This window comes from Neolamprologus brichardi, chromosome 15 (assembly GCF_056152115.1).
Source record: "Neolamprologus brichardi isolate AB-2024 chromosome 15, ASM5615211v1, whole genome shotgun sequence".
NCBI classification, from domain to species: domain Eukaryota; kingdom Metazoa; phylum Chordata; class Actinopteri; order Cichliformes; family Cichlidae; genus Neolamprologus; species Neolamprologus brichardi.
The window spans coordinates 34,849,189-34,993,367 of record NC_142118.1 but is presented as its reverse complement, the minus strand read 5'-3'; the positions used below and the strand labels follow the sequence as shown (position 1 = coordinate 34,993,367).

The following is a 144,179-nucleotide window of genomic DNA, read 5'->3' as shown; positions in this document are numbered from 1 at the left end:
GAGTATATTATAACCCAGCGGTCCCCAACCTTTTTTGTGCCACGGACCGATTTATGTCCGACAATATTATCAAAAACCAACCTTTAAGGTGTTACGAATAAATACAACAAAATAAAACCAGTACTGGTGCGGGAAATGACCCAGGGAAACCGAGTTAACCCTTTAAGACCTACCATAGAACCAAGTCCGCCAGAGCTTATATTATATTTTTACATGCTGTAGTGCCATTTCTGGGAGCATTTCAAGTTGATATACATCAATACAACCATTATAGCCCAAATTTTAATATGTATGCATTAAGTGCATAGTAATTACATAAATTGCAAAAAAGTGCAATAAACTACAAAAAATTTGAAAATCATTTTTGTTTTTTTAACATATATTTCTAGTTAGAGAAATTTAAGAGGCTTATACCTCAAAACTGTAAATACAAAAAAGTTGCACAAAATAGTTTCCCACCACAGGAAATTTATTTTGAGTGTCTTCATAGTTTTATTTTTGAAATACACCAATTTTTATATACTGCAGAAAAAACGAAAATAAATATAATGCAAATTTGCAAAAACACAGCATATGCATCAAAATAAACTATTTCCAGCAGTGCAATATGAGTCCTAAGCATCCCAGAAACCACACAGAAAGTCATAAAGTCAAAGATAACTTTTAAAAACACAAGTATAGGCTCATAAGGCCCTGATGGTAAAAAACTACATTTCCGCGAAAATGACGTCACTTCCGGTTTCGGGCAGGTCATGGCGGACATGTGATAGTTCACGCTGATGGACGTAGGAAGTGTTACAAACAGCTGATTGGATCGGCAAAGCGTGTTTCTGGAATATTATGTTTTTGTTGCTGCAAGCGCTTTTATGCAGTTTTTGCAAAGCTATATGTGGAAGGAAACTATGACCTAGGACAAGCTGATGGTATAAGATGTAAGTACAACTCCTCCGGTTTCATATGCAAAAACAATTATTGCGCTAGCTTAGGTGGTTGCAGTGCTACGCAAAACGGAGCATGCCCGCTCTGACCGGCTTTAAAGGGTTAACGATAAAAATCCTGAAAACCATAAATTTCATACCCAAGCCTCAACTGTCGCAGCCCGGTAACTAACAACTCCATGACCGGTACAGGTCCGTGGCCCAGGGGTTGGGGACCGCTGTATAATTCACTCACACAATTATGCCCTTTGCCATGTCCCATTTTCAGCATTTATGTTAGAAACTCAGCAGCCAGACTTCTAACCCATTCAAAGAGACAAAATCACATCTCTGCAGCTACCCATTTTAAAGGTTTAATAATTACTTTTAAACCCTTAAACTGGCTGGGTTCTACCTACATTATAGACTTAGTCACATGTTATGAAAAGAGCCACTGTTTGCAGTCCTCAGGTCAAACCTCAGGTCCTACCTGTTTCTATAGCCAGCCTCACGCCAAAAGGAAATCAGTTTTCCACAGCTGCGAAACTCCTTACACGAAATTAATGTAGGAAAACTCAGTATCTATGGTTTAAATCATTCTGCTTTTGTTTATATAGTAAAATACTTCTCATTCCCTCAGTGTTATTTCTTTATTTTTGCACTTATGTAGTTCACTGTAAGTGTATTCACAATTATCCAGGTTTTACATCATGTTATTTTACCGTTGTGTATTTTCATGATTTTTTAAATGTGATCTTTTTATTGTGTTCTCTAAAGCACATTGTAACTATGTTTTGAAGACTGCTATACAAATAAAGGTTTATAGTTATTATGATTGCGTCTCCAGGTGGGGCGTCATTTATTGAAATGAAGTCATCACTGTTGTGCCACATAGCAGACTGCAGTACACAGATGTGTTGGAGATGTTTTGGGTCCAATGTTGTAAAACCCAACCCAACTCAATCCAACTATAATCACATTTATTACTGGTAATTATTGTTAATCTGACGTGTGAACACATCACTGTAGTTAAGAATTTACCGTTTTCGGTAAAATCACAAATACAACAAAATCAGGAAAACACAAATAATTTAGAAGTATTTAAAATTATTAAATTCACTGATCTGAATGTAGAAATACTCGACTTCACTGAGAAGTTAGAAATTAATCAAGAACATTCAACCATTAAAAGTTTTTTTCCCTGTTCAGGAATGCAATAACTGTAATTTGGCTTTGGAAAAAAATAAACAAACAACAGTCTGTGCATACTGATGGATTAACCATCACAAAAACAACCAAAAAAGATTTTAGTAATTACCGAAACTGTTAGTTTTGGGCAGCGGTGGCATAAATCTTACACTGGGTGCTGGTTTCTTACATTTGTTAAGCACCGTACCTGCAAGGGTCGTGCAGTTTTGGTATCAGTGTGAACCTTTGGCCTCTAATGGCATGCAAATCGTTTCTTTTTTGTTTTCAGTGATGTTTATGGAGCAAAGCTGGAGGGAAATGGTGGAAAAAAACCTGATATTTCGACTTTGCTCTGTGTCCTGTTAACCTGGCACGGGGAGCATGACAGGCCAAGCATCTCACAGTTGGCAACCCAGTTGGTTTATTTTTTCTCGACAGCTGTTTCCAAATTAATCCTATTTTTTTAATGAGATAAGCAACTCACAAATATGCAGCAGAGAAATGCAGAGACAAAAGGAATCATACAGTAATCGTGCATGTGCCTATTAATTATTAAGACTATCATATACTGTAGTTCAGACTTGTGCTGGCTTGAAAGTGAATGTAAATGTTACTAAATCAGATCTAGAATGATTTCTGTCGAGACTTTTGCAGAACAACTGATCAGTTTGTAGAGCAGCCTTAGCTAAATGGTGGACTCTAAAACTGACTGTTCACTGGTTATGGCTCCACAAATACAGACAGTAACATAAAACCACACAAATTTTCTCGCACATAAAAAGCACACAAGTTCGCGAAAGTAAAATGTTACCAAAAAAAAAACCCCTCTCACAATAAAGCTAATGTTCCTTCAGCTAGCATATCAAACTCATGGCCACACTGCACCACATTTGCTTCACTGTTGTATATTTGTTAGCTTCTCAATCACTGTAACACAACATATGACAACAGCAATATTACTCATCAATATAAAAAATACACACTAAAAACCCTTATGAAAAATGTCAGCTAGGTGTTTATTACTAGCTTAAATTTGCTAATTAAACAATGGGCTTTTCTCACTTTTCTCATTTAATCTACCTTATGCGTCCTCACTTGCCCTCAGCGTGACATCTTGGAGGATGTCTCATTTAAAAAAAATGCATATAAAATGCATATAGAGGAACAAACTCACACTGGAAGAGCTCGGATTGACGGCATCATCTCTTGCACCTCCTCATGTGTATTAAAAGAGGTCCAACACAGATGGAATTTACAAATAATTTGTATTCGTCATTTAAGGTGACAGCATTTGTAGATTTTTGCAACATGACAAGATACCGATTCGAGTAAAACTACACCACTGCACAGTTAAGCTGATCTAACATCAAATTTAAATGCAGGAAACAATTTACAGATATGCTATGCAGCTGTGCCATAATTTGTGTTTTTTAATTACTTAAAAATTAGGGCTCTGAATCCAGGATGTCTCGTGTTGTCGCGTTGCTGAGCTCTCATTACTACCAAGCTTTTGTCCGTTTTCTGTTTAAACAAGAAAAAGATATCACAAACTTTAATTTATAACATGTCTTTGTGATAGGACGGGTACATGTCAGACAGAGGCTATAATCACAACTAAACAGTTTGCATTTTTGTCTTTCATATTTCATCTTTCGTACCTAATATGGGAAATGTTCTACATAAACAGGATAAAGCTTAAACTTTCCTGGCAGCCTTTGGGTGAAAACTGACAATAGTGGGTCTGCTTAGTGTTCCAGCTCCCACCTCCCAAGATTCATCTGTAAACACACACTCACACATTCATACTTAAAGAACCTTTGCATACATGCGCACACAAAAACATCCTGCTTAAAGGCATCAGAAACCACCCACACTTAAAACCCCGCCTGTCTCTCTCTGCGTCTGTCTGTCCCTCTTCTCAGTTTTCCTGTCTCTCGCTCTCTTTCTCATGCTTCACCCGGGACGTCCGGATGAGCCTCTCTAACTCAATACAGAAATGTCCCCCTCTTTTCTCCTCTTTTCATCTCTGTTTGCCTGCTGCAGTAGGGCTGGGAGCTGACAGGCAATAAAAAGAGCAGCCTGTTTTTAGTCCCCCACCCCAAAATAAAAAAAAAGGGGGGGACTGATCCATTATGTGTTGAGTGGTTTGTTTTTCCTCCTTTCTATGTGCTTTGCTCCAGATTTTGGCCTCTTTTAATGTGGTCTTAATAAGAGAGAGGGAATGATTTAACAGATTCATTACCCCCAAGCTGCTGGTCGCAGCTTGGCTGTCCATCCAAAATCTTTTTTTTTTTCCCGCACACACAGCAGCAGGATGTCGAAGTCTGTAAAAGTCTATAAAACCCCAAACAAAGATATAGTGTTCGTGAGTTTTTTTATGGCTAGTCAAGTCAACATGCTCATTCAATTAGAAAGATTAATTTTCTCCAGCACGTAGCTGGCAGCCTTGATTTGCGGCGTTGACTCAGACGAGCGCAGGCCAGAGATGGCAGTGGCGTGAGATGGGAAAGAAGACATACAATCCACTCTGCAGAAAACTCCAGCTACATCCTTAAAGTGTTTATTGGAAGAAAAATAAAGTTTTTTGATGTTTACGATTTTGCAAGAGAGACGGAGAGAAAAGCTGAAACGCAAATACAATACATGCTCCTATATAGGGAAAAGTGGCAATCACTGCAAGCGAAAGGTGTGCCATATTTGATTATTTTTATGTCATTCACTGCAGCCTTTATAAATATTTATTTTCACCATATTGGTCTCATAAATAATTCAGGTAGAAAACTGGCTCTCAGGGGCTGCGGCTCTTGTTATTGTTACTCTTTTGTTTGCTGCTATGAGTCGCTTCTGGGGCGCTAAGCTACACCCGTCATTTTTTTTATTCTAACAGTCCACGCTTGTTCAGAGGAAACCACTGTAGGCCTTTTGTTTACTCGTGATGAGTCTGTGGTCATCAGAGAAAGCAGCCTGCGTGTTTGCAGACTGCAGAGAAATCAGTCAGTCCAGGAAATGTGCCGCGTGAGTAAGCGCATGCTAACATCTATTCCTATGGTGCGCGCTAATCACACAAACACACAATAAATATGCTTAACATCTATTTTTTCTGAATTTGAGCCATATACCTATCAGGTAAATATAACTACAGCTCACTAGTATTGATATTGGTGCTCACGATGTAAATCAATATTTATCAGTATTCACTTTCTTAGCTTAGCGCAAGTCGTCCTATAGATCCGGTGATTCAGTAACCATAAACATCTGCTGAAATGTTGTGCCAGTTAAGTGAAAACGAAAGAAAGTGGAAACCATATGTGTACAAAAATGTCATTACAATCTATCTGATGGTTATTGAGGTTTTTCTGTTTGGACAAAAGCAGCAAACCAGATGACAAACTGACAGACCCTATCATCCAGCAAAGCTAAACATCCATTACTTATTTACTTTTTTTCAACTTTTATTTTAGCTTTTACTTCCCGTGTCATCATAACGGACTTGAATCAGAGGGGCAAACATCAGAGGGGTTCCACACTGCAAAATCATTAATGACCTATTTATCACAGAGGTTAAAAGTTCCCAAAACACCAAATTGCACTCTAGTTGTGGGCAGGTTGCTATCGGCAGCTCAAGCGCGGCTTATGAGTTTAACCTGCCTGCCGTGGTGGCAACAGTGTTGCCAACTCCTCAGTAAGGAAAATCGCTATTGGTTGTCCTAGAAGTCGCTAAATGATGTCATCACCTAATTTGCATAATTGGTCATGCTAATGTAATTGTAACCTACGCTGCTGGAGAGAGAAATAACATCGTGGACGAGACATAACGTGAGCAAAAAACGTCATAAATGCATTTAGAATTTATTTAGAACTACAAATTAAATTTCATTTAGCAATTATTGTTTTTTGTAATGTCACAATTCCAACCCTGCTCCTTTACCCGGGCTTGGACCGGCAAAAGTGACCCGAAATAGGCACTCTGGTGGAGTTACTTTGTGTGTGTGTTTATGAGTAGTTTTAAACCTGATCCACAAAACAGCATAAGAGTAAAAGAGTAAAAGAAGAACTGACTGCGTTACAGTACCCGCTGCTTGTTGAGAGTAAAAGCGATATGCGCTTTCACGTCTTTTTTTAGCGACTTTTTCTAGAAAAAAAGTCGCTAGGGGGTCTGAAAACTTGCTAAATATAGCGACAAAGTCGCTAAGTTGGCAACACTGGGTGGCAAGGGACAAGTGCCCAGATAAGGGATGCAACAGATACACAAAATCAGTCAAAAGCCGTTTAAGGAAAACCTCGATCAGACTAAGGTTAAGACTTAAGAGTTTCCCCCCTGCCTGCTGTCCTTAGCCTCTTATGGCTCAGAATGCAGGTGGTGGGGAGACAGCAGAGGGCTGCCAGGTCAGCAGTCAGCACTCATGGGTAAACAAATTCAGGAGTAGGAGGGGGAAAAGAGACAGAGAGCTGATGGGGAAAGAAGTGAAAGGCAGTAAGTTGTGAGAATTCAAGAGTCAGAAAAGGGCAAAAGAGGTTAGAAACAGTGGGAGAGAAGATGGAGGGTAAATACAATTAGGAGAGGAGGGAGGCAGAATGAATCGGCATCTGTTTATCGGAGATTGAGATCTTTGAAGAATATTGAAGTGTGAGTCTGTGGCGTGTCAGGGGGATGCGTGTCGGTGTGTTTACTTGCACTCAGGCTGAATGAGTGCAGGAGGGAAATTTTAAATAAAGGGGGAAATGCGCTGTGAGCGAAATAGGTGCGTTATGGGTAGGTGCACAGGTGCGTTAAGATGAAGAAAAATATTGGAAAAACATCCACGACTCTTTAAGTTTCGGTTTATGTCCGTGGTGCTTGTGCAAACCATCAACATGCCATAGATTGCAAATGAAAGTGAGCCTGTATGGCAAAATCCTGAACGTTAAGCTTTGCATTGGTTGGATGTTTAGAGTTGATGCTGCAGACAGAAAAAACATGACTTGACTCACAGCACAGCTAGAAAAAAACAGCAAAGGCAGCATATGGGAAAAAATATCACAGTATTACAATTATAGACAGGATCATTTTTTGTTTTTCTTCAAGACTACGTAACCTTTTCGAGAGAGTAAATCCAAAAGATCCTCTGATTCCTGCTTTTTTGTCTGTACATTATGTTTAGATTATGTTGAGTAACAAGTTTTACTCAATTCTAACTGCAGAAATAGGCTCAGCATCACCTATAAGTGATATCCTCCTACATGCACGATAGTGGTGGCTGATATCTTCCGCTCCCTGAAGTTTTGTGCACACTAAAAGTTGGTGTGACATGTCAAGGCAGTTTGTGCACAAGCTGGAAGGCAAAAAAAATGTATTGCTTTCATTTGAATAGATACATCCATGTTTTAAAAAAAAGTCTTAGAGAAAGAAATGTGGTCCATTAATGGGCATATCCACAAGGCTGCACTTCAGAGCAGTTATTAACAAAATTAAGGGAAAAGCTCAAATAATCTAGTCAACACATTTTCTGTTACTACATTCTAAAGGTTATCTTATACTTAGCTATAGTTAGAAAGCTATTATGTAGGGGACTTGTTGTCATGGTAATCAAGAAAATGGACCTTCAGAAGAAGCAACGGTAGCTGCAACCCTTTATGAGTCTGACTTCGTTCTTTGTTTCAAGTTCAGAAATAAATCACTTTTTCACACTTTAAAAGTGAAAAAATACCAATTTAACCTACAAATTAGCACTTATAAGCAGAGATGGGCAGTTACAAGAGAGTATGAGCGTGCAGCGTTTAAAGCGTGGAAGTACTGACCTTACTTTGAGTTTGATTCCATAAAAAGTGACAAAGAGATTAGTGTCCGTTGTGCGTGGGAAGAAAACTTCTTTTTACAGTGAAAAAAACCCCTAAACTTCCAAGCAAGCACCGAGTGCGCAACGACGTAATGGGAAACTCACAGAGAAACTCGCGGATTCTTCCACTGACCGCTGCAGCACACCTGCACCAGGGTAAACCTCCTTCTACCCCACTCCTGCTTTACAGGTGAAAATACAACAAAAGGACCGCTAGTCTTTGACTTTATTTATTTTCTGCTGTGTTTTACTTGCATCTATTAGAAAGACTGAGTGTAAACACACACAAAAAAATTATTTTATGTGCTGGAATGTGCAGAAAATAGGTTTAAATATTAAACAAATTTCTTCCAGTCAGAGAATCCATCCATCCATCCATTCGCTTCCGCTTATCCTTTTCAGGGTCGCGGGGGGCGCTGGAGCCTATCCCAGCTGTCATAGGGCGAGAGGCGGGGTACACCCTGGACAGGTCGCCAGTCTGTCGCAGGGCCAACACATAGGGACAGACAACCATTCACGCTCACATTCACTCGCACTTTCACACCTAGTGACAATTTGGATTATCCAATTAACCTATCCCCACAAGCTGCATGTCTTTGGATGGTGGGAGGAAGCCGTAGTACCCGGAGGGAACCCACGCAAACACAGGGAGAACATGCAAACTCCACACAGAAAGACCCCGGCCTGATGTTGGAATTGAACTCAGGACCTTCTTGCTGTGCGGCAACAGTGCTAACCACCGTGCCATGTTGCATATAATTAAATTTTTGCTTGATGCATAAAGTTAAAAGATTAAAACTAATAAAACAAGTTTTAAAAAGAGACTTTTCCATTTGATTACATTTTGTATGATGGATTATGCAGAAAAAGTAGAATTGGGCTGAAAGATCTATCGCTTTATCACCTATTCAGGTTGTAAATTGTGTTTTTAAAAAGTAACTAAGTAATTAATTACTTTTGAAAATAAGTAATCAGTAAAGTAATGGGATTACTTTTGGGGGAAGTAATCAGTAATTAGTTACTGATTACTTTTTTCAAGTAACTTGACCAACACTGCTTATAAGTACTTAGTACTTACAGGACAGAAGAAAAATGGTGCTCCGGGACACAAATATAAGAGTAAAGTCATGCCCAGAAACGTGAATTGATAGATTGGAGGTCATGACTTTTTCTTGGTTGTACATTTCTACTGGGTGAAAACATCCTATTTCCACTGGCCTGCCATCTGTTGGCCCCTTTATCAGCACCATAAAGACCGGAGCCTCTAGGGTAAGAAGGTGCGGTGTTCACCTGTCAGTCAGTGTCAAAAGTAGCCTGCAGAGGCTCGTGTCTTCAATTTTCCCAGAGGAACCTCGCTGACCCGCTCCGTCACTCAGCGCTGAAATGCGTGTGCCACCTCACTGCATGCAGCGTAATTTTATCCCTCCCCTTGAAATACTGACACATACAGCAGATACAGATGCCTTAAAGAGGAAAGAGGACATTTTTATGTCAATTATCACAGTGATCCATTCTTTTGATTATATATGTGTGTGTGTGTATATATTTAATCTGCTTTAAATCTTTTTTTTAGGCCTGATACTTCTTCTTTGTCATCTACTAGTGTGTTTTTTAAGGACATGCTTGGTGGCATCTGTTGCTGATGCCACCAAGTAATGTTTTTGTGACGGGCTGCTAGTAACAAAGTACCTAAACATACAATTTAAAATTGGTTCTTTGCAAAGTTGCCTGTTTTGTGTAGCCAGAGCACCGGTTCATCCCTTGAGCTGGGTGTTTGCTTTGTTTTAATGCTTGAAGGAGTCATAATTCAGTGCTCACGAGCCAAATTCCTGTGAAAATAGTCGGGTATGAAAACTGAAAATGGGTAAAAATTGCAAGAAATTCTGGCTTTTTAGAAGCAAGGTATAAAGAAATGAGGGGTGGCTCAAGATTTTTGCACAGCACACAACTGTACGTGTGTGTGTATCACCTGAATCGCTGACATTTTGACTGTAAACATCTAGTAGCTCCTCCACAGATGAACCACCAAAGCCCCTGTGTCGATGTATTTTGTGCTGTCAAAGACCTGCACTGGTAGAGAATAATCAATAGAATGAACAAAGCTCCTACTGTGAGGGCTTCTTACCACAAGGAAGAAGAATCTGTGTTCTTTAATGTCTGTGAGGTCTAGAAAGCCAGACCACCTAGAGCCTGACCCACACAGCATGCAGACAACTTTAATCTTTTACTACTACCGAGGCATAAAGATAGAATCAATCTGGACTCTAAAATGGAGTGTTCAGGACAGAAGATTTAAGGTGTTTTATCCTCCCTGCTGAGGTTCAGAGTTAAATGTCTGTTTCCTTGATCTCCCTAAAGTGCTTTATAGACCCCTTTTTTTATTGCTTCCACAAATTGTATCCAATAGGTTAGCCGGTCAGAGATGTTCATGCATAAAACTGTCCCCTCGTCATCTTTATTCATTGGCTGTCTCGCTATTTGGTTGCTTTGTGGAGGCTTTAAATGCCTCTTCAAAGAAGTCGTGTTTTCTTTCAACGAAAACCGTTCCAACTGATGCGTTGAGATGCAGTGGCAATTGAAGGTTCAAAGACACAAGCTTTTCACCCACACAAAAAAGTCACGAAAATCTGAGATTGGAATGTGAAGTAAAAACGTTCCTCTTTGACCTGACAAATAACACTGCATCATCATTCAGCGAGACACTCGGGACCTATACACAGGGGCTTTTCTTTTCTTTCTACCTGTATTATTTAAAAAATGGAAAGATTTTCATCACTTTGTAAAGAAAAGAATTGTTTAACCTGTTCAAAAAATGTTCTATTGTGCTGTGTTCTTTTGATGGGTTCACCCTTCTGCTCCAGCAGAAAAACCAAAGAGGGAATATAAAATACATTTTCTTTTCAAATCAATAGAGAACAAAAATCTGAACGTTTTAAATCACAGTTATTAATTAATTAAATTCAAATGCATGTACACAACAATTACAAGAGTGTAGCATCTGTTTGGTCTGGACAAAAAGTCATGTTGAAGGTGAGAAGCTTGAGCACTTGAAGCGAAGTAAAGTGAAGAGCTAAAGCAATATCCTGAGAGGAAAGCTTCAAGACCTGACGTGGGATTTTTTGTGTTTGTTTTACGGTTTTTTCCACAGTTTGTTAGGTTTTTAACTCGGGGATATACTCCATGGAGATCTCACAGATCTCATACAGCTGTCAAACTGCTGTCTCCTGGCCATATTTATGCTGGTGTAATTACTAAAGCCAGATGACAAGTTGCTGACAGATGGTGGATAGATGGGCTGTGCCCTTGAGTTTGGACTGCGCCCACATGGCCGGTTCATCAAAAACATACAGTAGGTGGATGTTGCAGAGTCACACATACGAGTTCCAAACCCAAGGACACAGGAGCGTCTGGAGGTCTGTCCTGAAATTGGATGGTAATTACACATTAAACTGTGAAAAATGCAACTTTAAATGTTCACACCGTTTTTCCTCCCCGGGAGAAACATACTGCCGTAAGTGCCATAAATATATTGGCACATAAGTATTTTTGACAGCAAGTTCCCTCTTCTGGGAGCACTTCAGTTAATGCCTGTTGGGCGAGAAAAAGGAGGACTTTTCAGATGTTGCTGCCATCAATCCACAGCATAGTTTTCATCTGAGAGAAGAGATGGTGGGGGGAGCCATAACGTTATGTCATCTGTCAATAAAATACTTTCTTGCTCCCAGAGCAACCATGCAGCGCCATCCGGTTTTCGGCAGATTGAAATGTGTATCGTCTTTCCCATAATTCAAAAAGTATGTGGTGGCGAACACGTCACTTCAGCTATGTTTAACGGAGACGAAGGATAACAACCAATAGCACAGGCGCACACAGCAGCGTTTGCTGTCTGGTGAGAAAAAGAAAAGCTCATTTGTAGATCCTCATTGCAATCGTGTAGTCGGGTTTGCCTTGCATTAGGCCACAGTTACCCACCCTGGGTTCACTGCAGGAACTAGGCCATAAACCCTTCATAATTCTGTCAGCGCCGTATTATTTCAGCTGCTACGGCCACTCGCAGCAGAGCCAGGAGGACAGTTGATGTTGGCGTTCAAGAACAACGAAAGAGTGCATTAAAAAAATTGCAAAGTGTGGTGCCAAACAACTTCACCAGCTCATCACCATCTGTTTTGCCCTTGCATAACTCGGATTGTCCAGCATGGAAACTTAAGGCTTTTTAACATGCGGTTGCCTAGCTGCGACGGTTTTGCGATGTCACAACCAAAAACAAAATGTGCTCTTGCGTTTTTCGCAGCTGCCGAGACTTTGTTGACAGCCTGTGAAGGAACACAGCGCAAATCCAAACACGGCAACCGAGCAATTTTGTACATTTAGTCACTCGAGTCACCTGACAATAATGCTCCCACATTGTCTTTCACACTGATTTCCAGATGCTCTAAATACAATTTAAGAGGATGGAAAAAAAAAAAAAAAAATATATATATATATATATATATATATATATATATATATATATATATTGCTTTTGGTATTTTGAGCATCTAATGGAGAATATACGGCTCTGTCAAGCATAGCAGCATCAAGCCTATAATCTGTGATTTGTTGCGTTATACAGATAAAGACTGAATCGGCCGTTTGATTATACTACCCCCTGGAAGTCGAGGAGATGAATTTTTTACGAGTGCACATTAGTTTGCCTTTTATTTATTTGCAGGCAAGCACAACAAAAATATTTACTGGAGGCCTTTTCATCTCCAGCCTTTTTTCACCAACAGCTGAATAATAGTTGGTTTGATTGGTATTAAAGATTGAGGGTTTTGTAGCTGTTTACAGAGAAACACAATTATAATGTCAGAGCAACACTGAGTTTGAAAAATTAGAGATAGTTAGCAGAGGACATGCAGTCGTTCAGTCTGTGTGAATGTGTGTGTGTGTGGGGGGGGGCAGGCCACGTACCCGTCATCCTGTCTCCAGAAGGATTTAATCTAGTCCCTCAGGCCTTGCGCTCAAAGGCAGTGACTGACAACTGGCAGAGGGTGTGAGAGATATGCATGACTCGGTGTACTGTAAGTCTGCAAGTGTGTGTGTGTGTGTGGTGATTCGGCATAGCTCTGAATGCTATTTGATTTACTGTGTCTGTTGCATCGATATGTGCATTTGCAGAGTGTGAATGAGCATTCAGCCATACATGAACATGATTTAAACGGGTACTTGCATGATGAGTAATTAACACCCAGCTGCAGTGGGCCTGCATAACCGTATTAATCTAGAGTGCAAGTCGCCCTTGTTGAATGCCTTGTATGCTTTACAGCTCGCATTGAGATGCCAGGCAAATGAGCTCATGTAGAATTACAGTTTCTCACACAGAGTGAAATGTTCATTTTCAATTTGAGGGAGGTTAGAGACAGTTTTGAGAAATTGGCAACACGTCATTAATAAAATGGTAGAAATAAAAAAAACTAAAAAAAAACACGTAATAATGGAAGTTAATAAACCAGTTACCCCCAGTACATAACAGCGCATAATCATGTGACCACCATTCCATCCTTACTGTAGACTGTGTGATGACAACTGAGCAATCTCCATAACAGATAGCCCATCTGCAGTTAGACCGTGAAATGCTTTTTGACAGCTCTGGAAAAAGCCAGCATGTGAACTGTGATTTAAGATTATTTCTGTGAACGCTGCTTTAATTTGCCTGGGATATTATTTTACTGTAAGTTTCTGTAACTTAATTTGCTGATTTATTTACCTAATGTACCACTTCAGGAGAATGTATTTGCAATTTCTTCAAAATCTGATTGAGATTGATGTGCAAGCATGGCTGCCACACGTTGTAATCAAATGTTTATATATTTCAAATGAAAACCTGCTGGATACGCTTGTCACTCGAAGGCTGAATAAAGATTTGCTTTTCGTATAAAGGCCATGCTGTTAATTATAACAGTGTACAGCTGCAGGTTACTGTTGGCTACAAGAGCGTTATCAAGCTTTGAGGCTGTGAATGGTTGCACTGTATGAACAGTAGTCTCATGTGTCGATCTTCAGGGGGACTACTGTTGCAGCGCTAAGCCTTGTCATTGTTACAGTTGCTACTGTTGGATATAGGGGACACACTTATACTGCTGGGAGCTGCTGTATATGTGTACGCTTGTGCGTGTCTCTTTCTACCTTATGCCTGTGTGCATACCAGTGTGTCCTCGGTCATCTGTGTGCTTTCCATTGTGAGACTGTGTAAGTGTGTGTATTTTGGCATAAGATTAGATACTGTGCCGACGACAACGGGACCACAGTTTGGTGCCAAGACACACAGTGCCCCCTAATTCCTCCGTAATCCAGCCTGTCTCCAGGCAGGTGATCCCTGTGTGTCTTAGTGCGAGTGCATCCGTACATTCCCAGTGGCACTGTGGTGACAACAGCAAACTGTGGCTACTTACTTAATGCTATGGAAACTCATTTTCCCATCAGTCTGTCACTCTTCCCAGTAACCAGCAGGCAAAGCCTGTCATAGCCCTGGTTGATCGTTATCATACCCTTTGTCTTTCACAGAGGATCATTAGGGTATTAAATATCAAAACAAGGCTACTTTGGTACTACCATCAGTCAATCTGTCAGCTTTTAGTGTATTACAAGGGCGCTATTGCTATGTAGACTTTGTAAATGTCTTGCTAACTATAACTTTGTTTGGATAATTAGGCACTTTTTAGATAAAGTGTGATTTTTCCATTGATGAAATGTCTTTGTCCTTGCAGTTTTGGCCCAGCTGACCTTAAAGTTAGATTTATCACAAATTAATAGTGGTCACGTCTAATGGAAGACATGCATTAAGCCTTTTTTAAACATACCACTGTGTCAAATAAACAGCATATTGTAACTGATCGTCACTAAAAATCACTTCAGAGTACATCCTAAAGACTCTGGCTTGTCGTCTGCCAGTTGGATGATCCGTGGATTGATCCCCAGCTCCTCCAGTCTACGTGTCAAAGTATCCTTGGACAAGATATTGAAACCTGAGTTGCCCCGACGCATCTATCTGAGTGTGCATGTTAGCGTAGGCACAGATAAAAGCACATGTGTGTCTGTGAATGAGTAGGAAAGCACCGTATAAGGCCACATATAATATGCATTATAAGTTACTTTTACTTTAAAGATCACAAAAATAGCTCCTTTAAACTATATTTGATTAACATTTCTACATCCACGGTTTCATTATCTCTTTATCATTATGTATTTCTCCTCCTTCTCTTCATCTGCATCCTCCACCACTGCTCTCTCCACCCTTACTTCCACCTCATCCTCTTCTACCTCACCTCAAGCCTCATCTGATGACCTAAAGTCAGAGCTCTAACATATGAAAACCAGCATAAACTAAATCAACAGAGGAGTTATTGTCAGCAGATTGGATATGTGATTTTCCCATCTCTGGACAGCTCCCCGAATGGCCCGGGGGAAGAAGCCGTTTGTCAGTCTGGAACTGAGGGACCTGATTGACCTGAGGTGTCTCACAGAGTGCAGCGGGTCAAACAGGTGGTGGGCAGGCTGCAAGAGGTTACCTATGATGGCACTGGTTTCCTGAGACAGGAGGATCAGACGATGGTCTCCAGGGGTGGCAGAGGGCAGCCAATGATTTTTTGGGTGGTGTTAATTACCCTCTGCACAGCCTTCTTGTTCTCAGTAGTGGCCCCTGTGTACCAAACACCCAGGCAGTAGGGGAACACTGAGGAGTGGCAGAAGGCCAGCAGCAGCTTCTGGGTGTTGGTGTTGTGGGTTCAGGCGAGATAGGCGGAGACATGGGTGCCCAGAAACCTGAAGATGGAGACAGATTCCACCCGTTCTCCATTTATAAGGAGAGGGGAGTCTACTAACAGTCACATTACAGGGCTTATTTGACCGACTGTCGAAACCCAATACATTTTCAGTTTTGAGTTTGTTTCATATTTTGTTTTCACACTCATAGGCGGTATTTTTTCTTCAGAATTTCAAAAAGAAAACAAATAAGCATATCTTCCAATATGCTGCAGCACTAATAAATCAAATTAAAACTGACTAACACTCAGTATCACTGCTGCATCAAGCAGAACGTGCAGCATTACCTGAGGTTTCTCCCTTGTCCAGATGTGGATTGGAGAAGCTGTGATTCATGAATGTATTGGGCGAAATACACACGCTAGAACATATGTTCATACTCCAGCAAGCTCACACACACATCTGTTCGTTTTGCTCTCGTAGAAATGCCCAGGACACCAACAATATCTTTCCACTCACAGACTTTAACATGCCCACTGCATTTGTCAGTCATCCAGTCAACTCTACCAGGTGTCAATCACCATCCTTGCTGACCAGCCATCACTGTGTGCAGTCAGAATGAATACTGGCCCCCCTGCTGCACTCCAGCCTGAACTCCTCACCCTAACCATAATGCACTTGGCCTCCCTCCAGCCTCCCTTCGCCCTCCCAGCTTTTACCTTTCGCTCTCTATTCACAACACCAGCATTTATGGACTCCCAGGTCCATCACTCAGGGTACTTTATGTACCTGCACCCCCCCGCTCTTAATGCCCCCACCGTACAGCATCCCCTCATCCTTGTGTAGGCTCTTATCCAACTATTTCTGGTATTTAACCTGAGTGACAGTGTTTAATAACATGTTCAAGAATAAAGGGGCATTATTAAAAGGGTGAAGGGGGAGGGGGCTTCTAAAAGGCCAGTTTGTAGGGCGGCCAGGTGAGCAAGCGTGTTTGCACGACGGGCACTCATTCGACGGTGCACACGGGTCATCCTCGTAGCATCGTGCGCTGGCTTGGATTGTCGCGCACAAGAAGGTACTAGAGCTTGTTCGATAATTAGACAGTAATTATCTCAACACCACCCCCCACCCCAGTGTGTTTTGTTTGACAAGCTCAACATTGATAATGTACGGAGTAATAAGCACGCTCCAAGTGCAATTTGGTGTGTAATTCTACGCGAAGTTAGCATTAACTGAACATCACAAAAGGCATTACCGGCATGTCTAGGAATGTGTGGTGCACGACCGATCCTGGCCAATGATAAGGCACCATCTGTTACCCATGAGTGTAACTGGTGAGCTGTCCACATACACAAATGCAAATGCACACCAGTCACTTTCAAAGCCCTTCTTTTTCTCTGTTATTATAACATCTTTGGGCACCAGGCGCTGCCCTTTCTTCTTCTCTTCGGTTTCTACTGGGGATTACTGGAAGTAATGGGGGTGAAGGGATGGCTATAAACTCCCGACTCCGCTCTTTCTGTTTCGTTGAATTTAGAGACGCGGGGCCTCATAACAGCAGTTCTCCTCACCTCCGTGCAGTTATAATTTGATTGGATGTGCTGGCAGGGAAGAGGGAGAGACTTACACTGGGGGGTGGGGGGGAGAAGTGACAAGAAAAACAGAAAGATCAGGTTATACCATTATTACCGTCATGGTCCCTCAACCAGTCCCTGGTTGTTGTACTTGGAAGAGACTCAGAGTGCAAGAGGACTGCCATGGGGTACGTGACAAAAAGGAAAGACGACTCCGGCTAACCAAAATGGCTACAGGATTGTGTTTCACGCGAAAGCTTTTAAAAAGTGGCACCGCAATTACTCTTACAAGACTATGGTTTAATTAAAGAGCAAGTGAAATGAACGTCGGTCAAAACAAATGAAAACGATACATTTCCACAAGTCCCCTTTTTCCAACTTGTCTGCCATGGAGTGGGGAAAATGCCCATTCAAATTAAAGTTAAAGACTCGTACTTTTTGGTTATCTGATAGTGGGCTAGAATTAAAAGCTGGCCTAATCAGTTGGGGCCAGTCACTGTTGCAAATAACCATATAGCTCATAGCTCTTTAAAACTGTTAGATTGCAGATATTAGGAGCAAAATGTAACATTAAAACAAATCCCAGTTGCTTTTCTTCAGCAAGGGTGTTTCTGCGTGCAGTGGAGAGGCAGACATAGTGTTGCACTGGGCAGCAGTCACCATCTCAGTCGATACTGAATCACCAACAGAGTTGGTTTTCTCTCTTTCTTCAACTCTTTTGAAGTGGTTGGAAAAAAATCATAAGACATTACAACAAAAAATCTGACAAAACATCCAAACGCTACAGTTTGGAATAAATTTAATGGAACAAAAGATCTCTATCTGACTTTGAACAAGAAGAAATCTTTTGTCTGTTTTCTGTCTTTAGTTTTTGGATGCGTGGGCTCCCCATCCTGTTTGTCCCAAAAGTCTTCTGCTCCTTAGATTTTTACATCTGTCTTGAAGCATACGTCAGCCCATCTCGCCCCTTCCCAGTTCAACTGTAAATCACTTTCAAGTCCTCTCCCATTACTTGGAGCTTCACATTCTGTTCCCCAGGGTGGTGGCTGCCATCACCTACTGACAGTGGAACGATAAGTAAACGGAGGCGGAGCAACAGGAAACTGACTGAAAACGGAGTTTGGAGAAGCACCAGTGGGAAACGGCAGCAAAGCTGCAGGAAAGCAGTAAGAGGTCTGCACATTGGTAGGAAGATGCCTGGAGAATACTAGCAGGGGGTATAATGAGCGAAAGCTGAGATGAGATAGTTAACAAGAAAGTTGTCAGGTCTACTCATCCAACTAACTCGAGAGCTCTGCAGAATGAATAAGTATTGCGCTCTGCTCTCACGAATGAATGCTAAGTTATTTATGACTGCTATCAGCCAGTATGGACTGCAACACTGCTAGAACTTTTCATGACCTGCAAAGTATTTTGATATAACTTAGACTCTCTTTTTGCCTCAGTATTTTTTCAGTTTTGAATTGTTGTTTTATAATAGAAAATTAATTTTCTATTTTATTTTGACATTTTGTATTTAATTCAGTTCGGTTTCAGTTAGTTTCCAGAGCAGTCTTCCCCATTTCAGTTTATTTATTCTTTTTTTAGTCTTTTTTAGTTTTTAGTCTTTTTAGTGTATGGAGGGAAAATGCTAATGTTTAGGAAAACAAGTATTACAATAAAAAAAAAACATAATTTTTTGAAAGCAGTTGATTCTCAGTCTTGTAGACATCTGGAGTCTCAACAAACACATTAATCAAAGCCTTTGCAGGCAAGATGTGATAAAACTGCACTAACCTAACAAAAACTTCCACATAAAGAAATAAAATTTCTACTATATTTTAATTTTATTTTAGGTTTCCCAAGTTCATTTCAGTTGGTTTTAATGTCTTACAAGACGGTAGTTTTTATTTTTATTTAGATTAACTAAAATGTTTTTGTCACATCCAGTTTTAGTTTTTAGTTTTTAGTTTTAGTTAACTATAATGACCTTTATTATTTATTGCACCAATGAGATATGCTTACATTAAAACAATACAAAGGCAAGCGCATGTTGATTATGTTACGGGCCTCTCCATACAGTATTATATCACAAATTTACTAAAACTTCACTGAAAACCTTTCACTGTTATCCCTTAGATATCAGCGTAGCACACCAACCAGTCATGGACCAAGCACTGGAAATCAGAACTAGTGCAAATAGACTTTGGGCTTGCCCTGGATCTGCTGCTACTTTCATGCTACTTGACTAGATTTGGTATAATAGCACAGCTGTGTGTCCAGTCCTCAGCCCTGCACTCACCTTCACAGGCCCCTTATGATAAACAAACATGGATTCCTGGTGAACTTGTCAGGTTAAATAAGGGGTTAACCAAAGAGGGGTGGGCAGAAGCTGTCAGACTATTGGCAGGAAACCCCTTGTGGCTTGCTCATATCCAATGGCAGGGTCCCAGGAGTTTACCATGTGCTGTCGTGAGCATGCTATCACTCCAGTAGCTTAATGGTCACAAATCATCCTTTAGCCACTGACAACACGCTAGGTAAGTGTTTTGTGGGTCAAGGACGTCTCTCAGGGAAGACAGATGCGTTACGTGAGCATACACATGTCCCCATGTTCTGTTCTTTTTCCCCTCTTCATTCTCGTTTCCTTGCACTTCTGCGCAACATTGCAGGCCGCCACTGCCCTCCACTGTCTGCCAGCTCATGCCAAGGCGATAAAGTCAAAACAAACTGCAGTGCCTTGCCAAAGCAAATTCGGTGGCACGAAGTCGTCCTTCATTTCACAAAAACACACCGAAAACATGAGGCGCACTTACAGAGCGCATTAGTGCCAACAAGTACGAGTGTGTGTGCCTGAATTTTATGTTTATATTTTGTGTGAGAGTCTGTGTATGCGGGTTTCTATGTCTGGGGGCTATGAATGCAGGAAATATGGCAGACCCCCTGCTCCCTAATCCCCATGTCCACCCCGCCTCCGTTAACCACAGCTTTCCCTCCACACCGGTTGGTTTCTTCCCGTCACACTGCAGCTATCTCAGCTGTCCTGTTTCTTCACTGTCAAGGTGCTAACAAACCATGAAAGGTGTCAATATGGAGGTCCTCTGATCAGAGTTTGGCTTGCACATGAAAGCTCCCATACGTGTGTGCTTGGAACTCGCGCTGGCCCCTAGCGCTGTGCGTGATGGCAGGCCTATGACTCTGAGGGGAAACTGATGGTTGGCCAAACAGCTTGACACACTCAAGTTCTCAGCGACCCGCTCTCTGTGCAGATGTAAGCAATACATCGACTCCAGCCAGCACAGCGCCGATCCAAACCTGTGAATCTGATACCAATTAGTGGGGGTCTAATCATGTGCCTTGCAGTCCTGGCTTTTGTTAGGATACGAAATAAAACGATGGAAGAAAAGTACAGGAGAGAGCCAAAACTGAGATGCAAAAGACAGAATCCCCTCCATAAAGTGAACAGAGAAAAGAGGGGCCAAGGAATTGTTTAGAGAAGTGATCTGGCAGCAAAAAGGCTTCAATAGTCTTAATTTAATCTGTGAGGGAAAGGTTCCCTGGCCTTCACGTCTAGGAATGAGTAGGGATATCACGGTGGACACATCTGAAATGTGGGGGACTTGCTGCACTGCTGGCGGCATGTTAGCATGATTAGCCACACCCAAAATCTCACCAAACGCTTGTGTAAGCGCCGGCCGACTCATGCAAACACACACTCAGAGACAGAGGCTCGCGGCCGCTCACACGCATACAGATGCATCATTGTCATTGTTCTCTTCTTGCAGGTGGAGCGTTGGCATTTAACCAGTCAGCAATGCCCCGCTGAGCTCCCAGCAGATTTGCAGTTCATCAGAGGGTCATATCTCTCTCACTCTCTGCTCTATTCATTCATTACTCTGCTCTTAACAGCAGCTTCTGCTAAACTGAGGTAATATACTGCCCCCTAGTGGAAGTTGTCTGTCATATTTTTTTAAAAAATAGCATCAGTTTGCCCTGCAAATCTTTCAGCTAATTTGAACCAATAACCTCTCTGTGAACTCGATGTCACTCAGAGTTCATAGTGTCTGCGTTAACAGCTAACTTCTTTTTTATTCCCTGATAACAAAGCGTAAACACATGCCCGGTACTCTAAATGAGACGAGAGCTTCTGTTTGTTAGCTTGAAGCATCCTATCCAGTTGGTGGTGACGTCAGTGGACGGTGTTTTCTCAGCTGAAGGGTTGAAGCTCAGAGAAAAATAAAAGCTGTTTTATCTATGTGAGGAAAATGTAAGGGAGTAATTGTTTCCTTATCTACTTTCTAACCTCAGTAGTCATTCTGGGTGTCCTCTCTCATTTCCACCAACAGTACAGCTGAAATGGGGTTTTTTTCATAATCGTAAAGAGACGTTTACTGTTTCTTTACTCCTTTAACATAAAAATAAAAAGTTATATTAGAAGAAAATAGGACTGCTTTTGTCCAGTCAAGATAAATATTTACATACTGTCTACATGTGAACCGCTACCAGTAAATTCATGATAGATTATAATAAACTAAATAAATGAATGTTCGTATATTTGTGTCAAGTGGGGACAGGGAGAGTAGACCCATGCACAAGCCTTTGTTTAGAGACTGTAATTACTGCTTGATTCTTAACAGCATTATTTTTTATTAATGTAAACATAGTCCATGAAATGAAATTAAGAAAATCTATTTACCTATATTTAATTTATGGATTATTATTATTAGGGAAAACTGTTTGCTTCAAAAATATTGTTGAATACAAAGCTGGAAGTACATTTTACATTATTTTATTACAATATGAAGTTGAATATTGACCTATGGATGTAAAATGTAAATGGAATATAATGTAAAAATATCACATCATGATTTTATTTAATGTTTGCTGGAAAGTTTGGAAAGATAACGAGCACGTGGATTCTTGAGCTATGAGCAAAAGTGTGTTTTGAGAGATTCCAGCGACCTTTATTTTTGACCATCATAATCTAATTTGAAGAAATTCCCTCAAAGTGTCCCTGAGACACTTCGTGGAACATTGGACATTCATGGAAATGAAACGGACAAAAAAATATAGTCTAAAGCCTCCGGTCACGGACTTTACCAGCGCTGAGGTTTAAGAAGTAAACTGTATAAAATATACAACAGAGACTCTGAACAGGTCTTCGAAAGTGCAGAAAAGAAAAATAATCCCAACTTGAAAATATCTGTAAATTTGCTTCTTTTTTTTTTTTTACTTCCTAAAGGCTGACCGTGTCAAAGTGCAGCTGTCAGCTTGTAAAATGTAACAGAAAGAGCAGTCTGAAGAACTTTACTTTAGGGAATACACGACTTTCTACTGAAGGTCATGAATTATTTTGTCACTTTTTACAGAGAAATTTCTCCTTTTAAATCTTCCTTGAAACTTTAATTAACAAGTCTAGAGATCAGTTTGATTTGTGGGTCTTAGTCAGCATAACTTTTTAATTTGTGTTTTTCATGCCAGCAGTGAAACAAGCAAAGCGGTCTTATTCAAATAAGGTTTTTTATGTGTTGTCTATGCTTTTTCTTCTTTTTTTATTTATTAGAAAGTGCTTTTTTAAACCATGGGAAGGCTTTATTTTGAAAGAGCATTTGTTATTCATTTTTTATCGTTTTATTTTAAAAGGGAGTAACTTAACAGAAATTGCAACTGTGTTCCCTGCTGCCCTTAAAATAAATAAACAAATATATTGAGCATAAACAAAAAGAATAATGATTCAAACTAAACACTTTGGTACAAATAAAACAAAGAAACGTCACAAGAAAACAGAAGTCTGTTGATGTTTTAAATCAGCACGCTGCAATGTTATTCTTTTTTTATTATTGTTGTGAACACAAAATTTTCATTTTTACTATCATTGAATTTGCAGGAAAATGTATTTTTGGAATATAATTTGCTGTGTCCAGCCTCCTGGTATCACTTCTGCTCTGTGGAACATCACATTTGTCAATGTTGATTATTGTTTTCTTTCTCTTGACATAGCCACATGACCGCCAGCAAGATGGACTTGATGAAGGGGAATGGAGGGAAGATGCTGATGAGCATGCTCGGTACATGCATATAATGCAGTGGGGGGGGGCACACAAAAAAAATGGGCCATTGCCTCTCAGTGGCCTCCTTGACAGCATGTTCACTTAAGAACTAGCCTGCTTTTGTATACACTTGTAAGTTAATGAGAACAAATCCTTTGTTTAGCCCACAGTGGATACACAGCTATGATTGTTTTTAAATAGATCCCCACGCCCGTCCCTCTTATATGTCTGTTGGCTTATACCCTCCAGTACATCAAGTCTAGGCAGTCCGCCTTCCACGTCTGTGCTACTGAAACATCATACAACAGTGTCAAAGTTGTCATCTATTCTGGGCTCTAAGAGCCTGTTAGGGAAGCTGTCTCTGCTTGTCTGGAGGGACTGACAAATAGATTTGGCATAACTGCCCCCCTTAGCCATCTTTGTACGTACCAAGAAACAGAATATACATCAAGGCGCAACAGCGCGGTGAATGTGCTGCGAAACCAACTCACTTGGTCGTTTGTGATGCTGCACATAAGCAGGAATTTGTCAGATCTTGTGTTGATCTGTGTTATGTGCTGAAAAAGAGACAGCCGGGCAGAAGCTCAAGAGCCCAGCGAGCAGAATGGCAGAGGTCAGGAAAAGGTTGCGCAGGCTCTGCTGACTTTTACTGTGAGTCTGCAGGCCCGGAGGAGTTCCTCGGTGGACATCCAGATGTAACTGGGGCACACAGTCATGCATTAGAAGCACAGTGAGCCCAGTTTTGTGGGGGTTTGTGTGTGTGTGTGTGTGTGTGTCCTGAGTTGCCACTTTCACCTTGGCCCTGCTGCCCACTGATCCCAGACCTAAATGCTGGCATCCATTTTTATTCATTTTGGCTTGTAAGGTTTTAGCTCCATGTGTTTTACATTTAACTAGAAAGGCTACACAGCATCAGGTCAATCAGAGAAATTACTGTTATTTAATAATTTGCTGTGGCTGTTATGAATTTCTTTATGTGTGTAAATGGTCAGGTGTCATGAAAAATGCACAGCAAATCTTGAACAAGCTTGAACAGTTTGATGTTAAAATATTAAAATATTGATATGACATACAAGAAGAATTTTTAGTTTCAACGCACATTAAATCCAAGTTACAATATCAATCAATCAATCAATCTTTATTTACAAAGCACTTTTCATACAAAAAATGTAGCACAAAGTGCTTTACATGGTTAAAAGCAGCCCACCCCACCCCGCCCTCCAACTCACTCCCCACACTCTCATTAACATAAACGATCATAAATACACCCCCCTCCCCACAAACACACACACACACACACACACACACTTAAAAGAGTAAAATTGGGCTGGGTACGCATGAGCCAAGTGAGGAAACACTATCACAGGGAGCCGTCTGCACCGGGAGCCGGTCACAGACCGCAGCCTCCAGGCTGGGCACACAGCAGGAGGGAGGCAAAGAAGCCCCCAGAGAGGACCCCCAGAGCCCCAGCAGCCACGGTCGATCACAGCCCCGGTGCAGAGAGCCCCCTCCGAGGAAACACTGGAGATATGACCCAATAGGATATATACAGGATAAAAAGATAAAATGAATAAGAACGGGATACCATATAAATATAAATATAAATAGAGTAAGAAGATAAAAAAAATGAATAAGAATAAAATCAATAAATATTAGGTAAAACCTAAATTAATAAATAGAATAACAGGATAAAATAAATAAACGTTAGGTGAAAGCTAAATTAAAAAGGTGGGTCTTGAGCCTGTTCTTAAAAACATGTACGCTCTCTGCGGCCCTGAGCTCCTCCGGCAGGCTGTTCCACAGATGAGGACCATACCACTGAAAAGCTGCCTCTCCGTGAGTATGTGGAGGACCTCAAGGCCCGCGAGGGTTCATATGGTAAAAGCAGATCTGAGAGATAAGAAGGCCCAAGACCATTAAGACAGTCTTATGTTCACTTCCTTTAGGAATATTAGACCATAACTACTTATACTGTATTGTTTTTTTCTTTTAAACCTTGATATTAACTCAGATTCATTCTTTGTACTTTTAATTTGAAAACTATTAAACTTTGTGTGATATTAAACAAAAAATCACTTGATCCAGTGTCCACTCACTGCCTACTTACTATCAAAACCATTAAAAAAAAAGAAGTGTATGCTCAGAAACTTTGCTAATTCTAATGTCTAATATGCTATTTTATTTAAAGACTACTGCTATTATTTTTTATATGTAAATAACTGGATACTAGATAAGTAATTTAAATATTTGCAATTTAATTAGTGGATTTAATTATACAGAAAGGATAGAAGATATAATGTTCAAAAGTACACATGCCCATTGTTTCTTATATTTGTAAATAGGTTTTTTAAAAAATTCAAAACTCATCAAAATAAACCAAAAACTTGTAACTTTGCTATAGCTTCTCGAGAGGAAGTAATAACCTCGACCAAACCTAGACGTGTTTCTTTGTGCAGTATTTTATTCTGCTCTCAGGAGCAGATAACCAAAGCAGCTCCTGAAGCCAACACAAATCATTTCAGTTTTAATATTTTTAATTCTGATCATTTTAATATGTATTTTTTTTCTGTTTTACAGTCTTAACATACAGTAGAGTTGTAGATATATCAAATTAAACTGTATTTTTTTTGCATCAAAATTTAATTAAATTGCATTAATTTAACATATAAACAATTTATCCTGTCAGTAAAAAGATATCGTCAGTTTCAGAGATGTGCTGCTTTACTGGAGGACACCTCGTCTCCATTCATCTCCATTTAGCTGATGAAGACACAACTGAATCTAAATATTTCTGAGAAGTAACAATTGCATGTTGCTCTACAGAAGAAATGTATTTTCCCCAACATTGTGGATTTATTATCAGTGTACTTTTAATTACACTTCTGACACTGCTTGTAGTTAAACTGTAATATCAATAACACAGATACCAAATGCTACACAATAGGTTTTTGTAAAACTTCCATGTAACACTTTGGTAGACTGACAAACAGAGGGGGAGTTTAAAGCACAGATGTTTTTTTAATAACTTTTAATTCTCAAATGGTGCAACGCAACCTCACCCTTCCTTAAGCCCAAGGCCAATAAGACAGCTGGGAAGAGCCTGTGCAGCTGATAGCAGTAAAATCATATTCAGAGAGTCTTTTAACAACAGTAATTGACACAGTCTGACTTAACTGAAAACCCTCATGGTTCATAGCTAGCTAGTCTGTTAGCCGTGATGCACTGTAGCCGCTAACTTATTTTAGCACTCAAACAGGCCGAGACTACAGCTACATTTTCCTTTTTTTTTCAAGAAGCTTAGTGATGTATACTTTAAATTGAGCTTTCTGTATTGTAATTAGATGTAAATTGCAAGTGCAACAACCACTAACAGCTAAAAGATTTAAAAAGCAATAGAATAGATGTACCTCACGTATCAACTCGCCAACTTTATTTTGGGAATAATCCTTAGTTTTAACCATTCTTGTATTTATTCACCGTCTTTATGTGACGACATATCAGCCACATTTTTTAACCTAACATTAATTACTAAATATATCAATGAATAGCCCATCCATGTTCCCACTGTTAGAGCAGAGTCAGTTTGGAGACTGCTGGGACACATAACTCCTTCTAAATGGATAAAACATCAATTATTTAAATATGGAAATATATCTGTTTAGACATTTAGAAACTCCACCTACATTAACCTGCCTGTACAAATAAATAAGTAAATCCTTCAGTTAAAAAGACACAAAACTGAGATTTTGCTGTTTAGAAACAAAGATGCTCATGTGCAACTTGTGTGTGTGATATATATGTGTGTAATGATGGATGAGGACCTTAGTTTCACTAACTATATATACATTAAAGCTGCGATTATATCAGCCTTTTGGGTATCTCTACCTAAACCGAGAGATTATGCACCCCGGCAAGATCTGCAGAAGCTCATTTATGTCTTTATTTCTTGCAGAGTTGACTATTCCAATGCTCCTTTTATTGGCCTTCCTAAAACACTATTAGACAATCAAAGTTAATTAAAAATTATACTGCTACAATGTTAGCAAAAACAGTAAAAAAATCAGACTTATTTCTGTTTGTTTCTCAACCATTAAATAAATTGGACCCTAAATATAAAAATCAGAGATGTGTAAAGGATCCAGTATGTCTGCACAGTCTGATTACCTAGCAGTGCACAGATGTAAATACCATAGCTAGAACGTAAATACACACTGAGGTTAGATCGTCATCAGCCCGAGCTATTTTTAAAAAGATAAAAACACCCTTATTCACGATTGCTTTTATGGTAGCTGTACCATCATTAATTTGTTGTTATGTTGCCATTGTTGTAATTTGTTTTTTTTATTGTTGTTGCTGTTATTAGGGTTTTTATTATCACTGCTTTATTTGTCCTTTTTATTCCTTCTTTTATTTGGGGTTTTAATTTGATCTTGTAAAGCACCTTGAATGACTCTATATTATCAATAACTATAATAAAAACAACCACAGGATAATCTTTACATAACAGGTGTATGTATGTATGTATGTATGTATGTATGTATGTATGTATATATATATATATATATATATATATACACACACATACATACACACACACATATATATATATATATATATATATATATATATATATATATATATATATATATATATATATATATTGTTATAATAATTATTATTATTATTTTACCCATTGTTAATTCAGTTACACAAACAAATTAAGAAAATAAAATAAAAAACTTTGACATGGTGGAAGAAGATTTAGATTGCAAAGGACAGACAACGCAGAGATGCAGCACATGAATCACACATCAAGGGCCAAACAGTGGAGTGAAAGTTGGAAAAACAATGTGAATCACAAAAGCAGTTTTGTGACAGTTTGGCTGGAAAGCATCAATGACTTCACAGATCAGCCAACTAAATGAGACTTTATGTCAAAGTCTCTCTAAATCCCTACTTGTTTGTTTGTGTCTCAAACCACTGCACTCAGTTTCTGGGGCAAAATCATTATGGACCATGAAAATTGGAGAAAAAGATTAAGTTGGGAATCAAGTTTCAGGAATTATTAAATTTAGGAGGGGTAGAGGCATTTATCCATGTCTGATGTTGAAGAGAGGTTATCGAGAGGCCACAGCCGGGTGGTGTTATACCGTGCGATTGTGTGGCATTTGTCTTGGCACTGCTCTGATGTGACTCTTGGCACCACATGAGAGCGACACTCTGCCTTTAATTGTTTTTGATTTGATTGGACATTAATTGGCTTTACAGCGACATGTAAATCTAGCAGGACTGACTGCTCTTTGACATCAGCTGTGTCACAGATATGCCCATCACCATCACACCTCAGCGTAGTGGTATGAAGGCGGACGAAAGCTGAGTGGACAGCCGAGAAAAAAACAAGGGAGGGGGGTGAAAAGGAGAGAAAAAAGGAGGGAGTCCCATGGCTAGGTCAGGAGTTCAGAGCTGGAGTTTGTCACCTGCTCTCCCTGGCATGCAATCCTGCTCAGGAAAAGTCTAAAGCTCCACCGTCCCCTACAAACCTTCAAATCTGTCTCCAACTACCCTCCACTAATTGGATTTAATGAGCGATTTAACAGCGCAGCACTGCCCAATCAAATCAAACTGCTACTGTCTACCGTGCTTAATCCTGGGTCACTCCTTTGTCAAGCTTGTTTCCAAGACCCTCCTTTCTGCTGCCTCCTGCCTCACACATTCTCTCTCTCTCCCCGTCCTGTCTCTTTCTCTTAACACCCACCCGGTCTAACACGGAAAAGGCTGAGAAACCTCCCTTGTTAAAAAACAGCTCCAACAAAGATCTCACAAGACTTGGTTGCATTTTGAAAGTGATGTGCTTGACAGTTTGCTCTTGAGCTCAGGGTGCGATCACACCTGCAGGTCAAAAAGAATCTGATCTCTGGCCTTGCAACTGCAGTTTAGGGCTTTGGCCATGTCCACACTAATACGTTTTCGTTTGAAAACGCATCTTTTTGGGCCTCCCGTCCACCCTGAGACGGCGTTTTCGGTCAAGCAAAACCCAGCGTTTTGAAAACGCTCACCAAAGCGGATACATTTGAAAACACCATTTTCGCGTTGCAGTGTGGACAGCGAACCCGGAGCCTTTTAGAAAACGATGACACATTTTAGTCATGTGATGCAGTCATGTGACCAATTAAACTAAGATAGCAGAGGACATTATACAGCAATTGTTTTGTCTGCGCTCAATTTTGACAGCCATATTAAAGATTAATATCAGTTTGATACCAGATAGCTTTTCTTCAAATTCTTTAACTCTCACTCGCTTTTGCAACTTTGTACCTTTGTGTTACTCGCAGCAGCAACTCCACCTCATTGTTAGTCCTTTTAAAGAACTCGGTGCTTTTCCGAGTTCTTTCTGCCGCGACGTTTCAGAGAGTCGGAAAGTAAATAAACGGCACACAGAAATGAGGCAGGTTGAATCGTCTTGCGTTTCACACATGCGCAGTACTGGAACGTAAGCGTTTTCGCCTGTTTCAATGTGGACGCACAACTCTGTGAGAACGATTGAAAATGATGCGTGGACGCGCATTTTCAAATTTATCCGGGCTAGTGTGGACGTAGCCACAGTTAGCTTTGATCAGCTCTGTATTATTTTAAACATTGCTTAATATGAGCAATAATCCAGACTTTGTTTCTTTTGGTTTCATGGGTAATAAACGGACACCTTAAACATTTGTTATATGAGTTTGCAATCCCTCCGTTTATTTACCTCTATCACGTCAACTGAAAACTTAAACTGACACAAATCCACAAAATCCTCTCTGAAAACATAGTTTTACTGAAAGAATATTTACAATATGTTGAACAGTGAAACTCACTGTAAAGAGGTTTAACTACACATCTCAACAGTATGTGCTAAATTTTTGCCCCCTTCATATTTGCCATCCAGGAGACCAGACTGGTGTCTTTGCTGGGCCCATTTTGGCCCTCAGGCTCTATATTTGACACCTCTGATTTTTTTTTTTTGATTTAAGTAGTGTAGTAAAAGACACTGGGGAACTAGGAAGCATCCATGCGTTGCAGGTAAGACAATAGCAGCCTCCGTGAAAGCAGAGGTTCATTTAGGACAGATTTGTCACTGCAGCTGCAAAGCTGCTTCTCAACTTAAATTGCCAAAAGCAGCTTAATCATTGGGTCAAAGGGGAAAGGGCCACGAGCTAAGCAACGCAGGCTTCTGCAGAGGCTGGTATGGGTTTCAACATGTTATTATTTTCTTAAAGCATCCCCATCACAACACAGAGAATATCACAATGTAACCTCCTTTGAACGTATATTGTTTAATGTGCCTTGACTGGTTGAACTGGCACTGGTGCATTTCTGTATACAGAAAAAATGATGTGCAAATGCATCTGGATATGCAAAGTAATAATTTCAGGTTCATTTATGAGAAATTCTTCAAAGGCTATTCAGCTGAAAAGCATATAATAGGCCATTATCCATGAGCCAGAAATGAACAAATAAGAAAGGTTCGTGCTAAAGTTCAAATCTGACCGGGCTCTGAATGAAATAATTATTTGACATACTATATACAAATATGTTAAATGAAATGAGGGATGATGATAATGTTGCTTGAGAACAGGGTTCATCTGAATTTCAAGTATGTTAAAGGTCCAAGCATAAGTCTGTTTTGCCTTGGAGACTTGAGCAAACTAATTTATGTAGAAAAGCAAACAAGGCATGTATTTCTCTGTGTATTTATATTCTATATGTATGTCCCCATCTTTAAATTATGCACCATTTCATGCATAATCTACACTGCCTTCTCTGTGAAATCATAATCTGAGTGGGTGTTCTACAGTAAACAGTGCCTTTACAGCACAGAACGTCACACCAATACATGCTTTATTGCTGGAGTCTGTATTGTAACTGATACTCAAGTGCACTGAAACAGAAAGATATTCATAGGCACATATCTGTTCTACCCGAAATCTAAAGGTTTCCAGCCAGTTCCATCTCTACAATCGCTGTTTTTTTAGTCTGTTTTTTCGCTCTTCATCCTTTTTCCTGGCTCCAGTTCACATCCACCCTCCCCAAAGTTTGCTCAATTCCCTCTTGGTTCAATGGCAGGGCACTAGGTCATGGTACTCGCTGGATTTTCACACTGTTCTCTCTACTGAACACCACATCAAGTTAATCAGGGTTAACAATTGTGGCGGTGCCTTGCTGAGCAGGGCTCCCATCGGCTTAGCGTGGCCTGGCTCTGGAGATACAGATGGGCTAGTAATCTCTCTCCTCTCAAGGCAGAGGGACACATGAGGGCGGAGGCAGCTGGACGGCTGAGTGCGGATGTGGGCTAGCCGCGGTCGGAACAAAATTAAGGCAGTAACACGTGTTAGATAAAATTGGAGATAAAAATTTTGTGACTTTAAGATATGAAAATATCTCCTAAAAGCAGGTATGTAAAATCTGAGTAATGGAGTTACTGAACAGATAACAATCTCTATAAATAATGTAAGCTAGCTTTCTAAATTTGAAATAAAACAAAATATTTCTGAACATAATAATAGGCAAAGACATTTTGTTCTCTCGCTGTTAGGCACCTCCTTTTGTCCCCAAGGTATTTCATCTCTGTGCACTGGTGCTTTGCCAGAAAAACAACTTTAAAGGTCCATTTACCAATGTCTCCCTTCAACAAATAAGCTAATTTATATTCCTCCAGAATAGAGCTGTCAACAAAATTAATTTAAAACTAAAATTTGCATGCGAGAACTTGAAATTCAATGACATGCATCCTGGAAATAAAAGTGAGGAGCACAGCGCTTCAATGGCAAGGCAACATTAACATTCTTTTCACAGATTGTGAAAACTCACCCCTCTCAAAAATGTAACACAAGTATTCTTAATCCCACGTGTGCTACTTTATTCTCATCAGCCACATAGGTTAAGACTAGTGGGATGTCAGAGGTCAAAAAAGACCAAATCCAAAGTAAGTGTATGATGCTTTAGGATCAAAGAGAGGGGGGAGAATAAAAATGTCAGAACTGAGGATGACTGAAGCGTGACCTATTTGGCAAAACAGAACTCTCTGTGCAATAGCAGCTGGCTCCCTTGCACAACACATCCCTGGGTGCCCCCGCTATAGGCTACGCAGACTTAATTATTCATTCACTTAGAAGGAGCATTACACAACCCTGCATCCCTGATAAAACCAGTGGGGAAGAAAGAGTCTGCCTGTCAGACGACCCCGGGTGACAGATCTGGAGTTAAATCTTCTCCAGGAGTTCAATTTCAGACAGCAACTAAACACAACTCTACTCCTCGCATAACCTTTTGAACTAAAGAAGCGACTCTAAAGCCCAGCTCCGGCATGAGATTTTATGCGCATTTTACCCTTTGTTATGGAAGACTCTTGTCACAGCCCATCCTTTTTACCCACAACTCGAGCCCTTTCAAGCCGCTCACTTTTTTCCATAAACTGTCTTGCGTTTGCAACGTCGCACCTCTTCGGAAGGACACATGTATTATTAAAACAGGATTCAAGTGCTATCCCTGCAGGGACACTCAGAGACTTTCACAGGTTTCTGTCAGTGCCATCATTTTGATTTAACTGTGGCTCCAACTTTTTTTTTTTTTCACAAACATTAGGAATCTGTGACACCAGTGCACAAGTCAATATTTTATGCGCTTGGAAACTCAAAGGCTAAGTTTAAGCTTTAAAGCACTTCTCTTCATTTATTACCCATGTCACCTCGCTTCATGAAAGTCTTAAAATCTCGTCGAAGGTATTATTCTTGAAAGTCGTGTAAAGTGCAAGAGAAACGACAAGAAAAAGAAGATGTGGTGGGAAAGTGGATGGTGATACGGTGGTAATGCTTTGTCCGCTCTCACACATGTAAAATATGTATGCCAGGGTCCCGCAAGGCCCCCAGAGTCACAGAGCATCATCCCTACACCATCTTCACTCAGTTTGTGGATGTCGATTAGTGATCAAGCCTGGGGAAGTGTTCTAAGAACAACAAAAAAAAAAGAACAACACAAACAAAGTCCTACTAAACCTTACATGCCCTCGTTGCCCCAGTCAAGAAAATACAGTTCACCAAAAGTTCATGTGTCCATTCTCATCTGTGAATTTGGTTATATGTCTGCGACTAGTAGTGAAAGAGGAGGAGCGGGCAAGCCAAATTTACCCCGACAATTGTTGATACGACGCACGACGTGCTCAACACTTCTGACCCTGATATGCAGGGTCGCTGCTCGGTCAGTGTGCCGCTGCAGGCTAACTGTGTTTGGGGATTGTGTGTGTGTGGTGAGTGGAGTTGGAAAAAAAAAAAAGGATAACCCCAAAATATCTCTGTTACTGGCGCTGTGTCGTAACATTTCCGAGCCAGCCCCGCCCAACATCAAAATGGGTTCAACTAGAGTTCACAACATATGGCCACACCTCCTCGCCATCGCATCATCAAGCAGAAGGCATGTCGTCATGAGCAAGGCCTCACCTACACGCTTGTTTCTGTGGGGTGACATTCGCGTCATATCAACAGTAGCTTGTAAAATGTCCTGATTTAGAGCAAGTTTTGTCTTGAATGGACCAACAAAGAAGGCCTGCTATTAGTTTACAACAAAATGAATTTGTTTGCAGTAATTTTAAATGATTATTAAAAAGTAAATTAATAAAGAAATACAAATATTTCATAAACTGCAAAATTCTACGGAAATATGAAAGCAACAAAAGAGTTGTGAAATATGTATTACATTTTTCTCACTAAAACACGCACACTCAAATTATAATACCAAAAATATGGACAGGAAGATGAATAATATCACCATTTTATTATCAGTTAATGTACATTTCTAAATATCTGCCTTCATTATAGGCACAGATTTAGGAATGACAAGGAAATAGGGTACATGTCATATATATTTTACATTATTTTTTTAAACTATGTTACAAAACTATATAAATATTTTTTTATTTAACAATTACAAATTAAATGTACTGGTAAAATAATTTTATAGTATATTAAATGCACAAGAAAATAAATGGTATGAAGAAAGTAGAATTTTAATGTACTATTTATTTTGTATTACATGACCTTCTAATCTCATGTCTTTTAATTTATTTTTGGCATATGTGTATTTAATATTATTTTTGATTTGTATGTTTTTTGTCTTTGTAATGGTGTGCCTTCTTGACCAGGACAACTATAAAAAAAAAATAATTTCAAGGGTAAATAAATAAATAAAACTGATACAAATGTTTAAATTTTAAAAAAAAAAAGAAGATTAATTTCATATGAACCTCAAATATTTTTTTTTATTAGTAGACTTATTTGTTCTGAAACCTGACAAGCTGAAATAAAAATGCATATAAAATTATATTTTACGCAGTATTATTTAATCGGAAAGTCAATTTATAAAGCAGTCAAACAAGTAATATTCAGTAGGTTTTTACAGAATAATGTAATTTTAACAACCTCACAGATTTTTTTTAACAGTGCTTCCAATTAGAAATCAACTCAAGCATTTTCCACTAAACCATTAATTTGGGATACCAACACTGTTGGGTTCATTGCCTCCAAATGATGATGATGACGTAACCTACTAAAATTCAGTGAAACTGTTTAATTAAAATATAGAGATTAAACTACAAGATACTATTTTTTAAAAAAATCTTTCTTTGACTTTTAAACGATAGAAAACAAATGACCTTGACAAAATACTGTTATTGCAATTAATATACATTTTAAATAATAGAAAACAAATAAATAAATAAATATGTATATAAACATTATTTTCTTGTCATATATTATATTGCAAACATAAGTAATGTGTTATAAAACCAATTCTTTTGCTCTACTCTCAAAATGACTGCGTGACTAAACCCAAACTCATCACTTATTAGGAGAATTATAAACACAAGCTCACATAATGAAGTTTATCTTTTTTATTTAAAGACAATGGTACAAAGAAGGTCATGTACATTTTGCGAGGCAACAAAACAAAATAAATAAATAATGAAAAATAAATATGAAATAAAGAATACTCGGTTTATAACATCGCTTTGGTGAGTTTAGTGTAAAATGTGAAGAAATTATTACGAGACAAACAACATAAATGCCTGCAAAAAGTGTAGTGCCTGTTTTAGCACTGCCTTGTACCTAAAGCAACTCTAACAGTGCGGATGTTCATTAAAAAAAAAAAAAAAAAACACACACACACACACACACACACACAAAAAACCCAGCTTCTAACAGTGGACTCATCACATACCAGTCATGCAGTAATAAGAATGAAATATTTCAAAGACTAAGAGCGCCCACCAGTGTTGAAAATATATATGAAATCAGCATCATGATATTAGCAATGTGTACTTTGTAGTGCTTTCCAATGAAAAAAAGATTCTTTGTATTAGTTGTTGTAATTATTTCTGATTATTTAGTGTTTAATTATTGTCTCACTTACTGTGACATTTAAAAAACATATCGGCAATGTGTTTAAGCGCTTGTTAAATTAATAAATACAATATGAGAAGAATGTAAAACAGTGTCGTCAATGGAAAGCTGAATATTTCATTTGACCAAGTGTAATTAAATTACTGTAAATTTAAAACAAATAAAATAAAAATAAAAAATTAAGTTCTAAATCCTTCTGCTATTTCAGACAAAAGGGCCTGCCTTAAAATCTCTGTACAGTTTTGGCATTAATAACATATTAATATTCTTTATCACAACAGAAGGTCAATAGGTCAAGGTATCATTATGTTTCAGTGGGAAATATTTAGACAGCGATATTTTTTCAGTTATAATTTTTTACAACAGATTTGAGATGAAATTGAAATCTTTAAAGCTTGTTCATTTACAGTCCCCTGTCTTGAGAGGCACCACGTAATTGTAAAAATTGTTGTAATCATAATTAAAATAAAAATCATCATTTTTTTCTGGCCTTTCTATTCTTGAAGCCGATAAAGTCTAGCCTTGTGAAGTCTTCCAGTTACAGACTAGCCAGTCAATGACACTCGTGCGCTGATCTACCGCCAAGGTCTTCTGTGGCTCACCAGTATCTTTATTTTCATATATCCATCATACTGTTGATTTCTCAAATCCTAATGTTGCTGTTATCTCTGCAATAGAGTTGTTTTTGCAGCCTATCCAACATTTATCTCTGTTGATTCCAAATTCACACGCATAGCTCAAAATCCAAATGCTGCATTTGAAATCAACTCAGGAGCTTTTAACTGTTTAACTAATGCAAAAAACAATGAAAGAATAGTTTACACCTGTCCATGAAAAAGGTCCATTGAGCAAATTACCTTTAATTCCCTGGAAAAAAACAAAAAAGGGGGCAAAAGCTTAAGAAGCTGTAATTCCTAAACCCTAAAAACACCCTCAAAAAAATTCAGGGAGTCAGCAAATTAATCCCACAATGGTCACAAAACTTTAAACACCTTGAATAATGCAAATCATGTCAGTGATTAATATATATTCATTAAGGGTGCAACGATACACAAAATTCACGTTTCGGTTTGGTTCGATACTTTGGTGTCACGGTTCGATATTTTTTTGATACAAAAAAAATTTTCATGCTTTTTTAATTTGTCATTTATTAAAATTATAAATATATATTTTAACTCAAAAGTACAGTTTTTAAATGTAATGTTGCTAAAACAACAAAATAATTAAAAAATAAAATGAATCTATCTGATCGAGAAATCACTCATCTTTGGAAAAGAGAGTTTATTACAGAGAAATGACTCTTTCCAAAATAAAAGCTATACTATACGCTTCTTCTGGGCTATATTCTCAGCAGCATATTAAACATATCAGGTTCCCATAAGGAGAATCATGTGCTAACAGCTGTCTAAATGACTCGGCTAAAGTTTGTAGCATGCGTGCTTGTTGTTTTTGTCTGCTTCCACTTGTCTTTGCACTAGGATGATGTCGGCGTAAATGTGCAGTCATATTCGTTGTGTTCCCACTAGTGCTGTCAGCGTTAATCTGAAATGACGTTAACGCCACAACACTGCAAATCTCCGTTAACGAGCTACCGCGGATCGCTCCATGCGGGGCTGGATGGCGTCAACACGTTAACGAGCTAACTGCGCTAACGCACTAGTTCCCACCCATGTAATTGAGCATTGCGTGGCACATCCGACATACTGTTTTACTTTTGTCCATGACACGCTTACCTTCAGGGTCATACTTCACATGAAGACCAAAATAGTTCCAAAGGCCAGATCTGAAAGAGGGTGGGGGAGGTTCAATTTGCCATGTTGCAACGAGCTTAGCTTCTGTCTTGCTAGCTTGCGTTGCGCTCAGTGGATCTGCGCTCGACAGTGCAGCCTAGGCGGAGTAGTCAAACGCAGATCCACTAAGCTCACAACACAGACAGCATCGTCAGAAGAAAAGTTGATAAAAATAAATTAGAAATTTTGTATTGTTCGATACATATGCGTACTGTATCGAACGGTTCAATATCGATACGAGTATCGTTGCACCCCTAATATTCATATATGGTCCTCTGATGCAAATGTAAAACATTTGGAATATTCATCAAATTAACAGTTAGCATGATGTTTTATGTGCTGAAGCACAGGTAGGATGTTGGTACAAACCTCTTTATCCAACTCTTGCATGAACAGCAGAACTCTGTTTATTTCCATAGGAAATATAGTGAACTAAACAGCATCAGATCAGCCTCTGCACAGACAAATCCAACCCTTACAGAATGAGCTTTGTGCTTGTGATACTACTCTACATGATGGTCTTGATGCAGAAAGTGAGACTGATGAGGGACAGAAAGTACAGATCGCGAAGCTCCCACTGTTCTTAAAGAGAGAGAGAAACAGAAGAAGACCGTATGTAAGACTTTTATTTACTTTCTAACATCTACTTACTATACTACCATAAATAAAACTGAATTGAAATGAATCGCATCAAGACATACATTATGGTTGTAAATAAAACTGTACCTCCTTCAACCACTTTTCCTCTAACAGCCACTTGCTAATTAACGTTTTCCGAATTGTCCATTTGCTCCTGTGCAGCAGGTTCCACCAGTCGGTTGTATGAGTAGACCAGCATCATCTGCAATGGACAAAAAACGTTTGTTAAAGAAACGTTTATTCTCATGTTGAAGTGGAAAGTGACTGAGAGAAAGAGAAAGATTGTCTGTTAGTTGGTGTTGTGGCGTGGGAGGGAGCGGACGTGACAGCAGAGCGGGAGTGTCTGTGTCCCAGTGAAAACAAAAACCACAGTGTACTCACATTCGAAAATAAAGTAGTGCTGTCATTACGTCCGTGTCCTGTCTATGCTTAACGGGTCCAACACTACAGGTGTCATTATCATTTAGCAGTTGCTAAGCTGAGTTCAATATTCAGTTCAATTCAATTTTATTTATATGACGCCAAATCACAACAACAGTTGCCTCAAGGCTCTTTATATTGTAAGTTAAAGCCCCTACAATAATACATACAGAGAAAAACCCAACAATCATATGACCCCCTATGAGCAAGCACTTTGGCGGCAGTGGGAAGGAAAAACTCCCTTTTAACAGGAAGAAACCTCCACCAGAGCCAGGCTCAGGGAAGGAAGGAAGGAAGACAGGATAGAAGACATGCTGTGGAGGAGAACCAGAGATTAATCACAAGTATGATTTAATGTACAGAGGTTGATTAACACATAGTGAGTGAGAAAGGTGACAGAAGAAGAAATACTCAATGCATCATGGGAATCCCCCAGCAGCATATTGCAGCATAACTAAGGGAGGGTTCAGGGTCACCTGATCCAGCCCTAAATATATTCTTTATCAAAAAGGAAAGTTTGAAGCCTAATCTTAAAAGTAGAGATAGTGTCTGTGTCCTGAATCCGAACTGGAGTTTGAAGCGGGAATGTTTCATTTGGGTTCATTTGGTAGTATCTGTAAAAGTTTAAATATTTTTAAGAACTGAACATTTGATGCTGTGATAACTGAGAAACTACATCAGATGTGTCAGGGAGGTAGAGCTCCATGTTTTGTTTTTTGTTTTGTTTTTTACAGAGAAAATAATGAAAGAAAGGTCTGTGAAGAACTGATGGAGTAAATTTGGTTGTTTTTGCCTTGTTTTGTCTTGTTTGCTTCTAAACATTTGGGTTTCATAACGAGTGAGCCTGTACTTCATGAAAAGGATATTGTTGTGCTTGTTTGTTACCTAATCCAGTTGCTGCTGGCTAGACATGTCAACATGCATCTCCTTTTCTTAACTTAAAACCTATTTTTAGGTTTTTATTTGTTCTAAACAGATACTCACTGATGAGAAACATCACTTTTTGACATAAAACAGAAATGCACATTTGCACACTTTGTGAGTCCCAATTTTAGAAACTGGTTCATTTTATACACATTAGTGCAAGAACAAAGGTTTGCGTAAAAAGGGAATGTGGTGATTAATCATTATGTTCTCAAGCAGGTAGCATTATTCATTCCTAATAAATGAAAAGTAGAGAGACGTATTTAGGCAAAATAAAGCAATACAAAAGCACAAATGTGTATTATGTATTATTTTTATTATTTTTATTTGTAATATTTTTATGTAGGAAAAGAAGAGAAGCACATAACCTAAATCTACCCAAATGTACTATTTACACTGTATAAAGAAAATTTCAAAAGCAAAATATTGCAAATGAGTTTTCATGTTTTCATCATTTTATTTTTTCAGGTTATGCCCTCGATATAAATATGATTCCTCTCAGCCAACAAAGGCCCGTTTACACTTAACCTCTGACAGGATGCCTTATTGTTTTGTCATTGTAATTGTTGCTTACCGTTAGCAGGACCAGCAGTATTGTCATCATCCCCATCATGACATACATGTTCTCGGTAAGGCCTCCAGCCCATAGTGGGCCCAGAATGGTGGCTAGACCCCCCACTGAACGACGTATTCCCTGACTGAAACCTGCAAAATGCCCCACACAGCACAAAACACATCAAAGGGCTTACTTATATGGTTATTATAAGGCCTTAAAATGTGCATTCAGTTTCACTGATATACTAATTTTTCCCTCGAAACGACCCCAGAACCCTGTCATGCCTTTGCTTGTCCAGTAGATGGTGCAGTTTCTCACCTTGTGTTTTCTCAGCTGTAATTTTGGAAAACAGAGAAACCTGCGCAACAGACACAAACGGCAAACCCAAAACCTGCAGAAATACCCCAATGATGAACTCTGTCAGCTGCCATGAAAAGCCACCTAGAGAAAACACAAAACGCCAAAGGAAGGAAAAAGGTGAATAATATATATGACACATTTCGAAGATGGATTTCAGGAAAGCTTTTTTAAGGATTAAATATTACATATGTGTAAAAAGAAAGCATTACTTTGACTGTGTCTCAGTGAGAGATCAAGGACCTAGTTCTATATGTGAAAATGTTCCGTCCAGATGAACAGCATTCATGAGAGTTAGATGCTAAAGCAAAAAAACAATCAAAAAAAATTATAATTTCAAGTTGAGTCTAACCTAGCGGCTTAGCCAAGAAGATGAGGCACCAGACACAGGAGATGTTGCACATGCACAGACCAATGGCGAGGATCACCCGTTCTGTCACATGGCGGCTCAGCCAGCGCACAAACAGGAAGCCGGCAATCACCACTACACCACCAAGAAAGTACATCACGCTGTTCTCCAGCTCCCCAAAGCTGAAATATTTCTGCGTCAGGGGGGTCACCATGGTCTGAGGACACAGCCCGTTAAATCCTTTAGTGTCATTATGTTTGTTGGCAAGATAAAACTCAGTTTGTATGCTCTCACGGGGTTTAAAATGATTAAAAATCAAGAAATGATATACTGAAAACAGATCATTTAATTTGTATGTGAGTTTCAATCTGCACCTCCAGTGCTGTCTGATTGAAAAAGGTGACAAACTGGGCAGCCAGCAGCACAATCACCTCTTCTCTCAGGAACTCTGATACAAAGAAACCGAAACATGTAGACAAAACATGAAAACACTGGAAAGAGACATTGGTCAACAGCAAAGTCAGAGAGAAAGGGGACAAAAATCTATTTCATAACCAGGAAGTTCAGAAACAACAACAACAAACAAACTGTGCTACTTCACTTGTAAGAGATCAATTTTGCACATTCCAAGGCTGATAAAACTAAGACGCTTTGTAGCAAGAAGGCAATCCAATCTGTTTAAGAAGAGGATAGAAGAAGAGATGAACAAACAGGCAAGGCTCCCAGCAATAATCATGTGAATCACTGACCTCGAGATATGCTGAAATTCTTAAAGACACCTGAAGACTCTGCTGGTGAAACAGGAGAATGAGGTGAAGGATTCGGATTCAGCGTAGTGTTCCTGGGTGGACTGGAAGCCACGACAGAGCCGTAGGACCCCATCAGCTCCTGAGACACTATTAGGGGCTTTCCCTCTTCATCGCTCTCTTCTACGTCTTCCACAAGGCTTTTCTCATTCTCTTCCTCTTGGTTCTTTCGTGTCATACTATCCCTGGCTTTCCTCTTCTCAACAGGTGGTAGGTCCACAGTCAGGAAAACAACCACGAATTGAAGGAGAATCCACAGCAGACACATAAACAGCTGCAAGGGATGGATGAACAAGGTCACTGCTCTCCACAGTTGGAGGCAAAAAAATGCGTGAAAAATGTAAAACACCTTATTATAATGCATACTGACATGCTTTAAATCTTACCCCGGGCGCAGTGTATTTATTGATTACAAAAGGACCCAGGTGGAAATCACACAACCTCAGAAAGATGTTAAATGCTGGACCTGTGTTAAACAAAGGATACTACATGAATATTATCCACCTAAAACCATTAAGATTTATAATAACTAAACAATCTTTAATGTTTGTCGCAAGAAAGCAAACAAGCACTGACCAATCACAAGTCCAGCCTGCCGACACGCCATGAAAGCAGCAAATACAGTGGCACGGTCCTCTGGGGCCGTGCTTCTGGTTAAGAAGCCAAAGATGGACGAGCTAACGCCTGCACCGATGCCTGGGAAACAAACAAACCAACTAAAAACCAAAAACATCAACTTTGGCTTCTCTTTTCCAGGTAAAACTGTTTTTTGTAAAGTGGGAAAAAGTAAAGAAATCATGTTTCACTAACAGTCAAATGGCCTGTATTTATATAGCGCTTTACTAGTCCCTAAGGACCCCAAAGCGCTTTACATATCCAGTCATCCACCCATTCACACACACATTCACACACTGGTGATGGCAAGCTACATTGTAGCCACAGCCACCCTGGGGCGCACTGACAGAGGCGAGGCGCCCGGACACTGGCGCCACCGGGCCCTCTGACCACCACCAGTAGGCAATGGGTGAAGCGACAAGTCAAGTGACAGGAGTGATTTAGAAACAACAAAGAAAAACACGTGTTTTTTATTTAACATGGCATTCAGTTAACCTAAATGGTCACAGATGGCATATTGTGTTAACAGTTGCAAGTTTTAAATGTTAAAAGCATAATTAATTGGAAAAAACATGTTTTGTTTTTTTTCACTTATGTTGGGACAGGTGACATGTATTTGGCTTATTGAGTAACCAGAACTTTGGGTGTTTCAGCCTCAAACTGGCCAAAAAAATAATTTTTTGAAGGCTTTGAGGAACTGCAAGAAATGAAGATAAAACAGCAAAAAACAATAAACCAGACAACAAGTGTCTACTCTGACAAACAGACACCTTACATGTCTTCATCTTATCTTAACAGCTCTATTAAGTTATTCCCACGAATGTCTTGGTGATGTTAAGTGAGGGATTTGTACGGGATAAAGGAATGCTATCACTTTTTGCAGTACAAGCCGTACCATTGAATGTTCATTTATTGGAGCCACATGGAGCCAATTTCCTCCTACAATGGAACAATGACCCAAAACACAGCTCCAAATAAGAACTGTGAACATGAACTATTTAGACAAGAGGGAAACAGTTGGCATTCTTGAAATTTCTCCAGACTACCCCAACAAAGTGACAGCAGTTATGCAACTATTATGTCCAACTTTGACAAAGTCTTAACAATGTCTCATATCCAGATCATAACACACTCAGTTGCTGCAAACTCAGCAGTATATTTTACCAAACATACCTTAAGACTCAATTTAAAGTAGCTTGTAAACACTATTAGTGACCTACAAGTTAAGGATTTATGAGTGTCAATGGAAACTATCACAAAGGCAGGGACTATATTTTGCAGTAAATAATATATCCCCGTATTTTCTAATCACTGAAGTACTTTTAGTCTGAAACTTTTATAATCAAGTTTTTTAAACTGTTCTAAACTAACATGCTTTTCAGTAAGACTAACATATTTGTAGTCATTAAATCCACAAAATGATTCTCAGTTCTACGTTTACTTATTATAGACTCACCTGCTACCAGTCTGCTTGACAGCAGAAGCCACTTTGAGTATCCCATCAAGTACATAAAATTACCTGTAAAAAAAGATAAAAAGTAAATATGGAATAGACTTAAATAATTGTCATAAGATTTGAATAAAAAAAAAACTATGTTTGGTTTCTTGTACAAAAGAAGTACCCAGTATAACTGGGGTTCAAACGTGAATTCTATTTGAAGGATTGCTGAGTGTTAGAAAATATGCAAGACCTGTGGACTCACCAACTATCTCAAAGATGTTGGCAAACAATATGATCTTCTTTGTTGATCGGGTTCTGTCGGACCAGTGGCCAAACAGTGGTCCAGACAGTAGGCCACTCAGACTGAATGCTGACAGGACCAATCCCAGAAAGTAAGGTGCTGCATCCAGAGTCTGCAAGAAACGCCATATTGTGGGCAAAATTACAGCTGTGGATAGAGAAGAGAGGGGAAATGTGTTTTTTATTTTACCATTAAGAAATCATACATATTCGATTCATCGCAGTCTGAAAACTAAAAGACAAAAGATGGATACATCACGCTGTTATTGCTTAGAGCTTTATTCATCACACAGGCAAAGGATAATGCTGACCAAATGTAATCCAAAATTCAATTACTGGGTCAGATGGCACACAATAAAGCACGCTCTCTGAGAATTCCAGAGAAAATTACTACTCAGATTCTTGTCGTTCAGGGATATGGCCCTGACAGACACAGTGTGTGGAAGTGACAAAACTAAAAGCTCCAAAACTGAATGTTTCTTTTTCATAAACTTTAGGAATTTATCATTTATTTGTATATTTATATATTGCTCGCTAGAAAAGAGCAAAACCTCTGTATCTGTAGATAATTCAATAATCTCTCTTTTTCATTGACCTTGTCTATAAACAGCCTCTATAGAGCACCACAGTGGAGTCAAATAAACAAGATTTGATTGAAGTACAGACTTAATTTAGTTCAAGGTGTTAAAAAAACCCACTGAATTAACTTTAACAATTACAGCCAATTTATGTGCCTAATGTACCATTTTTAGATGCAAAAAGGTAAATAGAAACTGATTGACTGATAAGCAGTTTCACGGCCAGGTGAGGCCTGTACCCTCGTTACATCAGGACAAACTAAGCTGATAAAATAAGAATCTGGTTCATTCTTTAAAAGGATGAATGAATGAATTGATTAGCTCAAAAAACACCAAAAGGCCAGAAGGACTACAGAAGGGGAGGTAGGTCTGTGTTTGTTAAAGTCTACAATCAAGAGACACTTTCTGATTGTTAATACAAATACAAAGGTACAACAAACCAGTGGTTATGTTCAAAAACAAGAAGGTCAGATTTGACTTTACCAGAAAACATTTAAAGGGGCCTACACATTTCTGAAAAAAATGTCTTCTAGCTTGTAATAGAATCATGGGAAGAAAAAAGATATATTGTGTATATATATATTTATATTTCTTCATACATTGTTATATATTTCTATACAGTGTATTGTGTATTTTGTTGTACAGTTATTTTATTTTATCTTATTCTTTCCCAGTTAAATTTACCCTTCATTCAAATTTGTGTTGTACAGTTATTTCATTTTTAACTTTAATTTTTATATTTTATTTTATTTTATTCCTTCCTGGTTAAATTTACCCTTTTTAATTTTCATATTTATTTCCTATCTTATTCATAGCCTTTTCTTTTTTTCTTTAGGTCACGAGCAGTTGTCTAAGCATTTCACTGCATATCGTACTGTGTATGACTGTGTATGTGACAAATAAAATTTGAATTTGAATTTTGAAAAGATGGAGAAGGAGAGAAAGAGCTCAAGGTCCAAAGCATATGACATTATCTGTAAATCATGGTGGAGGCAATATTATAGCATGTGGAACTAGGTCAGTCGTGCTTACTGATGATGTGACTGCTGATAGAAGTAGCAGTAGCACATTCAGCAAAATGTCGCAAAACTGATTGGACAGCGGCTGATAGTGCAAATGGATAGTGAAACAAAGCATACTGCATTACCAAACCAAGAGCTTCTGAAGGGAAAGAAATGCCATATTCCTCAGTGGCCAAGTCAGTCATCTGATCTCACCCCAACAGAGCATGGTTTTACAAAACTGGAGGTAGAAAGATCCACAACAAGGCCTGTCAGAGCATCTTGAGGAAGGAAACACAGCGTTTTGTGATGTCTATGGTTTCTACACTCCAGGAAGCATTTTCATTCAAATATATGTATGATTACGTGATGTTAAAAATAATGTTTCTTTTCTCAATTAATCATTAGCCTTTGAAAACAGATGACTAAACATGGCTGCAATTCTTAATAGGTTAATGAATTATTTTGGTAAAACCCCTTTAATTAAAGTATGCACTTCAGTCACATCATGAATGTTTGATTTAAAATCCACTACAGTGGAGCAGAGTCCAAAAATGTATTGACCTAACTGTGTAAGGCGATTTGCTTGATGCACAATGCTTTATAGCTGATACCTGGTTGGCTAGTCGGTTTTCCAGGCTGTTCACAACTACTCATCCGGTTAGTTAACTGCATTCTTTGCTCACATTGGTGTAGTTGCTTTAATTATCTGTCCCAAATTTGAGAATTATTTACTCTACATGGCAGTTATTTCACATCAGCTATGCGTTAATTCACCCTTTTTGCAAGAGTTTAGTTAAGTTCATTGGCTTTGATTGATTTGTGGTTGCCACATTGCTCCTAACCTGTTCTTATGTATACACGTCTTAAAGGTGGACATTTTTAAACACATTTGGATTATGCAATGGTTTCACAGAGCACACCTGTATTCATCTCTGTTGTCAGTTGTTCTTTTGACTGTATTTTTAAAGTGACTGTGACCGAGTTGTGATAATGGCTTAAGCAATGTTTGCATAAAGACGGTGATGTCCAACCAGTTAAATTCAGTTTGATTTTTCTTTATATAGCACCAAATTTAAAAAACAAAACAGTCAACTCAATACACTTTATATAGCAGTAATAATACATAATGGAAAACCCTTAAAATCAGGTGACCCTGTATGAGCAAGCATAAAAACTTCCTTTTAACAAGAAGATTTCTCCAGAAGCACCAGCCTTAGGGAGAGGTGGCAAGGTGCCGAGACTGGTTGGGGGTGAGGGGAAGAAGACTTGCAGTTGAATATACAGTGTCAAACTGTAGTGTAGATGACCCTATTTTACATTACTCACTCTTAAATAAACAGAGGTGGGTTGTACTGGAAATCTGCACTCTTAGATCTAAAACATTAATTCAACTACAAGTAAAACCACTCGTGTTAAAAGATTAACCAACTGTTTGTGTTTTAAGTACTGTTCAGTTTGCTGTGATCAAGCAAACCTAGCTAGTGTTTCGCTTGAAAATTTGAAGTCCAAGTGTAAAATAACTGCTTAAGATTTTAGGTTAACTTAACCTTGTAACTCTTTGGGAGTTGCCCAATATTGTGGCAAGTAAAACAAAAATCTTTTCTACCTGAGATTTTCCTTTAATCTCTAATTTTCTTGTTTGTTCTCACTGTCACGTGGGGTGCTATCAAGCGCTCCAATCATGCTGGACTGAGTCACCTATATACATTTGGGTCACAGGTCCTCTCAGCTTAGCCTGGTTGTACTCAATGGTTCTGTGCTATGGTCTTATCAGGTGAAACACAGTTATTATTTCCACAGGAACAGTTTTCTTACACTTTTTGCTAAGTCCTGTGCTTGGTTGGAGATTGTTCAAGTAGTTCAATTTTTAGGAACTAACTCATCAATGGAGGCTGACACACGTGGATCTTACTCACAGATCAGCCTGGGGTTCTCTCATTACTGCGCACACAAGCTAACATAAATGTACGGTGATGCAATGATATCGCAACATTTTTACACCACATAAAGATTTACACTGGTATTATCGCCTTATCTTTGAGTTTTGCCCAATTCTACCTCAATCTTGCATCTGTGGATGCTGAATTTCCTATTTTCTGCTTTACACTTGTCACCAGCAAATAGTGAAAACAATTTGCTGTTATAGAATCATAAAATTGAAACAAACCTTAAATTTGTACTTAATTTCACTTCATTTAAAGCTCACAATTGTATTGCTTGAAGCCTGGATTTATAATCTATTCTTTTACAGTTGTCAGTGTGTGTCTTTATAACCGGTTAAGCTTATGGTACTTGTAATGCAGTGTGTAACACAGAACAGATTTTTTTTTTGTTAAATGCCAATGCAAATGCGGTAAATAAACACAATGTAACATATTATTATCTCCACCTCTTATAATAATTTGATTTTTGTATATTCTATTCAATACATCTTATATATTGGGATACTTATAAACATTTATGTTGTCACAAATGCGCTTTAAATGCACTGTAGAGATGACCTTCATTGAAAATGATTATGTGAAATGAATTATTTCCGATGTTTTTTCTTTTTAATGTTTATTATATTTGCATATTGTTAAATAGACTATAGTAAACATGATATGAAGGGGATATGGATATATATATAAAATAAAGAAATGACCTATTTTTAAAAATCTTTTTTACTCTTTATACTCATACGTCATTGCACCGGTGTTGTGCAACGGCGTTATAATTAAAACAGTCCATTTTGTCCACTTAAAATATCTTTATAGAACAGTTTTGTTGTACTTGTTACAATTTTTTTGGTCATTGTCATCTACCCATGTTTACCCCAATAACAAGTCTTACCATATTCCACGCCGCTAAGAAGAAAAATAAGTCCGATGGTGATATATGTCAGCTTCTTTTCCCGTCTGCTATCCATTACGTCTCACTGCTGAATTCTTCTCTCTGTAAGACTTTAAACATACATGTCCCTTCTCGTCTCCCTACCAAACACAGCCGACAAAACTCCGAGAGCAGTGCTTCCAATTACAGAAAACAGCTGCAGAATGCTTCAAGAGCATACTGTTCCTACTACCCGAACAGCGTTTGCAAGGCTAATATCACTTATCACTACGCGTTATCTCATATCGTATGGAAAACTCTTGTTTTCGTCGTGATTAAAGTCCATACATATATAAAATGTCTGTAATTAAACCAGCCGGGTAAATGCTCCGCAATGATTGATGCTAGCCGTAGCTTACTAAACGCTCGCCCTCAAACTGCCAAAAACGAGGCAGAGGGGAAACGACCAATCACAGCAGCGCGCAGTTTAAAGCCATCCTACACAACTTCCGGTTGCCCGCACCTTGACAGTCACAACCGCTGAAACTTCAACTGCTTTCATAGATTGAATAATATACGCACACATTAGAGTATAAGTTTTTTTCCTTCTTCTTTCTGTTGCAAGACCATTTAACAAGATACATGATGGTAGTGCTGTGCGATACTGCAAATTTTGCTATCGATCTGATACAAAGAACTGCACTTCTTGCTTATATGTGCTTTATTAGACAAGCGTCACTATTGCAAAAAATAAAACCCTTTGAACCCCTTGGACTGAATCTGGATATTCGCTAATGAGTGTGGATTCAATCATGCTGATTAATGCAGTTTAGGAATAGGAGAGAGCATAGGCAGGGTGAAGTGGGTGGAGATGAGTGTCAGGGGTGATTTGTGACAGGAGGCTAGCAGCAAGGGGGAAAAAGAAGGTTTATAAGACGAGAGTGAGACCTGCTATGATGTATAATTTGGACAGTAAGACTAGAAAGTGAGTGTATCAGAGGGAGAGAGAGAGAGAGAGCTCACGTCAAGTGTTTTGGAGATAAAGTTGGAGAGCCAAGGGATGATGATGAGGAATAGTGGATTTGTTGGACAAAGGATGTTGAAAACGGAGATACCAAGCAGGAGGAAAAGCAGAAGACCTCGGAGAAGTTACATCGTTTCTTTATTGCATCACTAAACTCTAGTCTGAGTTAGACAAAAATGTTCCCCATCTTGTGACTTCCATTAGAAGAAAAACCCGCTTTCCATACAAAAAGCTGCCTGTGTACACTTGATTAAATTTTCTGTCTCTCGTGTGTTCACATTTTAGTTTGTTGGCATGTAGAACATTTCCCGTCACACTGTGAAGTCCCACACATGAGGTAGGATTACCTCATGTGTGTTGCTAAATCTTCCTTTTAGTGAGATTTAATCTTTGGGCATTAATCATGTGTGTTGCTCCTTTTACACATGCTTAAGGTTTTGCTCTGTGGTTGTGGATCCCTTGTTGCCTCCTGTGCAGAGTCAGAATGACATCAGCCAACATGCATTGTTGCTGTTGTGAGTAGGCTGAGGATAAATGGCCCATTTGAGGTCTGCAGGAGGAATGAATGGAGCCAAAAACTGCAAACAGATTTATTGGAACTGTAATTACAAACCTGAAAGTTCACCGTTCTGAACTACTTTATTCAATTAGCACTGTTTCTTTATAGAACCATCTTCCATCCTAATTATAGCAGCACACATGATGCCTGTGTAATAATGTTAGACTCACCCTTCTTGCAGAGTACAAGGATAATTAAATGTTTGTTTGAGAGCAGTTGCTAAGATATAAGGAAGAATAAACATGCCAATGTGTATAAAAGAAGTCTTTATTTACAGTTTGTCTGCAGGTGGAGTCGGTAGCAGTTCTTATGTGCCACAGTGTTTAGTCTTTAGTCCATCCTGATGGAGGAATGAGAATCAACAAAATAAAAAAGTTTCCGACAGCCTCCTTGTAGATGCTCCATATAATTTTAAGGTTGACTGGTGAACCATGGGCGGGTGACCACAGGTTTGTTTTAGAAGGCCAGCTTCTTCATGAGCAGGTAGACCCTGGAGTCCACTTCAAAGCCGTGAAGATTGTTGGCATCTCCCTGTAGCCTCATGAGGAGGCCTCCATAAGACACATAAGCAGAGCTGAAACAAGAAAAACACACAAGAAATTGGAATAGCACAAACCAACGGCAGAGTCTGGAAAAGTTATCACACAGGCAAATTCAAATGTGATCTCATTTCCATACATAGTTTCACAGAAAGGTCATCTTCTCTGTTAGAAACACAGTTTTGTTCCAGCGGATTATTAATTTCAGTAAATATATGACATAATAGTCATTTTGAGAAAACTAAGCACTTCACTTACAGACGTGTGGCAGCTTCTGTTGAAGTTTCATCGCCCTCAATCTTGTAAACTTTCCCATACATGACATAATCAAACTGGTCTGCTCTGGAAATTTAAACAAAGTGGAATGAGTGTGAAAGTCATTTTGTAAATTAAAAGCGTAAGAAAGTATTAGCAATGTTATTATTCCTAAATATGCCAATAAAACAGCATTTTTTTTGTGCTAAAGTTCCACAAATTACAACTTTAAATTGGAAGCAGCTGTCTTACCTTGACGGTCGGTCATCCTGAGGATTGTACTCTCCATCGTCTGGTGTTCCATCTTCATATAACGTGCTGGCAATCACCAGTCTAAACTTGTCACCTTAATGAAAGAGGTATATTACAACAAACTAGCTTTATCATATTGTGCATTTGGACACTCTGGGTTACAGATACAATTCTGACACATGGTTCTTCAAGGCTTTTTACTCATAGAGCTGGGTTCTTTTGGGTTGAGTAAATGTTATTATACAGCTATTACATGACTCACTTGCACGTGAACAAGTCAAATATTGAGTGGGTCAGAGGATACATTAACGAGCAATCATATTTTTTATGTATTACAGTATAATCTTTACTTTTGAAGAGTGCCAGTTTATTCTGATAAAATATTCTAAATAGCTGACATAGTCATTTGCTAGAATTATACTGTATATAGGACCGGTTTACACCATTGTATTTGATACATATTAACTAACAAATGACTTCCAATTTAAAACAAAACAAAAACACAAAGACACACAGGGACAAAAAAAGAAGGCTTTTTTCTTACCAAGATCAACAGGATAGATCTGAATGTTTACATCCAAGATGAGGTCCATCTTGAACGATTCACTTTCACAATGCAGACGGGATACTGCAGATTAACAGTTGAAGAGTTTCTATTAGATAATTTATTGTTTGTTTGTTTTTTTTATTAAATGGCGTTAACGAAGATCAACAATAACTAAAATAATGCCTCTTGTTGATAATCAAAGTTAGACTGGTTCATGATTGGCCAGAAGTTGTGTGTTTGGATACTTGAAAGGTTTAATACTTAATATCAGATCCCTTTCACTAAGAAGAACTGCACTTGGGTTATAAGTTAAACTTTATCTATATCGAGATCAAATTACGTTAAAAGAGTGTGGATCAATGGCTAATAATCTGTCTGTTGTGTCTGAAACTACTAGTAGGGCAGTACAGACTAGAGATTTTTAAAACAAGCAATTATCTGTTGGTTGGTGTTATAATTTCACTTTTTTAATGATAATATTACACACACCTCTGTCAAACTTCTTGCCATCTGGATCGATATCTTTTACATCAAAAATATCCTCAAAAAGAATTCCAGCCATCTCTCTCCGAGTCTGTCAGTCTGTAAAAAGAGGGGAAAATAAAGACAAAAACACAAAACGAAGCCACTTTTATTAGACTGAAACCATTACTGAAACTTAAAACCCACCCTGCCAGTACAAGAAACACACTTCACTGAAATTCACAGAAACTTGTGTTTGCTTATCTTATTGTTTCCCCCCGTCTATTCTGTGCACAACTACAGCTGAAAAATCTTAACCACTAATCATACATTAATGAAACAACTGTGTATCACAACTTAAAAAAACCTTCAAACCTTAATAATTCGTGCATTTGTTTTTGACCATTTAACAGTAATCTAACACCCGTTGTTGCCGAATCAGTTAGCGAAAGTATTAAGGTCTTGGCAAAGCTTTTTCAACTTTAGCATCTCTCATTCATGCTAATTGCTAGCCTTAGCATATTGGCCAAACGATTCCAAAAACTTACCTCAAGTTTTGATATTATACTGTAAGTTCAATGACGTCGCGCTCACTTGGGTTTTCACTCTGCGACGGGGAGTATTTAATTTTGCGCTAGATGTCTTATTTAGTAAAAATTTCATTCATTATTATCCCAAACAGACTGTACCGCGCAGGAACAATGTGCTCAACCTTTGACATAGAAAGTGCTTCCGGTTTGAAATACGGAAAGAAAGAGTATAAAAGTAAATATATAACACAATTAGATAAAGACAGATATACCATTTTTTTCAGCCACAGACAAAAAAAACGTATAATAAAAAAAAATACCTGCTTATCTGCTCTTTCTCTACGTTAATATTCGAAACAAATATATAGGTTTTCCAGCTAGTTTAAAAAATAAATGGTCTCATGAGATACCTTATTATTGTTATAAAGTCAAAAAGAGCAAAAGAAAATCACAATAATCTGCAAAGAATACGTAAGAACCAAATCGCATCCTTTCGTCAATGTTTACGACATTTGCCACTACTTTCCAGTCTATTCGGTTGCTAGGTGTTTTTTAGCGTCCTGTCTGTGTACTGTTGCTAGCTAATGGCTATCTAACCAATATAAGTTGCAAATGAAGACCACAAATCCTCACAAAAATGGACGGTTCTACGCGTGAGCGCCTCGGAAGAGTCAATGAGATGTATTCACCAAGTACCTGATATACGAACGAGGTAATGATGTTAATGCGCTCTCTTTATGTCGCATAACGTTAATTGATGAGCTAGCTTATTAGCTAGCTTGTGACATCTTGACGCTGTCTCTGATGTCTTACTGTGATGAAAATAATTCACTTTTAAGGCAAATGTGCTTAAATTTTAGATTGTAACGTAAAATCGCCATCAGTTGTATCTTTGTTGATGTTTTTCTCTCTCTGTGTGTTTGTGTGTTAGTTGCTCAAACCATTGTGCTGTCCAATTCAAACAGACCGCAAAATACTAACTCGGAGCGAAAACGTTATTGAATGAAAGTGGGACTCTTTGCTGCCGGATATTTTAAAGCTTTTCGGTACTCACACGAGTTCCAAGGAGGCAGCCAATATGGGGGACATCTCGGCAAATGAAACCGATCTTCTTGGGATGATTAAGGAGGTAGCACGTTTCTTCTGTAAACTGCCATATGCAAATTGCAGTGAGCATTAATAGAAATTAAGTAATCGCAATGCACAACTTTCATATATAGCGTTTCTACAATAAATTATGCATAGATGATTGAAAGTATATTTACATTCTGCTCTGATTGAGGTGGTATGTCACGTGTGTTTATTTGTATTTTTTTTCTTTTCTTTGTAGTACCTCAAATTTGAAGAATTTGAAGAAACTCTTCACAGTTTTGAGAATGAGTGCAAAAGCAAAGGCAAACTCCTCTCAAAGCCTCGAGGGAATACTCTCAAAGACTCAAAGACACGTGTCATTCAGGTACATTTTGATTTTTCATGGAGGTGTGATGGTAAAAAGTGGAAAAGACTATTTGATTAGAAAATGCTAATTAACATGTAAATATTGCAACCTCAAAGCAAAGTTCAAATTGATGTATTTGTCTGTATTAATTGTAAAGATCTGTAATAGTCATGTACATTGAGACTCAATTATTACTGTGTGATAAACCACAAAAAATTTGACTTTTTAGAAAGACCTTCTCAGCTCATTTGATGATGGAGACCACAGGGTGTTCTTTGAACTGTGGACAGAGAATATTCCCCACAGAGTTAAAGACACTGATGCTGAGGCCCAGGGACTGGAGTTCTACCTTTACATCCACTTTACAATCTACCCACTGAGGAGGCACCCTGTAGGACATGTATGTATTTACATGTGTATTTACATGTGTATGTGTCTGTTAATACTTATGTCATTATGTGCTGTTTTTCATATGTCCACTAAGCTGCGCCAGAGTCTTATTTTCACCCTTCTGTGGCAACAATTTTGTGGATCTCTTACAATATGAAATACCTTTTATCATGAAGTCAATTGGAGTTTGAGTTCATTTATTTATACAGATTTGTAAAAAAAAAACCTTATGCTTCTTTTAGCAAAACATGCAATCATAATTGAAGATGTATTGCGTCTTCTTAAGTGACCCCTTAAGCCAGGGGTGTCCAAACTTTTTTCACTGAGGGCCACATACATAAAAATATAGGAGGGGCTGGGCCACTTACTAGAAATCAGGTATATAACCTTAACTTTACTGTATTAAAGTTAGAAAAAATCACTTAAAAGTGGTCAAATGTGTTATATTGTTGAATATAATTAAAGACAAAACTGCCTTCATCACAGCTTTCCATAAATGGATCTTTATTGATTTATTCAGAAAAAGCTTTGGTAGCTCATTCTCAGAACAGCAGCCTCAGATTTCCTCTTAGACAGTTTTACAGTACAGAGAAAAAACAATAAAGGGGAAAATGGGACGGGTACATTTCAAGTTTGTTATTTCAGTTATTAGGCTTAGCAAAACATCTATTAACGTCCGTTTGAAACGATTATCAACATTAACAGACTGAACTGGACTTAATAACAGGAGTCCATATAATTTTAGTAAATTATTCTGGTGAGTATCAGCTGCGCTGGGTATGTAAATCGGGCCATCCAGCTGCGGTGCTGATCGTACGCCACTCCTGGCAAAAATCCAGACAAATGTCACTTGATCAAGGAGCAAGTCTGCATCAGATGAGATCAGCTGACTACGTGTGCGTGCGCTGTGCATATAAAGAAAGTGGTGCGCAAAAGCAGGGTAGTGACATAATTGATGCACATTATTGATATTTGAAGCATGTGTACCTGCACATGCATGCTTATTAACACACAGATACTGTGGAATATATTTTTTACTCACCTAAAGCGCTCGTGCTCTCATCCACTCCCCGCAAAAAAAATTAGCAGCTATGCGGCGTCTGTGGCAATGGAGTAAAAATCAAAAGCACAGCTTTATCAGACAGTTGCAGTTTAATGTTGGCTGACGAGTCTTCAATTTGTCGCACAACTGTATTTCTGGACATGCTGACGTTGTTGAAGTCCTGCACTTTTTCCGGGCACATTATTTCGGTGACTTTAACGAGGCCGTGTTTTATGAGGTCTCCATCTGAAAAAAGCTTGCCATGTCTTGTGATGAGTTGGGCGACCTCATAGCTGGCTATTGTAGCCTTTTCCTGGACAATTTGAGCACGAAAAAAAATACTGTTGCTGACCCTGCAGGAGAGCTACCATTTGCTTTAATTTCTGCTCTCGCTCAGCACCAGTGTAGGATGCATAGGCCTGATGTTTGGTTTCATAATGACGTCGTACATTATACTCTTTCATAATTGCCACAATTTCAGTGCAGATCAAACAGACACACTTCCCCTTGAATTTTTTGAAGAAATATTTACTCTCCCACCGTGTCTGAAATTTTCTGCACTCACTTTCTACCTTTCGCTTCTTTGGTTCTGCCATGTTTAGTAACTTGGAGATAATTTTTTTTCTGTGATTTGCCTTTTTGGTGGAGCAACTGCCTTGATCAACAGCAGCTCCCCCTGGTGTTAAAACTAAGAAGTGCAATACACATATTCTATTCTATTTATAAAATTACTTGCGGGCCAATTAAAAATGGACCGAGTTTGGACACCCCTGCCTTAAGCTTACCTGATTTAGTTATTTATTTTTTTAAATTTTGTTCATGAATTGTTTTTGATGGACATCTCAAATCTACCTCAAGGACCGTGCTGAGTTTGAAGAGAGGGTTTCCTTCTTCAGGCAGTACCTGGAAACTCGAGGAGAAGCTCTGAGCCAGACCACAGAGTTTCTGCCTTACTATGCTTTGCCTTTTGTTCCCAACCCCACTGTCCACCCTTCTTTCAAACAACTGTTCCAGGTATTACACTTATAGAATATTACCTTGCTTTTAGCCATCTAGTACAGTTACTAAGTCACACTGTGAGAATGAACATCACCATACTTCATATTTAACTTCTGTTTCATGTTTTTAGGATTCCTGGATGCCAAAATTGAGAGATAAGCTGGAGCAGTTCCTGTCAGTGATACTTAAGCCATCTAACAGCCCAAGGCTGATGACTTTATATGTATCCTTCTACTGTGCTTCACTAATGAGCCATTGCTGGGAAAACAGATGTGTACAGATGTACAAATGGATTTGTCTGTCTTGTTTTGATTTCAGTGAGATGGCATTAGCGACAAATCTAACAGGAGGGCATCTGAAACTAATAGAAAATTAACAAAATTCATATTTTCATTCATTGCACAAACCCACGTCACAGGTAAACGGTTGTCAAGTAAAACATAACTTTTGTCAATTAAATTCTCAATTCCAGCTTTTTACATTAACAGATTACTAGGTTAGGTAGTTTAACAGGCTTCAGTGAAACTTATAAAACTTAGCAAACAGTAAAAATCTAGCAATTTCGTTGAAGGCAAGGTATGATGTGTAGAAAATAAACCCACTGAGGAGCAAAAAAACTTGCCTTCTTTAGCTGGACTGCACATTTAAATGTAGAATAAAAATATGTTCTGTAGGTGAATAAGGAATTCTTTAACAACCAGTCTCTTGTAACATGTTTGATCATGTGACAACCTGAGAGACGTACCACGAAGAGAGATTGACGGGTTAGTGAGTTATGTTGAATTAAAAGTCAGTTTTGATTAAAAAATATTCTGGAATTGCCAAAATTTTACTTACTTACTACTTACTGTAAAGTTACAGTAATTCAACCTGTGAACTTTTTTTGAGAGCACAGTCGGAAACACAAAACCCAGCCTAAAAGAGAAAGTTGATAACAACCGTCATGACAACCATTGTCCCCAACTGGGGTTTTAGATTTTATCAAGTTAGCTAATGCACAGAAAGAAACAAAGTTATTCTAACCTCCTCAGAGTAGAAGGGCAGGCAAAGGTAATGGAATTATTGGGATACTGGAAACCCACCACATAGACTTTGCTCAGTACATATTTGTGAAACTAAACTGGCCAACTTTCAAAGCTTTGTAAAATAAAAAGCTATGGGCTAAAAAAATGTTTCTAGTGAAATACAAAATGAACACGGTTACCAAAAGGGGGAACATTTGAGCATCAGTGTTTTTTGGCTCAGCCAATTAATAACATTTACATTTGCTTACACGACATTTATAGGGTACTTAGGTGAAAGTAGGAACACAACCAGTTGTCGTTGTTTGTTGTCTGCTACCTGGGGCGCATGCACATCTGGTATGTTGTAATGTAAAGTCTGTGCTGCTTTCAGGAAAACAGATGTCCGTGTGGACCACGCTCAGCATCTCATGATGAAATTTGCATCACTTGGACTCAAACCGACAGAGAAAGCATAACTGAGGCTTCAGATATTAATTAGTTCCATCTGCAGTCCTTTTACTAATTATTTCATTTGTATGTAATTCCTGATGAAACCATTAACAAGGGAATAAATACAGGAGAAATGTTTGATTTGTCTCTAAGTATGTGATCTTTAACCAGCTTCATGCAGAAGGAGAGTGGAAGGAGTACTAAAGGTAATTACCCCATCATAGAGTCTACCTTTTCGTGCATTGCAGTTTGCAGTTCTTCACCCCAACAGCTGTTTCTTATTGCCAGTTATTCAGTTTTTTCTTTCTTTCAACTTTGCATAATCTCAAAGGGAACAAAGGCTCAAGGCCACACCTTCTCATTAATCAGTGGTCAACTAATACTACAGATAAAGAAGTCATGTTAGCGTCACCCATTATACATCTGTTTGCCAAGGATTTTTTGCTTGATTCATTTGTATAATGTGGAAAGTATTATTTACGTAATAACACTTACATAACTCTCACTAATGGATAAAAAACATGTTAAATATTGATAAAGGTTAGTAGAAAAGTCAATGATGAGATTGGTGTTGGAGAGGTTGATTAAAAATGGCATTTCAGAATATTGTTTAATTTTTAAATGATTTTCTTGACATCTGAAAGGATAACAGGCATTTTCACCTAATGCATGTAAGCCAGTGTTGGTTTCTGCAGTCTCCGTCTTTTTCTGTTTGTTTGGGTGAATGCACAGAGGCCACGCAGCAGTTACAGCTCCAGCTGGCTGAATCAGATCGCCGCATCACCAGCTACGTACGGAAGTTCAACAAGATGCAAGCTGACTACCATAACCTGATTGGAATCACTGCTGAGTTGGTCGACTCATTGGAGGCCACAGTCAGCGGAAAGATGGTAGGGCAGGCTAATTGTGGGACAAACAAGCACACATTCTGTCAGACATGCAACAGATACGAAGTCCATAAGCATGGCACAAGTTAGAAAAGAATGCGTGCACAGAGGGGAAAAAACCCCAAAATTTGCATATTCAAAGTCCAGTGGTGTGCATGCGAGCGGCAACAAGAAAATCTTTTGAGGTGCAAAATGGATTGAAAATGTATATGAAAATGTATATGAAAATGTCTATGAAAAGTGGAAAACTGGAATACACTATTAGTACCCTGCTCTTCTCGCATAAACAGTATTTTAAAGCTCAGGGGAGCGTGCCTTGTTTTTGCAGATCTCCCCCGAGTACCTGCAGAATGTGTGTGTTCGCCTGTTCAGCAGCCAGATGAGACAGAGTGTGATGCAGAGCACAGACTTCACCAGGCCAGGCACTGTGAGTTGCAGCACACAGTCTTAGCTCTATTCCTTCCCTCTTCTTCACGCCTCAGAATAGTAACAACAACACCTGGCCCCAACTTAATGTGATTTTATTGAAGCATAGAGTATGCATAGCAAACAGTGAGGAGATAAGAGCCGCAATCAGGGAAAAATGCACTTAAGGAGTGTTTACATTATGTACAAAAAGACATCTTTGTTCCTTTTACGTAAGCTGTCTAGTCATTCTGTTGTGTGCATCCTAGAATGAGTGCTTCCTGGATCCTGGAGTTGAATAAATACAGTCATTGTTGGAAAGTCAAATGTACACAACGCAAATTTCCAATAAGCAGTCACATACATTTACATAATCATCTGCCTTGGAAATGTAACTGTGTTTCTCCCATAAAGACGACATTTAAAGGTGTCAAGACGGGTCAGAGTTACATTAAATCTTAAATCCTTGCTGCTGTTATTAAGCTTCTTTTTCTGCCTCTTATGTGCCACCGATAATCAAAAGGCTGTAGAAAAGCTCCCAACCGACCTAAAAAACTGTCCACAGCTTGACAATCATGCTTGCTGTCAGCGGCCTTCATTGTGGTTTTGACCTCTGGCTTGTGAAATCTTGTTTCTTTCTATTTGAACTGAACAACATTTTTTTCTGTGTTTTGTGTGTGTGTGTGTGTGGTTTTTTTTGCTTGTGTGACGCTTTTGTCCCCAAAGGGATATTACTCTATGAGTCCCTATGATGATGGCTATGTAAGTTTCATATATTTTCATCTTTACATTTTCTTATTGCTCAGGTCCCCAGTTCTCATCTAGCTTCTGCCTCGGTGTCTCCCTTTTCCCTCCTGTTGTTGTCTTTATGTCCTTCATGACCTCCTAACATATTTCTTCATCACACCCTCCTGACTATATGTGCATTCCCACTAGATTGTCCCAGTTTAAACGTATGTTTGGCTTTATTTGCAGTAAGGATGACACCTTTTGTCAGACCACTTGTTATGGCAAACACAAACACCCTTAGGGCATATGTCATCATGACATTCACTCGCTCCCAGAAGATAACAGTCATTGTTCCTCAACTCTCATTTTAGCTTTTAGCTCTTAACTTATCTCTCAGTTTCATTTTTCTTCTCTTATGCTTATTGTTATTTTTTGTTTTGTTTGTTTTTCAGATTATAGCCATATAAAATGACAGAACAAGAATGGCCATCACAGGGTGCTTTGATTTAAAAGGATTACTCGCATGCTCGGGTTCTCAAACAGGACAGGTTATATTACCGCTATTTGAAAGGCAGCAACAAGAACACTTCATGTAGGATTCTTAACAACCTTAAAAACAGGAACTCAGGGTCAACATATCAAATTTGCTGTTTTTAGGTATAGTTAAACATTTAAAAATGAGCTGCCATAGCTAGTAAACTTTACTTTAAACCACTGTTACGTAGCAGTTTAAAGCTAAGCAGGTCAACATACCTGCTTAGCTTCATAAAGTATTTTTGAGGATAGTCTTTTTTCTCATTTAGGCTTGCTAGTTTAATGTAAGTGAGTGCAAGGCCATAATTTATCCTCAGTATCAGAGTCTTTGTCTTTGTACATTATCAATCTTTCTTTTATTGCTGTTGGGACCAAGACATAAAGTCTTGTAGTTAGACAATAGCATCAACAGTCCATGATTTTGGTTGTAACCACAATGTAAAAACAGATCTAAATATCCTGAAGACACACTGAAAAGATGAAAAAACATAAAAAGCATTTCACTTTTATTCAAAGAATTTAAAAACAAATCAAGACTCAAAATTTAGGTAAAACTTGGACATAAAGTCTTGCTGCAAGCAAGTCTCCCCATTCTGCAGCTATCTTGGTAAAGACTCCAGCCAGTTATTTGGGCAGGATGAATGACTAAATGAAGGGGGGGAGAGTCATTTTTATTTTCAAGGATCAAAAAAGAACATCTAAAAACTGTGCTAATTCAGTTTAGGGTTGCAGCTTACATTATTGGTTTAAATATACAGGGTGGGCCATTTATATGGATACACCATAATAACATGGGAATTGTTGGTGATATTAAAGTCCTGTTTGTGGCACATGAGTATATGTGAGGGGGCAAACTCCTCAAGATGGGTGGTGACCATGGTGGCCATTTAGAAGTCGGTCATCTTGGATACAACTTTTGTTTTTCCAATAGGAAGAGGGTCATGTGACACATCAAACTTATTGGTAATGTCACAAGAAAAACAATGGTGTGCTTGGATTCAACGTAACTTTATTCTTTCATGAGTTATTTACAAGTTTCTGACCACTTATAAAATGTGTTCAATGTTCTGCCCATTGTGTTGGATTGTCAATGCAACCCTCTTCTCCAACTCTTCACACACTGGTAGCAACACCGCAGAAGAAATGCCAGCACAGGCATCCAGTATCCGTAGTTTCAGGTGCTGCACATCTCGTATCTTCACACCATAGACAATTGCCTTCAGATGACCCCAAAGATAAAAGTCTAAGGGGGTCAGATCGGGAGACCTTGGGGGCCATTCAACTGGCCCACGATGACCAATCCACTTTCCAGGAAACTGTTCATCTAGGAATGCTCGGACCTGGCACCCATAATGTGGTGGTGCACCATCTTGCTGGAAAAACTCAGGGAACGTGCCAGTTTCAGTGCACAAAGAGGGAAACACATCATCATGTAGCAATTTCAAATATACAGTGGCCTTGAGGTTTCCATTGATGAAGAATGGACCCACTATCGTTGTACCCCATATACCACACAAAACCATCTCTTTTGTTGTTCCAACAGTCTTGGAGGGATCCATCCAATGTGGGTTAGTGTCAGACCAATAGTTGTAGTTTTGTTTGTTAACTTCACCATTCACATAAACGTTTGCCTCATCACTGAACAAAATCTTCTGCATGAACTGAGGGTCCTGTTCCAATTTTTGTTTTGCCCATTCTGCAAATTCTGTGCGCCAATCTGGGTCATCCTCGTTGAGATGCTGCAGTAGCTGGAGTTTGTAAGGGTGCCATTTGTGAGTAGCTAATATCCGCCGAAGGGATGTTCGACTAATGCCACTCTCCAGTGACATGCGGCGAGTGCTACGCTGTGGGCTCTTGCTGAATGAAGCTAGAACAGCCACTGATGTTTCTTCATTAGTGACAGTTTTCTTGCATCCATATTTTGGCAAATCCAACACTGAACCAGTTTCACGAAACTTAGCAAGCAGTTTGCTGACTGTAGCATGGGAGATGGGTGGTCTCGTAGGGTGTCTTGCATTGAAATCTGCTGCAATGACCCGGTTACTGCGTTCACCAGATATCAACACGATTTCGATCCGCTCCTCACGTGTTAACCTCTTCGACATGTCAATGGCTGTGAACAAAGAGAAACTTGTAAATAACTCATGGAAGAATAAAGTTACGTTGAAACCAAGCACACCATTGTTTTTCTTGTGACATTACCAATAAGTTTGATGTGTCACATGGCCCTCTTCCTATTGGAAAAACAAAAGTTGTATCCAAGATGGCCGACTTCTAAATGGCCACCATGGTCACCACCCATCTGGAGGAGTTACCCCCCTCAACCCCCTCACATACTAATGTGCCACAAACAGGACTTTAACATCACCAACCATTCCCATTTTATTACGGTGTATCCATATAAATGGCCCTCCCTGTAGTTGACTTTCCTGCCACCACACAGTCGTTTTAAAATTTAGCTTGTATGCGCTTCAATGCAAACACTAGATTTCAGGTTCAACATATAATTGGCTCTTTGGTGGCATTGACTGAACACCTCCATCTTTGTCTTTGCAGAAACCTGGATTTCTGTTCTGTCAGCCGTCTGCTGTTGTCAGAAGTACCTTTGTTTAGCTTTATGGTTCTCTTCTTACTAAGCAGCATATTTGATTGTCGCTTTAAATATGACCTTCTGGTTGCTTGGTGCGCCAGTGTCAAATGTCCCAGAAAAACATATTATCATGTGTACATGGGCACCAAATGTTTAGGGGGAAAGGAACTTGGGAAATAAGCCGGGTATCACTGTTCTGTTCTTTTGTTTGTTTGTTTGTTTGTTTTAGTATGCCAGACAAAGCGATACGTCCGTTTACACGGATCAGTGTTCTGACCTTATGGTTCTCCCACCATAGGTCCAGCCTCCTCCTCCTCCTCCTCCTTAGATTTGATTTCAGGGTTTTTCAAAATAAACTCAGAGTAAAAACTTTAATAGTCAGTTTCACCTTACTTAACACACAACAACACCTCGGTGATCAAGTTTTTGTTTCTTCTCCTGGGGTCAAAGTGGGGGGTCTTTCACTTGTTAGATATCAGTCGCTACATTCTGGAGCCATCTAAAAAACAAACCACAGATGGACTAATGTGTGACAAATGCAGAAGTATTAGCCTACCCTTTCTGGTACTGTTTCTTGGCCTCTTACTGCATAGATAATATTGCCAAACACTGTAATACTGTATGTCCCAGTACTCAGCATGTACCACATGCATGATGATGCATGTCTTTAAAACTACTAATGACATATTTACACATTAGCTAACTTGATTATCTTAGATTGGATGGACCAGATGGTAAGAGTAACATATGGTTAATGTTGCATGTGGTATGTTTTGCACACTTTAAAGTGATAAATAAAGTCAGATTGTAAAAAATACATGCATTAAAGATCCTCCTTTTTTTCTTCTCATTATCTCTGTTTTTTTTCCCTCTTCCTTCTCTTGTAGGCTTCCTCTATGCTACGAGCGTCCATTGCACCACAGTAAGTCTTCGTTTGGAAGAAATCATTTTTGTACCAATCATACAGTTTCATTAAACCCAAATAAAACAAGGCTGCTATCTCGTTTCTCTTTAAATCACCAGGAGACCAAAGGATGTGCCAATGTTGCCCTCGTTAGACTATGAGAAGCTTAAGAAAGACCTCATCGAAGGCTCAGAGAGACTTCAGTCTCTGCTACTTCAGGCACTGCGCTGGGTGAGAGTATTCTGTTTATTATCTCCAGCATTCTCCTTAGTGATAAGATGTCTCGTATTTATCTGATCATCAGCCTTCCTTGTGACTTCCTTGTGCTCCAACACTCGCTTATAACTTAAGATCAGTGTATTTATCCGTCTTCATCCTCAGAGAGTAGAATGCGTTAAGTACAGTTTAATTTGGGGCGTCCAGAAACTTGGGCAGTTTGTGAACCTGGACAAAAGAAGAGTGGCACTTATATTTACTTGGATTAGACTTTTGAGTGCTGATTGTCGGATCTGTTTCTAATTTCTTTTTAGAGACTCACCCGCTCACTCCCTGGTGAACAGAGAGATACTGTGCTTCAGGCTTACATCAGCAATGATCTTCTGGAGTGCTACAGTACTAAAGAGGTGGGGTTATAGCTTCACTATCATGCATGTTAACACTACCAAGTTCATTCAGAGGGCCTGTTAATTAACTTGTGAACGTGCAAATTTAAAACACGCCGTAAATAAAAGAATCGTAGAAATGTGGTGCTTCCAGACAAATTTAAACCAACACTTAGAACATAACTCGCTCGCAAAAAGGTTATGTTATCTTTACAAGGTGACTTTCATGACAAAGCTGGAGGTTATGGAAAAGGCAATCAAACTTGTAAACAAATTTTTTGACAGATTTCTAAAATATTACAGTCTTCTTGTTTTTATGACAGACGGTCTAATCTGTCAATTTGTTTAGCTCTGTAAGTCATATATTTAAATTTAGAGGAAGAAAATCGTTGTTTATGTTCTTAACATTATCAAATGTTTAGTAATTATTTTATATTAAGAGATCATTTGGACCCAATGGTGAGTCATTTAGAAATGGTTCCCAGTCTCAGCATAAGCACTTTCCTCTGAGAAGCTCAGATTGTGTCGCAAACTTTACCCTCATGAAAGACTTTTGACACACTGTGTTCTTTTTTCTTTTCTCTCATCATTTTCTTTTCACCTAGCCTTTAGCTTCAGGTGCTATGCTGAATACAATCTCTTTAGAGTGAATAACCCTTTCATAAATGCTTTCAATCTTTGTACTCCTGTGTATGTTTCAAGGTTTTCTAGGTATATCTAAGTGACTCTGCAATCATTTAAGGTGACTGTTGTTGAGATTTGGTGCTATATAAATAAAATTGAATTAAATTCTATAGCAACGCTGGAAGACTCTGCATTTAACTGAGGTGTTGGTCAGCGTACATAAATATGATGCCTTTAATTTTAAAGTGTTGCAAAAATGAACATTAAGGAAGGACAAATTTAAAAAAGATGCTACTTGTCAAATAAGTTACATTGTGTTTTATGTTTAAATTCATAGTCCTTGTCTCTAAGAAATTTTACTCTTCAAAAATGGTGAGTGGAAAAACTCACAGTGCACAACTTGCCCTACATTTGTTTGTTTCCTTAGAAAACTGTGCTTCATTTAATGAGATCAACAAACGAGATTGTCCGTCAATACATGGCTCGTCTCATCAATGCATTTGCTTCCCTTGCAGAGGGTAAGTTTAAAGCTGCCATTAGAGCTCATTAGGCATCATCATTTACTTTGTAAGTCGATTCCTGATGGCTTGACCTTACTGGCTTTCCGTTTCGAAGAAAAACTATTAATGATGCTCCACAAAAGCTAAACAGTAACTGTAGACAGCATTTTGTAAAAAGGAGACTTTAGAATGGCTGTGAATGCTTTCAAGATGTTCCTTTGATATTTATTACAGGTCGTGTTTACCTTTCCCAAATCCCCATTCTTCTGAAACATCTGACAGAAACACTCAGAAAGGAAGAAAAAGAATCTCTTACTCGGGAAAATGTCCTTGTGGCTCTGCAGAAACTCAGCCTCAGGTAGTTTTTAAAATTACTAGGGTTTTCTAAATCCTTTCTTATCTCGATTAATGTTTTTTAAATGAATATGTCACAATTTTTGTCCTTTTGACAAGCATGAATATTTGACCTTACATCATGTCTCGCCTGTTAGGAGGAGTCAGCAGACAGCCATGATTGCAGATGATCTGATTGGTTGGCTAGTGGATGAGCTCCAGGACTCAGACTGCCTCAGTGACTACAACCTGGAGTATTCTGCAGCTTTGCTTATGAACCTGTGTTTGCGAACAAAGGGTAAACATAAAAACATGCAGAACACAAATGTAGCTCAAAAATGTGAACACCAGACGGGCGGCATGGACACCTAAGTTTGTGAATGCGATAACACGAGAATGAGGTGACGTAGGAGCTTCAAACTGATACCACAGATGCACTTACTAAAAATCCAATGTATCGACAAATTCCACTTTCAGTGACCGCATCACGTTCTGTAAAAATTTTGTGAATGTGATAACTTGAGAACATGGAGATGTAGGATTTTGAAATTGATAGGTGTGTCTGGCCATGGCAGCTCTGGCCATTGGCAAATATATTTTTATTTTGCCAAGAAAATGGGAAATGGGTACTGTTTGTGAATCACATCAGTAACCAACTAAAGACTGAACTGAAGAAATAGGAACAAATTATGCTAATAACTAAATCCCTCAAAGTAGAATTTACAGTTGCCAAGTTGTCTTTATGCATGAATGGTTCAGAGGTCAGTGTTTAAGTGGCTTCACCAACAAATCAAAAAATCATTCCTCTGAAAATCGCGAGGTATAAAGACTGGTCTTTATACCTTACTATAAAGTAAATAAAATAACAATCTCACTCTGTGGAAGCAAAATGTGATAAACAAATAAAAGAAGGTGAGAGGGAGAGCTGGCTCAAGGCTTTTACAGGGCATTAAAGAATAAACACATTTCTTTTTAAGACTTTTTTTGACCCAGGCTTACAATTCCCTTATTGTCTTTCATCCGTGTTAAACGATGATTGGCTTTTATTTACTACACTATGCTACTGTGCTATATTTACTTTAAGACTGGTGTTGATTTTCTGTGTGCTTTTTTGTGTCTTTGTTTTTTTTCACTGTCCGTGAATAATTTCCAAGTCAAATAAGTCTTCACACCATGGGTTATACTCTAACGTTCATTCATAGAGCTTATTAATAGTCCATGCTATCATGAAAATCAGAACGATCTCGTTTTACGCCACAACGAGTCAAGGTCTAGGTTTGTTCCTGTTCTTTTTTTCTTTTTTTGCTGATACACTAAGGTTAATCATTGTCTAAGTTTGCATTGAAAGCAAACGTTTAGCTTTTCGGTCCTTCTGAATACATGTTTTCACTGCACTCTTGTTTTTACAATTATTTGTCTTCCATTTACGTCATATCTAGGATGTATTGCTTTCAGACGCTGCTCCCTCTTTTCTTTTCTTTTTTCCCAAAACATGTTTTTATTATATGCTGTACTTCTGGTCAATGTAGAATGCCACAATGAAATACTGTCCCACATTTGATTTATCAGTAATTGTATTGTCTTTCACGGAGAAGTACTGGGAAGTCATTAACCTGATTTATATGTATTAAATCAAATAAGAGTCCCATCATATTGCACACAGAAAAAGCGTTGCTAAATTTGTGTGCTGGATGGTTGTCTTTTTACAGGAAAAAGGAAGTGTGCAGAAAACGCCAAGCATGTGCTAAAAGTTTTGACTGACCTCCTTGGACATGAGAACCACGAGGTGATATACACATCTGCCAACACACAGCACAGATGTTGCATGCGCAGTGGTTGCAGTGTGCAAACAGAACAGATTTCTCGTGGTTGAAACTGATACAGGCTACACAACAAACAGTGTGTACTGCATGCAATAGGTGGAAAGTGCAGAATTAATGCCATTAAAGGATAGAAAATGACACGAGTTGCTAGCATATCATAAACTAAAACCGCCAACATTCATAAATGAACAGTCTCTCTACTGTTGTGTTACACTGTGTATTTATGTCCCTTGAAATGTCTTGCAGTCTTGGCATAAGTGAGCCATGACTACAGGAACATCAATAAAACATAGAAAGCACAGAGTTCATTGATTTTACTTATGTTAGCGGTCAGGTTGTTAAAAAAAAAAGCTTATCCACAGCACAAACATTAGTTCCTCTTTGTGGGCACACATCTCTAATTGCTGTATTTGAGACCATAGAGATAGAGGTGTGTCTGTGTCGCTTTCAGATTTGGCCATATGTGAATGGAGCTCTTTACAGCATCCTGTGCATTCCCTCTGTGCGACAGGAAGCCAGAGAGATGGTGAGATAGCAGTTTGCATTTTGCAGTTTGCATGTCTCTTCCTCTTCACTTTCCTCGGTAAACAACAGGTGTTCATTTAATAGGCAGAGAAAGTTGTAAATGGAAGTGTAGTTAAAATGTGGAGTTGCAATCACAAAAAGTATAAAAGATGGATGCAGCTTCCAGGTCTGCAAACTGAAGTCAATGCGATCAGCGAGACCTTTAAAACTTACTTTCTTTTAAAGTGGGGAACCCTGGGTCAGCACACCTTAATCAACCTTAATCGTTTTATCATTTCAATGAGGATTATCTAGTGTATTGACTAACAAATTTTAGCTAATTAGTTAGCCATTTTTTCATCAGAATCAATTATAAAAGGCCAAAATGGACACGGATGCAATCTCAGTGTTTTTAAATTAGTTTTCAGAAAGCAACGAGTGACATCACAGTGTCACCTAGGTATGTTCATCTTTCACACGCTTTAGTCAAATATTGTTATATATATATGTATATATGTATATACTGTAATTTTATACTTGCATACATATTTTTTGAATGTTTTGTGTGTCTTTCCCTCATGTGTGAAGAGCGTTGAAGAGATTCTCCGCTGCTACATCAAAGAGGAGAACCCAAACCTTAACAGACAGATTGAATTCATCATTAAACAGCTAAACTCAGGTTAGTGAAATTTACTGTTAAACACGTAGATGATAAACTGGTAGTCCAAAAGTAAGCGACTCAAGCAATGCAGGAAAAACAAAATATGTAAATATGAAACTTGATGTCTTACATTTCCTGTTTCAGATCCCCAGTTTTCATAACATTAGTTATCATTTGAAACTATAGTTTTTTTATGAAGTAGAATTTTGGAAAATCTACTGGCTTTTTAATCCTTGTGGTTTTTCCACCCAGCCGAAGAGGAAGGATCAGAGTCTGATGATGAGGAGGAAGAGGATGACAATGATGTAAGGCCGCCTGATAAACATCAATGTGCTGGTGTTTTCCATCATCATATTAAAAGCCTGTTTACAAATTAATTCAACAAAACCACTGAACCATATTAACTGGCACATATCAAAAGAACTAAACAAAGAAAATAAAGTATGAGGGGGAATGATGGACTTAAAAAGTTAAAATGTAAATGAATTACAGGAGTTTCCTGGGGTGTGTGTGTATGTATGTGTGTATAAGCACATATTCCATTCTCTTCCTGTTCCCATGAGAGTTCCTTGAGTGTGAGTGCCCTTGCCCTGTAATCTCGAGTGTCTTTTTTGTTTATGTTTTTTGTTTTTTTATAGCTGCTATCCATTTCCCTGCCCACAATGGTGAACTGATACGTACTGTACAATACCTGTTTCTGAGTGGCAGTCTCAAAGCTACAGAATACACTGGTCCCTTGAGCCTTGCGGAATGGTACCAAGCATTGTATTAATTGTATTAATTTTTAAATAAAAATTTAATGGGTGAGAGTTAATTTTTTGTCAGTCTGAGGAAGTTACGCTTTGCCAATGTAATCCGGTAAAAATCGACCTGCAGCAACCCTGTGGGTGTTTTATATAATGCTGCTTAATGCTTAAACATAAATGAAGTGCATGTGCGGACAATATGCATTTTTGACACTGCACACAAATTCTTTCTCAAGTGATTTATTGTCTTTGCATTGTGACAGGAAGATTTAATGGAGATCGACATTGATAAAGAGGAAGTTCTTCAGCCACAGCACAGGGAACTGTCTGGGGAAAGCCTGCTCACCACTGAGTACCTGGGAGTAAGAGCAAAACACACATTTTCACCATAAACATATTGTTTGTAGCTAAGAAGTTCAAATTTTGACACTAATCAAGAATACGAATTACTAACAGTATGGGTATTAGTGTACATATATATATACATGTATTACGGGCAAGTTGCAAAGTAGCTTGTAAATTTTGTTTATTGCACCAATAACAGGATATGACATTATCACAGCGTGCACTGAACTTTAGACAGTGCATAGGTCTGTGCATTCACAGAATTGTAATCATTTGGCTATTTGGTTCATAAATGCTAGCATGAAATATGTTTTACCTCATGATTAGATAAGGTACCGCACACATCGCTGCCTCTTTGTGGTGATGGCTTTTGATATCTCAGGTGCTGGCCTGTTAGTTTTTTTAGGGATCTGTTTTATGTGGCTATGAGTTCATGACCGGCCAATACGGCGGACAGAACACAGTCAGGTTTACAGTGAGAAAAAGTTACGTGTTGGACAGTTACAGCACTCCATCACATTAATCTCTCTTTTCCCTGTTAACACTTTTTTCCATGATGGAAATGTGTTTGGTATGTTACTGTTTTATTGTGTGTGTGGCTGTGTAGATCATGACCAACATGACAAAAGTGAAAAGGAAGCCAACCCCTCTACCACAGCCGGCTGCTGATGAGCCGCTACAGCGGCCAGTCACCCCTAGTTCTCATCGTAATATCGGCGTGGGGTAAGTTAAATTACCAAACGGTGTCATAAGATCCAGACTGAAGTTCTTAAGCTAAAACACTTCTTTGTGGTGTCTGTGGGAACATAAAATGTGTAGAACATGAGAAACTGTGCAGCGGCAGCCTCTCTTTAAGTGATTTACAAACCACCATAAACATTGGTCCTTAGATCTCAGATACCGGTCTTCAGGCCTCATTTCTTTAAAGGCTGATCACTTCAAAGTAGTCCATAGATTTTATGAGCTGACTAATCTGTAGCTTGTGTAGATAATTGTGCCACCATTTGTTTTAGGATACATAGATAACGACGTTCCTCTTGCCGCTAAAACTCTGCAAATACAAAAATGTTTCAAATGTATTTTGATGTTTTTCTTTGCAAAGCGTAAACTTTGAAGAGATGAGTCAGCCGCAGTAGACTAGAACTGGAGTTACTGGATACCATTGCTATAAAGCATCTTGTTTGGTCTTGACAAGGTCATTTCCTTGCTCTGAGCACCAACCTAGAGAAACAGGCCTAACCTTGTATTTAACAGTTTAAATATTCACTGTTAGAGAGCTGTACAAATATGGAGAACTAGCACTGATGAAAGTCAGTGGAATCATCAAAATAAATTGTTTTTTCAAGTTAAAAGCCATCTTGCTTACACCAACATCCTCATGGAAGAGTTTAATGTGAGATTGTGTTCGTGTTATGTGTAGTGATTATCGACCCGCCAGTCGGGGAGGCGAGACCAGCAGAGACACAGAATACAGACAGAAGAGCGGGGAAGGAAGCCTGCCACCCTCTCGATACAACTCACGGCCTCCTACACGCTCCGGCAGTCGGCCGAGCACCGCAGACTCCCTACGCCAAAGCATCGGTGGGTGACTCAACTTTCAGAGTTTCAGATGTAATTTAGGAGTAGCGGTAGAATTTCAAAAGAGTAAAATAATAACTCTTTGACCGTGTCTAATAGCCGTGGCTGTAAATCAGATGTTTGCGCTCAGATTACTCACACTTAGTAGAAGCTCTGTGCATTTTTGTGGAAAAATCTTTAATTTCCCTTCCACCTGCTGCTTTTTATTTGGTTGTGTGTTAGATGTATTTGATGTGGTGCCCAGTGTCCACAAGCAACAAAAGGTACTTCCAGAGAAGGAAGTTCCTGCAACTTCCTCACAAACCATAAGGGAAAAAGACTTAGCAGAATAGAATAGAATAGAATAGAATAGCCTTTTATTGTCACTGTACATGTACAGTGAAACTGTGGGTGCTTGAAATACAAATATAAATAGTAGGACAGCAGGAATGAATAGTAGACAAGAGGAGTATATACAAAACAGGAGGGAGGCACACATTAGAGGACAGATTGCAAAGTGCTCAGTCTGAGTATGTGTGTGAGTGGCCGGAGTGATGAGAGTTACTCAGACCATGGCTCAGATCGGTGGGTGGGCACCAGAAGGCTAATGACCTTAGTTTGATGGTATCAAGTGTGCTTGTGTGTTTGATAGTGTTCAGCTGTCCATCTACTTTTTTTTTTAGTTTTTTAAAGTTATGACCTTTGTTTCCATTTGAAGGCCTGACATTTTGGTTGATTCTAAAATTGGTCTTTTGACACTCTTGTTTCATTCCCACTCAGACTCAGAGTGTGGGCGGTTGTCCCAGGAGTCAGAATTGGACAGGCAGTATGAAGGTAGAGCCAGAAAAGGATGTTCCCAGGAGGACCACAACGGACACTCTGCCAGGTATACTGACGCACAAATCAGGGCTCGCAAAATTGCTAGCCCGACGTCCCGGGGCTAGCGATTTTTCCAGTCAGGCTACCAAAATCTATCTCTGCCCTGCCCGTCGGGCTATCATAGGAAGGAAAAATATTTGTCAATGCTTTTGCATTCTTTCGGAAATGTAGCTGGGTAGGGATGCACCGATACCACTTTTTTGAAAACGAGTACGAGTACGAGTACTTGCATTTCAGTACTCGCCGATACCAATACCGAGTACTTAATAAAAACATGATTTAAATTTACAGGTAACAGCTTTAGTCCTATAATTTAACAAAAAACAAACAAACAAGGGACTAGTTTGGAATTAAGAACATTTATTTAAAATGAAAAGCATGTTGTATGCAACATATTACAGAATAAATAATTATAAAAAAACAAAATTTAATTTTAAATTTGTTCGTCTGTTTCTCTGTTTAGAAGTCTCACTAGCACGGTCACAGCTGGGATGACATCAGAGGCTAGTGCGTCGTAGCTGCTCACTTTTTTAGTTAGTTCCTCAAAGGGGGCGAGGATGGCAACAGTCGTCTCCATAAGAGCCCGTTGGTGAGCGGTGAGATAGTCAGGGAGTTCGTGCTCGGACACGCCCAGCCCTCGCTTTTGCTCAATGAGGGACTGGAGCATGTAATACGTGCTGTTCCAGCGTGTCTGTACGTCCTGCTGCAGTCTCTTTATTGGCTGGTTGAGCTGTCCCTGAATGTCCTCGAGGCGGGAGTAGGCTAAGGCGGAATGTTTAAAATGCCCAACTATTTTCCGTCCCACTGCTATAGCATCAGCTATGCTCCTCTGTGCTAATAAGCCCTCGTGGACAGCCAGTTGGAGCGTGTGCGCGACATATGGCAGACTTGGGAGCCCTGCGTCATTCATGGCTTTAATCATGTTTTTGGCATTGTCACAAACCACAACATGTACTGATGTCTTAGGTATACCCCATGTCTGGAGCATTTCCTCAAACACATGCGCTATAGCCTGGCTGGTGTGCGAGCTGCGGAATTGTTTGGCATGTAATGGCTCGTTGCGGCGTGAAACGCGTCTATCCACTGGGAGGTTAGGCTAATCAGCGACACGGGGCTAACACTGCTTGTCCAAATATCCGTGGTGAAACTAAACGCAGAGGAGGCTTGCAGTAGGCTGTGGATATGTTTTTTCACGGACTCGTGTAGTTTAGGCAGCTCCTTGTCAGTCATGTAGTGGCGGCTTGGGACATCATATCTGGGCTCCAGAACATGGAGGAGACGCAGGAATCCAACATTTTCTACCTCCGAGAGTGGCTGGTCACTCAATGCAATGTACTCGATAATTGCCTGTGTTATTTTCACAGCACGTAGATTGTCTCTGGACATTTTCTCTCGTCTTGCAAGAGTTTGCTGCAGCGTGGGTTGTGTTGGTTTAGAAGCGTGGGTAAACTCCTTGTACTCGTTGTCGTGTTGGGATTTTAGGTGCTTGATTAAATTGCTTGTGTTAAATGCGCTACCTTTTGAGCCTCCTCTGGACAATTTCACTGAGCACAATTTGCAGTCCGCCTTTGTTTTGTCGTCTTCATTCACTTTGAAATAGTTCCACACGGCTGACATGTCTCGCCTCCCCTTCTCCCCCGCTCTGAGCTGCAGCCGGGGCCTGGGGGCGGGCACTCGGCGCCTGTGATTAACCCCTTACACGCCGCTCAAACATAGACATTTCTCAGACCGTGGTATCGGTCCTCGGTATCGGGGGACTTTTAACGAGTACTTTAGAAAATGTGGTATCGAGGCCGATACCAGATACCGGTATCGGTGCATCCCTATAGCTGGGTAATTATGTCATTGGCATCGGTGAGCCACTGTCAATATGTGACATATTGAAATCGCGTTTGAATTTGCGCTTGTTTTTTGCTTTCACTTTGCAATCGCGTGAACTGTGTATAGAGAGCGACAGCACTGATTGGTGAGTGATGATAATTTGCGCACCAATTCCTCTGACATCGTCTTATCAATCGTTAGCTTACTATGCAAACATGACAAGTGAAATCTCCCGCAGCAAGCTTAAACATGTGAGAGGTTGATCGCGCAGAGAATCGCTGAGCGTTATGTGAGTGCGTGTGTAAAAGCAGCAGGATATTTATTTTAGTTCTGCTGAGCCAAATAAGACAGGTCAGGGTGAAGAAGTGACAGCCAAAGCAAAGCTTACCACAAAACGGAAAAGTTATGACAAATCAGACTATAAGGCAAAAAGAAAGTGCAGCTTTATGGTTTCATGGACAAAAGAATTTCTGTGGCTGCAATATGACGAGCTAAATAACCAGGGCTGCACATAAGTGGTCCGCAGGTGCGCATTTGCTGTCAAAATAAAAAATGCGCACAAAAGTTGCAACGCGTGTTTGCATACATAAGATTTTCAGGAGGAGGACAGACATTTGTTTAGAACTCTTAAAGATGTCGAAGAAGCTCCTTTAAGCAATTACTGTGATGTTCCTCCACCTCCAAAGAAATGTCAGAAGGAGTCCGAACCACAAAAGAAGCGCGTATTCTCGGAAAAGTGGTTGCAGGAGGTGAGCTGGCTTCAAACAAATGATGAACGCACAGAGATGTGGTGCAGAATGTGCCGTGAAAATTTAATAAATGACAAATTAAAAAGGCATGAACATTTTTTTTGTATCGAAAAAATATCGAACCGTGACACCAAAGTATCGAACCGAACCGAACCGTGGATTTTGTGTATCGTTGCACCCCTAATATATATATACACACACACACACACAAACAAACAAACAAACAAACAAACAAACAAACAAACAAACGAAACTTTTTTCCTGAGAACTACAACCAGACCTGATCTGATGCTTTAAGGAATGAGCACAAAAAACAACCACCACATAACTGCAGAGATTCCTGTAAGAGTGAGTGTGTGTGTGTGTGTCTGTGTGTGTGTCTGTGGAAAGATTTGGCAAGAATGTTGCTGAACACCGATAGGTGACTCAGCACCGCCAAGCTGGTCTGTGAGACTGTGACATGCGTTTAAACGAGCAGTGCCCACAAAGAGACCCATTCAATCGAACCTCCCCTGCTTCTCTTCTCCTTTAAATCCCAGAGGAACTTGACTCCTGAAACCCACCCACAATAATGAGTCCCAGGAAACTGCTTCAGTAGCCCCTCGCCTCCCCCACACCTCACCCCCCAGGAACGTAAAACACCTCTACAATACAGCCTGGTTGAGTCTGACTTCGGTAGCCTCGTTTCACCCCAGTTTGGAAAGCAAGACTTTTATAGTGAGATGAAATGGCCATTCATATTGAGCTGAAGAGAATCTTAGCAACACGGTAGTTTGGCAAATGCCAAAAGAGCAGATGTGAGTGTTTGCAATTGTTTTTAGGCTAATGAACTGATTCCCTAATACAGAGTAACACCTGCTGGAGAGTCAGGCTGTCTTCCACTCACACTTTGTCAGAAATCGGGACTCAGACTCGAGACTTGTTAAAAAGAATTTTAGGGACTGATGAAAAGTTATGTAAAATGTGTACTCATTTCATTTTGCTTCTGAACAGAGCTCAACATGCAAGGATAGCGCCTCCACCCATTTTTACGGAAATACAATACACTGTAACTGTCATGATTCTCAAAGAAACTCAAAACACTGTGTCACCGACCCAGGACCGTGACAGTAACGCTTAGTTATACCAGATTTTATCAGAGATATTGGAGCCAATGTGACTACCCTGAACAGAAACCAGAATGAAATCGATCCATTTGATAAGTGTGAGCTTGCTCAACAGGATGTAGGTCGCTTAGCTCTTTCCTGATAAGAACATTAGAGGAGGTTGTGACTGGATGCTGAAGACATTTATTCACTCGTGACCCTGTTTCTCAGACACCGCGGCATCTTTTCTTGGTTTTTGTTACACCATAAAGAAAGTGCACAAAGCAAATTAGGTGCAAAAAAAAGAAAATGTCTAATTTGAATGGAAGGAAGGCATTTTACATATGTTCTAATGTTATATTAGTGTTTAACACTGATTGTCTAAAAATGATTAAATGATTGTCTTGTCTGTTGTCCAAATAGACCTAAAAATGAATAATTGCTCCTCAATTATTAAAAACCTTTCTTGTTTTTATGGAAACCACCGTGACCCTACGAGTGTTTAGGCTTTAGAGAAAGGGAAAACAGGAAAGTTAACACTAATGAGGATTTACTGATGCATGTCCAGTCAGAACTTGTGCCCTGTTGTAATATTCATACATATAAAGTATGACAGAGAAAAACTCTGTCATGCCATGTGTCACTTTATTGCTGTGCCTATCTCCCATTTCCCTTGCAAAATATACAGAAATGAGGGGTTGCAAGACTTTTGCACAGTCTTACAGATCACGTTCATAACTTAACTGTTAAATATTCCCATCCTACCAGTTTCAGGGTTTTTTTCTGTTTTATCCTTCTTTCTATAATTATCATGGTAATTATAGTGACTCATTTAACTGGCAGATTGTTGTTAATGTTTTCTTTCTTTCTTTCTTTCTTTTTTACCAAAAACAGACTATATTCTTTTTTGTTTTTGTTTTTGTCCCTGTCAGCAGAAATGATTATATCCCTGCAATTGCAAGTAAGCCCAAGATTCCCCGTACACCTGACACAGCAACCAACCAGAACAGTGCTCACCGGGGTAGAGGCCTGGCCCTGGCTCCCCAGTTCTCACAGTCTGAGCCGCAGCAGAGCAGCCGGCCTGGCTCTGCCAGCTCCACAGGAGGAGGCGGGAATGGAAGTAAGCGTAAGAGCGGGAAATCAACACCAGTCTGGCAGATTTTGGCCCCATCTGGTTACTTCATCTATGCTGCCAACCACTCTAGATGGTGGCCAGCACTGATTTAAATGTTCAGTGACTCTCAGAAAAGAGTTGCTGTAGATGCACTTTAAGCAATAGTATATTACATTTTTAAAACCAATACAGATATGTGGCGATTAAAAAATCTGACGTATCAGCCCAGATTTCTTTTCTTTTCTTGCAAACACAGGAATCGTAAACATATTTCCCTAACATTTGTCATCTGTACTTATTTTCCACCCTTAGTAAGATAAGCTGACTAAACAAATCGGTCAGTTACACTCTGTCGCACCGCGCAGATCAACTCATTTTTGTTAGCCAATCTGCAGTCCTAACCCTGCCAACAGCGAAGTACCAGAGTGCAATCTGAAACACTTACAGCATGGTTGAATGGTGTTCCTGTCTTCTCTTTATTATTAAAATGTTTACTTATCGGCTGTTATAAATATCAATACCAGTATACTGGCAGATGGCTGATATCGACCAGTATATCAGCACAACACTACTTATTTGAGTCTTATTGAGCATGCATTTTCAGTTTATGATGGAAAACAGTACTTAGAGATGTGCAAAGCAGCCGGAATTTGTATCTGTATTTGTATTTGTTGCGGAGGGAAAAGTATTTGTATTTTTATTCGAGTAAAATTCAAAATAAGTGTAAAAATCCATTTTTTTTGCGTTACACTTCTAACAAACGTTATAGTGTAAGTATTCTTTAATTATAAACATTATAATAATTATGGATATGCAATATTAGTTGGTGTTTTTCCATAAATCCAGCAATAAACATGTCACAAGGAACGTCATTGAAAAGAAAATACAGCCATTGGCTGTTATGTTATTTATGTTATTGCCAGATGGCTCAGCAGCAGCAATACTCTTTTATTCGGTTCCGCAAATCCATGTGGGGAGTTTCAGCTACGTTAATAAGTGACAACTACACAAGGATTGTTTTAACCTTTTAACGATCTTCACGAAAGTTATATACTGCCTCTGGAACTCAGTTAAGGTACAAAAAAAATGCATCCATCCATCCATCTATCCATCTTCTTCCGCTTTATCCGGGGCTGGGTCGCGGGGGCAGCAGCCTAAGCAGAGAAGCCCAGACCTCCCTCTCCCCAGCCACCTCCTCCAGCTTATCCGGAGGAACACCAAGGTGTTCCCAGGGCAGCCGAGAGATATAATCTCTCCAGCGTGTCCTGGGTCTGCCCTGGGATATGCCCGGAACACCTCACCCAGGAGGCATCCTTGTCAGATGCCTGAACCACCTCAGCTGGCTCCTTTCGATGTGGAGCAGCAGCGGCTCTACTCTGAGCCCCTCCCGGATGGTTGAACTTCTCACCCTATCTCTAAGGGAGAGGCCAGCCACCCTTCGGAGGAAGCTCATTTCCGCCGCTTGTATCCGCAATCTCGTTCTTTCGGTCACTACCCACAGCTCGTGGCCATAGGGTGAGGGTAGGGACGTAGATCGACCGGTAAATTGAGAGCTTCGCTTTTACACTCAGCTCCCTCTTCACCACGACGGACCGGTGCAGCGTCCGCATCACCAATCCGTCTGTCGATCTCCGGGTCCCTTCTCCCATCACTCGCGAACAAGACCGCGAGATACTTGAACTCCTCCACTTGGGGCAGGAACTCATCCCCGACCCGGAGTGGGCACTCCACCTTTTTCCAGCTAAGAACCATGGCCTCAGATTTGGAGGTGCAAAAAAATCGATTCAACAAAAATCGTGATGCAGTTCACTGTTCTTTGGATCAGCCGAGCCGTCTCTGTTGCTGTGTGGAGCAGCCTGTGTCACTCACCTCTTTGACACGTCACTCACTCATCCGGTCATGTTCTGCGGTCTCATAAGGAAACTCAGCTTTTTGCTATAAAGTTTTTCCTTGTTCCCGAATACAAATATTTTTTAAGTATTTGTTATTAAGTATTTGTTCGAAATAATTATTCGTAAAAAACACGTTATTTGTGCCTTTCTGAATATCGTATTCTGGTTCGGCTCCACCCCTAGCAGTACTGATATTAATACATATATCTGGCAGTTAAATTGGTAACCATACCAAAGGAAAATAGGTATATCTTATAGAGGTGGGAATCACCATACATCCCACGATACGATATTATCACAATACTTAACGCACGATACGATATTATTGCAATTTTTTAAAATATTTTGCGATATTCAGATTCTGTACATAAAGGTAAACTTTATCAATATTCATTTTATCTAATATCAAAGTCTCACATTCAGTCTTTCTCTCATTTCAGTTTTATTGTTCACAAACTGAACGGTTTGTATTACAGTCTAGTCCAACTTAACTGAACGCAACCATCTGGTACAATTATAGCTATTCTGAACTATGAAATTTATGAAAACTATGCAGCCCCTTCAGCAACTGAAGAATTTGAAAGTAAATTAAAACAAAATATAATTTTACATTAAATAAAAAAGTTTTGAACTTAATTAAAATAAAACATGTCTTAAATTAAAATAAGTAAACTGTCATGTTTATTGCTGCCAAAAAAAAAGTTAAACACATTTGGACAGTGAAGGAATGTCAGGATTCTTGCTCAGAAAAAGGATCAACATGCTCTGAAGTCATCGATTTCTGCTGTCCCTGTATCGATACATTATTAGCAAACAAAATATCACGATACTACACAGTATCGATTTTTTCCCCCACCCCTAATATCTTATATAAATGATGAAAGCATTAACCGGTGACTGTCATGGAGTTGTAGCACCCCACACAACCAAACATGTAGAGCATTGTGAATTATTTACTGCTTGATTAAATCTCTGCCTCACAATCACCAAATCTTTGTGTAACATCAGTTTTACATTTCACATATCAACACAACCATGCATGTCAGGAAACCCTGGGTGTGTGGGTGTTCCCAGGCCTGAAAATCCAGTTTTTCATGCCGTACTTACTTACCAAGACAACAGCAACACAATGGCTAAAGGAAATTAACTGTAAAAATGTTGCACTGGTTTCCAGCAACTTTTGCTTCAGTTCCACTAATTTCACTTGCCACTCTTTCATTTCTTACCAGTCTCTGCCAGAAGTCTCTATATAATAAAATATGCCCCTTTTTTAAGACTTTCCTTATAAATCTGCATTAATGTTTTCCCCGTTATGACCAGCGACACAAAGTAGTCTGAATCATAAGTCGGCTTATCATGCAGAACGTAACAATGGCTATAAACAAAAAACACAGTAAGCACTTATTGGGAAAATGAAAATTGGGAAAATCAAATTGAGTTAGCTTTTATTGGAGGCACTGCACTGTCAGGCCTGATATTGGGTCCATTTTTATTTGCTGTCAACTTCATGTCTTACACACAGAACTGGAGTCAGCGCAGAGATGATCTGGTGCTCTTAGTTGGCCGATAACATCTCTCCATGCTCTCATGCATCCTAATTGCATTTCATGAGCGATTACCTCCAGCTCTTACGATGGGTGCCCTTACCACGAAGTTTGTAATGGCACCTATTAGCTACTCAAAGCCACCGCATCCTTCTGTGAGTGTGTTGTACTTCTGAGGTCTGGCGAATATCAGATGTTTGTCACTTAATCACATCTCATCTTGAAGGGCAATAAGCAAACAGAAATGCTATATAAAATAACCTGTATTGTATAGTAAGCTTTTTGGCATGTTTCAAGCTATTGTCGGGAGGGTGGTTCAGTGATCTGTGTAATAACAACCACACATTTGAGCAAGATTCCCCCCAGGCTAATGGCTTTTTTGTTTGTTTTGTTTTTTCTAGCATACATATCTGCTGTGACTGAGAGAAAGGCTCCCTTGGGTAAAGAAAAGATGTTTGTGTGGCTTAACGGGCCACCCACTTAGCAAGTACAGACAAGGATAGGAGTTTCTGCTGAGCCATAATGTTAAGAGCAGAGTTCTTACAATTATATGATTTCTAATAAGTTTTTATTTTTGCTTAGTTTGGGATTTTTATTTTTAATTCACTTTAGTTTCACTTGGTTTCCAGAGCCGGTTCGCCCATTTCAGCTCAGTTTTTATTGGTTTTAGTCTTTTTAATTACTGTTGTATGACCGGCAGGTGTCAGAGGAAATATTTAGAGCAATCAGAGTAGGTAATACAATAAAAACCTTGAACTTTTTGAAAGCAGTTGACTCACAGTCTTGGAGTCTCAGTAAGTGCGTCCATCAAAGCCTCATCAGGCAAGTTGTAACAAAATGATATTAAACTAACAACTAAAACGTCCACTGTTTCCCTTTTATTTTGGTTAACTCAAATAAAGTGTTTATTTTTAGTTAACCGTAATAACCTCGGTTACGTGTTTGGAAAATGTCCTTGCCGATTGAGAACCAGAAAAGCTGAAGAAGAAGCACTGTCCTTTTTATTTTTTAAATAGGTCTGGATTAAATCTTTCATTTAAATATGCTATTTCTTACAGGAGCTTAACAACTACATTTTGTATACATTGGTGACAAAGCAGCTTAATTTTGTTCTCATTTTATTGATGAATTAAGTCTGATTGTCCTCCGCTTTCTCTCCTTCTTACCCCCTTTCATCAACCTATCAACCTTTCTTCCTTCCCCCTCTCCCTCTGTCTTCAGGCAGGCAATCAAAGAGGAGGTGAGGAGGGAGCTGTCACCACGAGGTAGCACTATCTTCCCAGGAGCATCGGGCTTCCTGTAACATCATCCAACCAGGTTACGATCAGGGTCAAACAGAGACGGTCGAGGCTTAGTGGCAAGAGGAGGAGCAGGACTGGGTGGAACAATGTCTAGGATTGTGGTTCTGCATTTAGGGTTTTTTTTCTCTCTTTTCGCCCTTCGGCTTCAGCGCAGACTACTTCTGTAACCTGATATGACGTTGGACAATAAACACAACCCACAGTCATGCGACTCTGGGCACCTGACAGTCTCTGTTGGCCCTGAGTTTCTGCAGTTTCTCCTCAAGGTGATACAAAATGTGTGCGACACCCTCCGACTACGGCAGAATTTATTTGTAACAAGATTCAGGTGTTTTAACTTCAAAGTCTAGTATCGCTCTGAGTTGGGGCAGAATATGATAACGCTCCTCTCTCTTGCTCTTACTCAATCCTACTTGCTTACTTGGCATGTTCACTACTTGAGTGGGGATTCCCCAATGTGCCTCTTTTTGTGGATAAATTGTCATCATTTCGGACATGAGCTCAAGGTTTCCGATCAAACACAGCCAGGGCTGCGAGAGGGAGGAGGATTGGAGCTTAAAAATTACAGCAGAGACATTTTTATCGCTTAAACGCCATTGCAAAGAGCAGCACAAGAGCCGGTACTGAAAGTTCTCATCTCGAATTTGTAAATCAATAATCGTCGTGAATTTCACAATGTGCTGTATTGATTTTTAACTATGGTGGAAGATGTCTGTCCACATGAATAAATTATTATACAAGCTGTGTTTCAAATGTAAAACATTACCACAAATGCATAGCTCTTTGTGGGAGCTCCTGTTTCGCAGATGCTATAAAAGATTGTACAAGAAAGCCCTAGAGCCCTAGAGTCCTATTATGACTGTGCATGTTTTTAAATGATATCCAGAACTTTTCACTTTCAACACACAGGTAGCATGTACACTATAATTAAGGGGGGAAAAAAACAACTTGAATTTGTGTTAATGTCGTAAATTCAGCTTTAGTTGCTTGTCTATTTGCACCGTTTGCCTGTGTGGTTATGTGTATTTATGGTGAGACATTTCTGTTGCAGTGCATTTTCACTGTTAATATTCTTTCAAGCAGTTTTAAATAAATGTGTGACGAGTCAGCAGTTTGCAAAATCACTCCAGTGCTTCTTTTACTTACCATTTTTTTCTCCATTGCTTTAAATTCAGTTCAGTTTATTTAAACAGCATCAGCTCACAGCAGCAGTCACCTCAAGGTGCTTTATAGTGTAAGGTAAAGATGCTACAGTAATAGAGAGAAACCCCAACAACGAGACAGACCCCCTATGAGCAAGCACTTGGTGACACTGGGAAGGAAAAAAAAACCCTTTTAACAGGAAGAAACCTCCAGAGATCTACCATGACTGGTTGAGGGTTAAGGGGAGGCGTACGGGGAAATTGCTTACCATCGGGCTGCTGTTATTGGCAGTCATTCATATCAAACATGTGACTGTAAGAGCTCTTGTGACTCATTCCTGCCAGACAGTGATCTGTCGCCTCCTGAGCTGCTGTCCTCTCCAAACCCTATTTTTAAGCCTTGTATCCGTCCCCGTACTTAAGTGAAATATTGACTGATGGCGTTATTGTTGTCATACGCTGTTGTGACGACAGCACAGGGAAGAAGTATGGGAAAACGGTACAATAGGATGGGTCCTTGCCCTTTAGGGAACATGTCATTCCTGCCCCTGAGCTACACAACATACTAGAGTACATGACAAATAACACAGAATGAAGTCCACTTGTGTCAAGATATTGGCAGGACTTTATTTAATAACACAGATGGTCAGTCCACCTCTGGAATATAAAGGCTGTTGAAAGATAGATTTGGATGGGAATTCCTTATACCCCTTCCATGCTGTCTCCTGAGAGTTGACCGATCCAGCTGCGAATGCTGCCAGCGAGGAGGAGCACAATGCAAGGAAATGGACCGCACATGACAGACTGACGCACTGTCGCTGCCAGGTGTAACCCCGAAAGCTTCACTCCTGCTGGAACCGACCAGCTGCAATTACAACAGAGTGGAAGCTGCTGCTCTTTATCATAACAAAAGCATTGATAAAAACGGGGGGGGGGGGAACAGCTAAGGAAAGCTACCAGATGGAAACTGTGGTGACATGTCCAAGGTCCAAGAACGTTCAACATTTTCAATATAGTTGTTCACAACAGGTTCAGTAATAATAATGAATAATGTACTTTAAAAAAAACATATATATATATAGTGACAAAGTTTTTTTTTTTTTTAAATTTGTGCTTAAAAAAGTCCCACTTCTGCTACTAAACAGCCCTATATGACATCAGGATCACCGGCACCCTCTTTAGTTGTGTTTATCAGCAGGGAGCCATGTGCCATGTGCACTGCTGATAAAGGAGTGACGCCAGCCAAGAAGGGGCTGCATCCCAGTGTCTCCCCCACCTCCTGCTTCCTCCTGTCCCATTCCTTTGAACACATGCGTGAAGTCAAGCCCCGCAGCTGCTCTGTTAAAGACATGAAGCTCTCTGTTTTTGTTGTATTCGATTTATTTGACACAGGATTAGAAGAGATGAGATATTAACAGAAACATTCATACCAAACATTGTAATGTCCAAAGGACAAAGTGTGAATCAAACAGACTAAAAAATGAATGACATGTTTAACCTTTGGGAAATTCCTGTGAAACCAGTTAAACTTTTGTTATTGTGTATACACAGGATCAAATCCCTGCTGCAGGTTTTCAAGGATGCTTTAAATCTCACTCTCTGATATCTGCAGTCACCCAGAAAGACCTGTCTGTTGGTGACTTTAGCATTTCTGGATTTGTGCATGAGGGTCTATTTTTTAAGATTGCAAACAGTATTTGACACACAAAAAAAATCTCACCTTCTTAACCTTTCAACAAATCTTTTTCAATGGTTTACTCATTTACCCATTTACAAACACCAATGGCAGATAAGAGGCCGCTCGAGGTGCTGGCCTACCATCGAGAAGGTCTTGAGTTTACAGAGTGTCTTTATCAAGAAGGAGGTAGGCACGGGATTAGTGACTCATACCAGCTGAAAAGTACCACTGAGTGTTTTTTCACAGTTTGGCTAGAGTAATAAACCCATCACGCTAAGATTACAGCGAGGCAGAGTCGAGGCTCAGCTCAAACTTTGACCTTGAAAACAGCAGTTTAAAAAAAAAATCACACCAAGTATATAATTAATATCATTCAGTCAGCTTTCTCTTTGGTATGCTTCCGTAGGTCTAAATGAGTCATGTATTTTAACCAAAACAGGAGGTGCATCAGCACTAATACGGTGTTAGTGGAAACTTTTGTCAGCAAAATCAGCAAAACATGGAAAAAACCGTAGAGTGAAATGAATCTGACCTTATTTTAGTGTTTACTGAGCCTAATGAAGTCTGGTTGGCTATAAAGGGGAGCCCAGTGTTTACTTGTAGCCATGGCTGAAAGTGGCATTTATAACATGGCTTGGTGACACCTCCTTTGTTCTATTCTTTCTTAGAGAGAAAGGTCCTCAAGTGATGACTTGAGTGCAAAAAAGAAGGAAAGAAAAGAAACAATCTCCTTAGGATACCTTTTTCTTGTCCAGCAGTAAATTCTTTCATGGTGACCGAGGAGCTTGGAGTTGTATTTAAGAGGAAGAAGACATATTTTCCTAAGCATGTTCATTAGTGTTAGTTAGTTGACAAAGTAACGACAGACCAAAGTCCCTCAGGTATTAAACTTCTCCTTCCCCAAACCCTACTGCCAGTTTTTTTTTCTTTATTTTGTATTAAGAATATCCTTTTCTCATCCACTCAACTTCTCAGGCCTTTCAGCTCAACTCTTTCTAATTCCTCCATAAGCAGAATTAGACTGAAGTCATAAAGGAGTCGGCAAAGATTTTTGACAATTACCGTCGTTGGTGGTTGTCGACGTGAGGGACAGATATGAAAAGGGCGGGTCAAACTGTGTAAGTTTACCAGATGAGGGCAAAGATACGTTACGTTTTCGTGGCTAATGAAACTTAATGGTGTTCTGATAAATGAGCACCGGTGTGCCAGGAAGTAGATTCAATCTACTCCAGCAATTATTAACCCTTTCAACTCTGGCCTTAATCTTTCTTTGAGAACATTATATTTGCTTTCAGATGGACTAATCATCCCTGCAAGCTCTTTATATCTAGATCATGTAGCGTCTTCTCTTTTCACATTTTACTGGTATTAGATTGTTCAGTGATCGTGTTAGAGTTCTTTGATATAACTCTATGATGTGATCCACGATTGAAATATATATATATATACATATACACATATACATATATACATATATACATATATATATATATATATACACATATATATATACATATATACATATATATATATACACATATATATATACACATATATATATATACATATATATATACACATATATATATATATATATATATATATATATATATATATATATATATATATATATATATATATATATATCAAATCTGCAATGCAAATAAGGACTGTCAGCTGGAGAATGAAAATAGAAGAATCAAATCTGCAATGCAAATATATATATATATATATATATATATTTGCATTGCAGATTTGATTCTTCTATTTTCATTCTCCAGCTGACAGTCCTTATGTTGTCAGCGAAGTGGCCAGGGGAAAAGATCAGGTACCGTGATATCCACATCCAACCCACTCATCTGCAGAACTGTTACAGACTAAATCCACATAAGGGGAGGGGGCTGAAAAAAAAAATCTAAACGGAAAAAACACAGCCAGCAGGCAACAGGATGCACATGGCCCCGAGAAGGATGACTGGTTGGATTCAGGAAATGGGGAGAAAAGCAGAGGAAGGAGAGGTTTTGGATCGCAGCTGTGTTCGTATTAAAATATTCCTGTTTTGAAGCGCAGACAGACATTTTGTTGTTCTTTCTCCAGAAAACGAGGAGGCGGAAACACACGGTTTGCCACAGCGAGGGTTAAGAGCAGCTTTGGTTAAGGCAGCTCTGCAAGTAAAAGTTTCAGCCACTATTTAATTTAATCTATTGATTAAACATGTAATGATTGATTTGGGATTTTTCCCTTTGTTTCAGAGTAAGTAAGATTTGTGACTCACATTAAAGTTATGCTTTTATCCAAAAAGCAAACCTTCCTTGAGAATGGATCAAAGGCATCACTTGTATGCGATGTCAAAAGAAAAAGGAATTCTTTGTCATACAATGGCTGTCAATGGCCACAGACCTGATTAAAAAATAACTGTGTAGTTTGCTCTGCATTGCCTCATTGGCCCCAGCACCTCCTCTGTCATCAGTGGACAACCATAAAGCAATATTACAATACTTTAGCAAATCATTGGTGCTCTGTTATTTATTTTGCCCTTCCTAGAGAATAATGTGACAGGCCAAAGATTTATATACACCTGAAATAATCGATTTTAAAGTGGGAATGCTTAAAAAAAGCCTTTTCTGCTTATACAAAAAAATCCCATCCACACTATCCCACGGAAAAGAGATGTACACTAAGAGGTGAGAGGGTTGTGTTTTTGGAGAGTAAATCAGATTTAATCATACGGCAAATAAAGAAACACTTACTTAAAAGGTAAAAGCTCAAACGTGTGGGATATCTAATCAATTATTAACAGTAATTCACAGTTTAGAATAAATAATTTGGGATAACCAGCTGCTTTCGGCCACATCACAATGCAAAAATACTGAGGACAGAGTGTATCACTTGCTTTTTTCTTCTGTCGTGGCTACAGCCATAGAAAAGAACAAGAATATCAGTAAAAAAACACACTGAACCTAAAGCTAAACGGGGCTTAGTGTCAGATTTACTTAATAATAGTCTGATAACTGATATCTTGGGAGTTTCATTAGATTAACGCAAGTGGAGGTTGGACCTTAACAACGGAGTTCTCTGGCTGTTCAAAAGACTGTAAAAATGAGGAGAAATGAGGAAGACTTCCTGTAATCTAATATTGCTGATTAATTCTTATTTGCAAACATTTCTACGGGACTTACGCCAGATGTTAACAAAAACACCGGTTCCAACAATTATATTCAAATACCTGCCTTAAAAAAAAACCAAAGGAATTCTTTCTTCTTTCAGCTGTGTGACATTTCATGGGACTTATGTATTGTACTTGACTTCACTCTACTGCATTTATCTGACAAAGTTAATGGTTACTGTTCTGTATAAAGAGCTTATGTTGCTATAGCACGTCACGGTCTTTATAGGGCATGAGGTACAAACAAGTGAAATATGAAAATGCAGAGGAGAGCAAAGCGCGAGCTACCACTTTATGTTTCTTTAGATAAATAATCCAAACTATATATACAGTTTAGTTGGATAAATCTTTCTTGTTACAAAAGATATGGGTCTTCCTTCCTCCTCCATAACCATCTCTGTGGTCTGCCTCTTTTCTTCCTGCCTGACAGCTCCATATTCAACATATCCATGTCCAACCGCCAGCCTAATTTTGTCTCCAAGCCTCTCAACCTGAGCTGTCCCTCTGATGTACTCGTTTCTACAGTTGTGAATTGTGAGTGATCAGGAAAGGGACAATATAAACCCTCACACGATTCCTCAAAAGCATTCATCATAGCATTGCTACCCTCTCTTTTAGTCTTCTCTCTGTCACCATGTCATTCTTCTTCTCCCCAGTGCATACATCTACCTCTCCAGACTTTCTCCAGATACCACATTTCCTGTCCCGGCACCCTATCGCATGTTTTCTTTAGCGCCACAAGGACACCATGCAGCTCCTCTTGACTTATTTATGCTTCTACATCCACATTCTCAAAGCCAACATTGCATCTGTGGACCTCTTTCTCAGCTTAAAGCCATATTGCTCCTGACTGATGATCACCTCTCTTCTTAACCTAGCTTTAGCAACCCTTTCTTATAACGTGATGGCATGGATCATAAGTTTCATTCCCCTGTAGTCGACTACAGCTCTGTACATGACCCTTGCTCTTGAAAGTCGCCCACGCGCTTCTTCTCCATTCCTCAGGAATCCACAATTTTGTTGAATACTGGTGAAAAACTCCTCTGCCTTCTCTCCATACCCTCACAGATATGTGATCAGGACAAGCCACCCTTCCACTCTTCATCCGCCTCATACAGACGACATACGTCTACGTAAGTAAATAAAATGACAAGAAGGTCAATATTTGCTTTGTCGCAGGTTTAAGGGTAGTCGACTGATGATTAATTGGCCTGTCGTGGACACTATGCATCCCTCTCTGTTCATTCATTAACTGTTGCGTGTGTAGTCTAGGCTACGTAACGGCGGCTGAGCTTTTAAAGGCGGATCTCTGCGCCCGAGCGCACTCTCCGCGGCGCAGACCATACAGCGCACATTGGCACCACAGTCCCTGAAAACCTTTAAACTCTCTCTTAAACGGAACGCTTGATGCTTTAAGACTGTTTCGATGGAAAGGAATATTTAGCTTTTTTCCAAGAAGCGGAAATTACATAAAGCAAAGTCATTCTACCTTTAAAAAGAAAAAACAACAAAAACACTCAAAACTAATCGATCATCGCCGGCACATCATCACAAAGAATCTGACGCACAAGGAAAAATGTAAGTGGCGCATTTTATTAAAAGATTTAATTATTTTTTTTCGTCTGATCTGACCGTAACCTCTTTTTCACTTATTTCACCTGATTTTCTTTATCTTTAAAGTCTATTAGAAAGTAGGCTTGTCAGATAAGTAAAAAAGAAAAAAGAAAGAAAAAGGAAAAGAAAAGGAGAAAGCAACAATTTAACGTTGAGAATTAGCTTTTGAAATAACCAAACAAAGAAAAACCACAATATTTAGTGAAAAGCAAAATTAATCGATCTCTTATAGAGTTTTAAGGACTTAACCACATTATTATTGTTGTTATTATTATTACTGATGCTGTTAAGAACAAATACACCTGTCTGTAACTCGTAGCTGTGTCGACTGTGTGGCTTCAGGAGGGACTTTGTTTGAGGATGGGGGTGGGGGGGAGATAGTGATCTTCAGAAGTAGAGGGGCCCATGCAGGAATAGAGGAGTGTCTTATTGATCATGAATGCAATAAAGAGCCATATAGCCTGGCATAGAAGAAAATCTGAAGTACAATCCATGTTTTTAAAATCCACAGATGCTGGTTAAATAAGTCGTATTTCATGACTATTCTTCTATAGAAAGTTATATATCTATGGTGGAGTTTTTTTTCTCTAGAAACATGGTAATAGTGAAGCCTCTATAGGTTGTGTAATATATAAATGACGTTTCAAGTGAAAATTGTCCAGGTGTCATAGGACTTTCCCAACTACATTTTAGGCCATACACAAAACTACAAATGAATCTCTGGAGACGTGTGGGTATGCTGACAATCCGTGTGTCTTTTCTCTGTCTATACAGCGACATGTTTGTTATGTAGGTACCCTCCGAGGGTGTCGTGTTATAGTTTTGATGATTTTCGCCCTTTTTCGCCCCTTCGGTTTTTTTCTTAAATTTTCTTTAAATAAATAATCCTAAATGAACATCTGTCACTTTGCAATACACAAATCTCTGCAAAAATAAATAAATAATCTCTCATTGTTCGATATAAAGACCTGGAGGTAATCTTTGTATACACTGCACACATATGCCTTTCACTAACATTGTTTATATATTCAACTTTCCCTCTATTACAAGGTATAATGTTGTAGGGTCTAACTGGAATCCCGTGATTTTTATCTTCCCCCAGGAAGAATAGCAGAGATCGTTGGAGAGTGTACAAGAGGGTGAGTGTCATGTTTCTCCTAGCCGTGGTTGCGTTGGCCGTCCAGAGAGGGAGCATCAGCTTCGAGCTGGAGAGGCACGCTCGTTTGGATGCTGCTCAGGAAGCAGGATCTGGAGCTGACTCATACCTGCAGATAAAAAGTTTCTGGAAGTCTGGCAGCTACCAGTCAAAGCCAAAAGCTCCAACCACCGCAGAGAAGCCCAGAATCCCTGAGGACGGCAGGCCCACATTTTGGGATGTAAAGAGTTCCAACTGTAGCGCCAATGTCAACTTTTCTAAACACGAGTGGTTCAAGAACCTCGAGGACAGTTTCAAGCAGTTTTTGCTTTATCGGCATTGCCGATATTTCCCCATGACCCTCAACCACCCTGAGAAGTGCACAGGGGAGGTGTATCTGCTGATGGTGATTAAATCAGTGGCCACTCAGTATGACCGCAGGGAGGTCATCCGAAAAACATGGGGCAGGGAGCAGGTGGTGGACGGCAAAAGGATAAAGACCCTCTTTCTTCTTGGTAAGTCCTCCAATGAGGCAGAAAGGGCAAATCATCAGAAACTTGTGGAGTATGAAGACCAGATTTACAACGATATTCTTCAGTGGGACTTCTTAGATAGCTTCTTCAACCTGACTCTCAAGGAGACCCATTTCCTCAAGTGGTTCCATACTTACTGCTACAACGTGCAATATGTCTTCAAGGGGGATGATGACGTCTTTGTCAGCGTGACGAATATTTTTGAATACTTGGAAAACAGCAGACACAGAAAGAACCTGTTTGTTGGGGATGTGATTTTCAAAGCTAAGCCTATTCGTAAAAAGGACAACAAATATCACATCCCCCAGGCTTTGTATAACAAGACGCACTACCCTCCATACGCAGGTGGAGGCGGTTTTCTAATGGATGGAAGTCTCGTGAGTAGGCTTCACTGGGCCGCAGACACGCTGGAGCTTTACCCCATCGACGATGTCTTCTTGGGCATGTGCCTGGAGGTGCTTCAGGTCACGCCTGTCAAACACAACGCCTTTAAGACGTTTGGCTTGGTGAAAAATAAGAACAGCAAGTTGAACCGAGAACCTTGTTTTTTTAAGAACATGATTGTGGTGCACAAGCTACTCCCATCGGACCTCCAGCACATGTGGAATCTGGTCAACAGCGACCTAGTCTGTTCACAAAAGGTCGAGCTCCTATAGCTTGGCGAGAACACCGGGTGAACAGCGGCACCGAGCGAGCTCAGCCTTGCCTCGGTGACTGCTATGAGGAAGTGCAGGAGCCAAACTTCCTGGTAAAGTTGATCAGAAGCTGTATGTGCAGTGGAACCAGGACAATATTTGAATTTTCTGTGTGTGAGCAGTTGTGCAATTTCTTGAAGAGGATTATCAAAAGTAAATTATACAGAGCTTATTTTATTTTTTATTATTTTTTTAAGTTGAATTAGAATTGTGTGCTTACGTTGGCATTTTTAAGGACCAACCCCCGTCGGCACACAGATTCAGAGAAAACCAAACTGTGCTGCTAAATCAATGGGCATACTAAGTTGGTTAAGTTGTCATTAAGTTGGTGGTATTTTATTCTCTTGTGTCTTTTTTTAAAATGAGACTTATTCCTCTTTATCCTTCTGACATGATCTACAATTTTCCCGACAATTTTCCTGTCATGAATCACAACATCACCAAATCACACTGAACCCACTAATGTGAAAACAATTAATCGTGGTGGTGAACAAAATCCTAAATGCCTTTTATTTTATATATTATGTCTTTATTTTGGATTAATCGTAGGAAATCATGTTTTCTTGGGTGAATATCGAAAATATAGAGGCAGCTAGTATTAGTGGGACGCCCTAGGAGCCAGGGTACAGCCTGCAGTTATGCTAGCAGTCTTCATAGTGCTGCACGTTGCATTCATGTAGACAAGGATGTCATGCAGAGAAACAAACAACTCTCTCTACCTCAATGATTTGGACAAAAACTCTTTTGTCTTTGATCACGTTTGGTCACTATATCATGTCAACTCCTTCCTATGCAGTACCTGCTCCTAAAGTAAGATTGATACTGTCTGTACTGTAGAATTCCCTACACTCGCTGACTTGATCTGGAGCTCTTTTACATATATGCTAACTATCTGGGGGGGAAAACTACTTGCTACATACATGCTTTCTGTTGATTTGAATGTGCTGATATACTTGACGTGAATTTGGTTGAGGGGTTTACAATGACACTGTGAACTTAAATTCTTGCTGGTACGACCATTATGACATGTTAATTTAATCGTCTCCCGAGAAGAGGGGGGGGGGGCTGCCTTTTACTTTTAACTTAAGGCAACGGACGATAAAGGAATGTAAATGACCGATTGTGGTTGGTGGTGGTTGTGTCTGCATAATGTAAATATATGTAAAAATCGTCATGTACAGAGAATGCCATCTGTAAATAAATATCATGACAATTGACACTGTATTTGACTTTATCTACATCAAATGTCTGAAAATAAGATAAATCCAACAACAGTGGATTTATCTTCCCAAAGAAACTACGTGGAAGTAAAACCCAAGGAATTGTGGTATACTTTAACAGATACATTAGACGTTCAATGTGCCTACAGTAGAGAATTCTCGCTTGGGAGGGGAGTTGGGATTAAGGGCCGATCCAAAGACATGCTCAATAAAAATTAATAAATGTGTGAAAGATAAAGTGCTTAAAAAAGGCATAAAATATATAGTATTCTGTGCCAAAGCTCAAAGCTCTTGAAGTAGTAAGTTAGACTAATAAAACCCTACATGAATCCCAATCTATTTCCACTAGCGTAATATATGTGCTGAATAATCCAGCAGGTTGGATTATAGCCTGTTAAAAAACGACTTTTAGCTGCTTCCTCGATGACACGGGTGTGCCACTGCAGGTAACACCCTGCCTATCTGATTTGGCAGATTCCTACGCAGGATGCTTTTCCTGATGCAACCCCCCGAAGGATCTATCTTTGACAGAAGGTGGAAAGGATCTCAAAAAACTACAAACACGTCAGGCTTTCACTGAACTTTGTGCCCCTTTTTCCTCTTTTGTATTTGTCTTCAGAAATGCGCTGGCTACTTGTGGCATTTCCCACTTTTCCCCTTGTCCCCTTCTTATTACTGCGTCTCTTTTCAACAAGTCCGCTTGCTGAGACTGTTACACTGCAGTGACGCTATCTCACAAAAAGATAACGAGGGCATCGCAAAAGGAAACAAATACCCCCTTGTTTTCCACGATCTCTTTCAGGACAACAGAAGCCATGCAGAAATGGAATTTGCCTTCTCTATATTGTATTTCACCAGGACACATTCACTGGCACAAAAACCATAGCTTAAGTTTTATCTCTTTCCCCTTTGTTAAACAGAGTGATGGGAAGTCAAACCCACAAAGGATCGGAACTGAAATCTCCCCATTGTGAATTTGCTGTATCGGTGTGTTTTATTGAATATGAGCTGACAATAGGACTCAGCAATAGCTGAGTTTTAATTTTCCACACCGCATATAGCGAACAGGGAGTGACAACTAGTTTACACGGAGGTCAGTAAATAGTGACTGTACTGCAATGTACAATGGAAATGGTGAGAGCCAAAGGTATCTCCTCTGCCTTAATTGTGTTCCTATTTTTCAGCTGTTAAGCCGTCTCAAGGCTCAACTCAAGCACCCAAGCAAGCAAAACAGCCACAGCAAAGCAACCAATTCTTACTTCACTACCTTTGTAACCTCTACACTGAGAGGAACGCTAAAGGAGGTAAACATTCAGGAAACCCAGTACGCTCTGCTGAACTTCCAACACACATTCCGAGATTTTCCCAACCAAAGTGACAAGAAAAGAAAAACACAGGCTTATCAACCACTGGCCGACATTTACTTTAATCTAAAGTGAATTTCTCACCACGGTGACTGACAGCCAGTTTCCTAACCAGTCTGTAGACCAGGAGCCGAATATTTGCTAACACTAATTGGAGGAAGCTTTTGATGTCAGCGTGGCCAATGGGTGAGGTGGACAGAGATGCAAACCTTCACACCAACCCTCTATTTTCTTCAAAGACCTTTACAGCAGCAGCACTGACATAACAAAAGATGGGAATGTCTTCGCATAGACTTAGATTAAGAGCCGTCTGCAGGCTGACAAGTTGGAAATAAACTGCATATCTAATAGGTGTTTGTCACTGGCCCGAGGCAGAAAATCACACTGCTATGTAACAGTATCCCAGTGTTTGTTAATCGAAACTGCTATCCAGCATAGCAGTGAGTCAGATATGTAAACTGATGTATCCTTGGCACACACGGAAACTGTTTGCACTCAGGCACGAGAGCAGATACGGATATCACGGTGCTGATCAGTCAGTGTCACTATTATTGTTCCACGGTAGTGCCCTATAAACCCTGTTACAGAGGCTTTTTACATATTTCCCGTAAGACATGACACCGGAGGCAATCCCAGTGTTTGTTTAAGGATGTAAAAGCAGCAGTAAAACTTTACAGACTCCTCGTAATACCCACGAATGAAAAACCAAGCACATTTTTTTCAGTATTACAAGCATCCAGGAAATGTAAAAACGATACTATTGTAGTGAAAAAGTCATAGATGTTTGTAGGGCAGTACTGTGGAACAATATTGATACTGGGTTAGGATTAGGGTAGGCTAGGATTTGGGTTGTAATCCTCATGTATTTCTTAACTTTTCGGTGTAGTATGAATGGCAGTTGGGGAGGTGTTTGTCAACAGAAAAAGCTGTCCAACTTATAAAAATGCAATTTAAAGTTCAAATTCTATTCACTCCTTCACATTTCCCAAAGCCTTCCGGTGGGCCAGATTGAAGCCTTTGCCTGGCCGATTCTGGTCCCCGGGCCTGATATTTGGGATAACTGCTATAGACATTAAGACAAAAAACACTGTACAAAAACAATAAAGTTAATAAAGCTTGCACCTTTTCTTTCAAAAATATGTGTTTTGGATGGATAGAGTGGCATACTAAAAACCCCACAATCTTTACAGTCATTATCTGTGCTGCACGTAAGTGTTGTACATAAGTGAAGAGAACTAGAGCAAGATTATTTAGATTAGCTGATTATCAGATGAGACAACACTCAGTGTTTATTTATGTCTTCTTGACTGTCCATATAAGCTTACAACAGAGTCCTGAAACAGAAAAGAAAGCACGGCAGTCACTGTAGACGACCGTCACAAGGCCACAGAGAAACGCTAGCGTGACCTCTGTCAGTGTTGAAGGCAGGGAGGGGTCGGGGGTGGTACAACAAACCTCTCAATGGAGGTATTCAGTGGTGCCATCATCAGTGCCTCCTGCCCAGGCACCTACAGGAACAAAGATCCCTGTTCAGCTGGGAGAGCCATCTGATGGCAGCCTGGCGCTGTCTCCTGTCTGCTGGTGTCACTGACAAAAGACACTCCTGCCACAGGAACTCGGAGTCAGGTCGCACCGAGTCCTCTTACATGTGAACAATCAGAGATTACAGTAACAGCCGTCCTTTATAGAAGCGCTGTTTCCTGATAGTTTTTGTCACCTACCTGCCTGGATTACATAACCTTTTTTTGCTTCTTAAGATGACTTTTAGCATTTTTGCCATTATTTGATAGTTGATCATTGAAGATACACAAGATGATGGGGGGAGAGAAAATAGAACGATTATATTATATGTGTTAGAACCTCTCCTGCCCTTAACAAAAATACATTTTTAATGACACTCACACCTTTTGCCTTTTAGATAGATAAAGCATACACAGGAGTCACTTTGCTAAACTCTGACTGCAGCTTCTGGCTTGTGACAGGAATGTTGTTTGTGTTGCTTGATCAAAGTGGCTTAACATCATTCATGAGATTTGTTTGACATCGGCTAACTGTATCACTTTTTGTGCCTAACCCCTGGGTCAGATTCGAAGCTGGCTGCTGTATTTTATGATTTTGGCAATCTGCATAAAGAACTGCTTTCTATCAGACATCCATTACATCTGTGGTAAAGCGTGTTAAGACGAGTTGATTCGTACTTAGTGCAAATCTCTCAGGCTTATTTGCGCCTCAGCTTCAGTCGGCTTGCCCTCTAGCGGCACCATGTGGTTGACTTATTTAGTACAGCAGTATCTCAACGTATTCAAAGCACTCCTGTGACGTGATCCTCAGACAAAATAATCCCCTTCTTGTCTAATCTTTGGAATCTTTTTATGTTTTTTTTTTTTTTAATTTTAGGATCAAAGCCTGGTATTCCCATAGTCCTCATCGTGCTCGTTGTCCACTTTGTATGTGGTAAAATAAACCGCAAGTGTTCCCAACAAGCATTTTATTAACTTTTAGAGCTACCTTTGGCTGCTCCCTGATTCAGAAGGGGGGTTGCCATAGCCACAGGTGTATTTGATTTAATTTGAAACAATGTCACAGTTCAAGTCTTTCGATACATTTTTCACAGGTATCAAGTGTGTAAAGATAACAATAAGAGTTTTTGTAACCTGAGGGACAGGTATCCACGTTTTAATTCCCTTGCTCTGTGCTTAAAACAGCAGAGTTCATTAGGAGACAAACATTTATTAAGTAACTTGGCCCCAGTGTGTTCTGTTTGTATGCTTTGTTGTGTTGTATTATTAAAGAAAGAAATGCGGTTTAAACGAATCTGCTTGTGACAAAGTGGGTGAGAAGACCATTTGTCCATATTCTTAGTTAACATTCTTGTTTTGATTTAACCATATTTCACATGTAATCTGCAATAGGCAAACATCTACTATCCCAGGTTTGTTTATGTTTTGCACTCTTACAGATTATATAATATAATATAATATCTTGGTTTAAATCAATCCCTACAAGTTTGTTAAGTTAACGTGTTATTTATTTCAACTGTTAATTTGTATTGTTTAGAACTTACCTTACCTACCTGTCTTCCAGAAACAAAAGGAGGAAATGTAGTTTTACTTCCTGCTTTATACCTTCTGGTTCATCTGAGGTCACAGGAAGAGACCAAGTGCAGAAGGGGAAGAACTCTTATAATTTAATAAAGTAGATTTTAGAGGGTTTATGAAGAAATAGATTTATTGTTGTAATATGTATTGATTACACCACAGAGTTTATGTTGCCAGTAAAGAGGCGTAGTAGAGGTTTGAATATAATCATGTTCATCTTACCTACCTACTGAATGGAATAGTCCAGAGGAGAAATTGTTTGGTTAAGTGGACTATTTAAGCAGAAGAACTCAGGTGTTTCAAAAGAAAGGTTCAGGTCAGTGTAGCTGTGTGCAGTTTGACCTTAATTTCCGTTGATTTAAGTTCAGTTATGTTTATTTGAACTGAGTTAATTATAGAGTTGAGTTTCTTATTTGTTTCTTTGTAAATATTGTTTGGGTCACAAAATGGTGAATAAATCACTTGCTACACTGGACAGCATCAGTCTCCTGCACTTCTTTGACCGCTTAAGTCGAGTCCTACCACACTGCTTTTATGAGATGAAATCTTTAACGCTTAACTTTCATGACGATTAGCAAAAACTTTGCTTTGGAGCCCGAATGACTTTTAAGAGCCGAGAGGATAATCTAGTGACACTGTGTCATCATGCATAGGCTATAGCTTCTTGGGATAAAGCCCAATCAAATCAAGTCCAAGTTTAATTAGTTATATACAGGTAACAATGGCACATCACTACCAGCAATGAAATTCTTAGGTCAAAGCCCCTTAAAAAAACAAACCGACAAAAAAAACTAATTACACATACGTAACATAAATAAAGAAATATATAAATACAAATTACTAAAAATACTGTGGTGGCTGTAGTGCAGAGGTAATGTATTTACATGTACAGTGTGTGCAGTGATTGCACCAACTGTCTAATATTTCAGTAGTGCAGTAGAACTGATAGACTGTGGGTAGAAACTGTCCCTGAATCTGCTGCTGCGAGTCTGGATGCTCCTGTACCTCCTACCTGATGGAAGGAGTGTGAGAGGTGTATGGCTGTGGTGGGTGGGATAAGAGAGGATCTGTGGGGCCTTCCTCCTACAGCGCTGTCAGTAGAGGTCCTGGATCCTTGTTCTTGCTGATGTTAAGAGGCAGATTATTGTCCTGACGCCATGATGTCAGGGCTCTTAGCTCTGCAGTCCTCCAGGTCCTCTCACAACAAACCCTGTTTTTCTATTCAGATCTTTCTTACTCTGTATATTCAATATGAACACCGTGACCATACATACATTCCAGAGGTTTTAGGTTTATGAAATTTCATAGTTAAACAAATAAAAAAACTGCTGGTCTACAGATCACAAACATCCAAAATAATGTAATGAATTGCGAATAGAGTCAATTCACACTAAGGTTTTGGAGAGAATCCCAATAATGGAGCAAGCCTCTATGAGCGAGCAATTTGCAATGGTGAGAAGGAAAAATTCCTTGTAATAGGAGGAAACCTGAAGTAGAAGCAGGCTTGGGGACGGACAGCCATCTGTATTGATGTACTCATCTTTAAAGCAGAAAGGTTTGTTTCCTGAATACAAGCGTGAATTGCTAGATTATGATATTTCCATATTATGAGGTCTTTAAAAAGGGGCCGATAAAAAGAAACCAACACTGATGAAATAGGATCTCTTTCTCATCTTTGGATTTCAGCACTTTCAGAACAGCCTGTTTATAATGATGCATGCATTCAGTAATTCTAATTAGAAACTGTTTCTACAATTTCTAGGGCTGATTACAATAACCTCAATTTCTTGTAAACTTATGGGTGATTCAGGCCTTTAACCTCCTAAGACCCAAACTCTTCCATGGCATTCATTTTTAATTTCTCTTTGATATTTCGGCATATTGGGACCCGATGAATGTAAAAACGAAGAATTACCAGATTTTATTTTTGACCTTATTTTTGATTTTAAGAAAAATAAGCCACATATAAGGATATTCGTTTAAAATTTTGATAGAACTGTAGCAGTATAATGTCCTCGTAGGTGGATATCAGGCTTTTCTAGAGTAAGATTGAGTATTTTGGTCTAGATAACCCAAAATGTGATGTCCACGTATGTGGACGCCAGGTCCTAGGAGGGATAAGCCTTTAGTTGTATCATCCGGTCCACAGCAATCAAACTATATGCATCGTTTTCTAATATTACCTTGTAAAAGGAAAGCATGTATAATGTAAATAGAACTGATCCTAGCACAGAAGACTGTGGCCAACTTATGTTAAATAAGATTACTCCCAATTTAAATATACAACTGTCTATCAGATATGTGACACAACCACAGGAGTGCATCTTTTAATACTAACAGGATCGCTGTAGAATATTGTGATTAATATTATCAAACACTGCACTCAGGTGTAACACAACAAGTACACAGTGCACTTTCAGAGACCAGGGATATTTATAACCTTCACCAGTACAGTTTATGTGCTATGGTCTGTTTCTGTCAGTAAACCCTGACTGAAACATCAAAGAGATAATTTCCTTCCTATACTTTGTTAGTTTTTCACAAACTTTTGAAATTAGAGGAAGATTGGTCTATAGTTTGATAACTTTAGCTGGAACTGATGGTTTTTTTGAGTAGTGGTTTAATTAGAGACAACTTAAAGTCTGCACATATCCCACTGACAGAGAAACTGATCAGCACTAGTGAAAGTGGACCCGGTCTAAAGGACATGACTTTGAAGACAAATTATTGCAAGAGTCATTTAAAAATCACCACATACAAGGTTTTAATCGTCTGAAAATCGTCAGATGGGGAAGAAAAAAAAAAAAAATTAGTCAATGCACTACAAATATTTTATGTTACATAGATTAGAGGTCTTTCATCTGCAACTCAGACATCGACAGCATCCCACAAAACAAGCAAAAATGTGAACATTTGTCATTCTCAACATCCAACTCATGAGGAAGGACTCAATGCTTATCAAAATATGCTTTGCACATTACAGTAAAAATTAGCTTCTAAAGTAAACTAAGTGACAAAATAAGAACAAAACATATGGATACAAGTGTATTTCTTTTTACAAAAGGTAAAACGAAATCATACAAACGGTTTAAATTTACACAATGTATCTGACAAAACCAAACATTTTTCACAGCGAACCTGATCTATTCCATTTTATTCCTCCAGAAAAGCAAGTGTGCTTCAGGGGCGTGAGGTGCAGGTTTGCATTTAGGACATTCAGTATTCACGTCTTGATTAAGCTGAAAAGGTCAGAAGTACCATTCTGGCACAGAAGGGGGATGGAAGGTCTGAGGGGTCTAAATAAAGGGCTAAAATGCCCGTTAACAGTTAAATATATACCAATGACGCTTTGTGGAATGTCCAAAAGCTCTGAAAACTGATGCAACCAGAGTCCTTTCAAAAAGTAAAATAGACTAAGACTTTAGTCATCAAACTTTATTTTCTTCCCCTGGGGTTTGCCTCCAAAACCGCCGCCACCTCTTCCACCTGAAACAAGAAAGACGGGCAACTTAATCTACCAGGCAGCATGTTTAGCTATTTTACAAAACAATGATAAAGAGGCACACTTAGACATCGCTCGGTTTCAGTTAACTCTTGGAACAACAAATGTAAAAATCTACCAGCTTAAAGCTGCAAGTCAGTTAAAAGATGATCACAGTAGCCACAGGTTTAGGAGTTTAATCCCTTACCTCCGAAACCACCGCGTCCGCCTCCGCGTCCACCTCCACGAGGTCCTCCTCGTCCTCTTCCACCGCCACCACGACCACCAAAACCGCCAAAGCCACCACGGCCTCCTCTGCCGCCACCTCGACCGCCGAAGCCGCCACCACCTCGGCCTCCACGGAAGCCACCTTCACCCTTGGGCTTGGCGTAGTCCAGAGTCACCTTGCTGCCGTCAATCTCGCCATCCTCCATTGCCTCCTTAGCTGCTTTGCAGTCATCCTCATTGCTGAAGTCCACAAAGCCGAAACTATAGAGCCAGACAGGTTAGGGGACGAGATAAAGGAAAATGGTTCTAATTAATAAATGTAATTCTAATGCAGTGCCATGAATTAAACTACTTTACTTTGTTGGGTGAAGTATTGGTCTTTAAATAACTCATCTGAGCAAAGTGGTCTAATTCAAACCACATCGAGTCTGTTTCACATCAGACATGGGCAACTGCCACTCAGGCAGCTGCCTGTTTAACTGCGACTTTGCTCTCCTTCTCATACGAAACCGTACACTGTCATTGTTAGACAGAGCGGTGCTCAAGAGAAGTGCTGGAGAAGAAGAAGGAGGAGGAGTGTTTCCACCTGTTCAAACTTACCCCTTTGATGACCCTGTATCTCTGTCTGTCACTATCCTGGCTGCTACAGCACCCTCAAAGGCATCCTTGAGGGTCTCTTCTGTTGTGTCCTCAGAGAGACCCTTGACAAACAGGGTTTTAGTTGGACCTGGTAGAGAAGATGGCATCATGTAAATAAGCAAAATAATACCCATCTGGGCAAATCTAGACAATTCAACAAATTAAAATTCATGGAAAGATCAGCTCAGGACTTGACTATCTTTGAATCTTCACAGAGTTTCAGGAGATAAAGATTTCATCACAGCTGGCAGAGTCTTAACTAAAAAGACAACTGATTGGTTTCATGACCTACCTGAGTTTCCCCTGTTCCAATCTCTGCTCTGGCTGTACTCCAGTCGGATTGATCGGCCTTCAATTTCTGTGTTGTTGAAATTTTCTAGAGCATCTTTAGCATCATCTGTGCTCTCAAACTCCAGAAAAGCAAAACTAAGGAGAGAAGAACAACGATAGAAAAAGAGTCAAAATCTGTTTTGAAATACTTCATCTGAATGTCTTGCTGGGGGCTATCAGGGTTAAAATGTTTTAATTTTGTCATTTTACAGAGTTTACTGTAATTGTTGCACAGCAGACATAGGCAACACCCACGTAGGTGGGCAGGCCTGTTCTAACTGCACTGGCTCTACTTCTCGTGCGAATCCAAGTACTATCATGAAGATTTACAGGAGCTCAAGAGAAGGCGCGGGTGTTTTACACACCATGACTACATTTGAAAGCTTGAAAGCCCTCATTGGGGTTACCCGTGGCCACGCAGACACTCACCCTTTGGGTCTGCCATCTCTCTGTGGAATCCTAATAGAAACAGCTTTCTCAAATGTGGACTGCAGCACTTCCTCTGTTGCGTTGAAGGAGAGATTGTTCACGACCAGGGTTTTGCTGGCTGCTTCAGATGCTACAAAAAGAAAAGATGAAACATTCTTCAGCTGTCTTATGTTATGTTCACCATAGATCAGTACACTTGCAGAACTATACATACAAACACAGACACTTTCATTAAGAGTATAGATACTTATGCATTATAATAATTGAAATTATTAGAACTGCTTGTTACAAGTAGTTTATCTCACAGTTTTACAAAATATCTCAAGCCTACCTGATGCTCTGGCTCCCATGTGGCTCTTCTCTCCAGTATAGTCAATGATGATGGATCTGCCCTGCACTTCAGACCCCTGGGTCTCCTCCATCGTCCTCTCTGCATCAGCCTCAGTTTTGAACTCTACGTAAGCAATACTGTAAAAAACAAAAACAAGGAACATACTCTTTAAAAAAAAAAAGGAACTGAGTGATAATGATGAAACGTAATCAGCAGTTCATGTTCTACAACTACTGCCCATAACTTCAACTGTTTACTGTGCTACCTAGGATTATCAGTCCAAACTTGTAGAGTCTGAGTTAATAGTAATAATTTAGATAATCAATAATTATTAATTGCTGTGCTTCTTATATAGTTTTCCCAACCACTGTCTAATGTACGAAACATTTACAACCTAGCTTGTTCTTACCCTTTGTTTGAAGTATTCTGGCCAGGAGGCACCCGGATTTCTACTGCGTCTTTAAAGATCTCTTTCAGGTCATCTGCCGTTGCGGAGAAGGGAAGGTTCTTCACAAACAGTGTCCGTGCGTCCTTCTCTGTGGGCCATATGTCAGTGTCAGTGCGAGTACAGGAACAAAATTTTCCACCCACAAAGAAATTTTTCAATTCATGACATCCATTACCTTTTTTGCTGTCTTGCGAGCCTTCTTTGCTGCGGGCCTTTTCCAGTTTCACTTCCTGGCCCATGACCTTTTTGCCATTGAGCTCCAGGCCCTTCTGCAGGTCCTCCTCAGATGCAAAGTCCACATAGCCAAATTTCCTGTAGAGTTAAAAATGCAAGCAACATCAGACATGCCACCTTCAATGAATTGTCACAGACCAGCTTCTTTTTTTAACTTTACCAATAAAACAAGGGTGCTGTCATGCCATTTACAATGACAGGATACTTTAATATCATATCATACCATAAATTTAACTGGTTAACTGTTAAATTTTAACAAACTAAGTAAACCATTAACTTGTTTCTATCAACCGGTAATGGCCAAACTGTCTTCAGATGTTAATCTCAACTGTATCATGGTGATACAAACACAGCTGATATTTGCAATACACTCAAATTCAATCACTTATACCCAACGAGTGATAGGCAAGAATAAGCCAATCAGAAGGGGTTAACTATTATGATTTGTTTTAAATATAATTCTTACTTGTTTCCTCCTAACCGGACGTCTGTGATCTCGAGGCCGTTCTTGGAGAAGAATTTCCTCAGTGAAGCTTTGATCTCATCAAAATCTTTGCTTGAGTTCAAGTTTCCAACAAACAGAGAAAACGCTGGCAAACAGGAAAACACTTCAATTACTTTTGGTGTAAAAATGCATTATTGACATTTATGTTGACATAAAGGAGAATTTTAGGATTAGCATTAAGCCTCTTGTTGATAAACGTAAAGAAAGCTAAAACAGGCAGAATATATTTATTCTTACCCTGTCCTTCTGACTTTGCTTTCTTGGCAGGTGGAGTGTCCTTTTTGCTCTCAGCCTTCCTCTTTGCAGCTGTGGGTTCTGGTCAGAAAGGAGAATGACGACAAAAACAGTAAGTGAGTGGGGCAGTGAGTCTTCATTGTCCACATCATCAACAAAGACTAAAGTTCAGTACATAAGCCATCTTACAGCACACACACATCTTTATTATAGGGTGGTGGTCCCTTTTAAGTGACTTTATAAAAACTGGGAGAATAACACTTTCACTTAATTTTTATTTATTTATTTATTTAAACTCCCAAACTTACTTTCTTCTTCCTCCTCATCATCGTCGTCCTCCTCATCGTCATCTTCTTCGTCATCCTCCTCATCTTCTTCAGACTCTTCCTTGGCTTTAACCATGCCTGCTTTCTTTGCCTTGGTGGCTGCTGGAGCAGGAGTAGTGTCCATTTCCTCTTCAGAGTCTAAAAAGCAGAATCAATGCCGAAGACGTAAATCACACAGTAACTGTGGCCGAATTCAAGTGCATTGAAAACAAATAAATTTTTAAAATTACTGTGTGTCAGATAGTTCAAAAGGTGACATCATACGTGATCAGTATTAAGTCCCTTGTTGATCATCATACAGTGTTAACTATTTCAAAGACAGAGGCTCCTGTTAAAAACAAAAAAAATGTGAGGATCAGTCTTACCATCATCATCGTCTTCATCATCGTCTTCTTCAGATGACTCTTCTTTAGCAGGCTGAGCCTTTGCAGCCTTGGCTGCAGGCTTTGCTGGAGTGGCCTTCTTGGGGGGCGGGGCTTCCTCTTCTGACTCGTCATCGTCATCTTCATCATCATCATCAGAGGACTCCTTTGCAGGCTGAGCCTTTACTGGGGGCTTTGCTGCAGGCTTAGCAGCTTGCTTGGCTGCCTTCTTGGGTGGTGGGGCCTCTTCTTCAGATTCATCTAGACAAGAAAAAAAAACGAGTTTGTTCGTTTCGTTTTAATTGCAGAAATTTTCAACAAACCCTCTTTAGAGTTCAAAAAAGGGCATTAGGTTGTAACAGCGATTGAGGATAGGACCGGCAGACAGCAAAATACACACCGGTACCGAAGACATAGCGCTGTCTTTGTTTTTCCTCCGTACATTACACACATGAGTACTAAACAACCACATGCATGCCAAGAAATGGAGGATGTTTTGTGACACATTACATCACCAGACTGTTAGCACAAATACTTGGATGAGATTAAAATGAAGCCATCGACAGTTTTCTTAAAAACACAGTACAACGGTAATTACTATCAGTCACTATGAGCCTTACCATCCTCCTCCTCCTCCTCCTCATCATCATCATCATCTGACTCCTCTGCTTTTGCAGCAGCTGCTGGTGCTTTTTTAGCCGGAGTTGCTTTTGCAGGTGTCTTCTTTGGTGGGGGGGCCTCCTCCTCTGATGATTCGTCTATATATAATACATAGCAAAATCGTCTTAGACAATATTATGCTCATTTTAAGATTTTATCTTATTTAGATCAAGAATGTATATTATGAATTTAGACAACACGACACATTCACCAGTTGAGTGGAAACAGCAGTTTTCATAACTCTGAAGGTTTTGTTTCTAAAGACCATCTGTTTCACTGTTGTAACTAAATGTCAAAAACAACGTCTTTCTTAACTGAGGCCTGATGCATTTAATAATGTTAGAGGGACTCACTTTCTAACATCTGGAAAACAAACAAAGTAGGTCAATCTCTATATATTAAAGTCCAGACTAAATTACACCTACATACTGGTTATGTAAGATACGTGAGATATGAGTATCATTCAATTATTTTCATTTTGGTCCTTTATTACTTACCAGAATCATCATCTTCACTTTCTGCTTTTTTGGCAGGAGTGCCATTTCCAACAACTTTGGCTGGTGTGGCTTTCTTCACCGCTTTAGGTGCAGGAGCCTGCAGTGTTTAAAAGAAATTTATAATAATAATAAAAAACACTTAATACCACATTTTACATTTCATTTTCTAGCCATAAAATACTTGAGAGAACGTCTTTGTACCTCTTCTTCCTCATCACTGCTGTCCTCTTCGCTGGATTCCTCCTCAACTTCTTTAGGGGGTGGAGGGGCTTTTTTCTTCTGAGCTGCTTGCTTATTTGCTGCCTTCAAAAGAAATCCCGGAATGCAAAAATTGTTATTACCAATGTTTTTAAAACCCAACAATAATGGAGCCCTACAAGTAGCCAAGCATAGATTCCGGTAAAGAAGAGGGTCTAACAATCATGGCACCCGCTGCAGCATGTCCGCAAACATGAGGGGGCTTTAGGCCACGTGGAATTCCACGGTTAAAATATAAAACAGGAGAGCCGTGCTGCTGGTTCAATAATTAAATAATCAACGACAAACTGTTACGTGGGTTTAAAATAAGCCACTCAAATGTTAACTGTGCGCGCCAATCGGGTTTCTCGGTTTTGGTTGCTTGCCTCGTGTGTCACTCAGAGCAGGCGCAGAACCCACGTGGAGCTCTAGAGGTCGGTCAGCTAGCATGCTGGGTAATTTTACCATTTGCTGACAAGCATTAAAGAAAGGATTATATTTATATATATAAACATATATGCCGAACAGTTATCTAGAAAGTCTGTTACGTGACAGAAAGTGTTTAAGTGGGGCAATTTAAACTTCGCACCGAGAACAACCAATATTTCCACAAAATGAAGTAAATTAGAATCAAGTCCGGGTATGAATGCGCTAATGCTAGTTGTTAAGCTAGCCGCGTGCTCAAATTTTCGGTTTTTACAACAGTTTTCTAACAAATGTTGGTACAGGTTGGCAGGCTGGCCATAAATCGATTTTGTTATATTCTTTCTATACGCCATACTTAAATCGAGAGCGCGCACGAAATCCACACTAAGCAGCGGTTTAGCTTAGCAGGCCAGAGAGCCAAAAGCGAGGCACAAACATGGCTGATCGCAAACGAAAAAGGCGTAGTAAATGCGGCAACACCGCCACCATGTTGATTCATTTTTTTTTTAAAAAAAGGCGACAATCGCTGCTTTACCTGAGCGGACATTTTCTTTTTCCGCGAATTCACCCCCTTTTTTTAAACAAACGCACCAACTTCTGCTTAAAGGCCTCGTGCGTAAACACAAGCCTTCTTTCTATCAAACGCACGCACCATTTTAAAATAGAATGACGTAATCTTACCTTTGCTAACTTCACCATTGTGCTGTTGTGGGTTTCAATAAAACACGAGAAGCTGGACGTCTGAAGATGAATTTAAAAAAGAATAGCTAATGTATGCACGTGGACCTGCCTACTCGATGGGACATTGGACAGGAAAGACAGAGACGACGAAGACGCGCTTGATACTCCCCTTCTTCGCGCGCTCTCGCCGACCCGCCCACATGACTATCTCTACCAATCAGAAGCTAATGTATTTGCATCGTGCCCGCGCCTCACCCCACATACAGGAAACATTGAATTTTACTACTCTAAGGAAATACTGTTTAACTATTCTCGTCTCACTATATCACTAAATACATGACAAAAATACGAGGCAGCACTGTCAAATCTACCGTGTTTAACCTTTAAAGTCAATGTTATGACAGTCTGTATTTAATATGAACATGTATTATTTACATTGCTATTATATAATTATTATTATTATTATCATGGTTTTGTTTTTAATACACGTATAGTTATATATGTTTACAGTTAAAATCTTAAAGAAAACTATTTTCGGCAATTTCCCGGACTTAACGCTACAGAAACCATATACAGCTTATTGTCACATATCCCATGCAGCTGTTTACATGGCCACGTGGTTCGGCACCGGTTGCCAAACTATCGACCACGTGTAGTCCACCACGAGGTACACGTTACACTATTAAACAGTGATAGTTCCCAACTAGTATAGTATAGTATAATCTAAATACTTCAAAGTGGGGTATACATAGTAGTTCAGTCCAGTTTTAGTACATGTTTTTCATGTAACTGTATACATTTAAATAAAATTTAAAAAAAATAAATAAAAACCTCTACACAGGTGTTTTCCATGCTCAGAGTTTGCCTTTGCAAGGATGACTACACACAGGAAGGATGTAAGCAATAGATATTTGTTGCCTTTTTGGTAGATGTGTGCATTTAAAATGATAATAATAATATTTAGGCTTTTTTTCCTCAGTGAAGGAACCTCTTTTTAATTGCCATTAAGTTACTTTTACATTGTAGATAATTTTAAATATAAATATTCATACATTGTTTTTCTGTTGCACAATTGAATCCTGGAGCCAACCGGCTAATTCCCAGGGCAACATGAAAAGCACATTTGAGTAATTAACCCTCAACACCACACAGAGGCAGCATTGCATTTAACATCACTCGGTCTTACAGACTAGTCTCAGTGAATTACAGCTACCTTTGATTTGAGAAAGATAATGTAACTTTATTGGTCCCTTCTTCTTTGTAATAATAATGATAATAATGATAATCTAACCATTCTCTTGAACTTCAATATCTTTTGTAGTCAGAAAGCTCACAGAGTCGCCATTGTTCTACCTGTCTACCTGTACAAAATGTTGCATTCTGTCCAACTTTTTCCCCTTTTCTTAGTCTTACTGTGAAATTCTGGACTTGTGATCACAACTGTAGTTGACTGTGTTTAATTATTACAGTCGTCCCACTGTTGGTGGTTTTAAAGCATATCAGTATAACTGAAAAAACTGTTTTGTGTAAAAAAAAAAAACCCCCACAAAAAACAACAACAACAAAAGAAAAAGAGCTACTGAAATTGCCATATTGAAATAACAAAGGTACATACAACTACACAGCAGTGTCTATGCTGAATTTGCAGAATGAATAGGTATGCCTCTTTGCAAAAACCCTCCTGTCACTCTGACTCTTGTTCAATTATTCATTGCTGTCTTTCAGCAACAATCATATGACCCCCTATGAGCAAGTGCTTTGGCAACAGTGGGAAGGAAAAACTCCCTTTTATCAGGAAGAAACCTCCAGTAGAACCAGACTCAAGGAGGGGTGCAATCTGCTGCGACCGGTTGAAGGTAAATGGATGAAGACAGGACAAAGACATGATGTGGAAAAGAGCCAGAGATTAATAATAATTGAATAGAAAGATGTGTTTAAACACAGTGAGTGACAAAGGTGACTGAAGAAGAAACACTCAGTGCATCATGGGAATCCCCCGGCAGCCTCCACCTATTGCAGCATAACTAAGGGAGGATTCAGGGTCACCTGATCCACCTGATATGCTTTATCAAAAGGAAAGTTTGAAGCCTAATCTTAAAAGCAGAGATAGTGTCTGTCTTCCAAATCCAAATTGGAAGCTGAAGAAGGGCCTGAAAGCCGAAGGCTCTGCCTCCCATTCTACTTTTAAATACTCTAGGAACAAAAAGTAAACCAGCAGTCTGAGAGCGAAGAGCCCTAATGGGGTGATATGGTACTAAAAGCGTCACACATGATAGCGTCACACAGTTGTTGCAGCTTGTCAGCATCACATCCGTGATGTGAATTTTCCAATCCATCACATCCCAAATGTGTTCTACTGGGCTGAGATTTGGTGGATGCGCAGACTATCTCAATACGATGAACTCATGTTGAGAAAAACAGATTTGGGTGAGTTGAGCTTTGTGACTCGTTATCCTCTTAGAAGCAACCTTCAGAAGATGGTCATAAAGGAATGCACATGGTCAGCAACAATACACAGGTGGACACAAGGGGCCCAAAGTGTTCCAAGAAAATATCCCTCTCACCATTGCAGCAAGCTGAATCACTGATACAAAGCAGGATGGATGCATGCTTGCATGCCAGATTTTGATCCTAACATCCAAATGATGACCGATCAGACCAGTTTACATTTTTTCAGTCTGCTGTCGTCCATTTTTGTTGAGCCTGTGTGAACTATAGCCTCAGTTTCCTGTTCTCAGCTGACAAGAGTGGCAGCTTTTGCGGTCTTCTGCTGCACATCTTCTTCAAGGTTCAACATGTTGTGCATACTCTTCTGCATACCCTAGTTGTAACAAATGTTTATTGGAGGTACAGTTGCCTTCCTGTCAGCTCAAAACAGTCTCCAATTCTGCTTTGACCCTTGTCATCAAGAAGACATTTTCATCTAGAGAACTGCTGCTCACTGGATGTTTGTTTTTTGTTTTTGTTTTTAGAAACTTCTCTTTAAACCCTAGAAATGGTGTTGAGGGATAACCCCAGCAGATCAACAGTGACTGAAATACTCAGACCTATCTGGCACCGGCAGCCATGTCTCATTCAAAGTCACTTAAACCACCTTTCTTCCTCATTCTGATGCTTACTTTGAATTTCAGCAGAACATCTTTAACATATCTACATGCTTGAATGCACTGAGTTGATGTCATGTCATTGGACCATTAAATTAATTGCTTAATCGTGCAGCTGAACACGTGTGTCTAAATCAGTGGCTGTATTTTAGAATGGTTAAAGATCAAATATAACAACATTGAAACTAGTAAACAAATTCACATGGCAATGTGACCGTGTACGGCTATATGCTGGCCTTTGATGAAAGCTTTTATTAACTGGAAGCTCTGCCACAGAACACACTGAATTTAACACAGCAGTGTTGATATATTTCTTGCTGTTGTTCAGTGTATGTTCTCTTTTGTTGTTGGTGGGTGCAAAAAGCTTTTATCTTTGTTTGACAAGTGTTATAACGACCCCCAAACACTACTTCCATTTTATTATTTTATTCTTTATTTTTTTTTAGACTTATGTGACTCATGTTTCTTGAACACCAGGTACATGAGGTGGGCATGTTGCCTTTGTGTTTTCCAGAGTAGCGTTTACACTTAGTGTGTAGTGTAACAGCTAGGTAGGCAGGCTGTTCTGAACAAGTACTAGATATTACATTCTTTTCTTTTCAGTGAATTAATTGTTGACTTTAATTCGGCTTTAGTTCTATAGCACCGGCCACCTCAAGGCCTGTTTTGTATGTGCGTGTGTTTAAAGTTGTATTACTATGAGTATGACCTTCCTACAGTCAATAATATAGGTTCACAAAAAAGAGACAAGCACATCTAATTTATGATTGTAAATGTGTTTTCACATACACATGTGCTCTCAGTTTGCTTCTGTCAGCTGTACATCTCTCCAGTTTGCAAATCGGTAGCAACCTCAAAGTCAGATGCACACATTCACAACACTCACACTATAAATATCATGTTTCATGGTATTGGAAAGGAAATCCTTGAAAAGACTTTTACATTGACTTCACTGTATTAATTCGCTTGTAAAGTGTTCTCTCTGTATTTTTCTGGCTCTCACCCCCTTTAGTGTAATTACACCATGAAACCTTTGAGCAATGGACCTTTTTACGGTTTCACAACTGAGCACAATTTGTCTTTTTTATGCTTCTTTATTATAATCTGGGTGTGTTTGTTTTCCTTTTTAATATCGCACATATATGGGCTTTTCTCTATATGCTTGTTGTCTTGTTTTAAGCCTTTTAGTTTGGAAACTACGAGATAAAAAAAGCCATTTTGCTTATATATCATCTTCATATAATGTTAAAGTATGTTATTCCTGCAACAGTTTGGCTGTCTGTGCAGGATGTATCCTGTTCCCTCCTCCCTATGATGAATTGGAGAAGCATAAGAGAATGGATGGATGGATAATTATAAGGTGATTTTACTGCTTATTTTAAATAATATTGCTCTTAAATTTACCAACTGGTAACTGGATGTAATGTGTGGAAGAATTAGAGGAACATTAGGAGGAAGTGGCTTCCTATCATCTTTTTAATTAGTGGTCAACATGATGGGTTATTTGGGGATTACAGCGTTATTGCCTGAATTCTAAAGATCGCTTTAAGTCAAAATGTAAGTTTTCAGTGTTTTCTTCTATTTGTGCATCAAATTTGTGCAAGAGCTTTCTACAGTGTGGGTACAATCATGCCAGGTTGAATGCAGGAGTATAGATGCAGCACCCAACAAATCCTTATTGTTTCATATAAACATGTTATCTGATAACACAGAGTTTCAGATATTTGCTAATGTTTGAAACATTTTTTTCAAAATCCAAGCAGGATAAAATCTTTAGTAAATGTTAAACTCTGGCTCTCTGTACCAAAGTGTGCCTTTTGTAACACCAACCCAACCGGCTACAGCAGATGGCTGCCCCTCCTTGAGCCTGGTTCTGGAGATTTCTTCCTATTAAAAGGGAGTTTTTTCTTCCCACCATCAACAAGGGCTTGCTCAAAGGGGGTCGAATGATTGCTTGGTTTTTCTTTTCTTTCTAATATTGTAGGGTCTTTACAGCATAAGCCACTTCGAGGTCACTGTTTTATGTGAATTGGTGCCATAGAAATGAAACTGAATTGAACTGAATAAAAATGAATGGCGCTCCATCTAACAGCAGGGCAGTCTTTGTTTCTCTTCTGACAAAACCTCCAGAAGCCAGGCAGAAAATGCTCACAAACTAGAATTGACTAGTTTCACGGAACACACAAAGACACACAGATCAAAGGTGTAAGTGCACATGGAATGTTCGTTTTATCGTTTTCGAAAACATTTACAATTATTTGAGACAAATGGGGGGAAAAAAAAGGCAACAAACAGAACTGACCTACAGTTTGCATCCATTTCCAAAATGTTACATAAATAAAATCCATATTTATAAATATCTCTTTTTTTTATAAACATATAAATAGATTTTAAACATAAATACATTTATGCAGGGAACGATGAAGTACATGAATGTACAGCAGCAGCAGCAACAATATACAGCTTTGCGGTATGTAGTTTTTTTTACACCATTGTCCGCCATGTTGTACTACCCATCTGTGTTTGTATCTGTTGACCATGTTGGATGTTATACATATATGTACTGTATATATGTATATATACCTGCATATTTATTGTATATATATATCTATATTAGGATTTTGTAGTATTGTCATCCAAGTCTTTGTTTATGCTGGTCATGGTGACTTTCGTACCATAGAACAATCATGATGAGTTTTTCTTTATTTTCCCCTTCTGGTAAGAACAAACTCAACTTTTGTCATCCAAACAAACACGTCGTCCAGATCTAGAAAAAGAGAGGAAGAGGAAAAGCAAAAGGTTAGACAGAGTCTTTCAAGGTCAGCCTCATAAACACATGTTCATTTATTCAATCTTTTGTTAACGTAATGCACGTATCAGTCAGGGAATCTCCAAATTTACTTGTTGGTTCTTTACTCATTAACTTACTTCTCATCTAACCACTTTACTTTAGATTAACTCACTCGTATGGTGTTAACCAATGAAAAACACACTCACCCATTGTTAGTCACTAACACTCCCCCATAGGGATGTCAGAGTTTACCATAAAATCGAAAAAAGGCGTGAAGCCTCAGGACTAATCGTGTGTCACTTAGATTCCCCAGAACTTAATTAACCCACACAGCCCCCTTTTCAGTTTATGTTAAAAACACTTAGTGAAACAAATGCGTTTCCAAGAAACATCCTGACAACCAAATATGTGTGTGAATGTGTCTCTGCAACCCCACTTCCGTCCTCGATATCTCCCTGCCCTTTTTCTTAAATGTGATATATTGTTCTTGTGTTATAGAAGCAGATGGGATCATTCATAATGATGTGCACAGATACAAGAGTGGACTTCCTAAATGCTCACTGGTTTCTTTCCCATACATCAGCTTAAGTGGGCTATCCACTTAAACTGATGACTAAGACTATCCTGTTCTAGGAGGTAACGCTACAAGGTTTAGGCTTGATTATTTCCCTAGATTGAATATTTCTAAGTCAAAGGCAGTTAGTGAACCACAATATTTTCCATGTAGCTGAACCATGCAATGCTGCATACATGTGTCTTATGTATATGACAGATAATCCTGTAAAATCATCATTTAACTGCGAGGAATACCAACAGGAAATTATAATAAATACAATATTAAAAAAATAGATTATTAGGCCCATTTAATTAACTAGGCCATTCTTTTTTAAAATCCCTGATTGTAATTTGTCTCCGTCTTATCTTTCAGCATTCATTCTTTCATTTCATTTCACCCTGTTGCTTTTGGGCTCTGTTTACATGTCACTGTTTGCTGCTACAGTTAATGTTGCATAATGTTAAAGTGGGACAGATATGAGCGACCACTCACCATTCATTGCAGCGCTGCTCCAACCCTAGCATCCCATGCCGCTGATGGTGCCTATCCTGTCCATCTTGTGTCCGAAGCAGCCACTCCGTGACGAGGAGCCAGCCTTCTTGCTTCCCGATTTGTGTTTCCTGTTTGGGGGTTGATCGTTGAGCAGACGAGCCCACATGCCTCTGGCCCGGGTGTCCACCCGTAAATCGCGCAGTAACCGTATCCGAGTGCGCACAGCGTCGAGCCGTCTCTCTCTCTCCTCCGACTCCAGAAACTCCGTCAGCTCCTCGCCCAGCAAACTTCTAAGAGACTGAAAGATAAGAAAATAAATAAACAATCTCTCCCTCAGGCAAATACATTGTGCAAAGACAAATGCTTTTGATGAAAGTGAAATCTATGGTTTGTGCCCGTTTCAACAGAGCAGTCATTATATGCTAAATGTTTGAGGTAAACCTCAGCTTGGCATATATCCTAACGCTTTCACAAACGTAATGGCCGGGAGGGGGGGACGCGTTGGCATTTTTCTCACAGCACGGCACTCAAGAATCCATTAACTTGTATCATCTAACCAAAAACAACTTTGGAAAAGATCCACGAGAGGCTCCAGTCATGAGTTTCAAACCTCGAAGGAAACCCCTGAAGAAGGGTGCAGTACTTCTGTTTTATTAAGTTACCGACTCTGACACCTCGCTCTCAAAGTGAAGAAAAAAAATAAACAAACTTAAAACAGGTGCCTGTAGCTTACTTATCTGTTCGTAAAGTAGACTGTAACGAAGACCTCCAACATTCCAAATTTTACTGAGCTTAGCAAATAATTACAACATTATTTCAAACAAGTATTTTTTAAAGGGTCAGCTTTATTCATTCCGGCCAATTCTATGCGTAATTGCGATTTTACGCACAATTTTGTTTTGGTTTGGTAAATCGTATTTTGAGAACAATTAATAAATACATAAAATTCCAAAAATGATGTTGATAGTCAGTATCATAGCTTTTCAGAGTTATTGTAAACTAAGAATTTTAATGTTTTCCCCATATGTGGTTTCATTTAAAAAATCGCACATGGGCGATTTAAAGTCTAAAAATATCAAAGGGATGCTCGGAAACAAACTTTCACCGGCTGTTTCGGTTGCATGTCACTGAACATGCCGTCTGTTTGTAAATAAAGTGCAAGTGGACAGGGGTGTTACACTCTGAGTGTGGAAAAACAAGCTTAACAAGAACCAAATTGTGAAATATGATGCGCAAAGCTACTGTCCTGGAGGACCTGTGCCACAGAACAGCTGCTGCTGCTTATTCAGTATTCAGCTTCCAGCAGCTTCAGTCCAAACCAATCAAAAGGTTCTCCTGGTCAGTAATAACAATACAAGTGACTTTTTCTTACCTTCTGCTGCGCTTGAGTTAAAGGTTTTGCCCCCATCCTCACTGAAAGTAAGGTGACCATAAGTCCACACGCTACAAAGTATGACAAGTTCATTTTGACAAGTCTAGCAGTTGTTCGGGGATTCCTCTGCGCTGCAGTTCAGATCGAAGGACGTTAGCTTCAGCCAATCAGCTTCTAAACACAAGGAGAGTCCGTTTTTTACTCCAAAGCTCCTCAAGTGCTTCTCTAACTCTGTGTATTAATCCTCGCCGCTTTATAGCCAGCCCATGGTGATGTCATGAAAACCTGCGTAATGGTTCTCCTTCCTCGCCTATTCACTGTTTTTTGTACCTGCCTCTAAGCACGTCATGCCAGGGATTAATTAAATGCAAATGACACAAGCTCCGGTCATCGCTGTGTTAGAGAAAATGATATAGGCTATAAGCTATCAAAAGGCACAGACTTTAAGCTTTTAGACCTCTGGCTGAGATGCAACAGCTGAAACCAAAGGTGGTTTCAAAGGCTGCGCGTCAAGAGCTGAAGAGCGACTTTGGCAGTGAAATGAATTCTAGGATGCCAACCGTCTGTGCTGCGGAACATCTTAAAAAGACATACAATATGCTGCGCGTGGATGACATATCCTGTTTTCTTTAAGCGAAAATTCAGAGTCTGCTGCTGGAATTAAAGGAATTAGGTCATTTTTTAGATACCTTCCAGAAATTCAAATGTGATTTTCTTCATCTAATCACTTTTTTGGAAGGCACAAAGCGGAATTTTACCAGAAATAATGTGATGTGTTACTGCGCCACTCAAGCCCCGCGTTTTTCATTTATTTTTTTAAAGGGTAAAACCTATTATTATTATTATTATTATTATTATTATTATTATTATTATTATTATACAGAGGAATGCAAACATACAGAGATGGAATTATTAAGCAACCCAGTTTAAGTCATTTGCTCGACGTTATTTACATCAGAGCATGACATCAGCTAAGGGGGATTCACACCGAAAAAACTTCAGACGGTTCACGCTGATTCATAAAAAAAAACAGAGAGACTCATTATAAGTCATGTCATGTGTCTGGGTGTAAATGGCAATTCCCCATAAACCTTTTAATTAGATGTTTTTGTGTTTCATGGCGGTATCTTACAGTTAGTTTTCTGTCTTTAGATCAGGTAGTCCACTTACAGAGAAGAATCTCAGAACTACTGTGGCTACTCCGACACACACTGGATGTGTGGGGCTGTTCAGACAGTCACCCCCAACTCAGAAAGGAGGCACAGACATGAACCCTAAGCAATGATTACCACACCAGTGTCCAGCAATTACTTATGCTGTTATACTGTTCTTGAATCAAAGTTAGCATGTCACTAAGAAAAGCTGCTGCTTTCTTAAATTTTAGCCTGTGAGTCTGCAGAGTGCCGTCAATATGCAGGATATTAAACCAGCGATGCTTCTATAAACCAGGAGGAGGGTGACTCTGCACAAATGAGTGAAACTGTACAGAAGTCAATATGTCTATACTTACTTTAGGCTTAAGAATTGGCATTAGCTGCTGACTCCAACCAATGAGTGACGATGGGTTTTCATACAGACTATGTTACTTTACCACAAGTCCAGAGAAGAACAGTTGAATGGGTGTCGGTATAAAATCTAGTGTAAGAAAAAGCCTTTATGGCTCGCAGCCTTTCAACCCCTCTTACTGGTTTAGAGAATGCCAATCAACAAAGAGCACTCTCAAGCTATATACTTCTATACATCATATCTATAAATGAATGCTTGTTCATTTTTAAAGTGTTACAAGTAAGTCTTACCGGAAAAAACTACTGTAGCACTAAAATGTGTAACAAATTTAGCTTTAATCTGCAGCTGGGGATTATTTTTTTTTAACATATAAATGAATGTAGTTGTATTTAAGCAATTTGCACCAGGTTTGTCTACTTTTGGCAGAAAACCAGAGTTTTTAATTTAGTGTCCAGCACTGCTGCACCTGTTTTATGTCAACCAGTAATGACTGGTTTGCCAGAACTGAATAAAGGAGATGGCTATAGGGGCTGGGAATATGGTGGAAACACCTTGGAAGTGTCCAAGAAAAGTTTCTGATGCTCAGGATTTTTAAAAAAGGAACTCTGTGAGAGAGTGACCCTTCTGTAGAAGTGTGACACATGCATGAGTTGCTTCACTTCCAGGGTTGAGAGAGTAGTTTCTTGTTAAATCTTAAAGTTTGACCATACATGTTTCAAACAGTTTAAACCAAGAAAGTTCAACTTTAAAGAAGCGTTTTTGATACTGCAAACAGCCTGACATTGATTTATAGTTGCCTAACACTTGTAAGCTCACCCACGGTTGGTTACATATGCCGTGTGACCTGCTTTAAGATATACATAGAACTGTCACTATTAATTGGTGATATGCAGTTAGAACAATGATGATCTAAAAATGTTTTAAAATAAGTTCCAATCAATCACTAAACAACTTAAACGGCATGTTGTCAAGGGAAGTTTAAGCTAAAAAGTCACCTCACTGAGAATAATTTACCTATTTAAAGAATATGCGCACATTTTGAGACAATACAAAAATTCTTGTGAAACAAAAGATACTTTTTGCAGTGTGGAGTGTTTCTGGAGCAGTCGAGGCCCCACATAGTGGAGCAGAAATCTCAGGCAGCACCATCTGTTTTGGAACACAGAGTGGCAGTATTTGCTATGCCGAAAAGCGAATACCGCTCAAAGTCACATGTTACTGGATCAATACTATACTGTAAAACTAAGTCATTAATCAGCAGATCGTCAGCATTTGAAAGTCCTATAAAGGCTTTTTAGAGCAGATTTGGCATATGGAAAGTGTATACCTGCATTTTTTTGCAGAACATATGTCATATTTTTTGTAGCAGTGGTGGCATACCTGCCAAAAAATGTCAATCAGAACGTGTGTTGGATTTGCATTGAATCATGCAGCAAAAACGATGTTTGGATGGCAGCCAGCAGCAGTGTCATCATTAGGTGTCCATGTTTCAACCTTTGCTGAATACTCTGCTTTCTTTTTGGTTGCACACCATAAAAAATGATCGTTAATAATAATAATCACTTATGGTGTGTGTTAAAGATTATGACATTGAAGGCTAAATAAAATACTGTGTGTATAATTAGACAACATTACTCTGATAAAGCATATAAAGTATATGGTTTTTCCCTATGAACTCATAAAACAGAGATGATGATCAACTGAAGAGATGAACAAGATGACTGGCTAGTGATATATGATGTAATAACAGAGCAACATGCATCCAGACTTTGCTTCTCTTCAAAGACAAGACACAAACATTACAATGTCACATTTTTCTTCAGTCTAACAAACGTACTACACTCATCACTGTCGCTACATGCAGAAGTTCTCTTAATTGCTTGAAATGAAAGCAATGGACTTGTTTTGGCTATATAAAGCTATAAAAAGAAAAATATAATGAAAGTTTTTATAGGACTCTGAAGTCGGAGCAGTGCAAAAAATTAAAATAAATAAAAATTAAAAAACAAGAGCTAAATATCGGACTCTGTAGACTTCAAGTTCACGATAGTACAATTAGAAAAAGAGTAGAGACAAGTTTGGAAGAGCTGATGGGAGAACACTTCTTCTCTCTAAAAGGCACATGCCAGCACAGCTTAGGTTTGCAAAGTTGCATCTGAACAAACCACAAGACTTCAGGAACAATGTCTTTTGGACAGATGAGACCAAAGTGCAGATGTCTGACCATAATGCACAGCATCACACTTGGCAGCTCACAGCATATCAACACAAAAGCCTTATACCAACTGTCAAGCATGGTGGTGAAGGGGTGCCCAAATGTGGGAGTTGGGCACCTTGGAGTCATTAGAGTCGAGCTCCTCTGTATACCAAAGTGTTCTAATCATAAGTGATGCCATCTGTTTGACAGCTAAGGCTTGGGCCAAATTGGGGTTTGGAACAGGACAATGATCCCAAGCACAGCAGCAAATCTACAACAGAATGGCTCAAAAAGAAAGGAATCAGGTTGAGGTTTGGACTTTGCCATGGTCAAAATCCAGACCTCAACCTGATTGAGATGCTGCGGCGAGACCTTAAGAGACCTGTGCATAAATGAATCCCAAAAAAACCTAAATGAACGAATGTAATGTTGTAAAGAAGAGTGAGACAAAAACACTTCCACAAAAATGTAAAAGGCTGATAAAGACATACAGAAAACCTCTGTTCCTTAAGTTATTGTTGCTGAAGGTGGTTCTACAAGTTATTAAAATTACAGGTTGTTCTTAGTTTTGGGATAACTTTATTTTTCACAGAAAAAAATCGTAACACAAATGATCCAATGCAAATATATGGATAAATGACTCATGAGTTTAATCTAATACTGCGCTCGAGGGTGATCTGACTGTGATATTTTCACTGAATCTCTGGTAAGGTTTTCTTTAAAGTGATCTTCAATTTTAACCAAAAGCTCCTGTGCTGACATTATATTTACTTTCTGAAATGACAGTAATAAAATCTGCCGGAGTAAGGTAAGCTGTGGTGATGATAAATAGCTCTTAATTTTGCCTCAATCAGCCCAACTTGGCCCTACCTCTCTCCAGCACTGGATCCCCACAGGGCTGTGTTCTCAGCCCACCACTGAATGCCCTGCACACCTGTGAGTCAAAAAATAACCTGAAGCTGAACATCCTTAAAACAAAAGAGCCCCTCTTATTATAAACTGAGAACAGTTGGAATCTGTCTACACCTTCAGGTTTCTGGGCACCCACCTACTGCCTGGTGTTTGGTAGGCAGGGGCCACACCTGAGAACAGGAAGGCTGTGTAGAGGGTTGTTAACACCACCCCTGGAGGCCACTGCCAGATCCTGCTGTATCAGGAAAACCTGTGTCATCACAGGTCACCCCTTGTACCCTGCCCAAAAGTTGTTTTACTGCTGGTCCATGTTGAATAAAATAAGTTAGTAAGAGTAACAGAAAAAAATGTAGATGAAATTTGTCATCACAACATTTGTACTCATGTAGTCCAAAAACAAACTAAAAGAGTTGAAGGTTGTTCCTTTCTTATAAAAAGAAATGTTGAAATAAAGAAGGCTTTTTAAATCATCAACAGGATGTACTTGTCTGACATGAGTCATACTGTTACATCTGAACTTTTATTGCTAGTTTTTTTTGTTTTCGTTTTTTTCACAGTGTTGATGGCATTTACATTGAAACATGTTACTCTTTAGTGCAAAAAATAATTTAAGCTGAAAATAATCATCACAGGTGTATCACATCACATTGCATATGTGATGTAAAATATGTTTTTAGCAGCTATTGAGGTAAGGTAACTGCAGTAAAGATGTTCAATTGCATGGAAAACTATTTTACTAATCCGCTTTTACAACAGCAATATGGAGCAGCTGAACTCCGCTGACCTTGTGTCCATGATGACATCTTTGGGTTTCGCAAAACATTTTTCACTGATTGCTAATCCCTTTATTTTGAATTTTAACAAGTGTATGACACATTCTTTCTTCGTGTCGCAAGTGTTGTGTCACAAGTTTGCCTTTTTTTGTACAGTTTAACAATGTTACACACTTTTCCCAATGACATCACATGGGTTACTGAGAGCACCTATTTTGCTGTGTCCTTTTGTACTTCCCCCTTTTTCTCCCTGCCTTTCCCACAAACTCTTATCCGCTCAATTTTCAGTAAATTTTTAAGCTTTGATGTGGCTGAATGAAAATGAAGCAGCCTAACTTACTTGCACCAGGAAGCTATGCAAACGTATGGAGAGACCATGTGTTGCAGTAGCCGTTGCACTGGGTGTCTATGGGAGGGTTGAGTGTCTTGATTCCTCCTCTGGGTTTATGTAAGACAAACTACAAGGCTGTTATGGTCCTATAAATAACAGTTTTATTGCGTGTGGAATTTTAATGCTTTTTACACAAGTGCTCTGAAGCCTTTTGCATGTGCCAACAAACACGCTTGCCTTTATTGGCAACACAGGGCTACTTGACTAACGTACACAAAATGCGTACGATGACTGTGTAAACACACATGTTTTGGAATGAACTAGTTTTAGAGGAGGTAGGGTCTCCTGTCACCTGGCTTGATGTTTTTGATATTATAGGGGTATGTACTAATTTCAGAAATGTTAACACTCGTTTTACTGTGGAGCACACTCACTAGTGCATCATCATAAATATCTGAATACTGTGAAAAAAGTAAATTTTTGTACTTTAGTACAAGTAAAGTGTAAAGTGACTATAGCCTATAGCTCATCAAATCAGAAATCCAGTTTCTCAAATCATTAGAGTAAAAATATCCATCTGTAATGATCAAAAGTGTGTTAATTTATATACTCAATTTAGAATTTATATACTAATATGCAAAATACTCCATCAGTGCGTCGTGGCATGCAGGTGATCAGGTTGCTTTCTTAGCCTTCAGTTCGTCTGTATTTTTGGGTCGGGTGTTTATTGTCTTCTTCTTGACAGTTTGTGGGGTTTGGGTCGCATGGATTGGCTGGCTGGTCAGTCATAGTAGTAGCATGATCAGCCAAGCATTTGGGAGTATTGGCACTGTGGGCAGGTGATGAATTCTGCTGGGAAAGGAAGTCAGCATCTCCATTAAAGCTTGTCAGCATGAAGTACTCCTAGATGACAGCTGATGACACCGGCAGATGACATGGCACCCAAATCATCATAGCCTGATGATGATGACAGCCTCTGTACTTAAACTTGAAACTCTTTTGTTTGATAAAACTCATATTTGTGGCTGGATCAGGTGAATTTGCTGCATGGAATATGTTTTTAGTCCTGATATTTTTGTGGAAATCTTATAACCTAAATAAAAATGTAAAAATGCACCCTTAGCAGTCACATCAACATGCACATTATATGTCCCAACCAAAGACAAACTTTTTGTAAGCTAATGCAGGTGTCACAGCGTGTGAGATGAGTTTCCCTGAGAATGGTGGAAGCCCTCCATCATATTGTGTAATGCTGTTCATGCATGAAGCCAAACACAAGGCATAAAGAAACCACAAGTGGAATACAGTCATATGAACAATAGAGTTTTATTGCCTATTCCAAAGCATGCACTTGTGCTTTTACTTTATTGCAATTCCATAACAAAAATATACTGATGTGTTTTGAGCAGACATTGAGGTGACTAATAGGGGAAAAAATTTCAGTCACTTCAGATTCAGATTTAGCATCTTGCGATATCACAGGGGAGCCACCGTGGCATTATTAATTTAGATTTTCGCTCAATTCCAAGCATTCCTAAGAGACACAGGTCAAGTTCCTTGTGAAGGTTTAAATGCAGAAATAGTGCCGTTCTTGTAACAGAATGACGCTGCCAGCCATTTGGCCTACTATTCGTATATTTAAGTTGTGTGCCAAAAATACTGTGTGTAATTTTTTGCTCTCATGGCATATTGCCTCAGTCAGAAAAACATTCCAATCTGGAGGCAAGAAGACAGAACATATGAAAATGCTCTTAGGTCAAAAGCTATTCTTACCCAGATTTTTGTTTTCTGGACCACAAAAGATGCCGTCTGGGTTTTAATTTACTGGGTTTGTGTTTAGCCGTTGAAAGGTCTGTAAATGGACATGCACAAATTGCTAACATGGCCAGATACTGAGCCAATGATTTCAGCGTGGAAAGATGTAAATGCTCATGGCATCGTGTTATAAGTGGCTACAATCATAATTCATTAATTATTCATGTTTTATAATCCTCTGATTATTATTAATGCCATCGCCAAGGTTACTATTACCATTAAAACCATAAAAGTGAATAATATACAGGCTGTTGGAGAAGCATTTATTCCAGTGTTCACAGCATTACCACACATACTTGGTGGCGGACATGTTATTTCAAAGCTCTGGTGTGTCACTTTTTCAAACCATGTGGAAAAATACGTGTTTGGGGTTTGGGTTGCACAAGCTGCGACAAAACCACATGGAAACAGGGCATTTTAAAACAGATATATAATCTTGGCTCGACGTTACAATTTTTTTGCTCGACTGTAAATGGACTTGCCTATTGCCAGACAAATGCCACTGCACAAAAACACTGTTTCCCTAATTAATTTTTTTTTATTCGAGACCAATATTTCCCCAATATCTCATTTATTAGTGATTGCTTTTAAAACTTATAGTGAGTCATGAGGAATGTGGTTTTTAAAGCATTAACAGCCGTGTTTTTTTCTTAACCCAACAGAACATGTTGCTGCAGTGCTCCACCACACCATCCAGTCATTTTCAGAACTGCTTATCAGGGTCACAGGTGGGGCTAGAACCTATCGAAGCTGTCACAGGACAAAGAGAGGCCACCTTATTGAAGGGCTGCAGCTTAATACAAACGAAAGGGTGCAAGCAGCGCACACACATTAGCATCATTATGTTGCTTAAGCAAAATAACTGCTGCTTACACCATTAGTAAGTGCTACACACTTCTGGAAACATCCTAGAATACTGATTGTCTAAACTTTCAAAATAAAATGTCCAGGTGAAACATCAACCACAAAATCCAGTGCTTTGTTAACAAAAATCCAATTTACAAGCCATTATTTGTTTTTGTGCAGTAATGTGTTAGATCCATCTGTGTGCTGCCTACCTTGATGATTTTAGTGGAATTAAAGAAAGGGAATCTTTAAAATATCTATCAGTAATATAAACTTTGGACTGATTGTTCAACACTGCTCACTTGATGACAAAAAAAGGACCAAAAAAAAGTGTTGAACTCACGTACAACTAAAAACAAACAACAAAATAAATATATCAATTATTCTAAAAGGCCGTAACACATCCCTGGGGTGATGTCACCGAACATCAGCTAAATTAAATCCACATCTGCAGAAGCTTCACGTGAGATCACTACTTTACTCTACTTGAAAAACAACAAGGAATGTGTTTTGGGATAACCACAAAGGAAATTCAAAGGCTTGGAAAAACATTTTACGACATCTAGAGGATGTTTTTTACCACTTTAAATGATTTGTCAAAGACTCTCAAACTGCACAATTTGCCAGTGATTTCACAGGATAATAGAATGACAGGTATGCTCATAAACTGATGTAAGAATAAACAAAAGTTGACCTAAAAATTTGAAGTTTTACTTTATTAAAGTTAGAATTCAGACTTTTGCTCCCTATTCAGCGGCCATAATTCTCCTCCATAATGTTCAGATGTATAGGAATGTGCAGAAATTACTTAATGGCCATTTTCAAAGCCATAGGTCAATGAACAGGTGTCAATGGGATAAATAAAGCCTATGTAAATAAAGGTTGAATAAAATAAGAAAATGAGTATAAAAGCCTATCAGACTCCATAAAAGCTTTCACAAACCATTCTGTCCTCTGTTTTAAAAATGCTAGGGCAACAGTAGAATAACCTCATTAGTGTCTAAAGGGAAATCTACAGAAAAGATTAGCATTTATATTTGATTATTGTGCCAGTCCTATTATTAATAATGCATTTGCTGAGATGTTAAAGGCTTCTGCGTAAACTTGGCCCAAAACGACGCTGTAATTATTTCAATTTGCAAAATGAACTTCGAAAACTAGTAATTTGCTCTTTTACGGTGTTTATTAAAAAATTAAATACTGAAAGTCTTACGTCAATCCCAGTTTAACGTAAGAAGCTCAGACAGTGTTTTCACTGATTTCAGCCGGTCCAGAATCTGGCAGCTGGTTTAATTACCTATCGGTGGCCATTTTGGCATACATATCCTTAAACAATAACCTAAGCTTTGTGGCTGCTACAGAGAACAACACTTGTGTATGATGGAGTCTTAAAAAAGCTGAGGGATCAAGTATGTGGATTGCTGATGTATAACTTGGGTGTGCTGATCAGTATCCACAAACTGAGTGAAAAGCATTTACTTAAGACCTGCAGATAAAACGGGCATTAGCATAGATTACCTTGCGGTAGCCCCCGATACAGCTGGATTTCATGGGTTTCGCAGAGATTTATCAGTATGGATTTTCCTTGTTATATGCTGTAAAAAATTACATATTTCTTGTAAGTCCTCAGTTCTCAGATATATGTTCTCTGTACAAATATGTCAAAAGCCAAAGAGCTTGTTTTTGCTTTTCATCGATCATACCACTGAACTTCTTTCCATGTTAAGGTAGATTGCCAGATTCCAGTGAAAAACTCAGCAGGAAAAGTGAGAGAATGTTCCGGCTGACTGGAAATGGGGTGCCATTATGGCTTTGCTTTTCACTGAAACCTGCATTTACAAGTCTAACTGCAGCTTGGAGCTGTTATAGCCACTTGCACACCAGACCAATTTCAAACCAGATGAAACATTTGACAAGTGACGTGGTGACCATGTGAGGTCCAGCCCAAGTCAGACAAACCAAAGCCAGTCTGGCAGTGGGGTTTTCAAAATAACCTTCGCTCCTACCTTTCATGTGTCGTCCATTCAGTTGGTGATCTCTGACGTCAAGTTAGATAGACCTGCGCAGAGGCCACACAAGTCTATAATGAGAAATATAATGTAGATCAAAATACAGGCTCTTTATATTTACAGTATGTGTCTGATTTGCATCTAGAGTGACTTCTGTGTTCTTTGGAAGAGTAAGTGTGAATGCCTTGGTGAACGCAACACATTCAGTGTGTTTAGGAGTCTGGATCTGGCTTATAAACTTGCTTTGCCTCACTGTTCATTTAAAGTGCATATGTATGACCTGCTAGATATAATCTTGTTTGATCTTGTATATTTTATTTAATTACATGACCGACCCTTGAATGACTGTATACTGCTGAAAAGAGAAGGCAGCGAGGTCTGCGATCCTTATCCATCAAGAGAAAGCTGTTGGCCAAAGACCTGAGAAAAAGTTCCTACTCTGACGGCAGTTAACTTTACAGTCAGGAGCTAATTCAATAAAGATCTTTTTCATCCAGTACTCTATAGCTGAGCCTAAAATGAGAGCAGATAGGAAGACAGTAACCCAAGAGCTGGGAAAGGGTGTCTGACCTGCCACATTAAAGGCATACTCAGACTGCCGTCAAACAGTGTTAAACAATCTTCTCTCAACCCCTGGTCATGTACTAGACTGGCCATGAGTGAGTTGCGCCGTGACCTCTGGATACCCTTTTCCTCTGTATTAAAAGTCAAACACAGTTTTGAACATTATGTCTGACTGGAACTGAATCATCCGTTTTTCCATATCCAGATTAGCCATAAGCACTATATATGTTAAAAATCCCAAGAATTATAATTAAACCCCCAAAATCAATAAGTAGAATCAAAGCACTTGCAAGTAAAGTTACAACATATTTAATGTTGCATAGCACCAGAAAAAAAATGACTTATTTCAGTGACCGAAATACAACACGGTCGACTTTACTAAACTGAGGTTTTGGTAATTAATAGCTGATCCAGAAGCAAAGGCATTTGAAGGTCACTGAATTCATATTGCTAATTTATAAAGTTTCTTTCTCAATTCAACAGTAGTTAAACAATTTTTTTACAGGCAAATTATCTCCTGAACAGAGGTCAGGGATCTGTTATATGAAAATGTGATAGAAATGCTTATATATATTCCAAATATTGTCCCACTTGCTTATTCTCAGCCGATTCGACATGTGGCCTTCTTGTTTTTAGACAGCTGACAATGAATGAGCTAAACAACAGCAACAGCTGGTTATAAGTTAACGTTATGCCAGCTAATGTTAGGCTTGAGTAATGTTCCCTTTAAGCTGCACGCGTGCGCAATTGCGCACTGCTGGCACGGTCTCTGCGCACAGAAAATCTACGCAGCTAATCAACGACGCTGACAGGCTCTGACAGCGTCCTTATGTGCCGACACCTGTGTTTTAGCTAGCAAAGCGGCGTGGCTGATGTGGAGTGAAGCCACGTTAATGACAACGTGTACAACCATTGGAGATGTGAGCAGGACAGACGGAAAAAGTGTGGACTTTACACCAGTTTTTCAATTGTGTTGATAGGCCACGTAAAACCAGAGTTATGATAAAAAATATCTGCAATGTTTGGTTATCTTCCTGAAGAAACGGTAAAAACAGCGTTTTATAAGGAAAACGCTCGAAAGCACTCTCCACTCTCCGCCTGTGAGCAAAACCAAAACCAAAAAAAACCCCCACCCTTTTCTATTGGTCAAAAAATGTACCATGTAGACCAATCAAAAATGATATGGCAACATGGCATTTAGTTGTTTAGGGAGGAGGAAGTTTTAGGAGTGAAGGCGGTGTTTTGAGATGTGAGAGATTTGCGACGTTTAGCGCAAATCTTGTGTAGTTAGTGTGTAGTGTAGTCAATAGTTTTGTTGTGTGTGTCAGAACAATGAGGCGACCGCTGAATGTTACAGGTGTTACAGGAGTGATACATCTCCTGTTGTCAGGCCTGCAGGTATCAGGCTGTTGTTCTCCTTTATCTCATAGTGGACAGAAATTATTTTTGGAGTGGCACAAATAATTTGTGTGGCATCAAATTTGATGGAGAACAGCTGATTGTTCTGTAAATAGTTTTAAATGTTTATTTAAAAAAAACAACAACCTTGGTTGCATTTTTAGGTAAACAGCTGCAAAAAACTTTGTTGTTTGCATAACTAACTTTTTTGAAGAAGTAACTATATAATTAAATGTCCAACATTGGTCATTATATACTGTATTTCGCAGACAGAGAGTTACAGACTCTCTCCCAGACCACAGACTCATAATACAAGTCAGAGCTTTATAACAACAAAAAAAGAAAGTTGTGTTTTCAAAATTGGAGTTCAAGTTATTTTTACTTCCAACAATTTTAACATACTACACAGGTCATGAACAGGATTTTTTTTAAATTTTCATTGTAAGTGGGCTAAAGCAGTTAATTAAAAGTAGTCTAACATAAATGTAAATGCTGTAATTTGCTTATTTTAATAAACCGTGTAACTTGGATGGATTCGATGCTGGCGTGACGACAGTGCACACGTCTGCTGTTGCTCACAGTGGTCCAAGGGAGTGTGTTGTGCGTTCGCTCAGACACATGAAAAATTAGAGGAAACATTGGGCTTGAGTGTCCTAAAAAAACGCATTACTTTCCCCATGATAAACAGGTTGATCACTATCTCATATTGTGTGAGAGTTTATCAAGTGTTTATTAAATGTTAGATTCCCTTCAAAGAAAGTTGCACTAAAGCCAGCTAACAGCAGCAAAATCAGCAGCTAACAGAGGCTAACAGCAGCTAACAGTGACAGAAACAGCAGCCCTTACCGACAACAAAGTTCAGGATATCCTCAACAACTCACCCCAGCATTGCTTCCATTAGTCAGAAGTGAGCTTTACTTTCTCATTGATTCATATCAGTTGCTTTACAAATTTCACGGCCGCCTCCAGAACGTGGACAACAGCTGAGGTACACAACGGTGGAACAGCTTACACTCGCTACAGATGAACGACAATAGAATTATGCCAGAAGCTTGTTGATTGCTATTACATGGTTGAGGTGCAACTTGCTAAGGGGAATTTAATCAAATATTAGTGGGAGTATGTGTATAAATGTGAGTCTGTATATATACTTTTGACTTTGTGTCAAACCTGTGCACACAGTTCTTGCTTTTTAAAGTCATTACAGATGGCCGTACAATCACTTCACCCTGGAAAAAGAACAGTTCAAAAGAAACCATTAAAAGCCCCAAATTATGGTGATACACTCATGCCCATGTTGAGTGTAGACAAACGTCTGACCAGAATTTTCTGTTAAATCAAATCAGTTGAATTGCCCTCAAGTGCAATCATATCAGGTCTGAAAATATCTTAAAGATGATCAAACTTTATGTCTGTATGAGGTATTTATGAAAAAGTAAAAGGAATCTGAATTCTGCCATATACAAGCTACCTTTGGTTAAAAATACTTTTTCAAGCACTGTCAAATATACGATAAAAAAAAAGGTTTGTCTGAATGGAGGTACTATAATTGCTCGAGAAGGGGCAGAGCACCGTCTTTGCCTGGCTGGGTGTGACACCCTAACCAGGCTTTTACGGTAGGAAGGAGTGAAGCACACCAAGGTTTATCACCATACTGGGATATTATCACCATACTGGGATCACCAGTTTAACAGTTTATGGTGCTTTGCCCACACTCAATCCCTGCACCTCTAGCAGCTAGGGTATACTGCAAAACCATTTTCATGGAAAAGCTGTTAAACTGGCCAGGGTACTGATGAGAAACATTGTCAGCATAACATATTTCATAGCTCTTTTAAATGTCATGAAGTTGCACTGATGTGTCGTTTCTCCCATCTCTACTGTGGCAGAAATCTGCAACATCTCTCGGGCTTCGCCACAGTGAGCATCAGTTCTTGGCCATCTCTCTCAAAGACACCGTGTCTCATGATTTTGCTTAGTTTGGTTTCCATCATGTTCTAACAAGTTAGAGCTGTTAACGCTAGAAGATTAACATACTGTATTTTTATATAGACCCCTTTATTGTCTGATCTGTTCAAGAAACTGGAGAATCATTTTTACATCTTTTTCCTCTCGATGTGTCAGCTGGTCTGTGAGGGGTCTGGGTGAGCTTGTTTTTGCACGGTCTCCCTGTTGCTATGCAGACGACCTTTTCCTTTGGCTAGGCCTTAGCCGCCATCCTTAAAGTCAAGCCTGGTCCTGATTGTTCTGTAAGGCAGAATCAAATTAGGGACTAGTAATGACCATAGAGTCCACGCATAATACTGAAGGGCGTTGGCCCACCTCACATTTCCTGTCCACATTTCCTTTTCATTCCTTTCGTGATTCATCTTTGTTTCATTACCAGCTAATCTGAAGGATTTGTTAATAAAACACCAAACAGATAATCAAAAGACACAAATCAATAGCAGTGGGTGGAGTTCAAAAGTTTGCATTTGTCATCGGCCAACGTATACATCATGCTTCTTCTTTCATGAGCAGTTCCCATGTTTTGGTGTTGCTTATAAAAACAGTACATGATTGTGTGTTCAAGGTGCAATGGTACTTAGTCATATATGTGTGTGTGTGTGTGTGTGTGTGTGTGTTTCAGCAGATACGGGAATACTACAGCATTTACCCACTTCAAAGCTTTCGTCACTGCTATCCAAACAGTTTAAATATGTACAGCTACATAGCTAACATGCTATAACTAATTACCAGCTTTTGACTGTGGCTATTGTTGGTTACTTTTAGCCTCACGTAAACTCTTCCGTGGGCATGTGAACACTAACTTATTGTTTGCTTTAAATAACACACTAAAAAAGTGCCAGCATCCTTTGAACTGCTTCCAGACTCCACTCTTGTTATCATTACTTTTTATATAGAATTTTTTTTCTCCTTTGCAGGACCCCTAGGCCTTGAAATTAAAATGTGGCATTTTGCTGGCGCGATGATAACAGGTAGATATCAATCTTGCATCTTAAAAATAATCTATTCCCCACTCTTTGCTTGGCTTTTGATGTGTAAGATCAGTACAGTAATGATTACCTTGTTGCGCAACATCTGCCAATCTATTTTCCTGCATATTCTGACTTGCAGAAATCACTTGGAAGTAAAAACAGATATGATCTCTGTTTATTTTGCTATAGCTGAGTCAGTATATCTGCTCGTACATGCCTTTCTTAAGGTATTACTTCAATCAAACAGTCTTTCAAAATCTTCTGGGACGCTGCTCTTATATCACTCTCATTAAGCAATTCATAAACATGTCAATGATGAAATTCTTGTAAAGTTTTAAAATAAGACACAATTTTAAAGCTTTAAAATCATTTAAAGGCTCAAAACTGTGTCTTATAGTTAATTCTTTCAGAATGTTACACATCGGCCTGATTTGTTACATTGTTGCTTTAAAGAAATTACTGTGATTTGAGAACAGTGTAAGCTGATCAAGTTCTTCCTGGCTTTTGCTTTTCTTTGTGTTTTGTTTTGCATGAATTGGCACATGGAAATAAAACATAGAAAATGTAAAAATGTTAATAAAAAACAAATTCTCCAGACATTGCTCAGCAAAGGTACAAGCAAATCAGTTATTTTGTTAGGATACCTTGAGTTTCCAGACATCTTTATAATGATGACAGTTTAAAAAAAAATCTTTTTTAAGTGATGTAAGTGATGTAAAAAAAGTATTTGCCTCCTTGTGTTTCAGATCATCAAACAAATTTTAATATTAGACAGAGATAACTTAGGTCATTACAAATTGCAGTTTTTAAATTATGATTTAATTCATTAAGGAAACAAACCTATCCAAATTGCGGTCAAAGTGTGGTCAGTGAAAGGGAACTCAGCTTTCCAAAAAATTTAACACGGGGGTAATTATTTTTTCACATTAGTTCTTCATTCATTATTTGAAAACAAAATGAAATACATTTGTTTGATGAGCTGAAACATCTGAAACATTTTTGTGTGACAAATATGTGAAAATTAACAAATCTGAAGGGGGACAAATACTGACTGTATTTATTTTTAAGAAAAAAAATAAAGAAACAAAAAATATGCAGCACTTCTTTAGCTTTTGATAAACAGAGACAGAAAACTTAATACCCGTGATTTTTGTAAGGTTAATGAAGCTGGCCTAGTGTCCAGATAACTATCTGTTACCTTGTAGTTAGCTACAAAGCAATCGCTAATTAGCATGAGGCTTAAATATTTGCTGTAACACTGATTGTTCCTGAGCAACAGAGACAAAGAAAATACAAGAAAACAAGAATTTCTGACATGATCCCTCGCAACATATGTTGCTCCTGTATTTGGATTAATGGTGAAAAGGTAAAGATCACAAACTCTTGGCCAGAGGGCACAGAATATTTTGTTAAAATGACAGGCTGTCATAGCCAAATCATGGAGATCCGTTAGTAGACCACACTTGAGAACTTGGTTGTCGACACTGTCAAAATCCCTTGCTTTGGAGAAACTTACGTCTATGATAAAAGGTAAACATGCTTCCTTTAAAAAAATGTGGGGAAATTTTTTGTTATTTTTGGAATGTGAGGAGATGATAGATAGTGAACAGAAATGACTATATCCATTTAACCTGGGGGCCTGCGAGTGCTGGACTGTTCAATAGAAGGACAGGAGATGAGATGTGAAATTAAATGCACTGGAACTGAAGAGGACACAGCTTATTGTTGCAACCGTTAGGTCGGATGCCTCTCTAACTAACTTGACACCCTTGGACTAAACTTCAGCCCGAAGCCCTGGAATAATGCACTTAATCCTCCTCTATTTTATTTAAACTCTCTCTTCCTGTTGGTTAAAATGTAGTTGGAAAAGCAATAAATAAATCTTTGAGAAAAAAATGACAGGCTGTATATAAAATATCTGTTAACTTGCTTATGAAGAAGAAGCTAAAATGAACACAGAAGAGTTAATCACTGTGACATGTTAGAAAGAGCCTCATCTAAAGCAGAAGACACTTTGACCTGGAAACATCACATAACAATTCACCCATTCATTCTCTTCAGTTCAGGGTTGCAGGGAGCTGGAGCCTATAGATGTCATAGGGGTAAATGACAGCATACACAGGATATAATATTAAAGATATGGTTATTTATCACATAGCATTTTATCAGAACTAATAACTAGACAAGACACATACCCATCCGCAGTTACATACCATGCGCCTTGCAGGAGATTAGAACAGCCAGACCACTTGGACGTCCTACTTATCGTCGTAAAAATAAAACTTTATGGCTCGAGCATGAATCCTAACATCTGCAAAGTAGCTCCAGGACTTTCTTTTCATTATTTGGTACATTGTAAACTACACTGCAATTCTAACCTGAAGTGATTGTTTGATTATACTGATTTTAATTGGATTCATCATCTTATTCAGAAACAAAGGTGAAAGCATTTACATTAAATGTCAGGCAAGACCATGTCTGTTTTCATTATGCTCCACTGCGACCTTCAGCTGTGTGGCCTATCACCGAGACATCATCACGCCCCATCCCAGTTTCTTTCACATCACCCTTCACCTACTTCACAACTAAGCAATTGTATAAAATGTACCCTTCTCACTAATGAGATGTGCTATTTACAACTAGTGAGCAAATGCATTGTGATAAATTCTATCAGCATTTCTTTTAGCTCTGTGATTCCCAATGTTTCTTTAGGGACCAACATTTTAGATTTTCTGTAAGAATGCTAAAAAGCCCACACTTAATTCAGAACACGCTAGCATGTGTCAAGCAGTCATATTAAGAGTGACTTTCAGTGACTGAGTGAGCAGTTTCACCATCTTACCAGAGGGCTTTCGGCCAGGATGTACAGCTGTTAGTGCAATTGAACCCTTGTCCTTTACATGATGTGCGGGTCACTGTAACCACAAGATCACCCTGTCGCCCTGAATCATCGTTATTAGGTTCTGCAAATAAGTATTATACTAGGGGAGCGGAAGGGAAACATTTTAGTCGATGCTGAATGTGTGATTGTAAAAGCAAGACCTCTTTTTTTTTTATATGACCTGAAGCTGCCCTCACATTTGTGAGACACTTTCCCTAAAATTATTGTCCCTTTACCAGTAGTTGGCAGGGAGCACTGGAAGTAGACTTTCCTAAAACAGTACATCACCGGATGGTAGTTCTAAGCACTGTGGAAGTCAGGTTTCTTTGGCATGTAATCAGCCAGTTATGTGACAGTATTGCTCCTTTGTCTCTCCAAGCTAATATTAGCTTACGTTACCTCACTGCAAGAAAACCATATCACCTTTGACTGAGTTCACTTTAGAATGAGGTTAGCCTGCAGCAACTTTGGTTACGTGAACTCTAAAGTTATAGGCTAGTAGGACACTTCTATTCGTCCTCTATACACTAACTTGCCACTGTGGACAATTTCCATCAAAAATAAATATGAAGTAACTAATGAAGTACTGTGAAAAAGTCTTGAGCCACCCGTCATTTCTTTATATTCTGTTTCCAAGGAACCAGACTCTCTTGCTCTTTTTTTCTTTGGACATTCGCTGCTTTTTCACTCATTTTCAGTCCAGTCCTCAACTATTTACCAGAGAAAAGGCTTTTTAAAAAATGGTCTTTTAAGCTACTTAACATTCATTTTTTGTATGTATTTTGTATAGTATTTTTTTCTCTCTTATTTTCATTTCTAAATGTACCTGTATATTGTTCTCATGTTGAAATAAAAATAAAAATGACCAATTACCAATTCACCTAATTTTCTAACTCGAGGTTTAAACCAGTGTTGTATCTACACATATTAGAGAACTTAGCAAAGAACAAATTTTAAATTTAATTTTTAGACATTTTGTTATTAGCAGTTAAATACATGAACAGATAACAGATTTTGGCAGGTATTAAATTGTTTTTTTTGGCACCAACGAGGTGATTACCAAAGATCTACTAGAGAAAAACTCACCGCATGTCAGCACTGTGTGTAATGTACAGTGATCTTAAAACAAATGGAAGAAACTCGATAAGTGGAGGAAAAAAGAAAAAAGTGGCAGGTGTAAAAAAAAAAAACTATGCACAGTATGTGAAAGTCATGTCTGTAAGAAATTGTAACAAATTAACAAATTCAGCAAAGACTTGATACAGAACCTGAGAGATTCTTTGGGCCCTTTCTGTCAGTTCATGCATTGTTCACTGGAACCTCATTAAAAATGCTCTCAGTAGAAAGATGTCAAGAAGCCATTCTTAATTAAGGGAAACAGGCTGAGGTATGCCAAATTACACAAGGACTGAATTGAAAAAGCAAATCATCATCAATAGCCTTGTCAAAGGTCGGGAGAGATACAACAGTGAATGTCTAAAACACAGTGCAGTGTCATTGTTTGTCAAAAACAATAGACTTATGAACACAGAACATGCCATCAGATTTTGAGCCACCATGCAATATCACCTGGAAAGCATTTGATTAGCAACTTCATTTTTCAGAATCATAGTGATCCCACTGCCAGTGCAGCAAAATCACACCTGGATAGAAAAACATACAATTAAACACCGTCATGGATTGGCCTCCCCAGTGCCCGGACCTCAGTATTATTAAAGCAGTGTGGGAAAATCTCGAGAGAGAGAGAGAGAAGGGAAGAAAAAGCAGCCAACATTCAATGAAGAGCTTTGAATGTCCTGGAGAGAAGAAGCCTGTGGAACTATTTCTGAAGACCGCTTAAAGAATTGACAGGAGCTTGCATTAAAGCTCGCCTGACAGAGTTCAAGTTGTGTAGAAGGATAAAGGTAGTCAAACCAAATAGTGAATCTCAAGCTAATTGCACAAACTGTTTTTGCCTTACATAGTGTCTTTCCATGTACGTTTGCACATTTCAATAAATCACTACAACTATTTTCTAACATAAAGAAATCAAAGGTGGTTTAAGACTTTTGCACAGTGCTGTATGTTTTGATGTTGTCGATGCTGGTCTTTGGTAAAAGTGATTCTTCTGAACTTTTGTAGTCAGAGCTTAAAAACTGACAATTTCTGTGTAGTCATCAGACAGTTGGGCATAGTTACAGAAATCCAAATCCTCTGAAAGCTCCTGCTAAGAAGCAGGAGCTTTCACCCTTAAGCTATTAATGTTGCAATTACGATTTGAAAAAAGGTAATGAAAATATGATCTTCAGGCAGCCAGGGAAAATATATTTGGAAACATCGGATGTATTTTTGACGGCTCATTTAAAACTCTTGTCAGCATTGTCAGATTGGTGATAAATTACTTGGAAAGCTAGTATTTACTTTAGAGTTGTCTTAAAACAACTCTACCAAATTTGAGTGCGTTAAGTGTCTGTAATCACTCCATCCATTCATTTTCATAATCACTTAACTATCTTTGGGTGTCAAGGGTGCTGGAAGTGATCCCAGCTGCCATTGGGCAAAAGGCAGGGTACACCATGGACACATCAACAGTCCTTCAGAAGACTAACAAAGAAACTGCACACTTGTCTCCACACCTGCTGAATCACCAGGTAAGCTAGCATGCATGTTTTTGGACTGTGGGAGGAAATCCAGTGCAGGAAAAAGGCCAAAGCGCTCTTGCTGTGACAGGACAATGCTAACTACAGGAGTTGCTGGGGTCAACATGCTAATCACAGAATCAGCAGACAGCTCCTAGCTCCACGTGTTACAGTTGTCACTCACTGCATTATATATGAAAAAACAAAAATAAATCATTGTGATAGTCCTGCATATGTGCCAACTCTACAGTTTTTGATCAATTTTAATCAAAATCAGAATCAAAATACTTTAATAATCCCTAAGGCACGGCTATTCAACTAAAAAGTTGGTTGGGCCAGATTTTCAAAACAAGGAATTTATCTGGGCCAGATATTTTTTTAGCAGCCAAGCAGCATATCGTGATGAATTTCAAACCAACAGAAACGTATTGAAAAACAAGTAATGTTTATTCATTTTGTCCCTTTTAAATCTGGTGACATCTCACAAATGCACACCAAAAACTCCAATAAAATAAAAAATAAAATAAAAAAAACATTTTGAAAGTTCCCTTTCAATATATATGTAACCCAGACACATCTTAAAGTGCATTTAACACAATTAAAATAGAACAGTCAATCCTATCAAAGCTATCAGTGCACAAACCCATAGCAGTAACACATAAGAATACAACATTTACTGCTGCACACTGAGGTAATACAGTTTTGTTTTATATCAACCCCTGTAATTAGGCATGGCTTTGTTAGACATTCCACATTATGTTGATATGTGGGCTATAGTTACCCTGACATTATTAATGGGAGAAGTGACATTTTCTTTCCTGAACAATTGCGGCAACTGTTGGCTCATAAGATGTCAGTGCAATCCGAAGGCAATGGTGAAGCGATAGCTTGATATGTTTACAACACGGTGCATTGTGGGTGGAATATTGCTAGGCTACTAGGAGTGTTGCATTCATAGTCCACACTATGCTGTAGGAATTTCTTTTTGGTTTTTTTTCCGTTTTCTCTGCATCTCTGCTAGAACCATGGGCAGGGCCACTCAGAGATTGCTTCTGGGCCGCATGTGGCCTGCGGGCCGCCATTTGAAGAGGCCTGCCCTAAGGAAATGATGTAATTTAAGGTTATCCTCTGGTCCCTTCTTCTTTTGCTACTTCTCCTTGAACTCTTCAGTAATCTTTATCCACATTCCTAAGTTTTCTTTGCTTTCTTAATCAAAGTTTTGTCACCAAAGTTGCCAGATCATCAATCAATCACAGTCTACAAACAATTCATACTATACATGCAATTTTCATCCAACCATACCCTGGCAACTCATAAACCATTTCACGGGGTTGGCCTGTTGAATGTCGACTTAGGCTATCTAAGCTGTTGTTTTGCTTATACCTTTTATGTCTCTCAGAAGAAATGACATAAAAGGTATAAGTATAAGGTATGACACTTTGAAACAAACCAAAAGAATCATAGTGAGCTGAGCCATATATGCTTGACCTTGTGTGGCAGGTAATTGCAATCCAATATATGCACTCTTAAGAAGGAAGAGGATGTTTATATGAATGCAACACATTCATATAAGGGTTTTTGTGTTGACTGTCTAACACTGGCTGTTTGCATAGTACCTGACAAGCTCTATTTAGACAGTTCAAGTGCGCACATATTGTTTTTTTTAAGGATAGTGTCAAGTCTGACTGCATCTGATCTTGATGTGTGTGCGCAGTGCACAGGCACAAGGCTGGAAGAGCCTATTTCAGTGCAAAGCCGTGTAAGCCGCAACCAGAGAGAGCTTGTGTGCTTGTGTGGCCGTAACAGTAAAGTGCTGTGTCAGCCGAGAGCCGCTAAACTTCTCCTGGCAGTCGGCCACGTTTTTGGAGTGTTCCTGCTGCCTTTACCATGTTGTCTCCTGCCGCGCTGTATCCTCCCTGAGGGTGATTCTTCTCCTCCTCCACGTTCCTCCTCTTCTCTCTCTGTGTCTGACTGACAGCCCCTTGGAGCGGCACACTTTTGCACAATCACCATTGTTCAGATACAAGTACAATACAAGCCTTTTAATATAAAGTTAAGTCTACACAAAGTGTGCAAGCCAAAGAAATGCACTGGCATCTAGAGAGAAATGCTTAACAAAAAACCTGAGCGTCTAATTAACTAGCTAACTCATGCATTTGATATTACTAGTTCTTCTAAAAATTAGAGGTCATATGTCTTGTATTCACTTAAAATCTCGATTGTAAGCCCCCCTATAGTACCACATTAATACATTTTATATTTCTATTTTCATTTCATTTGCTAAGATGACTGGACAGGAGACCTACAGCAAAAAAATAAGAAAAAAAAGAAAAGCTAAATGAAAAGAGAACTTTTGATCTGCTGTTACGTACGATATGAAGAGGCTACTTGGAGCGTTATCAAAGATTATAGGAGACACGGTTGGAGTCCGAGGCTCATCCTGTGTAATCTGTTTTCAAAGTCATCTGAGGTAGACCATTTGTTCTGGGTGTGGATGTTGATTTGAACTAAATAAAGGGCTTGAAACCCAATAGTGGTGCCTCGAGTTGGGAGAAACACCCAAAAGGCTTCTGCAGTGTAGGAATGAATAAAAGGCTTTGTCAAATTAAGAGTGATAATGTGTTTCTGGACTATTCTTCATCAACACCCATTTTGAAGGGCATTAGTAAAGAGAAAAAAGAAAGAAGAGAAAAAAACATGCTGTGGAAGATGAAATGACCGAATTATTCATTTACTGGCAACAAACAAATGAAAAAGATGGTACACTTGAATTTATGAAAGCACGAGATGATGGACATATGGTCGCTTTGAAAATAAAACAAATGAATGACAAAGAAATTAGACTTTAATAAGGCTAAAGTTTATTTAAACTCTGTCATCTGAAAACAAAGAGAAATATTAACTATAAAATTACAAACAAGCATTAAAGCTTTGACGTTTTATGCTGATGTCAACATAAAAAAAGCTGTGTCCATGACCTTTGACCTACGACCTCCCATACTAAAACTTTGGCTGTAAAAACTTGACATTTTAAGATATATTCATGTAGTGTGTGATTATGCAAAACTTGATTGAGACATCATAGGGCGTCGTCCTGGAAAAATGCCCATGACCTTTCATAGATTACTCAATACAGTTTCTTAAATCTTTTTTTCAAGCTCAACTTTGACCTTGGGCGCAAATAGTGGTGGTGAATAAAAAACACTCAGCTGACTCAGGTGTTCATGCCCACCAAGGCCTCGTGCATTGTTGTGAAGTTTGAAGACAATCCATAGAAAGTTCTGGGTAATATAACGGTTTTACTGATTTTTGCATTCGGTGCGATCAAAATTGAATCAGCTCAAGCTGTTGTTGGTATCTACCATCGCACAAATGTGTAGAAAAGTGTGGCCTCTAGACTGTAACAAACAGAGACAAACAAACAAACAAACAAACTGATTACATGCTCTTTCCCTTCCTTTGGGGGGAGAATTATACAAAGCCTTATTCAGAGACCTGCATGTAACTGAAGATTCATACAATGTATTAGGAAAAGTTGACTTTTTCACCCACAGTATCGCTGGGTAAGAATATATATACATATTTCTTTGCAGTCAGAATTATGATCTGATCCAAGATTTTCAAAGGCCTGTTTATTTCTTCATTTGTATTCTTGTTATTTAAAGTTATTACATTATATGTGGCATACAGTGCAAAGGTGATGACGTAATGGGGAATGTATAGTAATGCCTAATTTATCGCCAGCCGCCGCACTTATAAGAAAAACAAACATACAACACCTGAAACATTTTAAAATGCACAGATACATCAGGTAAATCAGCAATCTTTGTGTGTAGTGTGTGTGAGTATGAGTGTGAGAGAGAAAAAGGGTGTGTGTGTATGTGTTTTTGTCAGAAAATGTATTTGAAAATGAGGGTGGGAAGCCAAAATAATGCCCCCCAGGAGCCAGAGGCAGACAGCGATGGATCCAGGAGAACCGTGCCATTCGCACCCCTTCAAGAGTACTGAAGACCTAAATCCAATATCTGCACACCCATCCCATGAGTAGGAAGGCTCTATATGGGGCACCTACGGCTAAGGGGTGGGAGTCCTGGAGGACCAGAGGTGACGGCCACCTCGGTGGGAACCAAAATCAGGGTCACAGGGCTTCTTCAGGCATCAAAAACGACCCAGAACACAGAAAGTCCATGTGCACTGATGGCACTCTTTTGTTTCCAATATGTTTTTGCCAAAGAAGAGTCATTCTATTAATCTCACCCATCTTAACCAAAACAGTTAATGGAATTTTACCGTCTTCTCCATCTTCTAAATAAGGTGCTTCTCTTGGGTGGAGAAACATACGTAACTTTTGTAACTATATCCCTATTCTTGTATATCTTTACAATAAAAAACAAAAAGAGACCTTGAAAGTAGCACTGTATCCTTAAACAATGCTCAAGCACATTATCTGACTTTTTCAATTTTAGTCAAGCGTAAGTGTGAATGAAAAGCAGAAGACGATAAAAGAGTTCAGATGGGGCCCATCTAATATTGGAACAAATTTTCTCATTTGTTCTTTGAATGTGAAAGTGGAAATTTGAGACACCAAGACTTTCCACAAAAACAAAATTAAACAAATGGGCTACGGTGCGGGGAGTTCGAGGGCCCTGCAGCATTTTTTGCAGCTGAGACGTCGGCACATGAGTCAACTATTAACACTACACAGCATCAAAACAAACTTTGTGTTTAGCAGCTGAGAGCATTTGGAGGTTTGAGGCAAGGGCCTCGGATTCAAGAAACATGACAACTCTCGCTTTCATTCACATTTATTTACAACAACACTCATCCTATGGTGCCTCGTGACAATAATTACTGGGAGAAATCTAGTGAGTCCTTATGAGCAAGAGCTTGGTAGAAAGATTAAAAACAGTCAAAGCGAAAAACAACAGCTATAGCTAGACTGTGTGCCTCTGTCAGAGAGAGAGAGGAAAGGAGGTTCACAGAGAGAGAAAAAATGTATATAACAAAATAATAACTAAGTATAAACAAAACTCCACGTTCAAACCAAGCCTTGCGGCCATTTGTGTTGTTGTCCGTTGAGTTTAATTACCTTTAATTCTGTTTTGCTCTTTCCATTCCTTTTTTCTTTAAGAATTTGCGAGGTGTGTCTTATTGAAACTAACAACACTGCCAGGAAGTCTTTACCGTTGGTGTTAATGTGGCCTTTAGTTAAGCACCCTGACTCTGGGCCCCTGCTGTTTTAAAAAGGATTACTGTAAATCTGGTTGTCTTTAATGAGAGTGACACCATCTGTTTATAAGATACATTCTACATTCTGGTAGTTTGTTCATTTTAGGCAATTTTGTGTTTCTAAGGTGTCACCATTGGTTATAGTACATAGAAATGGTAGTCATCCAATTAGTCAAACCACCTCCTGAAACAATAAGCAATTGCCACTGCATGTACTAGAGGCAGCATGGTTTCATTAACAGACCGGTGACATTTAAATAAAAGACTGAAACATACTCACTGATATCAGGTCGCGTTTCAGCAACACCACTGAAAAGTGTGGAACCTTGTAAAAAATGTCGCCATCCCAGACGGTTTTAATTGCGGTCATCAAGGCTCATCCACACTTCTTGCACAACTTGGGATTTTTTTGGGGTGAGACGTTTCACCATGATGGTGAAAAGTTTGTAAAACGCCCTCAGGTCTTCACAAAAGCCCCTCATGTTTGTGTGATATCACATATGTGTGATATCATTGTTTTTCTGCAGTTTATGGTTGTGATTCCCAAACTTTATATGTGCATGTGACCCACAAAAGCAAAGCTGTGTTTACTAGAAATGGCTGTGTGCAGGTTAACTTGATTTGTGTATATAGAGGTTCAACAAACTTTTATCTTTTGACGTTGATTGGAGCAAATAAAAAAAGTTTTATTTCTGTGAGAACCACAAAAGCTACGGATGTTTCTCTGCTTTAGATGCCTTTTCAACTTGTATTTACACAGATTCTTACACTGGTGAAATCTTTCACATCACAGTGTATGGCCATCACTTTTCTACTCCATAAAGTGGGAGTGGATGGTCTTTTCTACCACTTTATGGGTCTTTAGAAACGCTGCGGATGGGTATTTTTATTTTGAAAATGGAGCAAAATCCAGATTTAAAACTTATTGGAAAAGAAAGTCTATAAATGTCTTATTTGAGAAGGGACTATTAGGAAAGGAAATGTTAGTGTGCCTCTGCAAATCATCACGTAGTTAGCCACCGCACTCTTGGATGAATACACCAGTCTGCATCACTTCACTTGACTCAGTGCCTGTCGCAAAGAAATCGAACTCTCTGGGCCCACCCTCCTCGGTGAACCACAGCCTTTAGACAGGAATATCGACAGCAGGAAAAAGCTCATCAAACTGCGCTCAACATCTTTGGAAACTGTTACTCAGACAATTATATTAGACTAATCCGACTTCACCATCATCCAGCACATAACCATACAGCTTACCAGATGGCTTCAGCGCTCGTTCTGCAAAGAGATGGCTCCGTCAGGTTCAAATCATTCGCAGTGACACTAACCATACTTGGCATTATGACTTCAGTGAAACTGGTGTGACTACCACAAGTTCTAGCCGCAAGAGGCTACCCCGACTGGTATGGGCTTAAATGCTACCATATGTGTGTAAACCTAAACTGTGGAGTTAAACTCTGCTTTCATGAACGCATGGTTATGGTAGCAGCGATGATTCAAAAGTAGAAATGCACTTCCTTTTGGCAATCTCTTTTATCAAGCGATAAACCCCAAGATCATTATTTCTGACGTTCTGGCAGCACCTTTGGTGTGAACGATTCATTGCTGTAGCAGTCCGGCTCAGCACTTACCAGAGTTCACCTGCCAGTCAAACAATGTGGCCTGTGCTGTAATGTATTTTCCTTGGACTCTCTGTTGATGCCATTCTATAGGTGGCTATAGGACTCCAGGGCTTTGGTCCTGCAGAACTTCCCATTTTCTTCTGTGATTTTCAAACAAAAAACACTACTGATGTTCAGAAACATGAACGTCACTTCCTGTGCACCATCTGGCATGTCAAAGGTTGATTCCAGAGCTACAAAGTTTGGCTGATTTAAAAAAAATGCTGTAAGATGGCTGTATCCACAACCACGTAATGAAATAGCAATTTTATAGCAATATTCATGCGCTTTAAGCTCTAATCTGATGGTTTCACACTCATATATGTCATGATCTACACTGTGGCGTGCAGATTTCGTAAATGTTGTTCTTCATTACTTTTTCCTGTCTTTTCAGGTACCTGTCTCAGTCCTTCGCGGTGTGACGAAAAAGGATGCTGAGAGTGGAGCAGGTTGAAAACAGAGGTCAGACAAAGCGGACCAAGGCCATGCCCACACTAATACGTTATCTTTTGAAATTCTTTTTCTGTCCGACAGCGTTTTTGGTCAAG

At 39.1% G+C, this 144,179-nt stretch overlaps 6 protein-coding genes and 2 non-coding genes across 14 annotated transcripts; 2 read left to right on the top strand and 6 right to left on the bottom strand.

Moving 5' to 3' along the window:
- Positions 1-37,876: 37,876 nt before the first annotated feature.
- mfsd8l1 (major facilitator superfamily domain containing 8-like 1) lies at positions 37,877-48,708 on the bottom strand. 2 transcript variants are annotated; one of them, XM_035908265.2, is made up of 12 exons: positions 48,307-48,708; positions 43,855-44,040; positions 43,608-43,670; positions 42,113-42,232; positions 41,923-42,002; positions 41,480-41,810; positions 41,105-41,178; positions 40,734-40,947; positions 40,343-40,465; positions 40,043-40,173; positions 38,212-38,326; positions 37,877-38,067 (listed from the first exon to the last, which is right to left on the bottom strand). In XM_035908265.2, exons 1-11 carry the CDS (start codon positions 48,380-48,382, stop codon positions 38,246-38,248), a joined length of 1,479 nt encoding a protein of 492 aa, XP_035764158.2. In that variant the 5' UTR covers positions 48,383-48,708; the 3' UTR covers positions 37,877-38,067; positions 38,212-38,245. The 2 variants fall into 2 exon arrangements, with proteins under 2 accessions (XP_035764158.2, XP_006792044.2); XM_006791981.3 differs by having other exon boundaries at positions 37,877-38,062.
- Positions 48,709-49,858: 1,150 nt separating this feature from the next.
- polr2h (RNA polymerase II, I and III subunit H) lies at positions 49,859-52,652 on the bottom strand. Its single transcript, XM_006791982.3, has 6 exons — positions 52,472-52,652; positions 51,951-52,043; positions 51,459-51,542; positions 50,915-51,008; positions 50,666-50,749; positions 49,859-50,442 (listed from the first exon to the last, which is right to left on the bottom strand). Exons 2-6 carry the CDS (start codon positions 52,021-52,023, stop codon positions 50,325-50,327), a joined length of 453 nt encoding a protein of 150 aa, XP_006792045.1. The 5' UTR covers positions 52,024-52,043; positions 52,472-52,652; the 3' UTR covers positions 49,859-50,324.
- A 328-nt stretch (positions 52,653-52,980) lies between these two features.
- armc9 (armadillo repeat containing 9) lies at positions 52,981-83,020 on the top strand. Of its 6 annotated transcripts, none has more exons than XM_006791984.3 (26): positions 52,981-53,165; positions 53,419-53,582; positions 53,784-53,909; positions 54,121-54,291; positions 56,182-56,337; positions 56,453-56,545; positions 57,958-57,982; positions 58,509-58,666; positions 58,992-59,090; positions 59,795-59,830; positions 63,809-63,843; positions 63,945-64,056; positions 64,356-64,448; positions 65,479-65,569; positions 65,786-65,909; positions 66,043-66,182; positions 67,594-67,670; positions 68,159-68,233; positions 68,800-68,890; positions 69,125-69,177; positions 69,882-69,980; positions 70,571-70,686; positions 71,384-71,544; positions 72,301-72,406; positions 76,987-77,174; positions 81,826-83,020. In XM_006791984.3, the coding sequence occupies exons 2-26, from the start codon at positions 53,532-53,534 to the stop codon at positions 81,846-81,848; spliced, it is 2,499 nt and encodes an 832-aa protein (XP_006792047.2). In that variant the 5' UTR covers positions 52,981-53,165; positions 53,419-53,531; the 3' UTR covers positions 81,849-83,020. The 6 variants fall into 6 exon arrangements, with proteins under 6 accessions (XP_006792047.2, XP_035764149.2, XP_006792046.2 ...); XM_035908256.2 differs by having other exon boundaries at positions 53,385-53,582; positions 76,990-77,174; XM_006791983.3 differs by having other exon boundaries at positions 53,385-53,582.
- A 6,215-nt stretch (positions 83,021-89,235) lies between these two features.
- b3gnt7 (UDP-GlcNAc:betaGal beta-1,3-N-acetylglucosaminyltransferase 7) lies at positions 89,236-93,066 on the top strand. Its single transcript, XM_035908267.2, has 2 exons — positions 89,236-89,469; positions 90,608-93,066. Coding segments are annotated over exons 1-2 (1,224 nt in total). The 5' UTR covers positions 89,236-89,467; the 3' UTR covers positions 91,830-93,066.
- Positions 93,067-100,289: 7,223 nt separating this feature from the next.
- Positions 100,290-107,778, bottom strand: nucleolin (nucleolin multifunctional protein). Its single transcript, XM_087852766.1, has 16 exons — positions 107,599-107,778; positions 106,456-106,557; positions 106,255-106,351; positions 105,718-105,855; positions 105,101-105,358; positions 104,718-104,873; positions 104,413-104,490; positions 104,137-104,260; positions 103,612-103,748; positions 103,398-103,524; positions 102,989-103,125; positions 102,658-102,787; positions 102,191-102,324; positions 101,860-101,986; positions 101,240-101,520; positions 100,290-101,036 (listed from the first exon to the last, which is right to left on the bottom strand). The coding sequence occupies exons 1-16, from the start codon at positions 107,614-107,616 to the stop codon at positions 100,972-100,974; spliced, it is 2,109 nt and encodes a 702-aa protein (XP_087708892.1). The 5' UTR covers positions 107,617-107,778; the 3' UTR covers positions 100,290-100,971.
- LOC118454270 (small nucleolar RNA SNORA75) lies at positions 101,686-101,812 on the bottom strand. The gene has a single exon (XR_004843671.1). It is a non-coding gene; the product is annotated as a small nucleolar RNA SNORA75 (small nucleolar RNA).
- On the bottom strand, positions 105,449-105,588 carry LOC118453501 (small nucleolar RNA SNORA57). Its single transcript, XR_004843337.1, has one exon. It is a non-coding gene; the product is annotated as a small nucleolar RNA SNORA57 (small nucleolar RNA).
- Positions 107,779-112,910: 5,132 nt separating the features above from the next.
- On the bottom strand, positions 112,911-116,125 carry nppc (natriuretic peptide C). The gene is made up of 3 exons (XM_006791988.3): positions 115,914-116,125; positions 114,542-114,839; positions 112,911-113,469 (listed from the first exon to the last, which is right to left on the bottom strand). The coding sequence occupies exons 1-2, from the start codon at positions 116,004-116,006 to the stop codon at positions 114,567-114,569; spliced, it is 366 nt and encodes a 121-aa protein (XP_006792051.2). The 5' UTR covers positions 116,007-116,125; the 3' UTR covers positions 112,911-113,469; positions 114,542-114,566.
- Between the last annotated feature and the right edge of the window lie 28,054 nt (positions 116,126-144,179).

Coding starts and splice junctions, on each gene's coding strand:
- nucleolin (XM_087852766.1), bottom strand. Junction 103,525..103,611: donor CTCGCAAGACAGCAAAAAAG/GTAATGGATGTC, acceptor TATGGCCCACAG/AGAAGGACGCACGGACACTG. Junction 101,987..102,190: donor TTGGAACAGGGGAAACTCAG/GTAGGTCATGAA, acceptor CTTCTCTACCAG/GTCCAACTAAAACCCTGTTT.
- polr2h (XM_006791982.3), bottom strand. CDS start 52,023: ATGGCTGGAATTCTTTTTGAGGATATTTTTGATGTAAAAGATATCGAT. Junction 51,543..51,950: donor TGGCAAGAAGTTTGACAGAG/GTGTGTGTAATA, acceptor GTTAATCTGCAG/TATCCCGTCTGCATTGTGAA. Junction 50,443..50,665: donor ACAGAAGCTGCCACACGTCT/GTAAGTGAAGTG, acceptor TTCTTGTTTCAG/CTCTGCTTATGTGTCTTATG.
- armc9 (XM_006791984.3), top strand. CDS start 53,532: ATGGGGGACATCTCGGCAAATGAAACCGATCTTCTTGGGATGATTAAG. Junction 53,910..54,120: donor CAAAGACACGTGTCATTCAG/GTACATTTTGAT, acceptor TTGACTTTTTAG/AAAGACCTTCTCAGCTCATT. Junction 59,831..63,808: donor GTCCCTATGATGATGGCTAT/GTAAGTTTCATA, acceptor CTTCTCTTGTAG/GCTTCCTCTATGCTACGAGC.
- mfsd8l1 (XM_035908265.2), bottom strand. CDS start 48,382: ATGGATAGCAGACGGGAAAAGAAGCTGACATATATCACCATCGGACTT. Junction 40,466..40,733: donor CTTCTTGGCTAAGCCGCTAG/GTTAGACTCAAC, acceptor TGTTTTCTCTAG/GTGGCTTTTCATGGCAGCTG. Junction 40,174..40,342: donor TACAGCTGAGAAAACACAAG/GTGAGAAACTGC, acceptor GGCATTTTGCAG/GTTTCAGTCAGGGAATACGT.
- nppc (XM_006791988.3), bottom strand. CDS start 116,006: ATGAACTTGTCATACTTTGTAGCGTGTGGACTTATGGTCACCTTACTT. Junction 114,840..115,913: donor TAACTCAAGCGCAGCAGAAG/GTAAGAAAAAGT, acceptor CTTATCTTTCAG/TCTCTTAGAAGTTTGCTGGG.